Below are 142685 nucleotides of genomic sequence, written 5' to 3'. Positions count from 1 at the left end.
CTCGGATTTATCCAGAGACATTTTATTAAAGCTCTTGTGTGTATGTCAGTTGCATCTCAATAAAACTGAAAAAAAAAAAAAGATATCACGGAAGTCTGAGTCCCCACCTTAGCTTTTTAAAGTATGAGCCTTGAGTTAAACAAAATGGCATGTTTTTTTCCTACAGTTTTGCAATGGAATTGAAGTAAGGACAGTGTAATCAGTATAATGCATAGTGAGTAGAGTGTAAAGGCCTAGTTCATTATGTTCCAACAAGACCTTAGAGCAAAATAACAGTTTGGTTTTTTTTTGAGACTTGTCTCATTTTTTGTTAGGCTGTGGTGGTTTTGTCCAGTTCCTCAGTCCTTTGAGATAACTGAATATTGTTGAATTAATCTCAGAAACTGACTTGTAACTAAATAACTTTATGGATTGGGTAGATATTTCATTATTATAGAGTTTTTAAAAATGCTAAATCCCCTCATGAATGAAAAATTCCAAGAAACAACAGTATAAAGGAATACAGATTCTGATGAGCTTTAATAATTGAAATTTATCGCCCTGGCTGGTATAGCTCAGTGGATTGAGCGCGGGCTATGAACCAAAGTGTCGCAGGTTCAATTCCCAATCAGGGTACATGCCTGGGTTGCAGGCCATGACCCCCAGCAACCGCACATTGATGTTTCTCTCTCTCTCTCTCTCTCTAAAAATAAATAAATAAAATCTTAAAAAAATAAAAATAGAAATTTATCAAATGTGTTCAGATTTATGCTAAAAATATTATTACATGACAAATATAGAAGTCTGGTTTCCAGATTCTATAGCAGAGATTTTTGTTTGTGGCTTAGTCCATATAGCCTAATGTACCTTAAAGGTGAACTCTGTACTTCTTGTCAGTGTCAGGCTTTTCCAAACTAAAAAATGATCTATATGTTGCAATTTGTTTTATAAAATGCTCATGCTATTGGATATCAGTAAGGAAAGCTATTAAATTGAACCAATCAATGGTAATAGAGAGTATAAGAAAACAAAAACCTTCAGATTTTAAATTTCATTTGCCTAACTTTGTTTTGGCCCATCTTGGTCATTGAAGAACACTGAAAGTTATCTAAAATATAGCTTAATGTATTCTTTTTATTTTTTTCTTCTGAAAAACATCATACACCAGCATACTGTTTAAAACCAGACAAACTCTTAGTATCTGGAAAGATAATTTTTAAGGCAAAGTGCTTCAAGAACAGATTATATAGCAAGTTGATTCTCTTGTTAATGTTAGGGATTCTTTGCATTCATTTGTGTAATAAATAGCTGGAACACTCCTCTCCCTTTTAACAAATTGCCTTTTAGCACTCCTATCTTCAAGAAAAATTTTTGCTTGGAATCGGGAGGGAGTTACTTAAAGTCAGTGTATAGTTAGAGAGGGCTGATGGGAAAATTCCCAGTGGCATTCAAATAATAGTATTGATGGTAAGCACACTGACATTCAACATGTCTAAACTGAGAGATACATTTAATTCTTTTTTCTTAATGTATTTTTATTTTTAGTATATTTATTGATTATGCTTCTATAGTTTTCCCAATTTTTTATCCCCTTTATCCCCCTCCTCCTTGTACCCCATCACCCTCCAGCATTTCCCCCCACTCAGTTCATGTCCATGGTTGTACATATATGTTCTTTGGCTCCTCCATTTCCTATAGTATTCTTAACCTCCCCCTGCCCATTTTGTACCTACCCTTTATGCTTCTTACTCCCTGTACCTTTTTCCCATTCTCCCCCCCCCCGTTCCCCTCCCCACTGATAACCCTTCATGTGATCTCCATTTCTGTGATTCTGTTCCTGTTATAATTGTTGGCTTACTTTTTGTTTTTGTTTTTTTTAGGTTCAGTTGTTTATAGTTGTGAGTTTGTTGTCATTTTACTGTTCATAGTTTTTGGTCTTCTATTTCATAGATAAGTTCCTTTACCATTCATATAATATGGGCTTGGTGATGATGAACTTCTTTATACTCTATCCAGTAAAACTATCATTTAGAATGGAAGGGCAGATGAAGTGCTCCCCAGATAAGGTAAAGTTAAATTTAATCCTTAAAAGGAGTATTAGTTAGAAAATAAGTGTTTGTATAACATGTACTGTGATAACTTTGGATTTGTTTTAAGTCTTACAAACTAAGATAAATTTTGTCTTTACAATGAAATTTTGCTAAAGTGGGTAAGAAGCATCTGAGACAGATTTAGACCTAAGCTTCTCTCTCACCATCGTAGCTGGAACATAGATCCTTAGCATGCTTAATTCTTATTTCTTTGGAAAACAATTTACTTATCCCAAAATGCTTAGAAGGAGCTCAAATTCCTCTAATTAGCTGACTATTAAGAGTAAGGAAGTTGCATGGTATAGCTGGAGATCTGAGCTGACTCACTAAAATTTTATTTTCATATTTTTTCTAATATTAAAATTATTTCAGCCCTCCTCACAATTATATTTTAAATTAAGGTTATTAATGTTTTAACCTAGTTCACATTATGGTAAATTAATTTTTAATTTGCCATTCATATTTAACTCAGAAAAACTGGTTTGATCTCAGATTTCAATGTGTAGTATTTTTTTATTTATTGCTAGGTTTCTGTGTTATATCTTTGGTCATGGAATCTATGGAAATATGTGCTCTTTTCTGTGGTAAGGGATGGGGGTAGAAAAGAGGAGAATTGCTCTAATTATACATATGCATTTTGACTGTATAAAGGTAGCTGTAGACTTAATGTACATAAATGACAAGTTAACATTTACATACTTTGAATTGTTCTAAGGAACAGTAGGCTGAAGCCATGGCTTGTTTTGTGGAGCTTCTTGCTTTTTAATGGTAGCTGACCAATTGGATTTAAGTTGAAACTTGGGAGTAGGTTATCTAGCTCATTCAGCTCATGCTTTTAGGAATAGAGCAGACCTTGTGTGTTCCCTATAGTGGGTCAATTTAATTTCCTTTTTAAGTACTTTAATTTAGATATAGGTATTATCCATTTTAAATCTTTGTGTTGGTAATTTAATAAGACTGTTGTCAAAAGCTATTAAAAATAAACACAAGTTTATGTAAAAATTTTCACAGATGGTTTCAAAATTTCCATTTTTTAGTTCAAAGGTTAGTTCTATAGCATCAAATATTGTAACCAAAGCAAGCAGGAAATCCACTCATTTGGAGACTCGTAAATGCTGTAATATATCAGATTGTTAACCAGAATTCCCCCCCCCATTTGTGCTACATGTATTATTATATTAATGCACTTTTGTATATATAACTGTGTTCTCTACATTCTGTACTTACTATAGTGTACAAAAAAAGCTGTTTTTCCTGAAGCCGTAAAGGGAAAATAATAGCTGTAACACAAGTCGTTTCTATTTTGGGTTCCTTCTTGTACTTGAAAGTAGTAGTTTAGTAGTTAAATCTAAATGAGTATGTATGGTTGTAATTAAAACTGGCAGTGTGGCAGAACTGTCTTTTGAATCTGAATATCAGAATGAAAAGAGTTGTTTTGGTTATTAAGAACTTTTATAATGTGTTAACTGGTTTTTTTTTTCAGGGTGGGGGGAATGTACCATGAAGTTTTTACAACCCCATTGCTGTTGAATCCACTCCTTTTCATGTTCCATCCAAGAACATTTTTCAAGAGAGAATTGCTCTCTTCTCTTTTGCTCACAGTTTGGTTAAGGCTTCATAAACTTTTGTTTTGTGAAAGCCCCAATTTTCCAAATTTCATTGGCAAGTCATGTTTTCTGGAGAGATTAAATTTCTAGGGAGATTAGCATTCATAGTAAGTGAAAATTAGGTCCAACTTTTGTTTAAAAAATCAGATCTACTTTCCTTATATATTGATCTAGAATCTTTTAAAATTATAATTATATAAAAGAAGTATCTGTGAGCAGTTTTACATGTAAATAGATACAGAAGCAATTCAGCTTTTCAGCAGCAACTTTATCTCTTGCCACTAGAGGGAGGTCTGGTTGCTCTCTCCTTCAGAAAATGTCTTAGCTGCTCTTCTGTTTTTAATTTTAGAGGTTGAAATCAGCCTCATTCTCAAAATTCCTTTTGTGATAGTAAATATGTTTATTTAGTAGTCTAAGGTGAGTTAATTAAGCTTGTGTAATAAAGTCCAGTCATATTCATGTTTTTCATAATCTTCAATTTTTAATAAATGTTAGATATTAAGTGAAACATGTGTGTGTGTGTGTGTGTGTGTGTGTGTGTGTGTGTGTGTGTGTTAGGTGTTTTAGAGCTGTGCTGTCCATTATGGTAATCACTAGGCATTTGTCACTGTTTAAATTAATTAAATTTTAAAACTTAGTTCTTTGGTCCCTTTAGCAACACTTCAAGTGCCAAATAGCCACGTATCATGAGAAGCTACTTACTATATTGGAAACTTCCGAATACAGAACATTTCCATCATCAAAGAAAGTTCTGTTGGACAGTACTGATTCTAGAGATTTGATGGTTTACATAGTGACTATTGCCATTTTACCAATGAAAAGTAATCAGTGGCTCAAAATTGCTGCCCATAATTAACTATCATAGGTAACTGATGAGAGAGGGACAGCAAGCTATATCAAAGAGGAAGTGTCAGTTTTCAGATCATTTCTCAGAGTGTTTCTTTATTCTTGTGATGTGAGAACCTTAACAGAATCACTGTTACTTGCGTATGACAGTACCCCTCCCTGTCACTATCAGTGTGGATCTTATGGTAAGTGGGATATTTATATTACATTAGTCATGTTTCTTAGTAATAGGTTGATAATGTTAGATTGAGGTAAATTTCCTCTTTGTAATGGTGAAATAACATCTGAACATTCCAGTTTATTCATTTGATTATCAGAATCCTATTATATGCTTATTTTTCTCTTAAAAATAGCAAGAAATACTTCTCGCTTCATCATAAAAATTTTTTCAAGTAGGACAGTAAAATGAATCCCCATATACCCACATCTACTTTAACTCTTCTCTCATGGCCAATCGGATTACCCTGTCACCCATTCACCTTATCTAAACTCCTGATGATACTAAAGCTAAATCCAGGTGACATATATCATTTAAAAATATTTCAGTATCAGATTTCTAAAAATAAGGACACTTTTATTTTATACTTACCTATGGTATATCATCATCATACCTCCATAAATAAAATGATTACTTACATTAAATATGTGTTTTACTTGCTTGGATTGTAATCAAAACCTAATCATTAGGTTTATTAATTTTCACAATCACTCTGCATTTTGTTAGCAATAAATTAGAGTAATTATTATTGCTTGATAAGAAGTGATGGTGTGTCTTGAGCACATTTTCATTGAAAGTGAGATATCTATTGCTTTTTAAAACAAATTCCAGTAATTTTCTTTACTATGTTGTTATTAAAGTCATGGTCTAATTTCGATACCAGGTGGGTGTGAGGGAAGGAACTGTTCAAGATAAGTTGAATGAGGTATTTGCTGTCTCACTTACCTCTGAGTCCAATTTTTTATTAATTTTTAGCCAAAATTGGCCCATATGGTAAAGACTTGAATACCTAGTATTTATAAGTTTTATAAAGGTATATGGACATATATAAGTAAAAATATTCTTTTATTTTTTAGAAGTTAAGTTTAGAAAATCTGTTTTAACAGATGTGACTGAGACTATTGCTTTTGGTTTTATATTTTAACTTACTGAAGCTTATACTTTTCAAATAAATTGTGAGTTTGAGAGTTTGAGAGCTTGAGAGGTTGTTTAGCTTGGTGGTTGTCAAACTTGAGTGTGAATCAGAATCTCCTAAGGACTTGTTAAAACACAGATAGCTAGGTCTCACTTCCAGAATTGGTCTGGGGTGGGGCCTGAGAATTTGAATATTTAACAAGCTTCTAGATGATGTTGATGCTGCTGGTCCAGTGAACACACACCAGAACTGCTGGTGTATCCTCTTTTTTCCCTGCCTGCATTTTACACATGAGGAAATTTACAATAACAGGAAAGTGACTTCTTTGCCCTAAACTGGTGAGTGACATAGCCAAATCAGAATCCAAATCTAAAGGTTCCTTAATCACACTACAAGTCCAGTGCTTTTCCTATTGTGCGTTTGTTTCCTTCAGACCACTTGCCTTCAAGTGCTTCCTCTGAGTCTTCTCTGAACAGTTGGATTTTCTTGGTAGTGGTAAATCATCTGCCTAGATGAGAAGTTTCTAAATTGTAGTCTGGGGATTAAAATTATTGGCAAAGACTTTTTTTGCCCTGGCTGGCATAGCTCAGTGGATTGAGCTCAGGCTGTGAACCAAAGCATCACAGGTTCGATTCCCAGTCAGGGCACATGCCTGGGTTGCAGGCTATGGCCCCCAGCAACTGCACATTGATGTTTCTCTCTCTCTCTCTCTTTCTCCCCCCCTTCCCTCTCTAAAAATAAATAAATAAAATCTTTTAAAAAATTATTGGCAAAAACTTTTTGCCTGCTGATGTATTTTTCTGGGGAGGGCTCCATCTCTTTCATCAAGTTCTCAGATGAGTTTTCTTCCTCCTAATGGCTAAAAGGACTCTGTCCTTTTAAGGGCAACTGTGCTTTTGGAAATAACCAAGGATCATTTGGAGACTGGTGGTTAATGTGGGTAAGAAAGCTAGAAATCACTACATTTGGTTAGTGAGGTGTGATTTTACATGTGGTTAGACTGTTTTTATTTTGTGGCCTAAAAACTGGCTGGGATATATATATTAAAGGAAAGAATTCCAGAAATATTTTGGGCAGTGTCAGCAACAATGGACTAGGTGTATCATGATAACATCGAATACAGATGTTATTAATTTGGATGTATTGGCTTACTGGTTAAAAAGTCTTCATTATTTTATAATCATGACATGTGTTCTAGAGAAAAATCTTCCACTAATGTTTGAGGAATATTGGGTTAGATTTCATGAAATTGTTCGTGAACAATTTCGTGAAATCTGAGATAACAGAACTAGATGGTAGTCTAAAAACTTGAAAGATGCAAAGAATTTTTAATTTAACGGTCATTAAACCAGTCTTTATTTTTGCAGATGAGAAGTTTGAGGCTAATAGAGATGAAGTGCTTCATACAGGTCCTATGACTGAATGATGACAAATTCAGGACTACAATCCAAGTCTCTGGAGCTATAAACTAGAGCTCTTTTCTCTGTATCACAATGCTTTATCTCACGCTGCTGCTTTTCACAGTGGTTTGGGAGAAACCACCTTAAGAGTTTGGTATAAAGTAGTGGTTAATTGAATTCTATTCTAGAATCCAGTACAGGATCCCTCATTGCATTTTATCATGTCTCCTTAGCCTCCTCTGGTCTGTGACAGTTTCTGTCTTTCCTTGTTCATGATCTTGACAAATATTAGAAGAATTGATCAGGTATTTTGTGAAATGTTGTCCCTCAATTTGGGTTTGTCTGATGTTTTCTTCATGATAGACTGGGATATTGAGATGTGAGGAGGATCACCACAGTGGTGAGGTGCTATTCTTATCACATCATCCTGACGGGTGCATACTATCAACATGACTTAATACTAGGTATGCTAACTTTGAGTACCTGGCTAAGGTAGCATGTGCCAGGCTCTTCATTGCAAAGCTACTACTTTTCCCTTTCCATACTCTTTGGAAGCAAGTCATTCAGTCCAGCCCACACTCAAGCAGGAAAGGGGAAGTAGGCTCCACCTCTTAGAAAGTGAAGTATCTACACATATTATTGAGAATTCTCTATGGAAGATTTGCTTTTGCTTCATGTATTTATTTGATCATTTATATTAGTATGAATTCATGGGTATTTTATGTTTTGGGTTATAACTTAACACTATGTTGTTTATTGTATTCAGATGTTTTTGGCTTTGGACGTTGGGAACTTGTAAAGTTTAAATCCAATTTCCCTTAAACCTATTCCTACTTTGTATTTTGAACACTGTATTTTCTGGTACCACATGATACTCCAGCACTAGAATCAGCATTTCTACAAGGAACTAGGCACCTCTTTTTACAAGCTGCTCAGGTGATTTTTATGCAGGGTAAGTGTGGGAACTACTGATACTGAGAGTGAACCATATTCTTCTGTAAATCTATTATGATCAGAAATATAATAAAGATTATGTATTTCAAAAATGTAATCATCTTTGATTCAGTCCTTCTCTTTTTCCTTTCATGTTCAGCATTTTCACTAAAGCTGTTTTCTCCTTGGAATCCAGACCAGCACTTAAAAACCTTTAATTTACATAGGATCTTGTTAAAATGCAGATTCTGATTCAGTAGGTCTGGGGTCAGTGTAAGATTCTGTAGTTTTAGCAGGTATTAAGTTGATATGAGTTCTGTCAATCCATGAACTGCACTTTGAATACTGAGGGTCAGTACAAAATCCAGACAACCTAGGACACAAGAGTGTCCATGGTCTGGTGGGCCCCAATCTACTTTCCAGTGTCATCTTCCACAAATTTCTTCATTTACTCTACACTCAAACCAACCAGCTTACACTATATTTGTAGTATCTGCCTTCTGATGTGGCCCTCAAGGATCATGGCGATGCAAGCCTTCCTTTGGGTGTGGGCTGGACATAGTGACTGACTTCTAACCCTTAGAATATAGCAAAAGTGAAGGAATGTCACTTTTGTAATTAAATTACAAAAGATTGTGACATTAGTCTTGTACTCTCTTATCTTCTTGGTGGCTCACTCTGTGGTGGATACTGGCCAGCAGTATCCATCTCTGCTGTGGATGCTCGTCAAAAACACAAGAAAAACATACACAGAGACAACCAGGTCCTGTGGGAAAATAGGGACAGAATGGCCACTCTCTCTAGTGGAAAATGCCATGGCCACCCTCTCTAGTGGAGAGTGCCTCATCTCCATTCCCAAGCAGATTTTTATTGAGAATACAGACTTAGTTTGTGGATTCACAGTCTGGCAGAAAAGATCAAAAGGAGTAGGTGACTTACAAAGGTGCAGACAGAACCCCCGCTGTGATTCTGGGCAGAGATTGGAGTTTTAACATTTGAAAGGAATAATAGGGCTCAAAGGGCAGGTTTGGTTTCCTGTCTATGCCTTCAAATTCTAATCTAATAACATCCTCCAGCAAACAGATCTCACAGGATCTTGCATATTCTATGTCCCAGGCCTGATTACCCTGGGGGTCCACCGTTTCTGGTCCGGGCTGCACTACCCCTGCTATTTCTGCAGGCCTGAGTTAACAGAGAAGACAAAGGCAGCCAGGAAACTTGGAATTCTCACATCTAAGAACAAGGACTCAGGCTTTGACAAAGCTGAGGGGGCAGGGGTTGATGTCCATCACCCCTTCATATCCACAGCCCCGAGTCTCTTCCCTTAGGGTATTCCCACGTGATTGCGTCTGTCTTGGATTCATTAAGTTTCCTAGAGAATTGTTACCCGTCATTGACTGCTGATCATGCAAAAGGAGCCAGGCATTAGAACAGTCAGCATTCATGCCAGGGAAATAAGTTTTGTCTACTTAGTGGCTCCTGGTCTGGAAGTCTTTCACTCAGCCTAAGTCACGGCGGATACAGCTTCCTGAGACCAGGCAGGGCAGTCCCCAACATCACTCTAATGAAGTAAGTTGTTATGTTGTGACATGCTCTGTGGAGTGGCCTAAATGTCAAGGAACTGACAACAGCCAGTAGTATAACAGCTCATGAGGAACTGAATCCTGCTAAAAGTTCTGAGTGAGCTGTGAAGAGGATCCTTCCCAATGGAGCCTTGAGGTGACTGCAATCGGGTGAGAGATCCTGAGCTCAAGCACCCATCTAAGTCTTATACGTATTCCTGACCGACAGAAACTGAGGTAATCAATGTGTATTATTTCTTTCTTTTTTAAAGTATTTTTATTGATTATGCTATTACAGTTTTCCCAGTTTTCCCCCTTTATCCCTCCCCCGCCCTGTCCCCCAACCCTCCATCATCCCCCCTTAGTTCATGTCCATGGGTTGTACGTATAAGTTCTTTGAGTCCTCTCAAAAGAACATTTTTTAAATCTCATCCCATCTATTTTATGCCTACTAATTATGCTTCCCTGTGCCCCCCCATTCATCCCTTCCCCCTCCCCATGGAAATCCCTCCATGTGATGTCCATTTCCCTGATTCTGTTCCTGTTCTAGTTGTTTGCTTAGTTTTTGTTTTCATTTTCTTTAAGGTTCATTTGTTGATAGCTGTGAGTTTGTTGTCATTTTACTGTTCATATTTTTTATTTTCTTTTTTTAGATAAGTCCCTTTAACATTTCATATAATAAGGGCTTGGTGATGATGAATTTCTTTAACTTGACCTTATCTGGGAAACACTTTATCTGGCCTTCCATTCTAAATGATAGCTTTGCTGGATAGAGTAATCTTGGATGTGTGTCCTTGTCTTTCATGACTTCAAATACTTTTTTCCAGCCCCTTCTTGCCTGTAAGTTTTCTTTTGAGAAATCAGGACTTCCAGGGTTTCTTCATTCTGTTCTGGTTGGATGTTTATTTTTTTCCTTTTGTTCCAAATCATTGCTTTGAGTCCTGGTTTCCTTCCTGTCACTGTTGGTTCCCTGAATATTTTGCTTTATTTCATTCTGGGTATCTTTCATTTGTTTTTTCATTTTTTGACCAGCCTCAATCAGTTGTGTGAACATTTTGATTACCAGGGCTTTAAATTCTCCATCAGATAGGTTGGCTAGCTCCTCATTGCTTAGTTCTCTTTCCGAAGTTTTGCCCTTTTCTTTCATTTGGGCCATATTTCTTTGTCTTCGCACACCCGATAAGTTGTACGGGGGCAAGGCAACCCTCTTTGCTGTGCTGCTGTGGGGGAGGGGCCAGAGAGGGAACAATGCAGCTCCCCTGCTCATCTCTAACGCACTTTCCAATGGACTCTTGTGTGAGACTAGGAGTTTCTTCCACTGTGGCAACCCCTGTCATAGTCTACTGTCAGTTCTGAGGCTCAGATTCAAATTCAGCCAGCCCTGCCTGTAGGTCTACCACCTCACCTGTTTTTCTGAGCTGGCCCACCCAGTCTGCCACCTTACTGGGCTGGTTGTTCTGGTTGACTTTTTCTTTAATTCCTTGGATGTTGGAGTTCCATGCAATTTGATTTTCTGGCACTTCTGGTTGTTTATTTATTTTAGATAGGTTGTTATCCTCCTTTTGTTTGTGTGAGGAAGCGAAGGGTTTCTACTTATGCTTCCATTTTGGCCTGTGTATTGTTTTAAGCTGGTAAATATTGGGGTAAATTGTACAGCAAAAGATAAATAATATATAATTTACTAAACCTGTTATGAAATGACATCCAGTTATATACTTCTTATCAAGGAAAAGAACACTCAGATGCTGTTTCCTCATTCAGTTAGCAGTGTTTGTTGGATGCCTACTATATGTGAGGCACTGTTAAGATCTAGGGGATAAGTACTAAATAAGCAGTCAGTCTCTTCCATTACACAGCTTACATCCTTTTGCATTGGTTTTCAGAGTTTCACGAAAAACGGAACCAAGATGCATTTCATTAAAGGAGAGCTATACTTAATGCCAAGAAAGTAAGAAGAAAATAACATAAAGAAGCTATTGTAAGCCCTGGCTGGTATGGTTCAGTGGATTGAGTGCCAGGCTGCAAAGCAAAAGGTCACTGGTTCAATTCCCCAGCAGAGCAAAACCCTGGTAGGGTCGAGGACAACGTCCCCAGTTGGGGCTGTCTGAGAGGCAGCCAATCAATGATTCCCTCACACATCAATGTATCTCTCTCTTTCTCCCTCCCTTCCCCCCTCTCTAAATAAATCTTTTCTTTAAAAAAGAAGCTACATGAAAAGCTTTTCCACATTGACATTTTTATCATTTTGCTACAGAGTAGTAGAAACTTCATTACAGACTGGCATAGGCCACATTTAGGCATTTTGAAACTCCTAATTCTAGTGTATTTTAAGGCAACCCCAATTCCTCTCTATTAGGGTGTATTTTTCTAAGCAGTACTAAAATGTTCATTGTACCTTTACTTAGTTTCTATGCTATTCTGCTTACAATTAGGGAGGTTTGTTTTTTCCACTAGTTCTCATTTTCATTTTTATATCCCCATGTTTCCTTGCACATGTGCAAAGAACTGGCTGATTTAATATTAATAGCTTTGTTAATCTGAGATTAGTGGAGATTTTAATGCAAATACAGATATTTTTAAGAATCCAAGGACCACGGTTCTTCATTTTCTCTTATTTTAAGACAATATTTATTGAAACCATGGATACTGTCTGTTTCTTTGAAAATCCCTGTTCTTTGCATGACCTAAAATGATTTAGGTGATGATAATACTACTTATTAAGGTTACATGAAATACTGCATAGTAAGCTTCTAAGTTCTTGTCATTGCAAAATGAGGTAAGTACATTTATAGACTGATGAAATGAAGATACTTTTTATTTATATAGTTTTATTTTTAATTAAACTTATCGGAGTGATATCAGTTAATAAGATCATATAAGATTGAAGTGTAAATTTCTATGATGCATGACCTGTATATTGTATTGTGTGCCTACCACCCACAATCAAATCATCTTCCATCACCATCTTCCATCACCATATATTTGCCCTCGTTTACTCTTCAATACCCGCCCATGCCCTTCCCTCTGGTAACACCATAGTGTTCTCTGTGTCTATGAGTTTCAGTTTTATATCACACATATGAGTGAAATTATATGGTTCTTAGCTTTTCCTAACTTATTTCGCTTAGCATAATATTCTCTAGATCCCTTCATGTTGCAAATGGCAATATTTCATCTTTTCTTATGACTGACTAGTATTCTATAGTATATATGTACCACATCTTCTGTATGCATTCCTCTATCAAAGGACACTTTGGTTGTCTCCATGTCCTGGCCACCATGAATAATGCTGCAATGAACATAGGGGTCTCTATATCTTTGCAAATAAATGTTTTTGAGGTTTTCAAGTAAATACCCGGCAGAGGGATTACTGGTTCATAAGGGTTCTCTTTCCCCCACAACCTCTCCAACAGTTGTTATTACCTGTCTTGTTGATAATAGCCATTCTAACAGTTGTGAGGAGGTATCTCATGGTAGTTTTGACTTGCATCTCCCTAAATGCTAGTGAGGTTGAACTTCTTTTCATATTATCTGTTGGCCATTTGTATGTCTTTTTTGGAGAAGTGTCTGTTTAGGTCCTTTGCCCATTTTTTAATTAGATTGTTTGTTTGGTGTAGAGTTGTATGAGTACTTTATATATTTTGGATATTAAGCCGTTGTCAGAGCTGTTATTTGCACATTTCTTCTCCCATTTGGTTGGTTCCATTTTTGTTTCGTTGTGGGTTTATTTTGCTGTGCAGAAGCTTTTTAGTTTGATATAGTCCCATTCATTTATTTTTTGCCTTTACTTGGGGGGGTCAAATTCATAAAATGTTCTCTTAAGACCAAGGTCCATAAGTTCAGTACCTTTGTTTTCTTCTATGTAATTTATTGTTTCAGATCTTATATTTAGGTGTTGGGGCCCACCCTGCCTGGTCTCAGGAAGCTATAACCACCCCCCCACCCCATGACTTAGGCTGAGAGACCTCCGAACCAGGAGCCACTAAGGAGACAAAACATTTCCCTGGCATGAACGCTGCCTGTTCTGTGCCTGGCCTCCTATGCATGATCAGTTAGCCAATGACGGGTAAGATTTCCCATGGGGGGAATCGCCTAAGACAGGCATGATCACAAGGAGGCCTCAGGGAAGAGACTCGGGGCTGTGGAAATGAAGGGTGATGGACATAAACCCCTGCCCCCTCGGCTTTGTGGAAGCCTGAGTCCTTGTTCTTAGTTGTGAGAAATCCAAGTCTCCTGGCTGCCTTTGTCTCCTCTGTTGACTCAGGCCTATGGAAATAACAGGGGCGCTGCAGCCCAGACCAGAAACAGCGGACCCCCGGGGTAATCAGGCCTGGGACATAGAATATGCAAGATCCTGTGAGATCTGCTTGCTGGAGGATGCTATTGAATTAGAATTTGAAGGCACAAGCAGGAAACAAGACTAGCCTTTTAGGTCCTGTAGTGATAAAACCCCAAACTTTGCCCAGAATCCCAGCGGGAGTTCTGCCAGCACTTTTGAAAATTACCTACTTGTTTGATCTTCCCTGCCAGAGTGGAATCCACAAACTGTCTGTATTCTTAATAAAAACCTACTGAGACAGGGGCTCAAGGCGCTCTCCACTAGAGAGAGTGGCCGTTTCATCCCTGTTTCCCCACAGGACCTGGTTGTCTCTGTGTATGTTTTTCTCATGTTTTGACGAGCATTGGCAGCAGGGATGGATACTGCTGGCCAGTATCCGCCACATTTAGGATTAATTTTTGAATTAATTTTTATACATGGGGACAGACTGCATACTTTTATTCTTTTGCATGTGGTTTTCTAATTTCCCCAGCACCATTTATTGAAGAGGCTTTCTTGTCTTCATTGTATGTTTTTGGCTCCTTTGTCAAAAATTGCTTGCCCACATACATGTGGTTTTATATCTGGGCTCTCACTTCAGTTCCATTGGTCTGTTCATCAGTTTCTCCACTAATACCATGCTGTTTTGATTATTGTAGCTGTGTAGTATAACTTGAAGTCAAGTAGTGTGATACCTCTGGCTTCATTCTTTTTTCTCGGGATTGCTTTGGCTGTTCAGGGTCTTTTATGGTTCCATACAAATCTAATGATTTATTCTATTTTGTTGAGAAATGACACTGGGATTTTGATGGGGATCACATTGAATTTATATTGCTTTGGGTAATATGACCATTTTAACTGTGACGTTACCACAGACACCACAGAGATACAAAGGATCATACTAAAAGACTATAAAAGACTACATGTCACTAAATTCAGTAACCTGGAAGAAATAGGTAAGTTCCTAGAAATTTATAACCTTCCTAGATTGAATCATGAAGAATAGGAAAATTTGAATAGACCAATTAACAGGGAGGAATTTGAAACACCATCAAAAAATTCCCCCAAAATAAAAGTCCAGGACCAGATGGCTTCACTAGTGAATTCTACCAAACATTCAAAGAAAATTTGACACCTGTTCTTCTTAATGTCTTCCCAAAAATTGAAGAGGCAATGCTTCCTAACACATTTTATGAGACCAACATAACTCTGATACCAAAACCTGGCAAGGATAATGCACAAAAAGGAAAACTACAGACCAATATTTCTGAATAAAGGTAGAGAACTCCTAAGCAAAATATTTAACAAATTGAACAGATCAAAAAATAATACATCACGATCAAATGTGGTTCATTCTAGAAGCACAAGGATGGTTCAGCATATGCAAATTGGTCAATGCAATACACCAAATTAACAAAGCAAAGGATAAAAATAATATAATCTTATTTATAGATGCTGAAAAATTAATCATGATTAGGATTAAAACACTCAATTAAATGATTATAGAAGGAAAGTATCTCAACATTAAAGGCCATATATGACAAACCCTCAGCCAACAATATACTCAATGGTGAAAAACTGATGCAGACACCGGCCTGCAGTGTTTGTGTCATTATGGATGAAATGAGACATTCACACAGACTACCCAGTCCGGTAGAGGAAAAGGAACAGCATGGCTTTTTTTCTCAAGGGGAGCAAAAGCTTCGGCCTCCACCGTGGCAGGCCTTTATTTCTATCTCTTGGCACATTACATGATGGTCCTCACTTACTGTGCACAGGTTCGCTTTAGGTGGTTACCTTTTACAGAAAACAAAGGAGCCAATGCTGCTAATAACATCACAGAAGAGGGATACTTGCAAATGAAAAGGCGGGGGGCTAAGATGGCATCGGAGTAGGAAGGAGCAGATTCAGCTTCCCTCTGCTCAGGGGAGAAAATCCTGACCAGTCTATGGAGTAGAGAAGCAAGCAACCAACATACTTCTGCATATGTGAAAATAGGGGACCAAGGATTGTGGCAAAACCTGGACCCTAAGAAGAGTGCTGCAACAAGGTAGGGTACCAAGGACCAGCGTGTGGTCTGGGGGCTGAAGCCCCAGGCCCGCTGCTGGGTTTGCCACAGAGTCCTTGGGAGAGAGCTGGGACAACTGCTCCCTCCCCAGCCAAACAAGGTCTGAGCGGCACTGGGAAGAATCCAGGTGCTAGCAAACACACAAGGGCTGTGAGCACCTTTGGAGGCTGTGGATACCAGAGGGGCTGGGTCACACAGTGGGCCCTGATCCCCACGGTCACTGGTCTGGCTGGAGAGTTTGGCTGCGGGAGAATCAAGGCCACTGTGTGGAGCGGCAGCTTGAACAGGAGGAATTTCTCAAGAGGAAGGAGTGAATAGACAGACACTGTTTGGGGAATTCTGCTAAAGTGATCAATCGCTCCAGCCTCCCTGCTACCCAGCCAAGGGCATGCGTGCAGGGAGAGCATCCCTTCACCCCAGTCCACAGCAGTAACACTGGGGAAAGATCTGATACCCACACCCAGGGTGCCAGGCTGAGGAGCCACGTTAGCTTCTCAGAAAGTGCGGGAGCCATTGTGAGCACCACTGACCAAGGAAGAAAAACCATCCCAATCACCCCTTAGCCTGCCTCAGCCAGCAAGAGCAGAAAAACCAGTTTGGCCACTTTGAAACCAAGAGACTTTTTAATCTGATTCTATTTTTTAACAATTCTTAATTTTTTAATTTTTATTGTTTTTATTCTCTTTTGATTTCTTTTTCCCCTATTCCCTAATTTCTTGTTCTAGTTCTTCCTCCTTCCTTTCCTCCAATTTTATCTCTTCTTCCTTCCTTCATCTGCCTTTTCTATTTTTATTTTTTAAATTTTTTTTCTAAATACCTACAAGTGAGACAAATCCTGGATCTGTGAAAAGACCAAAGTTGAACCCAAAGACGGGGCATCACAACAGTTGGGACAGTGAGACAAATTTCACTCTGCTATTACAGAGAAACTGCAAGTTATCACATATTTGTATTATTATTATTTTTACAGTATTCTTACATTTTTTAATAGTATTTTTGTATCCCTCTTCTTTTTGTATAGTCTGCTTTGCTAGGCTGGATAAATTATATGACCTGACAGCTTTCCCCTGATATCTCTTTCCATAGTGTATTGCTAATCCACTGTCATTTAACTCACCTGTGTCCCATTAGCACACTACTCAAGGTTCTGTACTCCCTATTCTTTTTACCTAGATCTCATAGATTCTGTCATTGACTGATGCCCTAATGTTATCGTAAATAATTGCTGTTCCATGCAATTGTAATTATTTCACAACATCTTCCCCCCAGATCTTAGCCCATTTAAAAGTTTCCTGAACTCTATTACTGTAGTGATTAACTCTATTCTCTCACACACTACACCTATTTACTATCCTTTACTCTCAACTTACCTCAGAATCTGACCTCCCACAACCTCCCTACTTTATAGATCCAACTCACAATCCTTCCTTCCCAGCAAGAGTCTTATCTTCTTTCCATCCTTTCTAAAAGTCAGCTAGCTGGGTGGAAGATCATGGTTAACAATATACATAGTCAAAGGATCTCCTATCTCTTTTCTACTTGCTGCTACTGTAAATATCATAGAATACTCTGTTGCTCTCTTAAACCATTTTGCCTTCCCCCGCCAACTGATGACAAAAAAGAGTGGGTGGAGGCGGTGAACACCAGGATACCCACTGGAAGAGGAAACCCAACAACAAAGGAACCACTAACAGATAACAACAGAAGAAGGTGAAGGAGGGAGTGGTAACCACGCAAGCCTCAATCGAGGACCTATCTGGAAATACAGCTAAACAGGAGAGAGAGTACCCAATACAAACAATGGAACAAGAGCAAGAGAGAATCCATTAAAATTTACACACACAGAAGAAACATCTTCAAGAAAACCTGCCCTCACCAGCACAACAAAATAGAATAAGTGGTGGACAGAGTGACCCTCATTTAACCAGCTGGTGGGAAGGAACCACCAAAGAAAGACCAAGCAACAATCAAAACCCAAAGGCAAACACAAAGCCAACTTCAATGACAGCCCAAGACCAGTGAGCTTGGGAGATCAAGGAAACTGCACCACTGAAACTCACTGCTATTCTACTAAACAAGTTCACACCACAAATGCAGGGAGCCAGAGCAGATCAATTTAAGAAGCTGAGGTTAATAAGAAGAGTCTCACAAACAACGGGAAGACAAAGAAACAATACCCAAATGAAAGGAAAGGAGGAAGCCTCAGAAAGAATGCTAAATGAAATAGAGGCAATTCAACTATCAGGTAGTGAGTTCAAAATAATGATTATCAGGAAGCTCAATGAGCTCACAATGAGCTACCAGAAACTACAGGGAAGCTACAATGAACTCACTGAAAACTACATCAACATGAAAAAGAAAATAGAAACTGTCAACAAGGGCCAAGAGGAAATGAAGAATACAATTTCTGAACTGAAGAACACAGTAGAAGGAATCAAAAGCAGGATCAATGAAGCAGAAGATCGGATCAGTGAGCTAGAGGACAAAGTAGAAGAAAACACCCAGAAAGAGCAAGAAAAGGAAAAGAGGCTCAGAAAGAATGAAGAGGGATTAAGAGAAATGCAAGACAATATGAAACATAATAATATCCGTATAATAGGGATACTAGAAGGACAAGAAGAACAACAAGGGATAGAAAACCTATATGAAAAAGTAATGATGGAAAACTTCCCTAATTTGATGAGAGAAAAAGTCACACAAATCCAGGAAACACGGAGTCCAAATCAAGAGGAACCCAAAGAGGCCTACCTCAAGACACATCGTAATTAAAATGGCAAAATTTCAAGACAAAGAGAATATTAAAGGCAGCAAGGGAAAAAGAGGAAGTAACATACATGGGAGCCCCAATAAGGCTAAAAGCTGACTTCTCACTGGAAACACTCCAAGCCAGAAGAGAATGGCAACAAATATTCCAAGTAATGAGAACCAGAGGTCTGCAACCAAAGCTACTTTACCCAGGAAGGCTCTCAATCAAGATACAAGGCCAAATAAGAAGCTTCCCAGAGAAAAGAAGTCTAAAAGAATATACCTCCACCAAACCAGCTCTGCAAGAGATGCTAAAGGGACTGCTTTAAGGAAAGAAAGGAAAAGAGACAGAGAGAGGAACACATGTACATAAAAGGCTATGAATAAGAACTTGTCAATAATAACCTTAAATGTGAATGGATTAAATCTTCCAGTCAAAAGACATAGCACAGCTGATGGGATAAGAAAACATGTCCCAAACATATGCTGCCTACAAGAGACCCACCTCAGGATGAAAGACCTGCACAGGCTGAAAGTGAAGGGCTGGAAACAAATATTCCAGAAAATGGACAGGGAAAAAAAGCCAGGATAGCAATACTCATATCTGACAAAATAGACATCCAAAAAAGGACCATAAAGAGAGACCCAGAAGGTCACGTCATAATACTCAAGGGAAGAATCCACCAAGAAGACATAATTATTGTAAATATATATGCACCCAACATAGGAGCACCCAAATACATAAAGAAAATCTTGGAGAACTTAAAGAAAGATATTGACAGCAACACAGTTATGGTGGCAGATTTTAACACCCCACTATCAAACATGGACAGAGCTTTTAAACAAAATATCAACAAAGATATTGTGGCATTGAACAATACCCTAGATGAAATGGGCTTAACTGATACATATCAGCCCTCCATCCCAAAGAAGCTAAATACACATTCTTTTCAAATGTACACAGAACATTTTCAAAGATAGACCACATGGGGACACAAAACAAACCTAAAGAATTTCAAAAAAATGAAATCATACCAAGCATTTTCTTGGATCACAAGGGACTGAAGCTAGAAACCAACCTCAAGGAAAAAATCCCAAAACACTCAAAATCATGGGGATTAAATAGCATGCTATTAAACAATGAATGGGTCAAGAATAATATTAGGGAAGAAATCAAAAGGTTTCTGCAAACAAATGAAAATGAACTCAGAACAACCCAAAACTTATGGGACACAGCCAAGGCAGTCCTGAGAGGGAAGTTTATAGCAATATAGGCCCACCTAAAAAAGTTAGAAACATTTCAAACAAAAAAAACCTAACCCTACGCGTACAAGAACTGGAACAACAACAAAGACAGCCCAGAGCAGGTAGAAGGAAGGAAATAACCAAAATCAGAGCAGAATTAAATGACATAGAGACTAAAAGCAAAATTCTAAGGATCAATGAATCGAAGAGCTGGTTCTTTGAAAAGATAAACAAAATTGATAAGACTTTAAACAGACTCATCAAGAAAAAAAAGAGAGAAGACCCAAATAAACACAATCAGAAATGAAAGTGGAGAGATTAAAACAGGTACCACAGAAATACAAAGGATTGTAAGAAATTACTATGAATAACTGTATGCCAAGAAATTTGAAAACCTAGGTGAAATGCATGAATTTCTAGAAAAATAGAATCTTCCAAAACTCAATGAAAAAGAAGCAGAAAGCCTGAAAAAACCAGTAACAGCAAAAGAAATTGAAGCAGTAATAAAAAAAACTCCTGACACACAAAAGCCCTGGGCCAAATGGTTTCACCGGGGAAATCTACAAAGCATTTAAGGAAGAGCTAACCCTTATCCTTCACAGACTATGTCAAAAAATCCAAAAAGATGGAAGACTCCCAGACTCTTTTTATGAGGCCAACATCATCCTAATTCCAAAACCAGATAAAGACACAACAAAGATAGAAAACTTCAGGCCAATATCACTAATGAACATTGACACTAATATCCTCAACAAATAATGGCAAACCACATCCAACAGTACATTAAAAAGATCATACACCATGACCAAGTGGGATTCATTCCAGGCATGCAAGGATGGTACAATATTCGCAAATCAGTAAATGTAATACATCACATAAACAAAAGCAAAGACAGAAACCACATGATCATAGCAATAGATGCAGAAAAAGCATTTGATAAGGTACAGCACCCATTTATGATAAAAACACTCAGCAAAGTGGGAATACAGGGAACATTCCTCAACACAATAAAGGCCATATAGGAGACACCTACAGCCAACATCATCCTCAATGGGCAAAAATTAAAATCTTTTCCACTAAGATCAGGAACAAGACAAGGCTGTCCACTTTCACCACTTCTATTCAATATAGTACTGGAAGTTTTAGCCACAGCGATCAGACAAGAAAAAGAAATAAAAGGCATCTGAATTGGAAAGGAAGAAACAAAACTGTCACTGTTTGCAGATGACATGGTAGTGTACATAGAAAATCCTATAGACTCCACCAAAAAACTGCTTGACCTAATAAATGAATTTGGCCAAACAGTGGGATACAAAGTCAATATCCAAAAATCAAAGGCATTTCTGTACACCAACAATGAAACAGCAGAAGCAGAAATCAAGAAAAAAATCCCATTTGAAATAGCAAAACGAAAAATAAAATATCTAGGAATAAACCTAACCAAAGAGGTAAAAGACCTGTATTCAGAAAACTATGTAACAATGAGGAAAGAAATCAAGGAAGACACAAACAAATGGAAACATATACTGTGTTCATGGAATGGAAGAATTAATATCATCAAAATGTCCATACTACCCAAAGCAATTTACACATTCAATGCAATACCTATTAAAGTACCAATGGCTTATTTCACAGACATAGAACAAACACTTCAAAAATTTATATGAAACGATAAACGACCCTGAATAGCTGCTGCAATTTTGAGAGAGTAAAGTAGGAGGGATCAGAATACCTGACACTAAACTATACTACAAGGCCACTGTAATCAAAACAGCCTGGTACTGGCATAAAATCAGGCACATGGACTAATGGAACAGAACCGAGAGCCCAGAAATAAACCCAAGTCTCTACAGTTAATTAATATTTGACAAAGGAAGCAACAACATAAAATGGAGTAAAAATAGCCTCTTCAACAAATGGTGTTGGGAGAACTGGACAGCTATGTGCAAAAAAATGAAACTCGAGCACCAACTTACACCTTATACAAAAATAAATTCAAGGTCAATAAAAGACTTAAATATAATCCATGACACCAGTAAAGTCCTAGAAGAGGACATAGGTAGGAAAATCTCAGATATTTCACAAAGAAACTTTTTTACTGACATGTCTCCTAGAGCAAGGGACATAAAGGAAATAATAAACAAATGGGGCCTCATCAAAATTAAAAGCTTCTGCACAGCTAAAGAAAACAGTATCAAAATTAAAAGAGAACCAACTGTATGGGAAAACATATTTGCCAATGATACCTCAGACAAGGGTTTAATCTCCAAAATATATTAAGAACTTATACAACTCCACTCTAAGAAGACAAGCAACCCAATTAAAAAATGGGCAAAGGACTTGAACAGACACTTCTCTAAGGAGGACATACAGAAGATCCAAAGACACATGAAACAATGTTCAATATCGCTAGCTATCAGAGAGATGCAAATTAAAACCACAATGAGATACCACTTCACACCAGTCAGAATGGCCATCATAAACAAAGCAACAAACAACAAGTGTTGGAGAGGTTGTGGAGAAAAGGGGACCCTAGTGCACTGTTGGTGGGACTGCAGACTGGTACAACCACTATGGAAAGCAGTATGGAACTTCCTCAGAAAACTAAAAATGGATCTGCCTTTTGACCCAGCAATTCCACTGCTGGGACTATATCCTAAGAATACTAAAACACCAATACAAAAGATCCTTTGCACTCCGATGTTCATAGCAGCACAATTTACAATAGCTAGGTGCTGGAAGCAACCTATATGCCCATCAGTAAATGAATGGATCAAAAAACTATGGTTCATTTACACAATGGAATTCTATGCAGCAGAAAGAAAGAAAGAGCTCTTACCCTTTGCAACAGCTTGGATGGAACTGGAAAGGATTATGCTAAGCGAAATAAGCCAGGCAGTGAAAGACAAATACCATATGATCTCACCTTTAACAGGAACCTAAACAACAAAACAAAGAAACAAGCAAAATATAACCAAAGACACTGAAATAGAGGTCAGGCTGACAATGACCACAGGGGAGAGAAGAGGGAATTTCAGGGGACAATGAGAAGGGTTTACAGGAACAAATTTAAAGGACACATGGACAAAAACTAGGGGGAGGGTGGTAATGGGAGGGAAGTGGGGAGGGTTGGGTGGGTGGGCTGGAATGGGAGTAAAAGGGAGAAAACTGTACTTGAACAATGATTAAAATAAATAAAAATAGAAAAATAATGAAAAGGCAAAAGTGGTTGAATCAGTTACACTCATCCTTAGAAAGTTTAGCATGGATTTTAGGAATTTACTTTGCAGTAAGTGTCCTCAATTCAGGGTGAAGGAGTGTTTTAGCAAAAAGCAAGAGTGATAGTGGCCTAGGTACATTGTAGGCCTGATTCTTGATGGGAGAAACTATCCATGGGTGTTGGTCCTGTGCATCACCCAGTGGGAGCTGGGCCCACACCATGCAGAGTGGCCTCCCACAAAAAACTGAAAGCTTTTCCTGTAAAATCAGGAACAAAACAAGGACGTCCACTCTCACTAGTATTATTCAACATAGTTCTGGAAGTCCTAGCCAGAGCAATAAAGCAAGAGAAAGAAATAAAGTGCATCCAAATTAGAAAGGAAGAAGTAAAACTGTTACTCTTTGCAGATGGCATGATTCTGTATATAGAAAATCCTCAAAGCTACATGAAAAAAACATTATTAGAGACAATAAACAAATACAATAAAGCTGTGGGATACAAAATCAATGTACAAAAATCCACTGCATTCCTGTGTACTAACAAGTTTCAGAAAAATAAATGAAAAAAACAATTCCTCTTGCAATTACAACAAAAAGAATATAAAACCTAGGAACAAACTTAAAGGATGTGAAGTACCTATGTATTAAAAAACTTCAAAGCATTATTAAAAGAGAGAAAAAACAATGAAGTAGATATGCTGTGTTTATGGAATAGAATAATCAACATAGATGGTTTTTAATTTAATTTAACATATTAGGATGACAATGGTTAATAACAAAATTAACCAATTGTTTCAGGTATACAGTTTTATACTACAACATCTGTATATTGCATTGTGTGCTCACCACCCAGACTCGAGTCTCCTGTCACCATATGTTTGACTCTCTTTACCCTTGTCATCCTCTCCCAAACCCCACCTTAGCATTGGTAACCACTGTACTGTTGTCTGTGTCTATGAGTGTGTTTATTTTGTTCACTTTGTTGCTTTGTTTTGTATTCCACATAGGAGTGAAATCATATGGTTCTTGTTCTTTTCCATCTGACTTATTTCACTTAACATGATACTCTCAAGATCCACCCATGTTACAGATGGCAATATTTCAGCTATTTATGGCTGAGTAGTATTCCGTGTGTGTGTGTGTGTGTGTGTGTGTTGTGTGTGTGTGTGTGTGTACACCAAATCTTTATCCTTTCATCTGTCTAAGGATACTCAGGTTGTTTCTATATCTTTGCTATCGTGAATAATGCTGTAATGAACATAGGGATATATATATCTTTACAAATAAGTGTTTTCAAATTTTTCAGGTAGATCCTACGCTGGTATGGCTCAGTGAATTGAGTGCCAGCCTGCACACCAAAAGGTCGCTGGTTTGATTCCCAGTCAGGGCACATGCCCAAGTTGTGGTCCAGGTCTCTAGGAGGGGGTGTGCAACAGGCAACCACACATTGATGTTTCTCTACCTATCTCCCTCCCTTCCCCTCTCTCTAAAAATAAATAAAGGAAATCATTAAAAGTTTTTTTTTCAGGTAGATACCCAAAAGAGGATTGCTGAATTATATGGTAGATTTATTCTTAATTTTTTGAGCAACCAACATAATGTTTTTCATAGAAGCTCCACCAATTCATACTCTTACAAGTAGTGTATGAGAGTGGTTCCCTTTTCTGTACATCCTCTCTAACACTTGTTAACTCCTGCATTATTGATAGTAGCAATTCTAACAACCATGAGGTGGTATTTCATTGAGATTTTGATTTCCATTTTCCTTGTAGCAGTGAGATTGAGCACCTTTTCACATATTTGTTGGTCATCTGTATGTCTTCTTGGGAAAAGTGGTCCAGTCCTCTACCCATTTTTAATTGGATTGTTTATGTTTTGTTGTTGTTGTTGCTGAGTTGTATATTTTGGATATCAGCCTTTTATGGAGGTATTGTTTGCAAATATAATCTCCCATTTTCTTGGTTACCTTTCTGTTTTGTTGATTATTTCATTCACTATGCATAAACTTTTTAGTTTGACATAGTCTCGTTCACTTATTTTTGCTTTTACTTTCCTTTCATTTGGGGTCAAGTTCACAAAAACCTCTCTGAGACCAAGGCCTATAAATTTAGTGCCTATGTTTTCTTCTATGTATTTTATTTTTAAAATTTTTTATTGAATTTCTTGGGTGACATTGGTTAATAAAATTACTATATAGGTTTCAGGTATACAATTCTATATTACATCATCTGTATATTCTATTGTGTATTCACCACCCCAAGTCAAGTCTCCTTCCATCAGTATGTATCCCCTGTTTACCCTCTGCTACTTCCCACCACTTATATGTCTGTTTTTATGCCAGTACCATTGTTGTTTTGATTACTATGGTCTTGTAGTATAGTTTGATATAAGGTAGTGTGAGTCTTCCAACTTTGTTCTTCTTTCTCAAGATTGCTGTGGCTATTTGACATCTTTTTTTGGTTCTATATAAATTTTTGGAATATTTGTTCTAGTTCCAGTAAATATGCCATTGATATTTTGATATGAATTGCACTGACTCTACAGATTGCTTTGGGTAGTATGAACACTTTAATGATGTTAATTCTTCCTATCTATGAACATGATATATATTTCTACTTATTTGTACCTTAAATTTCTTTCTTTGGTGTCATAATTTTCTAAGCAGAGGTCTTTTTTCCCCTTGGTTAAATTTATTCCTAGGTATTTACTTTACAATACAATTGTAAATGGGATTATTGTTTTCTTAATTGCTTTTTCTAATATTTCATTATTTGTGTATGAAAATGCAACCAATTTCTGAATATTTTATATTTCACTATTTACTAAATCCATTTATCAGTTCTAGTAGGGTTTCTTGTAGACTCTTTAGGTTTCTCTATTATACAGTATTATATCACCTGCAAATAATGATAATTTTACATCTTCCTTTCCAATTTGGATGCTTTTTATTTCTTCTGCTTTTCTCATTACTGTAGCCAAGACTTCTAGTGCTGTGTTGAATAAGGGTAGTGAAAGTGGACATCCCTGTTGGGAACCGCCCTGCCTGGTATCAGAAGCTGTAATCCCTGCCTAGGCTAAGGCTAAGGGAATACCCTTGGAACCGTAAGCCAGCAAGGAGACAAAAGCTTATCTCCCTGGCAGGAGCTCTGCTTCTGCTGCTTCATTCATAACTGAACCCCAAAGCTTGGTTGGTTAGCCAAAGATGGGTAAGATTCCCCAAGGGGGGAACGATCTAAGACAGGCACGATCATTTGGGAGACCCCCAAAAGAAGGACTTTGGGCGCTACAGCAAAAGGGGGTGATGGACCCTCACTCCTTGGCTTTGACCATAGCCTGAGTCCTCATCATCTGGGAGAAAATCTCCTTATCCTTTGGTTGCCTTAGTTCCCTTGCTCCACCTAAGCCTGAAACAATGACAGGGTGGTGCAGCTCTGTGCTGAAAAGGGCGGATTCCCCGGGTGATCAGGCCTAAGAAAGAACATGTAAATTCCTGTGAAACCTTCTTTGTTTAGAATGCTCTCAGTTGAATAAGGGTCCAAGGAGGAAGTTAGTTTGTTCCTTAAAAGTCTTACAGCTCTTTGACCCTGACAAAACAGACCCACAGAGTTCCTTGTTATCTATTGTTCCTTACTTCCTCGTAATGAGTAATGCGCTTCACCTGAATTATTATGCAAAATGAGCCCAATAAAAGCAAGTTTGGACGGTAAATTGGCACGATTCCCACTAGAGGGGGTGGCCATTCAGTCCCTACTTCTCCACAGAAACTAGTCTGTCTCTGTGCGTGTTTTTTCTCGTGTTTTTTTGATGAGCCATCCGCACCGTTCCATGAGCACTGCTGGCTGGTGACCCACGCATCACATCCCCATCTTGTTCCTGATCTTATGGGAAACACTTTTATTTTTTTGCCCATTGAGTATGATGTTGGCTGTGGGTTTGTCATATATGGCCTTTATTACATTGAAGTATGTTCCCTCTATTCCCACTTTACTGAGAGTTTTTATCATAAATGGGTGCTGGAGTTTATTTAATGCTTTTCTGTATCTATTATCCTTCATTTTGTTTATGTGGTGTATCACATTTTCTGATTTGCAGATAGTGTACCAACTTTGCATCCCAGGAATAAATCCAAATTGATGATAGTGTTTAATTTTTTTCACATATTGTTGTATTCACTTTGCTAGTATTTTGTTGAGGATTTTAGCATCTATGTTTCCCATGGATATTGGCCTATGTTTGTCTTTCCCTATAGTATCTTTATGTGATTTTTGAAATTACAATAATGCTGGCCTCATAAAATAAGCTTGGGAGCCTTCCGTCTTCTTGAATTTTTTTAAATAGTTTGAGAAAGTTAGGCATTAATTCTTCTTTGAATGTTTTGTAAAGTTTTCCTGTCATGCCATCCAATCCAGGACTTTTGTTTGTTGGGAGTTGTGTTTTTTTTTTATTTTTAAAAAGATTTTGTTTATTTATTTTTAGAGAGAGGGGAAGGGAAGGAGAAAGAGAGGGAAAAAAGCATCAATGTATGGTTGCCTCTTGCACACCCGCTACTGGAGATCTGTCTTGCAACCCAGGCATGTGCCATGACTTGGCTGTTTTTAGTTTTTTGATTACTGCTTCAGTTTCATTAGTTGTAATATGTCTATTCAGATTTTCTGAGTCTTCCCGATTCAGTTTTGGAAGGTTGTATATTTCTATGAATTTATCCATTTTGTCCACATTGTCCAATTTATTGGCATATGATTGTTCGTGATATTTTCTTACAATCCTTTGTATTTATTAGGTGACAGTTGTTACTTCTCCTGTTTCATTTCTGACTTTATTTGGGTCCTCTCTTTTTCTTGATGAGTCTGGTTAAGGGTTATTCAATCTTTTTATCTTTAAATTTTTTTATGTTGTTCAATTACAGTTATCCCCATTTTCCACCATTACTCTCCTCTGCCCTGCCCACTCCACCTCCCATATCCAGTTCTCCTTCTGCCCCCATTGTCCCAGTCCATGGGTCCTTTATACATGTTCCTTGACTTAACTCAAGAAAACAACTCTTGGTTTCATTGATCTTTTGTACTGTTTTTAGACTCTACTTTGTTTATTTCTAGTATGATCTTTATTACATCCTTTCTTTTACTCACTTTTGGCTTTGTTGTTTTTTTCTAGTTCCTTTTAGATTGTTTATTGAGACTTTTCTTTCTTGAGGTGAGCCTATAATGCTATGAATGTCCCTCTTAGGAGTGCTTTTGCTGTGTCCCATAAATTTGGGTTGTTCTGCTTTAGTTCTCATTTGTCTCAAGGTATCTTTTGATTTATTCCTTAATCTCATTGTTAACCATTCATTGTTTAGTGGCATGTTATTTAACCTCCATGTCTTTTTGTGTTTTTCAGTTTTATTACTGATTTCTAGTTTCATAACATGGTCAGAGAAGATGCTTGATATTATTGTAATCTTAAAGTCACTAAGCCCTGTTTTGTGCCCTAACATGTGGTCTGTTCTAGAAAATATTCCATTTGAACTTGAAAATAATGTATATTCTGCTGCTTTGGAGTGAATTACTCTGAAATTATCAATTAAATCTATGTGATATAGTGTGCCATTTAATGCTAATTTTTTTTGAAGATTTTTATTTACTTATTTGAGAGAGGGGAAGGGAGGGAGAAAGAGAGGGAGAGAAGCATCAATGTGTGGTTGCCTCTCACATGCCCCTTGTTGGGGACCTGGTCTACAACCCAGGCATGTGCCCTGAATGGGAATTATACCAGGGACCCTTTGTTTTGCAGGCCGTCTCCCAGTGCACTGAGCCACACCAGCCAGGGAGACTTCTCTCTTTTTAAAACCAAATCTTAATCATATTTGATTGTAGGTGTTTTCTTTTTCTTATTGTTATTCAAGTACAGTTGTCTCTATTTTCCCTCACCAAGTCCCGCTACCCCACTCATCCTCACATTCCACCTTTAATTCTACTCCCTTTGGCTTTCTCCATGTGTCCTTTATATATGTTCCTTGAGGACCCCTTACCTGTTTTTCCCCATAATCCCCCTCCCCCTCCTGTAGTTACTGTCAGTTTCTTCTTTATTTCAATGATTTTGGTTGTATTTTGCTTGCTTGTTTGTTTTCTTGATTATGTTCCACTTACAGGTAAGTTCATATGGTATTTGTCTTTCACTGCCTAGTTTATTTCACTTAGCATAATGATTGCCAGTTCCGTTCATGCTATCGCAAAGGCTAGGAGCTCCTTCTATCTTTCTGCTGCGTAGTATTCCATTGTGTAAATGTACCATAGTTTTTCGATCAACTCATTTATTGAGGGCACTTAGGTTGCTTCCAGCACTTGGCTATTGTAAATTGTGCTGATATGAACACTGTCATGCATAGGTTCTTTTGAACTGGTATTTCATGAGTTTTAGGGTATAATCCCAGCACTGATATTGCCAGGTCAAAAGACAGTTCTATTTTTAGTTTTCTGAGGAAATTCCATACTGTTTTCCACAGTGGCTGCACCAGTCTGCATTCCCACCTACAGTGCACCAGGGTTCTCTTTTCTGTACAACGTCACCAGCACTTATTGTTTGTTGATTTGTTTATGATGGCCATTGGGGCAGGTGTGAAGTGGTATCTCATTGTGGTTTTAATTTGCATCTCTCTGATGGTTAGTGATACTGAGCATCCTTTCATATGTCTCTGGGCTGTATGTATGTCCTCCTTGGAGAAGTATCTGTTCAAGTTCTTTGTCTACTTTTTAGTTGTTTTTTTTTTGTTGTTGTTGTTGTTGTCTGCCTGGAGTGGAGTTATGTGAGTTCTTTATATATTTTGGAGATCAAACCCTTGTCCAAGATATCATTGGCAAATATATTTTTCCATATGGTTGGTTCTTTTTTCATTTTAATGCTGTTTTCTTTAGCCATGCAGTAGCTTTTTTTTTTTTTTTTGGATGAAGTCCCATTTGTTTGTTCTTTCCTTTATGTCCTTTTCTCTAGGGGACATATTGGTGAAAATATTGCTGTGTAGAGTATCTGAGATTTTCCTGCCTATGTCCTCTGCTAGGACTTATATGTGTCATTGTAGTGGACCATCCTGCGTGGCGTGGGCCTGTTGGGGCCATACTTTCCTGGTCTCAGGAAGGTATAACACCCCGCAACTTAGGCTGAGTGAGAGACCTCTGTACCAGGAGCCACTAAGGAGACAAAACTTATTTCCCTGGCATGCACACTGCCTGTTGTGTGCCTGGCCTCCTATGCTTGATCAGTTAGCCAATGACGGGTAAGATTTCCCATGGGGGGAATTGCCTAAGACAGGCATGATCATAAGGAGGCCTCAGGGAAGAGACTTGGGGCTGTGGAAATGAAGGGGTGATCGACATTGACCCCTGCCCTCTTGGCTTTGTTGAAGCAAGAGTTCTTGTTCTTAGTTGTGAGAAATCCAAGTATCCTGGCTGCCTTAGTCTCCTCTGCCTCACTCAGGCCTGCAGAAATAACGGGCGCTGCAGCCCAGACCAGAAACAGCAGACCCCCAGGGTAATCAGGCCTGGGACATAGAATATGCAAGATCCTGTGAGATCTGCTTGCTGGAGGATGCTATTGAATTAGAATATGAAGGCACAAGCAGGAAACAAGACTAGCTTTTTAGGTCCTGTACTCCTTTTAAGTGATAAAACCCCAAACTTTGCCCAGAATCCCAGCAGGAGTTCTGTCAGCACTTTTGAAAATTACCTACTTGTTTGATCTTCCCTGCCAGACTGGAATCCACAAACTGTGTCTGTATTCTTAATAAAGCCTACTCAGGTGGGGGCTCAGGGTGCTCTCCACTAGAGAGAGTGGCCATTTTTTCTCTATTTCCCCACAGAACTTGGTTGTCCCTGTGTATGTTTTTCCCGTGTTTCGACGAGCATCCACAGCAGGGATGGATATTGCTGGCCAGTATCCTCCACATGGGCCCAGCCCCCAGTGGCAAACATTTACTGCAAGGAAACTTCCTAAAAACCATCTTAAACCTTCCAAGGACAAGTGTAACTGGTTCAACTACTTGTGCCTTTTCATTTGCAAATATCCCTCTTCAGTGATGTGATTACCAGCATCCTCTCCTTTGTTTTCTGTATAAGGTAACCACCTAAAGCCAGCCCGTGCACAGTTAATGAAGACCTTCTTGTAATGTGCCCAGTAAGACAAAGCTCATTGGAGCAAGGGGCAAGGCTTTTGCTCCCCTTGAGAGAAAAGCTGCTTGCCCTTTTCTTCCACAGGATTCTGTAGTCCATGTGAATTTCTTTTGTTTCAGCTACAACGCCGTGGACCCCATGCATGGGGGCCTGTGACATGTCATGACTTGTTTTAAATCTTTTATCCACCTTGAATTTACTTTTGTGTATGGTGTAAGTTGGTGATTGCGTTTCATTTTTTTTGCTTGTAGCTGTCCAGATCTCCCAACACCATTTTCTAAAGAGGCTATTTTTACTCCATTTTATGCTTCTGTTCCCTTTGTCAAATATTAATTGACCATAGAGACTTGGGCTTATTTCTGGGCTCTCTATTCTGTTCCATTTATCTACATATCTGTTCCTATGCCAAGACCAGACTATTTTGATTACCATGGCCTTATAATATAGTTTGATATCAGGTATTGTGATTACTCCTACTTTGTTCTTTCTCAAAATTGCAGAGGTATTTGGGGCTGTTTGTGATATCATATAAATTTTTGCAATGTTTGTTCTATATATGTAAAATATGTCATTGGTATTTTAATAGGGATTGTGTTGAATCAATAAATTGCTTTGGGTAGTATTGACATTTTGATTGTTAATTCTTCCAGTCCATGAACATGGTATATACTTCAATTTTTGATGTCTTCCTTAATTTCTTTCTTTAGTGTTGTGTAGTTTTATGAATACAGGTCTTTTATCTCCTTGGTTAGGTATATTCCTAGGTACTTTATTTTTCTTGTTGCTATAGCAAGTGAGATTTTTTTCCTGATTTCTGTTTCTGATATTTCATTGTTGGTGTACAAAAATGCCTTCAATTTCTGAATATTGACTTTGTATCCTGCTGTTTTGCCAAATTCACTTATTAGGTTGAGTAGTTTTTTGGTGGCCCCTATAGGATTTTCTGTGTACACTATTATGTCATCTGCAAACAATGACAGTTTTGCTTCCTCCTTTCCAATTTGGATCACTTTTATTTCCTTTTCTTGTCTGATCGCTGTGGCTAGGACTTCAATACTATGTTGAATAGAAGTGTTAAAAGTATACAATCTTGTCTTGTTCCCAATCTTATTGGGAAAGCTTTTAGGTTTTGCCCATTGAGTATGATGTTGACTATAGGTTTCTCATATATGTCATTTCTTATGTTGAGGTATGCTTGCTCTATTCCCATTTTGCTGAGTGTTTTTATCATAAGTGGGTGCCATATGTTATCAAATGCTTTTTCCATAACTATTGATATGATCATATGATTTTTGTCTTTCCTTTTATGTGATATATTACATTTATGGATTTGCAAATAAATAACCATCCTTTCATCCCTGGGATGAATCTCACTTGATCATGGGATATGGAGAATTAGGATGATTCTGGCTTCATAAAAAGTGTTTGGGAGTCTTCCCTCTTGGGATTTTTGGAATTGTCTAAGGATAGGCGCTAGCACATTCTTAAATGTGTTCTAAAATTCTCCTATGAAACCATCTGATCCAGTGATTTTGTATGCAGAGAGTTTTTTGATTACTGCTTTGAATCCATCAGTAGTTATTGGTGTGCTTGTGCTTTCTGCTTCTTCTTCATTCAGGTTTTGTAGGTTAAACTTTTCTAAAAATTTGTCCATTTCAACCAGGTTTTCAAATTTCTTGCCATATACTTGTACTTTGTAATACCTTGCAATGCTTTGTATCTGTGTTGTATCAGTTGTAATCTCTCCTCTTTCATTTCTGTTTAATTTATTTGGGCCTTTTCTCTTTTTTCCTTGATGAATCTGTTTAAAGGCTTGTTGATTTTGTTTATATTTTCAAAGAACCAGCTCCTGAACTTATTGATCCTTAGAATTCTTCTTTTAGTCTCTATGTCATTTAATTCTGCTCTGATCTTGGCTCTGATGTTGTTTTTTTCCTTCCTTCTACTTGCTCTGGCCTTTGTTTGTTCTTCCTCTATTTTTTAAAGGTTTTATTGATTTATTTTTTAGATAAAGCAGAAAGAGAGGGAGAGAAACATCAGTGTGTGGTTGCCTCTCACATGGCCCCCACTGGGGACCTGGCCTGCAACCAAGGCATGTGCTCTGACTGGGAATCGAACTGGTGACCCTTTGGTTCACAGCCTGCACTTAATCCACTGAGCCACACCAGCCAGGGCTGTTACTCCATTCTTGTAGATGTAGGGTTAGGTTATTTGTTTGAAATGTTTTTAGCTTCTTTAGGTGGACCTGTATCTCTATGAACTTATGTCTCAGGACTGCCTTTGCTGTGTCCTGTAAGTTTCAGATTGTTGTGTGTTCATTTTCTTTTTGTTTCCAGCACTTTCTCATTTCTTCATTTATCTGATTATTAACCCATTCATTTTTTAATAGCATGCTATTAAATCACCATGAATTTGCATGTTTTTGAGTTTTATCCTTGAACTTGTTTTCTAGTTTCAAGCTTTGAGGTCCAATAATATCTTGATATGGTTTCAGTTTTCTTGAATTTGTTGAAGCTTGTATATGTCCTATCATGTGGTCTGTCTTTGAAAATGTTCTGGTTCTGGCCAAGATGGAGGCGTAGGTGGATGCACTGTGCCTCCTCGCACAACTGAAACTAAGGACAACAAAAATTTAGAAGCAGAAAAGTGGCCAGAACAGAGAGAAATGAACTGAACGAAAGTCTGACAACCATTCATCCATACTGGTAAGGAGGGGCGGAGTTGGAGGCCTATGGAGAGCAGTGAGGGGTCCTGGCAGGAAAAAGCAGTGGCTGGCAGATGCAGGCACGCAGGGTGCAGGGGGCAGTTGGCGGACCCCAGGAGTGCAGAGGCAGCTGACGGACCCGGTTGCTAACCCTGGGCACGGGAGGCAATGAGCAGACCCAGTGAGGTGCGCAAGGCAGCTGGCTGTCCGCAGTCTCACATTCGCATGCAGATGAACTAGGCGAAAATTGGCAGCAACACAGACTGTGCAACCCAGGGACCCAGCGCTGGAAAACAAAACCTAAAAGCACTGATTGAAAACACCTGTGGAGGTTGAGGCCGGGAGAATCTCTCAGCCTCACGGGAGAGCTCCTTGGGGAGACCCACAGAGTCCTAGAAAGTACACAAGCCCACCTGCCTGGGAGCCAGCACCAGAAAGGCCCAGTCTGCTTGTGGGAAGCGGCAGAGGGACTGGAGTCCTAGAGAGAGGGGAGCAGGTGCCATTGTTCCCTCTCGAACCCTTCCCCCACATACAATGTCACAACCCAGCAACTAACATGCCCTGCCCTGGTGAACACCTAGGGCTTCACCCCTCATACATAACAGGCACGACCAGACCAAAGTGGGGGGGGATGTTTCAAACAGAATTAAAAGCCCCTCGGCCAGTATTGTTAAGCAAATGAAAGATTGCCAGTATATCAGATGCACAGTTCAAAGCACTGGTGATCAGGATGCTCACAGAACTGGTTGATTTTGGTTGCAAATTAGATAAACAAATGCAGGCTACAATAAATGAAATGAAGAAAAATGCACACAGAACCTTAGTGATGGAAACAAACCTGGGTTTCAAATCAATGGAATGGACCAGAAGGAAGAAAGGAACAACCAAATCGAAAAGAATGAAGAAACAAGAATTCAAAATAATGAGGAGAGACATAGGAACCTCCAGGACATCTTTAAACGTTCCAATATCAGAATTATAGGGGTACCAGAAGGGGAAGAGGAAAAACAAGTGAAAAAGTTATTTAAAAAAATAATGAAGGAGAACTTCCCCAATCTGGCAAAAGAAATAGACTTCCAGGAAGTCCAGGAAGCTCAGAGAGTCCCAAAGAGGTTGGACCCAAGGAGGATAATGCCAAGGCACATCATAATTACATTACCCAAGGTAAAAATGAAGGAGAGAATTCTAGAAGCAGCAAGAGATAAGGGGACAGTTACCTACAAAGGAGTTCCCATAAGAATGTCAGCTGATTTCTCAAAAGAGACTTTGCAGTCAAGAAGGGGCTGGAAAGAAGTATTCCAAGTCATGAAAGGCAAGCACCTACATCCAAGATTGCTCTATCCAGCAAAGCTTTCCTTTAGAATGGAAGGGCAGATAAAGTGCTTCTCAGATAAGGCCAACTTAAAGGAGTTCATCATCACTAAGCCCTTATTATATGAAATGTTAAAGGGACTTATCTAAGAAAAAGAAGATAAAAAATATGAACAGTAAAAAAAGACATGAAACTCACAGTTAGTAACAACCACACCTAAAACAAAAGCAAACTAAGCAAACAACTAAAACAGGAGCAGAACCACAGAAATGGAGATCACATGGAGGGTTAGCAACAGGGGAGTGGGAGGAGGAGGGGGGGGAAGGTATAGAGAATAAGTAGCATAAACAATAGGTAGAAAATAGACAGGGGGAGGGCAAGAATAGTATGGGAAATGTAGAAGCTAAAGAACTTCTGACACATGGACATGAACTAAAGGGGGGAATGTGGGTGGGAGGGGGTGGGCAGGGTAGAGGGGAGTAAAGGGGGGAAATGGGACAACTGTAATAGCATAATCAATAAAATATATTTAAAAATGTTCCAATTGCATTTGAAAAGTATGTATATTTTGCTTCTTTGGGATGAAAGTTTATATATATCAGTTAGGTCCATTTGATCTAGGACCTTGTTCAATGACACAATATCTTTGTTGATATTTTGTTTGGAAGATCCATCCATTTTTTTTTGACAGTGGGGTGTTAAAATCCCCTAGTATAATTGTGCTGCTGCCTATATCTTTCTTGAAGTCCACCAAGATTCTCCTTGTACTTTTGGGTGCATATATGTTTTATAATGTTTATGTCTTCTTGATGGATTCTTCCCTTGAGCATTATGAAGTGTCCTTCAGTGTCTCTTTTTATGGTCTTTGCTTTGAAGTCTATTTTGACTGATATATGTATTGTTACCCAGCTTTTTTTCCTACCCATTTGCTTGGAATATTTTTTTCCCCAACCCTTTACTTTCAATCTGTGCTGTTCTTTTTTTCTGAGGTGGGTCTCTTGTAGGCAGCTTATATGTGGGTCATGTTTTTTTGTACATTCAGCTACCTTTTGTCTTTTGATTGGAACATTTAATCCATTAACATTTAAGGTTGTTATTGATAGGTACTTGATGATTTTTCCCCATTTGTTCCTGTGGTCCTCTGTTTCTCACTGTTTTTCTTCCTCTTCTTAGAGCAGTCCCTTTAGCATATCTTGTAGTGCTGGTTTGGTGGAGATCTATTTTTTCAGTCTACTTTTTTCTGGAAACTCTTTATTTTGTCTTCCATTTTAATTGAGAGCCTTGCTGGGTGGAGTCATCTTGGTTGCAGGCCTTTGCTTTTTGTTACTTGGAATATTTCTTGACATTATCTTCTGGCTTGTAGTGTTTCTGTTAAGAAGTCAGCTGCTAGCCTTATCAGAGCTCCCTTGTATGTTACTTCTTGTTTCTCCCTTGCTGCTTTTAAGATTCTCTCTTTGTCTTTAAAACTTGACATTTTAATTATGATATGTCTTGGAGTAGGCCTGTTTGGATTCATCTTGATTGGGACCCTCTGTGCTTTCTGAACTTGTTTGGCATTCTCCTCTGCAGGTTTGGGAAGTTTTTTGTCATTATTTTTTCAAAATGGGTTTCTATCCCTTTCTCCTTTTCTTCTCCTCCTGGTGTTCCTATGATTGGAATGGTGTGTTTCATGTTGTCTTGCAGTTCCCTTAAGCTGTGTTCATATTTTTTTAGTCTTTTTTTCATGCATCTGCTTTATCTGGGTGTTTCTTTCTACCTTGTCTTCCAGCTCACTAATTCAGTCCTCTGCTTCATCTAGCCTGCTTGTAATTCCTTCTAGTGTATTTTTCAGTTCAGAAATTATATTCTTCCTTTCTTCCTGGTTCTTGATTATACTTTGTATTTTTTTTTTCATACTGTTTCATTCCTACTCAGTTCCTCGTAGTTTTCTGTGAGTTCCTTGAGCATCTTTATAGCCATTCTTTTGAATTCTGTATCTGATAGTTTTATTTCCTCCATTTCATTTAGCTCTTTCAGTGGGGAGGCTTCCATTCCTTTTGATTGCAGGTTTTTTCTTTGTCTCCCCATTTTAGGTGACTCTTTTTGTTGGTTTCTGTGATTCCCAATGCTCTGCTTTGCCAGCTGTGTTCATAGCGTGAGTTTCTGTGGTAGCAATTCTTTGGGATTTAGTGGTTTGGTTTCTGTGTTTTCCTACCCTGGATATTCTAGGGTTGCCATTTCTTTTGTTTGTGTGGGTTGTGTTTTTGTACTCAAGATTTAGCTGTTGATGGCTCCTTTGCTGGTACATTCTCCCCTCCAGCTAGTTTACTGGTATTCACAACTCCAGCATTTTGTTGTATGTGATCAGGGACAGTGTGAAGGTGAAATGGAGTAAGACAATGGGAGAGTATTTTGTGGGATTTAAAGTACTAACAAGTAGAGAAGAGATAGGAAGCCCTTTGAAGAAGTACAGGAATAACCATGATATTTCATACAACTAGCTACTTTTTATAAAAGGTGAAAAAGAGATAAGACTCTTATTAGAAGGGAAAAAGAATGTGAACTGACTTTAGAAAGCAGAGTGCTTATGTGTGGTTAAATGGTGAGATACAGTGAGAATAAAGGATAGAAACCTGGTGTAGTGTGTGAGAGAACAAAGTAAACCAGAATAATCATAAAGCTCAGGAAGATGGTGAAATGGATTAAAACCAGGGAAGGGTGTCATGTGGAATTTGGAATATCAATAATATGATAAGCAAAGTATAATCTAATCTGAATAAAAATAATAGAAAGTAATGACCAAGAGTAGTGTGTTATTGGAATATGAGTGAAGTAAAAGAATAATTAGAATGCAATATGAAAGGGAGAATAAAGAAAACCGATGAAACAATGAAATCAATCAAACAAAACAAAAAACCTAAATGGAAAGAAGATAAATTGAAAAAATACAAAAAATAAAAATAAGAAAATAAAATAAAATGTAAGTTCTGTAAGATAGAGTAGTGAAATTTGTCTCAGCTCAGTGTTGGCCTTCTGAATTCTTTCTGGATCTGTCTTTGGTCTTCTCACAGCTCCAGGGAGACAATTGTACTTCAACAACAACAGCAACAAAAATTTAAAAAATAAAAAAAACTTCTTGCTGACTTTAAACCTGCCTAAGAGGTTTTTTTTAAAAAAATATATTTTACTGATTATGCTATTACAGTTATCCCATTTCCCCCCTCACTCCCCTCCACCCTGTACACCCTCTCCCACCCACATCCCCCCTTTAGTCATGTCCATGTGTCATGATTATAAGTTCTTTAGCTTCTACATTTCTCATACTATCCTTACCCTCCCCCTGTCTATTTCCTACCTACAATCTATGCTACTTATTCTCTGTACCTTTTCCCCCTTTCTCCTCCTCCCACTCCCCTGTTGCTAACCCTCCATGTGATCTCCATCTCTGTGCTTCTGTTCCTGTTCTAGTTGTTGCTTAGTTTCTTTTAGTTTTGCTTTAGGTGTGGTTGTTAATAATTGTGAGTTTTCTGTCCTTTTACTATACATGTTTTTTTTTTTTATCTTCTTTTCTTAGATAAGTCCCTTTAACATTTCATAAAATAAGGGCTTGGTGATGATGAACTCCTTCAACTTGACCTTATCTGGGAGGCACGTTATCTGTCCTTTCCTTCTAAATGATAACTTTGCTGGATAGAGTAATCTTGGATGTAGGTCCTTGCCTTTCATGACTTCGAATACTTCTTTCCAGCCCCTTCTTGCCAGTAAGGTTTGTTTTAAGACATCAGCTGATAGCCTTATGGGAACTCCTTTGTAGGTACCTGCCTCCTTTCCTCTTGCTGCTTTTAAGATTCTCTCCTTATCTTTAATCTTGGGTAACTTAATTATGATGTGTCTTGGTGTATTCTTCCTTGGGTCCAATTTCTGTGGGACTCTCTGGGCTTCCTGGACTTCCTGGACTTGCCTGGAAGTCTATTTCCTTTGCCAGATTGGGAACATTTTCCCTAACTTTTTGTTCAAGTAAGTTTTCAATATCTTGCTCTTCCTCTTCTTCTGGCACTCCCATGATTTTGAGGTCGGAATGCTTAAAGTTGTGTCAGAGGTTTCTTTGCCTCTCCTCATTTTTCGGCATTCTGGTTTCTTCATTCTGTTCTGGTTTGATGCTTATTTCTTCCTTTTGTTCCAAATTGTTAATTTGAGTCTCGGTTTCCTTCCCTTCACTGTTGCTTTTCTGAATATTTTCCTTTATTTCACTTTGTGTAGCCTTCATTTCACCCTGTATTTTGCGATCAAGCTCAATCAATTCTGTGAGCATCCCGATTACCAGTGTTTTGAACTCTGCATCAGAGAGGTTGTCTGTCTCCTTGTTGCTTAGCTCTTTTTCTGGAATTTTGATGTGGTCTTTCATTTGGGCCATATTTCTTTGTCTCGGTGAACCTGTTTCATGTTATGGGGCAGAGCCCTAGGTGTTTGCGTGATGTGGGGGTGAGGGGGTCAACCCTCTTTGTGCCGTTGTGGTGCTATCTGTGGGGGAGGGATCAGAGAGGGAAGAGTTCTGCTTGCTCTGCTCTGGTACCACTTTCCATCACTTCCCTCGCCTCCCACAAGTGGATTGTGCCCTTTCAGGTGCTTATTCGCAGGTGGGTGGGTTTGTGTACATTTTAGGACCCTGTGGGCCTCTCAAATAAGCTCTCCTGTTAGGTTCCTGCCACGGCAACACCCACGGATTTTTTACATCCAGGGGTTCTGAGTCTTTAGTTCCCTGCACTGAAATCCTGGGTTTTTCAGTCTGTCTCACTCCCCTCCCTGAGTTGTTCCTCTCAGCTTATCTGCATGCGAATGTGGGCTGGCTGGCTGGTGTGGATGGTCCACCACCTTGCCACACGTCCTCTCCATCCTGGCTGCCCATTTTTGCCCCTCCTACCAATTTGGGTGGATGTTTCTTTAACTACTTGGTTGTTGGACTGCCATGCAAATGATTTTCTGGCAGTTCTGGTTGTTCTTGGTTTTTAAATTGGTTGTTATCCTTTTTGTTGTGCGAGGAAGCGAAGCATTTCTGCCTCTGCCTCCATCTTGGCCAGAAGCCCTCAACTGGATTTTAACTGTGTTAAAATTAGTTAAATCAAGTCTAAATGGAATATACAACTATTAATAAGCACAATTTAATAAAGTATAATCCCAATTGTGGAGAAGAGGGCAGATAATTTGCAGAACAAAAAAGCACATAGAATAAGCCAATACTTGAAAACATATAAACCTCATTAGGAGACATGGGAATACAAATACAAAAAAAGCATCTTTTTATACCTATTTAATCAACCCAAAATGTTTTAAAAGGTTAAACCCAAAACTTGTGAGGCTGTGGGGAAGTATATATGGTGAAAGTGGTGATCATAATAATAACAATAGCCAACATTCACTGTGCCCACCTTCCTCGTAACATTTCTTGCAGGGGGCCTGTTGTTTTCTCCCATTTCATAATTGAGGCAAAAGTGACTCAGCTGAGTTAACTAGTTCACTCTAATAAGACCAGCCTAATTAAGCTTGTTGAAGTTTAATCCCTGTGTTTTTCAAGCAAAACTCTACACTGCCTTCCCTTAGAATATGTAACTAGAGCAATGAAAAAATTCTTACTCTCTCAGAAATATATTCCAGACCCAGAAATTTACCCTAAGAAAATAATTTCAGAGAGGAAAACGATATCTGTTTATCCATCTGTCTCAAACCACACACACAAAGATGTTTAACAAATAGATATTGATTGCTCATTATCTACCAGAAGGAAAATTATAAGCAAATTATAATATGTGAATGCAAACATGTTTTCACTATAAAAAAGGTGTTGACAAATTTGACTTTCAAATAAGTTTATAAATTGCCCAGTGCTCAATATACCATTTTCTTCTCTTTGTTAATTAATTTGAATTGTGACCCCCTGTGTTGTACTCAAGGTAGCTAACAGACAATTTAAGATATGTAAATGTTGCCAACATAATCAAGTGTGGAAAATATTGATGAAAAATGTTAAATAAAAAAAAAACTGGCCATGCTACTCACTGGATGTTGTCTGTGTAGAGATGATAGGTAATAGGATGAGATTCAAGGGCTGAATTTAGTCAGAAAGGTTATGTGACTTGGGATGGGAGCTGGGGGAAATTTCCAGTAAGAATGGAAGAATGTTTTCAGTGGTGAAGCCTACAGCTTACTTTCCTGAAACCAGGCTCTCGATTTTTGTATCGATTACCTATTATAAAAGCCAACTTTGCAAAAGTGTTTGGTGTACAAGCCCCAAGGTTGGTGGGTAAGCGCCTTAGTCCCAGAGAGAACAATCCTCTGATCCTCTCACTGCACCCCTGCTCCTACCGCTCCCCCTTCCAGCCCCTGCCAGCCCTTTGCGTGGCCCTAAGCTCCTCTTACCAGGTTTCCTGAGAATTGCCGGTGCTTCTTTAAAGGGTGGAGGGTGGCACACACAGGAAGGCTGGCGCGGGCAACCAGTGGAGTCACATTTGCCTAGGGTGGCTCCGTTGCATGCTCAGCTCAGCTCAAAGGAAGGAATGATTTTCACTTTCACATTGGTTACACTAATCCCTTTTTCACCAGTTAAATCGCTGCGTGCCGTGTGCAACTGGGGCATTTGGTTTCTATTCACCACCCCTCCTGGAAAGCTGAGACCTTCTAGCGGTGAACTTGGCTGGTACCCAGTGCACGGAGGCAGGATTCTGGGGGTGGGACTAGGAAAGGAGGTTATGGGGGTTAGGTGGGGGTGGCAACTTTTTCATAGTCCGTGTCCACTTGAATTTGTAGGCCCTTTTCCAATAATGACAGTAATGTTTTAAACCATTAATCTGTTTCTGAAATGATTTGTATTGAGTTTATTGCAGTGACACTGGTTAATAAAATTACATAGGTTTCAGGTGTACAATTCTATAACACATCATCTGTATATTGCATTGCATGGTTTTAAAATTTTATTTTCTTCCTGAATACTTCTTAGTTAATATGAACTTGTGAACCCTGACACCCTCCTAAGGCACTGGCTTTGCTGGTCTCACTAATACCTGGCTCACCAGGCTTTCTTCTCTGATTAATTCTTCTTGCTTTTTATAGAAAGGATTTTGATGATATTAGACCACTAGATTTATGAGATATTTCCTGAACTTCTGGGTTAGCGAATTGAAATTTTGCACTGGAAAAAATAGTCATAAATGGACAATTGTTTCTCACTTCACCTCACTGGGAGAGTCTTGGTGGCTGGCAGGGATCTTTTAATGTCTAAAAGAAGCACAAAATTATATGGGCTGATTGACCATTTCAAGATATTTTCCAGCTAAAGATCTTGTATGTGTGCACATGTGTGCTGTGTGTGTGTGTGTGTATGGAGAGGGAGAGAGATATATGGAGAGAGAGTGAGCCAATAATGCAGAGCACAGTGCATGAATTGGATGGAGCATTTGAGTATTCTGCTGCATGGCCAGGCCCCTAGGGGCAAGAGGCTATTTTAGGGTTTTTTTTTTAACCATTTGAGGTAGTTTTGTCTTATTTTATCTTTTTATTTTTAAATTACTTTTCAATTACAGTTTACATTCAACACCACTCTTCATTAGTCTCAATGCACAGCATAGTGACTGGACAATCAAGCACCTCAAAGAGTGTCCCCCACCAAAGCTCAAGCACCCAACTGGCCCCACACACAGCCACTGCAACATTTATTGACTATATTCTCCATGCTACAATTCACATCTCTGTGACTATTCTGTAACTACCAATTTTTACTTCTTAATCCCTTCACCTTTTTCACTCAGTTTTCCAATCCCCCTCCCCTCTGGCAACCATCGGTCTGTTTTTGTATCTACAAGTCTGTTTCTCTTTGGTTTGTTTTGTTGTTTAGATTCCTCATATAAGTGAAATAATATGGTATTTTTATTTTTCTGCCTGACTTATTTCACTTAGTATAATGCTCTCTAGGTCCATCCATGCTGTTGCAAGGTAAGATTTTATTCTTTTTTATGGCTAGGTAGTACTGCATCATGTATATGTGCCACAGCTTTTTTATCCACTTGTCTGTTGATGGACACTTGAACTGCTTCAGTTTCTTGGCTATTGTAAGTAATGCTGCAGTGAACGTGGGGGTGCATATATTCTTTTGAATTAGTGTTTGGGTTTCTTTGGCTATATTCCCAGAAGTGGAATTTCTGAGTCATAAGGCAATTCCATTTTTAATTTTTTGAGGAACCTCCACACTGTTTTTCATAGTGGTTGTACCAGTCTGCATTCCCACCAACAGTACACGAGGGTCTCCTTTTCTTCACATCCTCGCCAACACTTGTGTCTTAATTTATTGATGATAGTCATTCTGACAGGTATGAGGTGGTATGTCATTGTGGTTTTAATGTGCATTTTTCTGATGATTAGTGAGTGATGTTGAGCAACATTTCATATGCCTATTGGCCATCTGTATGTCCTCCTTGGAGAAAAATATATATCATATATATATATTTCTATATTTCTATATTTCTATATATATATATATATATATATATATATATATATATATATATATATATATATAGAGAGAGAGAGAGAGAGAGAGAGAGAGAGAGAGAGACCCATCCTCACCTGAGGATATGCTTATTGATTTTAGAGAGAGAAGAAGGGAGTAAGAGAAAAACATCGATGTGAGAGAGAAACATCAATTGGTTGTTGCTCATATGTGCCCTGACTGGGGATTGAACCCACAAATTTTTTGGTGTATGGGGAAATGTTCCAATCAACTGAGCCACCTGGCCTTGGTGAGAAGTGTCTATATTTGACAAAGGAGAAAAAAACACAATGGGGTAAAGACAGTTTGTTCAATAAATAGTGCTGGAAAAAATGGACAGATACATGGAAAAAATTAAAGTAGACAACTTCTTACACCATATACAAGAATAAACTTAAAATCAATTAAAGACTTAAATACGACTGAAACCCATAAAACTTTTAGGAGAAAACACAGGCAGTAAAATTTGACCTTTCTCTTAGCAATATTTTTTTCTGATATATCTCCTTGGGCATAGGAGACAAAAGAAAAATACACAAATGGGACTATATTAAACTAACAAGTTTTTGCATAGCAGAGGAAGCCATCAACAAAATAAAAAAACAACCCACTGAATGGGAGATATTCACCAATGTTACATCAGATAAGGGGTTAATATCCAAAATTAAGGAAGGACTCAGACAACACCTGAATAACACACAATCTAATGAAAATGTGGGTAGGCCCTGGCCAATGTGGCTCAGTTGCTTGGAGCATTGCCTTGTTACCAAAAAGGGTTTGATTCCCAATCAGGGCATGTGCCTGGGTTGTGGGTTTGATCTCCAATCAGGGTGCAGGCATGTGGGTCTGGGCGCTTCTGAGAGGCAGCCAGTAGATGCTTCTCTCTGGCATCAATGTTTCTCTCTCTCTCTCTGCCTTCCTCTCCTCCTTCCTCTCTTTCTGAAAGCAATGAAAAAAAATGTCCTCAGGTGAGGATTAAAAAAAATTTAAAAGTGGATAGAAGACCTAAATAGACACATTCTCCATTTGAGGTAACTTTTGTATATAGCATATGACAATGAAAGTTCGCTGCCACTAATCCAATGTCAATGGGAGTCCTCAGTCTAGGATGTAGAAAAAGGAGAGATTTTATTCTGGTGAACAATTAGCAAACTGAGGAAACCTAGCCTCGGGGAAAAAAAAGGAGGTGTACTGTCCTCACCACCCCCACCCGGTACACACACATAGAGGGGAGGCCTGCTATGTAAAGTGCCTGCCCTGGTCCCTGATAGGTCCATTTTTACGCACATGAGGAACCCAAATTTGTACACTTGTACTGGTACAAATAACACTGTCCTGCTTGATCCAAATATCAATGACCTGATTGGTTGGAATGAGGTGTCCTGACTGGTCATTATGAAGCTTCTCTGATTGGTTGGTAAAGATGCAAATAAACTGCAGGGCAGGTCTCAGTCCATTGGTCATCATGCAATGCCAGGAACTCCTTTATAATGCCAGGGTTGACTCAGCATTCAGGAGGCTGGTAGCTCCTTCTGTTGCTTTTCCCCAAAATGACACAGTGTATGAGAGGCCTCTGCCAGAAATATCTGCTAGACTCTTGATTTTGGGGTTCAATTAACCACAAGGACTCCTTCTAGCAGGTATATTCCTTATTAGAGTCAACAGGTGTAAGGTTAGGGTCTACCTTCATTGTTTTGTATGTGGATATAGAGTTTTCCTAGCACCATTTCTTGGAGAGACTGTCCTTTCCCCATTGCATGGTCTTACTGAAAACCATTTGACTATATATACAATCCATGAACTACTTTGCAACTATTGTCAGATAAACTACACTGATAAACTGAAAAAACAAACAAACACTAAAAGAGGAACAATTTGAAAACATCAAATTCAAAGGAGGAGAGTTGGCCACATTCATGCCCTGATCTTGCCTTGCTTTTTGTAGTATGACACTTCCAGATTTCAATGATACTGTGTGTTCATAGACTGCTTATCATTCACCCAGAGAAAGAGAGATCACTTTCTCTTTTAAAAAGAACACCTTAGAACAGAGAAAAGGGAACCCATGATTGAGGTAGAAGAACAAATGGAAAAAAAATCCCAGGTTGATAACTAATGATTTTATCTGCTTAATTTCTATCCAGAAATATTGCATGATGATATATTAAAGTAAATCCTTAATACATCAAAGTGACCAACAAATATGGTTATTCTTCTTAATGGAACTTTCTGATAAATTGAAATTTAACAAGAAACTCGTGTTTCATGCATTTCCATCTTTTCTGTTGAAAAAATTGTGAAACTATTCATTAGTACATTTTCCCCTCAAAGAGTCCAGCAAACTGAATTTGATGCTTGAAACAATGATTATGTATAGAGCAAGATGGCAAAGACTTTGATTTGAATTCCAACACAGCCACTTTATCAGCCGTGTCATTTTGGGTAGGTTATTTAACTTCTTTGTGTCTTAGTTTCCTCATCTGCCAAGTATTGATTAATCGTAATTCCTGCATATTGCTCAGCACAGTATTTGGTACATCAGAAAATTTTAGCTGTTACCATTATCACTGTTTATTATTTATTGTCCAATGTAATGCAACATCTCAGTGCAAGAAGCAACATCTCAGTGCAAGGTGCAACAGGGAAACAAGGAAACAGGAGACAGTTGGAAATTGCAAGTGTTTTCTGTGCAGGTAAGGGATATAAGAATTACATCAATGAAATAAAGTTTCAGTGGGATGCTGTAAGTTATGAAGGTTCTTGTCAAATGAGTGGCCCATACCTCAGGCCTAAAGGGGTTTGGGGGTGGGGGTGGGGACACAACATCTGGGTAGGCGGGATTGAGAAAGGGTCGAGTGGTGAAAGGAGGAGGAAAAGGCAAGATAGAAGCAGGCAAGCCCTGAATGATTCAGCTAGTCGAACAAGAGGCACAGGAACAGCATATGCAAAGATGTAGGGTCAAGAATGAGCAGAGCATGTTCTGGGGATCCACTGTGAGGCTGCAGTGTCTCACACTCATCATTCTGGAGATCAAATTATTGCTACAGCAGTAGCTGGAAAAGATGTAGGTGATTAGACTGAATGTGTGCTGACCCCTGGGACTTCCTCTAAATGGTTATACAAAGAGGGAAAAAGGTTTTCCTGGCAGTTTGCTTTTTTTCCTGCAGCAAATACATAATCCTGATAAATGGAAGTTCCATGCAAATGTGACTTTTTATTTGAGATATTGGTGTATACTATTATAGGGCTTATCAGTTATGTGTGAGATCGAAATACGCTTATGCAGATGTCCCTGAATATTGGGGGTGGGGGGCGCTATTAATGGAGTTATTTAAAATACCATTTCATCCACCCTTCCTCTTCCCAAAAGCAACCAGAGGTGACCTCTGAAGATGATTTGCTATTCACTTGACCCAGAAAACCCCACAAAATCATACAAATCAAGAGGTTCAAATCTTCGTGTTCACTTTAAGAATACTTGTGAAAGTGCTATCAAAGGTATGCATATTCAAAAAGCAACCAAGTATCTGAAAGATGTCACTTTAAAGAAGCAGTGTGTCCCATTCCGTCGATACAATGGTGGAGATGGTAGGTGTGCCCAGGCCAAACAGTGGGGCTGGACACAAGGTCAGTGGCCCAAAAAGAGTGCTGATTTTTTGCTGCATGTGCTTAAAAACGCAGAGAGTAATGCTGAACTTAAGGGTTTAGGTGTAGATTCTCTGGTCAGTGAGCACATCCATGTGAACAAAGCTCCCAAGATGAGGCATAGAACTAACAGAGCTATGGGCGGATTAACCCACACATAAGCCCTCCATGCCACACTGAGATGATCCTTACTGAAAAACAGCAGATTGTTCCTAAACCAAAAGAGGAAGTTGCACAGAAGAAAAAGATATCCCAGAAGAAACTGAAGAAACAAAAGCTTATGGCCCAGGAGTAAATTCAGCATAAAATAAATACTAATAAATGAAAATAAATAAATAAAATACCATTTGACACCCCCCCTCCACCTCCTGCTACTAAGGCACCCACCTGGGGGCACTCTGTCAGCCCTGTGATCCTGCCCCATCTCCAGCCAAGACCTCACCAAGATGACATCTCAAATGGAACACACCATGGAAACCATGATGTTCGTGTTTCACAAGTTTGCTAGGGATAAAGGCTATTTAACAAAGGAGGACCTGAGAGTACTCATGGAAAAGAAGTTTCCTAAACTTTTGGAAAATCAAAAAGACCCTTTCACAGTGGAAAAAATAATGAAGGACCTAGATCAGTGCCAAGACAGCAGAGTGGGCTTCCAGAGCATCTTTTTGCTAATTGTTGGGCTCACCATCACATGCAATGCCTATTTTGTAGTACACATGGAGCAGAAGGGAAAGAAGCAGGCAGCACCGAGCTGTTACTCCTGCCCTGATAAGAATTCTCTCAAAGGGTGTTTAAGGAATCTCTGCCCCACAGCTTGTCACCTGTGTAAAAACTTCATGAGCAGACTGGGACCCTTAGAAAATGTACAGAATCACACTCCCATTTGACAAGAGAGAGAAAAGCCAATTAAAGCCAGATAAGCTTTTGATTTTTATAGTGCTTGCATCCTCGCACCCTCCATAAACAAATTTCCTTAAAAAAATCTTATTTATGCCCACGTATGGAGGCTTTCTCATGCTTCCCAAAGGAGGAAATGATAAGGAGCAGGGTGAGGGGAATGGACCTTGATTTCTGGTCTTGGCTTTGCTTGTCACAGTTGAATAGAAGCCTCATAACTTGTGGAGATGGCTACCTCTTCTCTTCACGTTTCACATGTTTACTAGGATCACAGCTGGTAACCAGCCTCCTTACTGTTTTAAATGAATGTATTGACCATTCCCTTAAACAAAGTCACGAGGAGAGTTGAGAGGCTACAGAATATGTTCATCTAATAAAAAAACAGGTTTGTCCATGGAGATGCCTGAAATTTAAGCCTCTGTGTTAAATAAACAGCTGAAGAACCAATTTAGCACCCTGCAATATTTCTCTGCGTGACTCCCCGTTGGAATTGAGATTTTTGACATTGTGGTGGGCCCAGGGAATTCATTGCACATCCTTAGAAACTCCTTCTAGTTAAAATGAAGAAATAGAACCATCCTGGGTGGTGTTTTCAGGGGCTGGGGCTGGAGACCTGTGCCAGGGACAATCACATAGTAGGACCTCCCCACCCCCCATCCTGACTTTTTCTTTTTCCTCATGAATATTTCAATCCTGCTGAGACCCCCTTAAGGTGATCACTTGAGTTAAAAAAGCTTATGAGAGGAAAAGAAAAAACAGCCTCATTACCTTACCTTGTGATGGGGACTATAAAAGAAGATGTTAGGGACTTACTGGAATATATACCTGACTACTGTTTTTCCTTTCTTCTTTTTTGTAAAGCTCAGCTAGCCAGGGCCACCTCCTTGTGCCCCCACTGGCTACCTCCCAGAGACACCATCCAGTTGTCAGCACCCATGTACTACCCAGCTCAGTAACTACTCCCTCCCCTCACTCCCCACACCGCTCACTCAGTAACAGCTCAGGCCCCAGCATGGACTTAAATTTCTTTCTCTCCTGAGTTGCCATGTTGTCCTTTCCCACACCTGATTTCCAAACATGTTTTGGTTCCTCTCTTTGTCTCCCTTGTTCAAGAGGGAACTAGTTAGAGACTATTCCTTGGTCTCTATCCTGTCTTTTGTTTTTTCCCTAAAGCAAGATTTTTGGACCAAGCATAGAAAATCATGTTCCAACTCTGGTTCTCATAGAGGCCCTAGTTCTGCCTGGGCGCTGTGCGTCAGAAGGTTCCAGGTGTATCAATTATGCTGCCCATGCCTGTGGCGCCACCTCTTCAATCATTTGTGCCCCCTTGTTTGTGAATCACAACAGAGTGTGCTTTCAGAAGGAGTCTTTTGTATCCCTAGAGTCTGAAAATATTTGCATGTAAATGTTGGGAATCCAGAGAGTCTCCTTCAAATGTACACTTTGCATAGGGAGGCATACAGATCATTGGGGTACATTTGAAAATTAAATTTAAACCACTGTACTTTGGGTCCCTGTCCCACAGTGTTTCAGTGACATGTGAGAAGGAGAGTGTGATATTGATCAAGGCAAAACATAAGTGACCACATTTCAAAATGAGTACTAATTGCATAATGAGTTTCCAAACTGTTAGCCTATTTTACAAAAAAAAAAAAAAAAAGTTAATTCAACACAAGCCCAGGGCTGGCTGCTGCTTATGTGTCGTGCTGCCAGTTGGCAGGCACAGCTTTGCAAAGGGATTGAGGGAGACGAGGGTTACTGTAGTGGAAGCACTTTTGGCCTTTTGTGAAGAGGGTGCAAACTGCATCACTCTCTCAAGCCTCTGCTGTTCAGAGGTCACCAGTGGATATTAGGACACTGCATGCCTTCAGAAGTTGCCTAGAGCTAACTTCCTAGAGGTAAAATGGCCCAGTGCCAAGGCTTGGGCATAAGCCTTGAGTTTGAAGTCCTTCGGAGGAAAGAGTTCTGGACAAATGGAGGTGATAAGCACTGAGAAGCTGAACCTGGGCTGGTGTATGCTGCCCCTAGCTGAGAAATCCCGAGCCCAAGGGAGGGCATGGCCATATAGCCTGGCCTTCTCTGGAAGAAAATCTGCATGCTACCTCCAACAGGCTGCTCCCTGATGAGGGCCAGTGTAAAATGAATGGAGTGAACTGGGTGATCATAAAAGCCACATCCAGTTCAGAGATAACACCAGGGTCTCTTCCTCTAGGCTGAGTATCCCCCAGAAGAAGAAACACACTTTGCTCGGAAGAGTGGCATGAAAGGGTGGAACTGGTTCCCTGTCATCACCATCTGTTTACTGCAGAACTCATAAATGTTTTTCTCATTTGCCAAATAAAGGTGATCTTGTGTGAAAGTTCCTCGAAGGAAAATGCGAAAGTGTCTGCTAAGAAAAGGAGTGAGGCAAGGGTTCATTCTCTTTGGCACATGCTACTTGCCTTGACTAAGGAGCATTAGGAAGACCTTGAATGAGTCCCCAAATAAAAACAATCTCATGCAGTATTCTTAGGAAGAAAGGTATGTGACAAGGGTTATATTATCATTTGCCTCCAGAGAGTTGTCCACCCAAGACTGGAGAACCCCAATCAGGCACCACTTTATACTACCTCCCCATCTCCATCAACAGGAGGCCCTGGGCTGCAGGATTCAAATTGGATTCAGGACCAAGTTGGACTTACCAATCAAGAAATTCAGTAAAGCACTCTATTATTTTGCACCGTCGTTTTACTTTCAGGTTTTCAGCAATTCCTAGAGTCACCCAGCACCAAATGACTGGGTGAGAAAACAGTATGTCCATTTCCAGAGTATGCCCAGCCTTAGGTATAACACTCCATGATCAGAATTCAGGCAAATGTCTGATTCTTCTTTTGAAAACAACTCAGATTGAACTCCATCCTTTATTTTTATACATTTTCAGAAACTCTTTGTTTAAAAAGTGACTTTTCACACTTATTTCAAGGGAGGCCCTTGTACTCTCAGCTAAAGAATCATTTCTATCCCTTCAGTCCTTTCCCCACTTTCCCCCTAAGCATTTGTAGTCCAAATAATCACTGCAATTTTGATTCTCAGGGAATTCTAGGTTAGATCACCAAAGTGCTGATTAGACTTGTTTGAGACAAGATCCAGGTTAAATCAAACAAGTTTTTTTCCCCCCAAAGATGTCATACCATCTCTGCTTAATTTGACTGCAAACGTTACTATTGTGAAAGCTCCTTGTCATGTGTTCTTCAGTGCGAAACTTTAGAAAGAGCACATCCAGATTATTACTGTGAAATGCTGAAGTTCCTGTACTCCTCCTGAGAGTGTGTTTTTTTTCTGATAGCCAGTTTCTAAAAAATTTTAATAAATCAAAATAATTTCCTTAAATTAGAATACTTAATTCCCTATCAATGCCATAGAGATATTTGAAATGCACTTTAAGAGGAATGTTCTGTCCAGGCTGGTGTGGCTTAGTGGATTGAGTGCAGGCCTGCGAAGCAAAAGGTCACCAGTTTGATTCCCAGTTGGGTACATGACTGGGTTGTGGGCCAGGTTCCCTGTAGGGGGCACATGTGAGAGGCAACCACACATTGATGTTTCTCTCCCTCTCTTTCTCCCTTCCTTCCTCTCTAAAAATAAATAAATAAAATATTTTTTTAAATAAAGATTTATAATTCCCCATCATTTCTGAAGGCTAAAATTCCAGGGTAGCCAGGTAGTTCTGGCTCAAATGGCAGCCAAAGCCATGGTCATCTCAAGAAGTCCAGGGCTGGAGAGTCTACTTCGAAGTTTACTCAGGTGGTTGTAGGCAGGCCTCCATGCCTAACTGTCTATTGACCAGAGGCGTCCATTGCTCACCACGTGGGTCTCTGTTGGGAACCGCCCTGACTGGTATCAGAGGCTGAAACCCCCGCCTAGCTAAGGCTAAGGGAACGCCCTTGGAACCGTAAGCCAGCAAGGAGACAAAAGCTTGTCTTCCTGTCAGGAATGCTGCTTCTGCTGCTTTATTCATAACTGAACCCCCAAAAAGCTTGGTCGGTTAGCCAAAGACAGGTAAGATTCCCCACGGGGGAACGACCTAAGCCAGGCACGATCACTTTGGGAGGCCCCCCAAAAGAAGGACTTGGGGGGCTGCAGCAAAAGGGGGTGATGGACCCTCGCTCCTCGGCTTTGACAAAGTCTGAGTTCTCACCGTCTGGGAGAAAATCTCCTTATCTCTTGGTTGCCTTAGTTCCCTTGCTCCACCTAAGCCTGAAACAATGACAGGGTAGTACAGCTCGGTACTGAGAAGTGCGGATTTCCCGGGGTGATCAGGCCTAAGAAAGAACATGTAAATTACTGTGAAACCTTCTTTGTTTAGAATGCTCTCAGTTGAATGAGAAGGGTCTTAGGAGGAAGTTATTTTGTTCCTCAGTCTTACAGCTCTTTGACCCCCCAACTCAATAGACCGGCAGAGTTCTTTGTTTTCTATAGTTCCTTACTTCCCCTAATGAGTACTGTACTTTACCTGAATTATTATGCAGAATGAGCCTAATAAAAGCAGGTATGGATGGTAAATCAGCGCGCTCCCCCACTAGGGGGGGTGGCCATTTTGTCCCTACTTCCCCACAGAAACTAGTCTGTCTCTGTGCATGTGTTGTTTTTTCTCGCGTGTTTTGTCGAGCCATCCACAGCGTTCCGTGGTCACTGCTGGCCGGTGACCCACGCGCAACAGGTCTCTCCAGAGGACTGCTCATGCCACACGAGCTTACTTCTACCACAAAGAGAAAGGACAGTCCAAGACAGAAACCACAGTGTTTTTGTTTGTTTGTTTGTTTGTTTGTGTTTTGCATTTTCTCAACCACTTTATTACTTTCTCCTTATCTATGTTAGTGTAACAGTAACATTTCTCCACCTTAATCTTCATTTTGAGAAATGGAAGAAACTAAGGCCTCAGCTTTCAGCTAGCATTAGCATTCCTCTGCAAGAGAAAAGGTTATTTATTTTTATATTTTAATCTTTGTTCAAGTACAGTTTTCTCTCTTGTACTCCCATTCCAGCCCACCCACCCAACCCTCCCCACTTCCCTCCCATTACCACCCTCCCCCTAGTTTTTGTCCATGTGTCTTTTAAATTTGTTCCTGTAAACCCTGCTCATTGTCCCCTGAAATTCCCTCTTCTCTCCCCTGTGGTCACTGTCAGCCTGTCCTCTATTTCAGTGTCTTTGGTTATATTTTGCTTGTTTCTTTGTTTTGTTGTTTAGGTTCCTGTTAAAGGTGAGATCATATGGTATTTGTCTTTCACTGCCTGGCTTGTTTCGCTTAGCATAATGCTTTCCAGCTCCATTCAAGCTGTTGCAAAGGGTAAGAGCTCTTTCTTCCTTTCTGCTGCATAGAATTCCATTGTGTAAATGTACCAAAGTTTTTGATCCATTCATTTACTGATGGGCATATAGGTTGCTTCCAGCACCTAGCTATTGTAAATTGTGCTGCTCTGAACATCGGAGTGCAAAGGATCTTTTGTATTGGTGTTTTAGTGTTCTTAGGATATAGTCCCAGCAGTGGAATTGCTGGGTCAAAAGGCAGATCCATTTTTAGTTTTCTGAGGAAGTTCCATACTGCTTTCCATAGTGGTTGTACCAGTCTGCAGTCCCACCAACAGTGCACTAGGGTCCCCTATTTTCCACAACCTCTCCAACACTTGTTGTTTGTTGGTTTGTTTATGATGGCCATTCTGACTGGTGTGAAGTGGTATCTCATTGTGGTTTTAATTTGCATCTCTCTGATAGCTAGCGATATTGAACATTGTTTCATGTGTCTTTGGATTTTCTGTATGTCCTCCTTGGAGATGTGTCTGTTCAAGTCCTTTGACCGCTTTTTAATTGGATTCCTTGTCTTCTTAGAGTGCAGTCTTGTAAGTTCTTATATATTTTGGAGATGAAACCCTTCTCTGAGGTATCATTGGCAAATATGTTTTCCCATACAGTTGGTTCTCTTTTAATTTAGATACTGTTTTCTTTAGCTGTGCAGAAGCTTTTAATTTTGATGAGGTCCCATTTGTTTATTCTTCCCTTTATGTCCCTTGCTGTAGGGGACAAGTCAGTAAAAAAGTTTCAGCGTGAGATATCTGAGATTTTCCTCCCTACGTTCTCCTCTAGGACTTTAATGGTGTCACATTTTATATTTAAGTCTTTTATCTACCTTGAATTTATTTTTGTATAAGGTGTAAGTTGGTGTTCAAGTTTCATTTTTTTGCACATGGCTGTCCAGTTCTCCCAACACCATTTGTTGAAGAGGCTATTTTTACTCCATTTTATGTTGTTGCCTCCTTTGTCCAATATTAATTGAACATCGAGACTTGGGTTTATTTCCAGATTCTCTGTTCTGTTCCATTGGTCCATGTAAATGTTTTTATGGCAGTACCAGGCTGTTTTGATTACAGTGGCCTTGTAATATAGTTAAGTGTCAGGTATTCTGATCCCTCCTACTTCACTCTTCTTTCTCAAAATTGCGGCAGCTATTCGGGGTCATTTATGGTTCCATATAAATTTTTGAAGTGTTTGTTCTATGTCTGTGAAAGAAGCTATTGGTACTTTAATAGGAATTGCATTGAATGTGTAAATTGCTTTGGGTAGTATGGACATTTTGATGATATTAATTCTTCCAATCCATGAACATGGTATATGTTTCCATTTGTTTGTGTCTTCCTTGATTTCTTTCCTCATTGTTACATCATTTTCTGAATACAGGTCTTTTACCTCTTTGGTAAGGTTTATTCCTAGATATTTTATTTTTCTTTTTGCTATTTCAAATGGGATTTTTTCCTTGATTTCTACTTCTGCTGTTTCATTGTTGATATACAAAAATGCCTTTGATTTCTGGATATTGACTTTGTATCCTGCTGTTTTGCCAAATTCATTTATTAGGTCAAGCAGTTTTTTGGTGGAGTCTATAGGATCTTCTATGTACACTATCATGTCATCTGCAAACAGTGACAGTTTTGTTTCCTCCTTTCCAATTTGGATGTCTTTATTTCTTTTTCCTGTCTGATCGCTGTGGCTAAAACTTCCAGTACTATATTGAATAGAAGTGGTGAAAGTGGACAGCCTTGTCTTGCTCCTGATCTTAGTGGAAAAGATTTTAATTTTTGCCCATTGAGGATGATGTTGGCTGTAGGTCTCTCATATATGGCCTTTATTATGTTGAGGAATGCTCCCTCTATTCCCACTTTGCTGAGTGTTTTTTACATAAATGGGTGCTGTACCTTATCAAATGCTTTTTCTGCCTCTATTGATATGATCATGTGGTTTTTGTCTTTGCTTTGGTTTACGTGATGTATTATATTTACTGATTTGCGAACATTGTACCATCCTTGCATGCCTGGAATGAATCCCACTTGGTCATGGTGTATGATCTTTTTAATGTATTGTTGGATGTGGTTTGCAAGTATTTTGTTGAGGATTTTAGCATCAATGTTCATCAGTGATATTGGCCTGAAGTTTTCTTTGTTGAGTCTTTATCCGGTTTTGGAATTAGGATGATGTTGGCCTCATAAAAAGAATTTGAGAATCTTCCATCTTTTTGGACTTTTTGGAATAGTCTGTGAAGGATAGGGGTTAGCTCTTCCTTAAATGATTTATAGAATTCTCCTGTGAAACCATCTGGTCCAGGGCTTTTGTGTGTTGGGAGTTTTTTGATTATTGCTTCAATTTCTTTTGCTGTTATTGGTTTGTTCAGGCTTTCTGCTTCTTTTTCATTGAGTTTTGGAAGATTATGTTTTCTAGAAATTTGTCCATTTCACCTAGGTTTTCAAATTTCTTGGCATACATTTCTTTTTAGTAATTTCTTACAATCTTTTATATTTCTGTGGTATCTGTTGTAATCTCTCCTCTTTCATTTCTGATTGTATTTATTTGGGTCTTCTCTCTTTTTTTTTTATGAGTCTGCTTAAAGGCTTGTGGATTTTGTTTCTCTTTTCAAAGACCCAGCTCTTCGATTCATTGATCCTTAGAATTGTGCTTTTAGGCTCTACGTCATTTAATTCTGCTCTGATTTTGGTTATTTCCTTCCTTCTGTTTGCTCTGGGCTGTCTTTGTTATTGTTCCTTGAGTTCTTGTAGACGTTCGGTTGGTTTGTTTGTTTGAAATGTTTCTAACTTTTTTGGGTGGGCCTGTATTGCTATGAACTTCCCTCTCAGGACTGCCTTGGTTGTGTCCCATAAGTTTTGGGTTGTTGTGAGTTTGCTTTCATTTGTTTGCAGAAACCTTTTGATTTCTTCCCTAATATCATTCTTGACCCATTCATTGTTTAATAGCATGCTATTCAATCTCCATGATTTTGAGTGTTTTGGGTTTTTTTGCTTCGGGTTGGTTTCTAGTTTCAGTCCCTTGTGATCTGAGAAAATGCTTGGTATGATTTTAATTTTCTTGAAATTGTTGATGCTTGTTTTGTATCCTATCGTGTTGTCTATCTTTGAAAATATTCTGTGTACATTTGAAAAGAATGTATATTTAGCTTCTTTTGGATGGAGGGCTCTGTATATATCAGTTAAGTCCATTTCATCTAGGGTTTTGTTCAATCCCACAATATCTTTGTTGATATTTTGTTTAAAAGATCTGTCCATTTTTTGACATTGGGGTGTGAAAATCCCCCACTATAATTGTGTTGCTGTCCATATCTTTCTTGAAGTCCTCTAAGATTTTCTTTATGTATTTGGGTGCTCCTATATTGGGTGCATATATATTTACAATAATTATGTCTTCTTGGTGGATTCTTCCCTTGAGTATTATGACGTGACCTTCTGGGTCTCTCTTTATGGCCCTTTTTTTGAAGTCTATTTTGTCTGATATGAGTATTGCTACCCCGGCTGTTTTTTCCTGTCCATTTGCTTGGAATATTTGTTTCTAGCCTTTCACTTTCAGTCTGTGTATGTCGTTTCTTCTGAGGTGGGTCTCTTTTAGGCAGCATATGTGTGGGTCATGTTTTCTTACCCATTCAGCTACTTTATGTCTTTTTATTGGAACATTTAATATACTTTCATTTATGGTTATTATTGATAGATACTTATTCATTGCCATTTTTTTGTACCTGTGTTCCTCTTTCTCTCACTCTTTTCCTGCCTTTTCTTATAGCAGTCCCTTTAGCATCTCTTGTAGAGATGTTTTGGTGGAGGTGTATTGTTTTAGACATCTTTTGTCTGGGAATCTCCTTATTTGACCTTCCATTTTAATTGAGATCCTTGCTGGGCAGAGTAATCTTGGTTGCAGGCCTCTCTTGGTTCTTGCCATTCTCTTCTGCCTTGGAATATTGCTGTTGAGAATCAGCTTCTAGCCTTATCGGGCATACTGTATATATTGCTTTCTTTTTTTCCCTTGCTGCCTTTATGATTCTCTCTTTGTCTTGGAATTTTGCCATTTTAATTATGATGTGTCTTGAAGTGGGCTTCTTTGTGTTCCTCTTGATTGGGACTCTCTGTGTTTCATAGATTCGTGTGACTTTTTCTCTCATCAAATTAGGGAAGTTTTCCATTACTTTTTCAAATAGGTTTTCTATTCCTTGCTCTTCTTCTTCACCGTCTGCTATCCTTATTATGCAGATGTTGTTACGTTTCATGTTGTCCTACATTTCCCTTACCACCTGTTCATTCTTTCTGAGCCTCTTGTTGTTTTTCTTGGTCTATCTGAAAGTTTTTTTCTACCTTGTCCTCCAACATGCTGATTCTATGCTCTGCTTCATCCAGCCTGCTTGTAATTTCTACTAATATGTTTTTTATTTCTGAGATTTTATTGTTTATTTCTTCCTGGTTTTTGTTTATAGTTTCTCTTTCCTTTTTCATGCTTATGTAATTGTCACTCAGTTCCTTGTAGTTGTCTGTGACCTCCTTTATAACCGTTAATTTGAATTCTATATCTGATAGTTTGGTTACCTCCATTTTGTATAGCTCTTTTATTGGTGAATCTTCCATTCCTTTCCAATGTGTTCTTTTTTGTCTCCCTATTTTTGTTGACTCTTTTTGTTTGTTTCTTTGCTTCCTGATGTTTTGCTTTGTTAGCTGTCTTTGTAGGGTGAACTTCTATGGTAGAAATTCTATGAGGATTAGTGGTGCGGTCTCTGATGTCCTTGACTGGATGCTCTAGGTTTGCCCTTTCTTCTGTTGTGTGGGCTCTCTTCTTGTACTTGGGTTTGTAGCTTTCCCTGGTTTATTTATTGGTGGTTTTTCTACTCCAGGAGGTATACTGATGTTTGCAGCTCCCACCTATTCTTGTACGTGATCAGTGGCGGGGGATAGGCAAAATGGATTGAGACAGTAGGAGAGTATTTTATGGGATTTAAAGTACCAGCAATTAGAGAAGAGATAGGATATTCTTTGGATAAGTATAGTGTTAACTGTGATATTTCACTTGGTTAGCCATTTTTTAATAAAAGGTGAATGAGATAAGACTCTTATTAGAGGGGAGGGTGATTGTGAGCTGAATCCAGAAAACAGAGTGTTTGTGCAAGGTTAGATTATGAGATATAGTGAGATTAAAGTATAGAAAGTAGATGTAGTGCAAGAGAGAATAGAGTTAGCCACAACAATAATAATGCTCAGGATTAAAGTGAAATGGGCTAAGATCATGGAGGGTTGCTGTGTAGTATGTAGAATTGTATGGAACAATTATTTGCAATAATACTGGAATGACAATAATGTGATGAGAAATATAGGATTTCGATAACCAGAATAGAAAGTGCCTGATCAAGAGTTGTGTGTTATTGGAACACAGGTGAAGTGAAAGAAGGAAAATTAAAATATGAAACAGAGAGACTAAGGAAAACCAGTCAAGCAATGTAACTAAACAGGGAAATAAAACAAGGAAAACTAAACATAAGGAAGAGAAATTTAAAAAATACTAATAAAATAAAAGTGCTAAAAATAATTGTAAGATAATAATAATACACATGCACAATAACATGCCAGCTTTGTGGGCTAGGAAAGTGACATTTGTCTGTTTTTCAGTTTTGGGTGTTAACCTTGTGCTCCCCCTTTTGATCTGTCTCTGGACCCTTTGCAATTCCATGCCTTATCGTCTTACTTCAGAGAAGAACACACACACACACACAAAAAGGGGAGGGAGAGAGCATCCAAAAAGAAAAGGAAAAAAATGATATTAATAAGCTTCTTGATGACTTTAAATCTGTTCAGTGAGTTCTTCTGGTTTTCCTATATGCTACAGGAAGAGGGGGTTGTGCTTCCTTTTCTCTCTTCCTTTGGTCTTAGAGGATGGGGACCAGGTTTGGGTCACACTATTCACAGTTTCCCATCCTCTGGCCCAGGTCTTCCATGAGCCTCCAGGCTCAAATCAGCCACTCAGCTGCTCACTGTGTGAATCAGTCTCCTGCACAGAGCCTGAGACAAGCAGGGCACACAGTTCCCTTCTGCTACTGTCTCTGGGTATGCAGTGCAAGACTAGAAGGGTGCATGGTTCCCCTTCACCACTCACTCTGGGTACATGCAGTGTGAGACAGATGGGGTGCACAGTTCAGGTTGGCTACTGTCTCTGGAAGCTCAGTGCCAGACATTCGGGGTGCATAGTTCCCCTCCACCACTCACTCTGGGCACTTGAAGCTGAAATCTCCCTCAGGGCACACCAGCCTCTGCTGGAGAGTTCCTTACAAAGCAGCTGCCTGCTGTTCTTACCACATGGCTTTTCACACGGCCCCACTTTTCACCCAGTCTGGAAACTATCCAAGTCAGGGTCTGACACAGCCCAACTCCTCCCTTCTCCAAGTGTCACCCAGCACCAAGGTTTCTATAGTGCTGGTGTCCACAGTACCAGCGAATGTGTACCACCTCTGTGTGTCTCCCACTTCATCTCTACTTCCCCCAGTGACTTCCAGGACCTAGGTCCTTCCTAGTGTTGGACTTCCCTCCCTGCTCTGATAGGGGAGGGAGCTGGTGGTCTAACTCTCTTCCCCATATCCTGAAGCAGGCTCTGGACCAGGGGATGCAGCAGCCTTGGTCCCAGTGCAAATCCCAGGGACTTTGCTATCCCAGTACACTCTCCTCACTGGCTGTTTTTCAATGTCCTCTGCAATTTTTTGCCTCCAAACATCATATAAGCTGGGATTCCATTGGCTGTTCACTCTGTTCCTTGGAAAGTTGGCTAGGTGTTCCAGTTAGGCACAAGGAGAACTGGGCTCCACTCCCACCTACCTCATTGCCATCTTATTCCCTGTGATCTTGTTTTTCGCTTGCTCGCTTGTTTGTTTAGATTTTACTTATATCTGAGATCATATGGTATTTGTCTTTATCTGACTTTACAAAATTTTTAGTTTGTTGCAATCTTGCTGGACTTAATTTCTTGCTTTTGTTGCCTATGCTTTAGCATCATATGCAAAAAATACATTGTCCAGATCAATGTAAGTTTTTCCCCTGCTTTTTTTAGTAGCTTTATGGTTTCAGGTCTTGTTTACATTTTTCATATTTTTGTGGCTTATTTTTTACATGGTGTGACATATGGGCCCAATTTTTTTTCTGCATGTAGATATACAGTTTTCCCAATATCATTTAGTGAAGAGACTATGCTTTCTTTATTTTATATTCTTGGCAAATCTTTGAGGACCAGTTCATTATAGATGTATGGATTTATTGCTGGACTCTACTCTGTTCCATTGGTCTGTGTATGTCTTTTTATATTAGAACCATACCTTTTTGATTATTGTAGCTTTGTAATATAATTTGAAATCACGATGTGTGATACCCAAGCTTTATTATTATTATTATTTTTTTGCTAAAGATTGCTTGGGCTATTTGGAGTCTTTTGGGATTCCCTATGAATTTAAAAATTTTTTCTATTTATGTAAAGAATGCCATGATAATTTTGATAGAAATTATATTGAATTGGTAGATCACTTTGGATAGTATGCATATTTTAACAACATTAATCCTTCCAATCTAAGAATCCAGGATGTCTTTCTATTTAGCTGTTTCTTTTTAAAATGTTCTTTATTAGCCCTGGCTGGTGTGGCTCAGTGGATTGAGCAGTAGCCTGCAAACCAAAGGGTTACAGGTTCAATTCCCAGTCAGGGCACATGCCTGGGTTGCAGGCCAGGTCCCCAATAAGGGGTACACAAGAGGCAACCATACACTGATGTTTCTCAACCTCTCTCTTTCTCCCTCCCTTCCCATCTGTCTAAAAATAAATAAAATATTAAAAAAACTCTCAAAATGTTCTTTATTAACATTATATAATTTTCACTGTACACATTTTCACCTGTTTGGATAAGTTTATATTTAAGGTTTTAAATACTTTTTGTTGTTATTATGAATATATTTATTTTCTTAAATTATTGTTTGTGCCTTGTCTGGTTTTGATCAAGCATATTATATGCTTTTATTTTTTCTTCTCTCTCAGCATATCAATTATTTTTTAATTTTTGTATTGTTCAATTACAGTTGTCCCCATTTTCCCCCATTGCTCTCCCCTACCCTGTCCACCACCCTCTCCCACATTCAGTCCTCCCCCAGTTGTCTTTGTCCATGGGTCTTTTATATCTGTTCCTTGATTTGAACCTTCTTCCTTCTTCTATTATCCCCCCACCCCTCCGGTCACTGTCAGTTTGTTCTTTATTTCAGTGTTTCTGGTTCTGTTTTGCTCATTTGTTTTGTGATTAGGTTCCACTTATAGGTGACATCATATGTCACTTTCACTACCTGGCTTATTTCACTTACTGTAATACTTTCCAGGTCCATCCATGTTGTTGTGAAGGGTGGGAGTTCCTTCTTTCTTTCTGCTGTGTAGTATTCCATTGTGTAAATGTACCATAGTTTTTTGATCCACTAATTTACTGATGTGCATTTAGGCTGTTTCCAGCACTTGGCTATTGTAAATAACCACACTATGAACATTGGGGTACATAGGTTATTTTGCAATGGTGTTGCAGGATTCTTTTTTTATTGTTTTGAGTTACAGTTGCCCTGCCTCTTTCCCCATCCCTTATACCTACCCCAACTCGCCATTCCCACAGTCAATCTCCCCATTACTGTCCATGAGTCCTCAATTATTCTTTTAAAAATTAGTGGTATCTCCACTTCACACCTGTGACAATGGCCATCATAAACAAAACAACCAACAAGTGTTGGAAATGTTGTGGAGAAAAGGGAACCCTAGTGCACTGTTGGTGGGGATGAAGACTGGTGCAGCCACTGTAGAAAACAGAATGAAATTTCCTCAGAAAACTAAAAATGGAACTGTCTTTTGACTCAGCAATTCCACTGTTGGGATTATGCCCTAAGAACCCTGAAACACCAATTCAAAAGAACCTACACACCCTAATGTTCATAGCAGCACAATTTACAATAGCCAAGTGCTGGAAGCAACCTAAGTGTTCATTAGCAAATGAATAGATAAAAAACTATGGTACATTTATGTTTACCCAATAGAATACTATGCAGCAGAAAAAAGAAGGAAATCCTACCCTTTCTAACAGGATAGATGGACTGGAGAGCATTATGCTATGTAAAATAAACCAGGCAGTGAAAGACAAATACTATATGATCTCACCTACAAGTGGAACATAATCAACAAAACAAACTGGCAAGCAAAATAGAACCAGAGATATTGAAGTCAAGAACTAACTGACATTAACCAGAGGGGAAGTGGGAGGTGATAATGGGGGGAAAAGAAGGAACAGTTTTCATAAACATTTATCTATAAAAGACACATGGACCACAAGGGAGGTAAGATCAAGTGTGGGAAGCAAGGATGGCTGGGGTGGGGGGGAGTTGTGGGGGAGAAATAGAGACAACTGTACTCGAACAACAATAAAAAAGTTAAAAAAGAGAAAAATAGTAGTATCTCCAGAGTTTTCAATATGTATTACAAATAATATAAGTCTACTTCCTAATAATACTATACTGCTTCACAGTTAGTGCAGGTAACTTAGAATATTATCAATTCCTCTCTTCTGTCATTTATATTAATGCTGTCATTAATTTTACTTACCCATAAGCTATAAATCATAAATATATGGATACTATAGTTTTCTCATGTTTTAACTTTATTGAAGAACTATTGAAATATGTAATTGTGTAATTAAAGTATACAACATGATGATTTGATGTACATATATATTATAGAATTGTTACTAAGAGCAAGATAATTAACACATCCATCACCTGACACAGTTAACATAATTAACTATTTTTCTTAATGTGTTGAGCATTCTGAAGATCTACTCTCACTGTTTAAGTATACAATACTATATTATTAACTATAGCCACCATGCTATGGATTAGATCCTCAGAAATTCATATAGCTTTTATTATTGCTATTATTTTAAACAAACTGTTACCTGTTAAGTCAATTGTGGATAGAAAAAATAAAATGTTTTATTTTAATTAATTTCTTCTCTAACACCTTTTCTTCCATTTTGCAGATCAAAATTTCTGACCTATATCATTTTCATTTTCTCTGGAAAACTTCTTTTAATATTTCATGCAAGATAGATCAAATAGCACAATAAATCCTCTTAGCTTTTTTTTTCTTGAGAAAGTCTGTTTATCCTTCACTTTTGAAGGATAATTTAGATGAATACAGTATCGTAGTAGGCAAATTATTTTGTTTAATACTTTAAATACTTAATTTTCCTCTTGCTTAATCAGTTTCTAAAGGGAAATATGATGACTTCTTATTCTTTTTCCTCTATAGGTAAGAGTTTTTCCTCTGGATTCTTTCAAGATTTTCTCTTTTCAGGTTTTATTAATTTTATTTTATTTCTATTGTTTATTGTATTACAGTTGTCCCAATTTGTTCCCTTTTGCCCCCTTTCACCCAGCCTACTCCTCTCTTCGACAGTCAATCCCCTCTCTGTTGTCTAAGTCCATGAGTTATTCATACATGTTCCTTGACTAATCCCTTCCCCTTCCTTCCTACATTCCCCTCTCCTTCCCCCCATTCCTACAGCTATCAGTCTTTTCCTTGTTTCCATGTCTCTGGTTCTATTTTTCTCATTAGTTAATTTTGTTCATTACATTCCAGTTTTAAGTGAGGTTATGTGGTATTTGTCTTTCACTGACAGGCCTATTTCACTTAGTCTCCAGTTCCATCCATGCTGTAGCAAAAGGTAGGTATTCTTTCTTTCTGCCATGTAGTATTCCATTGCGTAAATGTACTATAGATTTTCTACTCTGCTCACCTATGGATGAGTACTTCGGTTGTTTCCAACACTTGGCTATTGTAAATATCACTACTATGAACATAGGGGTGCATAAGTGCTTCTGAATCAGTGTTTCAGGATTCTCTGGTTTTATTGCCACCAATGTAATAATCATTGAGTCATAAAGCAGTTCCATTTTTAGTTATTTGAGGAAATCCCATACTGTTTTTCACAGTGGCTGTACCAATCTGCATTCCCATCAACAAGCACTAAGGTACCTTTTTCTCAACATTCCCGCTAGCACTTGCTGTTTGTTGATTTATTAATGATAGCCATTCAGACAGGTGTGAGGTGATATCTTGTTGTGTTTTTTGTTTGCATGTCTGTGATGGCTAGGGGTGTTGAGCATTTTTTCATGTGCCTCTGGACCATCTGTATGGCCTCCTTGGAGAAGTGTTTATTCAGGTCCTTTGCCCATTTTCTAATTGGATTGTTTTTCTTCCTGGTGTTGAGTCACATGAGTTCTTATATATTTTGGAGATTAAACCCTTGTCTGATGTACCATTAGCAAATATGTTCTCCCATGTATTCAGTTCCCCTTTCATTTTGATGATGGATTCTTTAGCCACACAGAAACATTTTAATTTGATGCAGTCCAATTTGTTTATTTTTCCTTTATTTCCCTTGCCCTAGGAGATATAGCTGGAAAAATATTGCTACATGGGATATCTGAAATTGTACTGCCTATGTTTTCCTCTGGACTTTTATGGTGTCACAACTTATATTTAAGCCATCTATCCATTTTGAGTTTTGGAGAGTGTGTGTGTGTGTGTGTGTGTGTGTGAGAGAGAGAGTGTATGGAATAAGTTGGTGTTCAAGTTTCAATTTTTTGCATGTACCAGTCCAGTTCTCTCAACACCATTTATTGAAGAGGCAATTTTACTCCATTGTATGTTCATGCCCCCTTTATCAAATATTAATTGACCATAGAGTCATAGATTTACATGTGGGCTCTTTTTCTGTTCCATTGGTCTATGTGTCTATTATGATGCCAGTACAATATTGTCTTGATTACAGTGGCATCACTCTGACTATTCTTTTTTCTAAGAATTGCTGAGGGTATTTGGGGTCTTTTTCTGGTTCTACATACCTTTTTTGAATATTTGTTTTAGATTTGTGAAATATGTCATTGGTATTGTAATAGAAATTGTGTTGAATTTATAGATCGCTTTGGGTAGTATGGACATTTTGATGATGTTAATTCTTCCAATCCATGGACATGGTACATGTTTCCATTTTTCTGTATCTGCTTCAATTTCTTCCTTCAGTGTTCTGTAGTTCTCTGAGTACAGGTTTTTTACCTCCTTGGTGAAATTTGTTCCTAAGTACTTTATTTTTCTTGTTGCTATAATAAATGGGATTGTTTTCTACACTTCTCTTTCTGGTTGTTGGTGTACAAGAATGCCATCAATTGCTGAATACTGACTTGGTATCCTGCTACTTTGCCAAATTCACTTTTTAGGTTGAGTAGTCTTTTTTTTTTTTGATACTGTAGAGTTTTCTATTACACTATTATGTTGTCTGAAAATAATGACAGTTTTGCTGCCTCCTTTTTGATTTGGATGTCTTTTATATCTTTTTCTTATTGAATTTCTGTGGATAGAACTTCCAGTACTATGCTGAGTAAGAGTGGCAAAAGCAGACACCCTTGTCTTCTTCTTGATCTTATGGGAAACATTTTAGTTTTTGCCAGTTGAGTATGACATTGGCAATGGGTTTCTCATATGTGGCCTTTATTATGCTGAGGTATTCTCCCTCTACAACACTTTGCTAAAAACACTTTGCTGTGTGTTTTTATCATGAATGGATTCTGGTTTTATCAAATACTTTTTCACCATCTATTGATATACTCATGTGATTTTTTTCTTTAATTTTGTTTATGTGAAGTGTTGTATTATTGATTTTCTAGTGTTATACCATACTTGCATCTCTGGGATAAGTCCACTTGATTGTGGTGTATAATCTGTTTAAAGTAGTGCCAGATCTTGACTGCCAATATTTTGTTAATGATTTCAGCATCAATATGCATCAGAGATATTGGCCTATAATTTTCTTTTTTTCTTGTGTCTTTACATGGTTTTGGAATTAAGATAAATCAGGTCTCATAGAGAGAGTTTGGGTGTCTTCCCTCTTCAAATTTTTTTGGAATGGTTTGAAAAGGATAGGTGGTAGTTCATTTTTGAATGTTTGCTAAAATTCACCTGTGAAGCCATCTGGTCCAGGGCTTTCATTTACCAGGTGTCTCTCCTTCCTTCCTTCCTTCCTTCCTTCCTTCCTTCCTTTTCTTTCTTTCTTTTCTTTCTTTCTTCTTTCTCCCCTCCCCTCCCCTCCCCTCCCCTCCCCTCCCCCTCCCTCCCCCTCCCCCTCCCCTCCCCTCCTCTCCCTTCTTTTTCTTTCTTCTTTCTTACTGCTTCAGTTAAGCTAGTTGTTACCAGTCTGTTCTGGCTTTCCCCTTCTTCTCGATTCACTTTTGGGAGACTGTATATTTCTAGAAAGTTTTCCATCTTACCCAGGTTGTCCAGTTCCTTGGCACATAGCTATTCATAGTAATTTCTCTACAATCCTTTGTATTTCTGTGGTATTGGTTGTTACTTCTCTTTTGTTTCTGATTTCATTTATTTGTGTCCTCTCTCTTTTTTATTGATGAGTCTGGTTAAAGTTTTGTCAATTTTTAGTTAACCTTTTCAAAGAACCAGCTCCTGGATTCATTGAGTTTTTGGGTTATTTTTTTTAGTCCCTGTGTCATTTAATATGCTTGATCTTGGTTATTTCCTTCCTTCTACTCACTCTGGGATTTGTTGTTGCTCCTCTAATTATCTTAGATGTAGGGTTAGGTTGTTTATTTGAAATATGTTTTATCTTCTTTAGGTAGGCCTGTATTGTTCTGAACTTCCCCCACAGGACTGCCTCTCCTGCATCCCATAGGTTGCTGTTCATTTTCAAGATTATCTCCTTGTTTTTATTTTCTTCAGTTAAAATATGATATATTAAGTAGATTTTTAGTATTCATTCTTTGTGTTATTATCTTCCTGCATCTGTGATTTGACATCTGTCATTAACTTTCAAAAATTCTCAGCAATTAATACTTCACATGTCTATAATGTCTTTGTCTCTTTCTTCTCTTTTTGTCATTTTCACTATATGTATGATACTCCTTTTGTAATTATTCATTCGTTCAATATTTTCTTCCACTTTTTATGCTTTTTTCTATCTGCATTTCAGTTTAAGAAGTTTCTATTGACATACTTTCAATATCACTAGTTCTTCAGCCACATCCAGTCTGATAAGCCCATGAAATTCATTCTTTATTTCTGTTACTATTTTTTATTTCTTTCTGATTTTTCTTTAGAGTTTCCATCTCTCTAGTTACATTACCATATGGTGATATGTTATTTACTTTTTCCATTAAAACCCTTAACATGTTAATAATCATAGTATTGTATATTCCCAGTATTATACTTCCAACATCTCTGCTATATCTGAATATGGTTCTGATTCCTGTTTTGTCTCTTCAAACTTTTATTTATTAATTTTTTTTGCTTTTTAATATGCCTTCTAATTTTTGGTTGTTATTGAAAGCAACTTATATCAACTAAAAGGAACTGACAGGTAAATAGGCTTTTAGTGTCAGGTTTTATGTTTATGTGCCTAAGAGTTAGGATGTGCTTACTGTTTGTTGTAGTTGCTGGTGTAAGAGACTAAAATTTTCTAGACTGTACTTGTTTATGTTTCCATTGTATTTTTTGTATTTCCTAGAGACTACTTAAATAGGGTCTGAGATTTTAATTTCTTTAAGCTTGAAAACCCTTGTTATCTTAACAGCCTGATTGATATGGTGGTAAGCACGCTGTTACACTACTATAAACTCTCAGCTTTTTAATGAACCTGTGTCTCTGGGCTGTGACCTTCACAGGTGCTTCTAGCTTTCTTTCCCTTTTTAAGTGAGACAGGAAAGCTTGTAAAGGCTGGAATTGTGTACTTCCCTTTTTTCAGGTAGGCTAGATTTGGTAAAACTGAAATTTTTTAGGCTCTGATAAAAGACTTTTCTTAAGGGCAGGCCTTTGTTAAGAAGAAACATAGTGTTCTGGGAAAATTTTAAGATAGTTGCCTTTCCCCTTCCTCTGCCAGAAGCATAAGGAAACCTTTCTCTGATCTTCACACTGAGACCCTGTAAACAAAACCCATGGAAGTATAGGGCACCTTTAAAATTTTATTCCTTAGAGTTTTTAACTTTCAGGTTAGTCCACACTGGGTATACATTGACTCATTAATTACAGTTCAAATATTTCTACTGCTCCTGGGTTTCTGCTCCAGCATACTGTGATACTAAGTAGTTGTTTCTACCTTAAGTTTTGTAGTTAGGAGTTTGCCCTGTTACGTCAACTCTCTGATGGAACTAAGATTTGTTGATTTTCATTTCATTCAGCTTTTTAGTTGTTATAAGGATGAGATTGACAACTTCCAAACTTTTTCTAATGTTATTTTTAATAATATATCTTAACTAAATAAAACTTTTGGAGATAGTGATTTCTGACACCTGAATTTATTTTTATGTTTCCAGTATTTACTTTTGCATATACTTGTCTTCAGTATTAATCCTTGGAATGAGATATTTATGAAGTTATTTGAAGTATATCCCAGATTGCCTCATTTGTATTCTTCATTCCAAAACCAGCCCCTTCAGTGTGGTTCTTTTACACATTCTGCAATGACCTGCTTTTATTTTCCCTCCTAGAAAACTCTCCCTTCTTCCTCTTGTCTAGGCAAAGTCTTCTCATACCATTCACAGCTAGTTTAGTCAATAATAGTCTTTCCCTTCTTTGAAATCCCATTGCAAATATGACTGTACCACAATGCTTTACCTAATTTTAACTATAATTTTCAACTATGTAGATCCTGATCTACTGTTAAATTTTAATGTGTACTTGGAGTAGGGACCTGGTCTTTTAGTTCTTATACTTCTCTTACACCAAATATCTAATCAGAGCTAGACACTTATTAGGAAATCCATAAAGAGTCATTGGTAGATTATTATGTATCACTGTTTGCTAGGAAATTGTGACTTCTCTGCAGAGTGATTTGTAGACATAAACACCAACCTGCTCTTCAATTACAAAAATAAAAGTCACCCCTAGATTTTCAAAAGCTGATAATTAAGACAACTCATTTATACTAATAGATGGACAAAAGGTCATTTTTGAAATCATCTCTCCATTCTTTCTGCAGCCTGTGAAGAGCTGTTTTGGGAAACTGTAATAGAAATAACAGGCATGGGATCAGCTTTCTGCCTCATTCTTGGCAAAGACTGTGGCTGCTGTATATGTGAGGTTTTAAATCAAACTTAATTCAGGGTACTTAAGTAGCCCTTTCAGTAAAAGGGATTCTTCCATAACAGGTTACACAGAACTAAAATAATTGAGAGTAGTGAGATTTACCCATTTGGGGAGAAAATGGAGATAATATAACTCAACATAACCTGTGAAAATTCAACATCTTTACATATGTGTTCAAAGAGGATGTTACAGAAAAAAATCCTGCCCACCCCCCACTCTGGAGTCTTTTGTTACTCTAGGTTCTTTTTTTTTCTTTGTTTTTTTTTTTTTTATTATTGTTCAAGTACAGTTGTCTCCATTTTCACCTCATCTCAGACCCCTGCCCTACCCATCCCCACCTCCCACCCTCAAACCTACCCCCTTTGGCTTTGTCCATGTGTCCTTTATACATGTTCCTTGATGGTCCTTCCCCTATTTTCCCCCATTATCCCTCACCCCACTCTCCTGTGGCTAACTGTCAGTTTGTTCTCTATTTCAATGTTTCTGGCTATATTCTGCTTGCTTGTTCATTTTGTTGATTAGGTTCTGCACAGATAAAGAAAACAGCAGTAAAATTAAAAGGGAACCAACCATATGAGAAACATATTTGCCAGTGATACCTCAGACAAGGGTTTGAGCTCCAAAACATATAAAGAACTCACACAACTCCACTCCAGGAAGACAAACACTCAATTAAAAATGGGCAAAGGACTTAGACAGTGATCCAAGGAAGACATACAGAGGACCCAGAAACATATGAAAGGACCCCCACCATCACTAGCCATCAGAGAGATGCAAATCAAAACTACCGTAGGTTCTTTATGCCCACCACCACTGAATTCAGGACTGTGGCTCTCAATGCAAGAGTTTGGTACAAATGAAATGAATTATTTAATTAAAAGTTATATATATTTAGAATAATTGCAGAATTCTTCAGTTAAATCTTACTCCCTTCAGAAACAAAGATATACCCACAAACACACAGTCCTGTCCTTCCCCTTTGTCCAGTCAGGCTAGTTTCAGAGCATTCCAGTCAGAAGTACTGCCTTCCAGAAGAAAAAAAAACAAAAACAAAAACAGAATTCCGCAATTCACTTCTCCTGGTTTCTCCTAATAATAAGTGCTCAGTTGGGCAGGCCTCCTGCACTTCCCAACACCATCAGCTGTGTCAAAGTGATCTCCAGTTCTTAATCCAAAACCATGTGGCATTTCCTCATGGCCTGCCAGCAAGAGTATTTTCACCCTCTTCTTTCCCAAACGGTCCCAGATTGTCACCTGTTGTCCCTGTCTCACATGGAGGACCACCTTTATGTTTAAATCCCAGCCTGGAACCTCCTCCATATACCCATTTCCGACTTCTCCCACAATTGGCTACACAGGATAACACTCTGTATTTTCTGCCTTTCTTGGCTGCCATGATTATATGTTAATACTCCAGGGAAGAATCCATCAAGAAGACATTAACATTGTAAACATACATACCCAACATAGGAGCACCCAAATATATAAGGAAAAAATTGGAACATGTCAACAAAGAAATAGACAGCAACAAATTGTACTAGGGAATTTTAACACACCACTGTAAAAAAATGCATAGATCTTCCAAACAAAATGTCAACAAGGATATTGTGGCATTTAACAATGCCCTATATCAAAAGGACATAATAGATATATATATAGAACCTTTCATCTGAAAGTAGCAAAATATACATTCTTTTCAAATACACATGGAACACTTTCAAAGATAGATCACATAATTAGACACAAAACCAACCTCAATAAATGTAAGACAATTGAAATCATATTAAGCACTTTCTTGGACCACAAGGGACTAAAAGTAGAACCAATTGCAAGGAAAAAAACTCACAAACACTCAAATTCATGGATATTGAATAGTATTTTATTGAACAATGAAGGGGTTATAATGCAATCAAGGAAGAAATAAAAAGTTTCTGGAAACAAATGAAAGTGAACCACCAACAATCCAAAACTTATGAGACACAGTGAAGGCAGTCCTGAGAGGAAAGTTCATAGCAATACAGGCCTAATGAAAAAAGATAGAAACATTTCAAATAAACAACCTTACTCTACATCTATACAAACTGGAGGAACTACAACAAACAAAGCCCATAACAAGTAGAAGGAAGAAAATAAGAGCAGAGCAGAATTAAATGACAGAGACTAAAACAACAATCCAAAGGATCAATAAATCCAGGAGCTGGTCCTTTGAAAAGATAAACAAAATCAACAAGCCTTTAAGCGGACTCAACAATTAGAAAAGAGAGAGGGCCCAAATAAAGAAAATCAGAAATGAAAGAGGAAAGAAATGAAAGAGGAATTACAACTGATGCTGCAGAGATACCAAGGATTTTAAGAAATCACTGTGGACAAATATACGCCAAGAAATTTGAAAACCTAGGTGAAATGGGCAAACTTCTAGTAAAATATAATCTTATAAAACTGAATGAAGAAGAAACAGAAAGCCTGTACAGACCAATAACAGCCTATGAATTTGAAGCAGTAATCAAAAAACTCTCAGCACACAAAAGCCCTGGATTGAATGGATTCACAGGAGAATTTTTCAAAACTTTTAAAGAAGAACTAGCCCCTATCCTACTCAGGCTCCTCCAACAAATCCAAGAAGAGGGAAGACTCCCTAATTCTTTTTATGAAGCCAGTATCATCCTAATCCCAAAAACCAGATAAAGACATAAAGCAAAGAAAAATCTACAGGCCAATATCACTGATGAAATAGATGCTAAAATCCTCAACAAAATATTGTCAATCTGTATCAAGCAATACATTAAAAAGATCATATAACATTATCAAGTGGGATTCATCTCAGGGATGCAAGGATGGTTCAATATATGCAAATCAATAAATGTAATACATCTCATAAAAAAAGTGAGAGACAAAAATCTCATGATCATATCAATAGATGCTGAAAAATCATTTGATAAAGTACAGCACCCATTTGTGATAAAAACACTCAGCAAAGTTGGAATAGAGAGAATATACCTTGACATAATAAAGGATATATACAAGAAAACTACAGCCAACTTCACACTCATTGTGCAAAATCTAAATGTTTTCCCTCTCACATTGGGAACAAGACAAGGGTGTCCACTATCATCACTTGCATTCAACATAGTATTAGAAATTTGAGCCACAGTGATCAGACAAGATAAAGAAACACATATAATCCAAATTTGAAAGGAAGTATTAAAACTGCCATTGTTTGCATATGGCATGTACTGTATGTACATAAAAAACCCTATAGACTCCACCAAAAAACTACTTGACATAATAAGTGAATTTGGCAAAACAACAGGATGTAAAGTCAATATTCAGAAATTGAAGGCACTTTTATATATTAACAATGAAATATCAAAGACAGAAACTGGGGGGAAATCCCATATACTATAGCAACAAGAAAAATAAATAACTGGGAATAAACCACACCAAGGAGGTAAAATACCTGTACTCAGAACACTACCGTACACTGAAAAGTAAAATTAAAGAAGACACAAATAAATGAAAGAAAATATTGTTTTGGATTGAAATTGTTAATATCATTAAAATGTCCATATTACTGGAGGAATTCCAGTCAAGATGGAAGCATAGGTAGAAATGCTTCACCTCCTTACACAAAGAAAAGAAGGATAACAACCAACCTAAAAGCAATAAACAACTAGAAGTGCCAGAAAATCAAGCTGCACAGAACTCCAACAAACAAGGAGTTAAAGATACATTCATCCAGACTGGTAGGAGGGCAGAGGCAGGAGACCATCTAGGTGGCAGACTGTATAGGTGAGGCAGACTGCACAGGTGAGGCTGGCTGAATGGGAAACTAAAGACTCAAAGCTAGCTGTAAACTACTGCAGGCATTGCCATGGTGGGAGAAACTCTCAGCCTGACATGTGAGTTCATTGGAAAGTTGGGCTAGAACTGAGCAAGCAAGCAGCATTGTTCTCTCTCTGACCCCTCACCCACAAACAGTGCCACAAAGCAGCAAAGAGGGTTGCCCTGACCTGGCAAATATCTAAGGGCCTGCCCACATACAACATAACACATGCACTGAAACAAAGAAATATGGCCCAAATAAAGAACATGTCAAAGCTCCAGAAAAAGAGGTAAATGATGAGGAGATAGCCAACCTATCTGATACAGAGGTCAAAACACTGGTAATCAGGATGCTCACAGAATTGATTAAGCTCACTTGCAAAATGAAGGAAGAAATGAAGGCTCCTCAAAGTGAAATAAAGAAAAATATACAGGGAATGAACAGTGACAGGAAGTTATCTGGGACTCAAATCAATGATTTGGAGCAAAAGGAAGAAATAAATATCCAACTGACAAAAAAAAAAAAGAAATAGGAATAGGAATTGAAAAAATGAGGAGAGGCTTAGGAACCTCTGGGACAACTTTAAACATTTCAACATCAGAATCATAGGGATGCCAGAAGGAGAAGAACAAGAGCAAGAAGTTGAAAATTTATTTGCACAAATAATGAAGGAAAACTTCCCTAGTCTGGTGAAGGAAATAGACTTCCAGCAAGGACAGGAAGCCCAGAGAGTACCAAAGAAACTGGACCCAAGGAGGAGCACAACAAGGCACATCATCATTAAGTTGCCCAAGATTAAAGATAAGGAGAGAATCTTAAAAACAACAAGAGGAATGGAGAGAGTTACCTACAGAGGAGTGCCCATAAGACTAGCAGCTGATTTCTCCAAAGAAATCTTACAGGCAAGAAGGGGCTGGAAAGAAGTATCTGAAGTCACAAAAGGGAAAGAACTACATCCAAGATTACCCAGCAAAGCTATCATTTAGAGTGGAAGGGCAGATCAAGTGCTTTCCAGATAAAGTCAAGTTAAAGGAATTCATCATTATCAAGTCTTTATTATATGAAACGTTAAAGGGACTTATCTACAAAATAGAAGATCAAAAACTATGAGCAGTAAAATGACAACAAACTCACAACTATCAACAACTGAACCTAAAAAACAAAAACAAAAACTAAGCAAACAACTAGAACAGGAACAGAATCAGAGAAATGGAGATCACATGGAGGGTTTGCAGTAGGGAAGGGAAGAGAAAGAATGGGGGGTGGAGGTACAGGGAAGAAGCATAAATGTCACGCATAAAATAGATGGGGAGAGGTTAAGAATGGTATAGGAAACAGAAGTCAAAGAACTTATATGTACAATCCACGGATATGAACTAACAGAGGGAAACATGGGGGTGTTGGAGGGTGTAGTGTGGTAGAGGTTTAAAAGGGAGAAAAAAATGGGAAAACTGTAATACCATAATCAATGAAAAATATACTTTAAAATGTCCATAGTACCCAAATCAATCTATAGGTTCAATGTAATCCCTATCAAAAGTGCCATTTACTTTTACATCACTTTAACCCAGTTTACCTTCAAAACAAAGTTATGTATGGTAGGTATTTTTTCCAACTTAAAGATGAGTAAAATTAAGGCACCACTGAATTAATGACTTTGTAAGGACTCCGTTTGAGCTTGTAAGTGGGAGGTCTGTACTTAGAACCTAGTTTTCTCTGAGCACTGTCTTTTCCAACTTTGTGCTAAATGTCAATAAAGTAGAGGGTTCTTGTTTGCATATATTACCAAGTGTCCAAAAAAGAGATGAGAATTACTTCCATTCCCCAATTTTACATTTTGCAAATACATATATTTGAGAATCTTGCCTCAGAAGTTAATGACAGGATTGCCACCATTGACTGAACTTATGTTTTGTTTTCTTAATAAAAAGAAGCAAGACACAGAAAAGAAAAGGCAGCAGGGTATCCACTTTCATCTCACTCAGTAGGTAGCTGGTTGTTGTTTAGAGAATAATTCTGTAAAGAAACAAGAGGAACACTCTTCATGAAAGGTTCCTGGCAACATAGCTCTTCTGTGAAGAACATCTGTTCCTGGTCGTGCAAAGCCTTTGAAACTTTGCTTGAGAAAGCAAAAAGTGGAATGATGGGAAAATATAAAGAAAGACAAGGTTTGTCTTGAGAGGGAGGGAAAGATAAAGGCAAAGGGAGAGCAGTATTTGGAGAAAGCAGCGGCCTGGTCGGGAACTAGCACCACTGTGCAGATAGGGCATAGTGCATCTGACTACATTGGACAAAAAGACAGGAGAAAATAGAGAACAGGCTTCTCACTTATATTTGGAGATAGACAACCACTAACACCTTCAGTTTATTTATTATAATATTACTATATTCAAGTTCCTTTTCTTTTCCCTCTCAACCCCTGTTGTCAAAACACTAACATATAACACAAACCCTACATTCCTACATTTTTTTCTTCATGTCATAGTGCAAAAATCTAGTTTGTTTATACAAGCTTAGTTTACAATATGGAACCCAATGTTTCCTATTTATTGCTACACAGGTCGTGTTGGCCTCATTTATCAAAGTCTAGACGCATGTTAATGTTTCTTTTTGCTGGGCAAATTCCTCATGTATTTCCTTTCACATCTGATCTTCACATCAAGAGATGCTTTTTTGTGTTTTCTTGTTGAAGGTTCTGCACATACACCCAGTCAGGACTTCATGCCCATTGGGGAACTGTGTAAGCATTTTAAGCATCTGTAGTCTTCTTATAGCTGCTCTCTCCCCAAATCAATCCAGTTTATTCAAGGATCTTGTCTTTATTTTAGGCTACTCAAAGAGCATCTTGGAGAAAAAGAAGTTGAGTTGGCACTCATCTTTGATTCAGTGGTGGAGGCTGACTTGGCAAATTATACCTGCCATATGGAAAACCAAAATGGACAAAAACATGCCAGAATTCTGCTGCGTAAAAAGGGTAGTTTACTATTATTATTATTATTATTATTATTATTATTATTAGTTTACCTATCAAGTAACTATCAAAGTTAGATTTATTTCCTGTTCTTACATTATCATTTAGTATAAATTTTTACAAATATTCCGTCTTTTAGTGGAAAATATATTTCTCTTTTGCTGTGGATATTAGTACAAAATGATTATGATCTATATGATTAGGAGGTAGATAATTGAAATGAAATAATATTATATGTTTAATCAAGTAAGATAAAATGTACCTTGGTTTTGTGTGTTGCAACCATCCAAAACCTGGCAGATCCATGGTATTTGTGCAGATGGAAAAGTATTCACAGAGCTGTTAGGATGTCTATCATGTCTTTATTCATGGGTGGGCGAGCCACACACACTGCAAGCTGCATGTCTATCTGCATGTCTCCTGTCATAGCCCTTGCTCCCCCACGTGGCACCCATTGTGGCAGCTGTCCCCTTGCATATCTTTCATCATCACCACCCCCAGCAGGGAGTCCGTACCTGTTAAAGTACTACAGGGGAACAAAGCCAGCAAGATGCCAGAAATTATGTAAAATTACGTAATTCTGCACATGCGAGATCACTTCATGTTATGGGAACAGATTATCGGACCCAGTCTCAAGGGTATGAGAACACTAGTTATTAGGCCCCTCCAAGGCTATGGGAACACTGCTCCACTTAGTTACCCAGACACCTGGGTGAGGAAGCCAAACTGCCTCCACTTACCCTACATTATGTGTTACTTAAAATTTGATAATTATTGTCATTCAATATTGACTCTATGCTTCACCTTCATCTTATGAAATACTAGAAATTCAATTATTGGATGGGAAAAATCACTTTTTTATTCTCTAACTAAAATAATGAATGGTATAATATTTTATGATTGTTATAATAAAGATTATAAACATTTGATGATACGACCTGTGTTAAGCAGCCTTTAGCAGATGCACATATTTTTAAGTAATTTGGCACTTATGGAGATCCCTCTCTATAGCCGATTGCAGATGAGGTGAAAATTGTATTAATGGGCAAAGAAAAGAAACTAAATTAACAGGTAAAGAAGATAAAAGCAGACATAGGAACAAAAGTCCTAACAGCTGGAGCAACTTCAGAGATTGGCTTTTACTCTGCCACAACACTTAATTATTACAAAAGACTTAATAGGTTCTGTATGTGTGCATCTGGCAAAGGTTTTGTCAATGTAACAGAACAAATATTCTCTAACAATGTTCTTGTTGTCTAGGATATAGAGCAATATAACAGATTCAGTCAGCAAGTTGACTAGTTGTACCTCCTTGCCAAGATGGAATTTCTACTTTCCAATTAGCTTTAATGCTTAACCTCAACCTGCAGCTCTAAAAGTAGGGAATTGCCATTTTTCTGAAACAGTGTTTTTTATTTCTGTAGTTCCATTTCTTACTCTGTTGGAATTGGTTCCATCTTAATGGAGTATTTAAGTATACAATGAAGTATTTAAGTATAAAGGGGTCTAATATAGAAAATGAAGTAAAGAGTCCCTGGTTGACAAGATCCTAGTTCAGCCACTGATTCAGCTATGTGGTTCAGTAGGACTAACTTGACTGATTAGACATTCTGAACCTGTTTCCTTATTTGTAAAATAAGGATAATAATATTTAACTTTTAGAGTTACCTTGAGAATAAAATGATCATGATATGTTTTGAAATATTCCATATTTAAACAGGGTTTACTATTACACAGAAACTGGATATGTCCTCTTAGGCACTAGGCAAACTCTTAGTCCACCTACATGAAGTGTAGACATTATGTCCAGATACCTTATAGCAAGAATCACTTTGTTCCTGTCCATCTTAGTTTTATGTTAGGCTCAGAGTACCTCTAAGCCAGGGTCAATTGCACCTACATATCTTTAAAAACTTGGGCAGTGTCTGGCAACTAATAGACCCTCACAAGCCAGTATAGTTAATGAATGAAGAAGGTTATTTTTTATTATTGAGGTTCATGTAAAGTAAGTATTGTGCCACATGCTGGAGAATAGAGTGCTGAATAAGATACAGATCTGCAAGCCACTGTGAGACTTATAGTCTCTTGGGCAGTGAGTGTGCAGAGAAAGACAAACATTAAACAAAAAATTGCTCTATCTATCTATCTATCTATCTATCTATCTATCTATTATCTATCTATTTATCATTTATTATCATCTGCTGTTATAATTAAAAACCTGCTAAGAGGAAAGATAATGGGGTTCCTATGATTTATTCAGTAGAGATAGAAAAAGGTGTATTTAAATTTTCAAATAAATTCATTTTTATTTGATAAAAAGTCACCACTAGAAGCCCTTAACATGTCTAATAACCTGACATTACAAACAAAAGCATACTGTAAAACTGCCACCTCCCATAGCTTCTGCAAGGAAACATGTCTAAATAATGAATATCTGTGAACACCAATTAATTTTCATCTTCCTGATCTCTAAATATTAGAGTTCCCCAGGGTTTAGATACCCTATTTTCATTCACTTAATTTTTAATTTAATTTACTGGGGTGACATTGGTTAATAAAATTATACAGGTTCCAGATGTATATTGTATGTTCACCACCAAAAGTCAAGTTTCCTTCCATTACGATTTATCCCCTTTATCTTCCTGTACCTCCCACCCCTCCTTTCCTTCCAGTAATCACCATACTGTTGTCTGTATCTATGAGTCTTGGTTTGTTTTTCTTTTTCTTAATCCCTTCACTTTTTTTTTTACCTAGCCTCATGACCCCCTACCCCTCTGACAGCTGTCAGTTTGCTCTTTGAATAATTTCTATTTTATTAGTCTATTTTGTTCACTAGATTCCATATATGGTTGAAATTATATGGTATTTGTCTTTCTCTGACTGGCTTACTTCACTTAGTATAATGCTCTCCAGGTCCATCCAGGCTTTCACAATAGGTAAGAGTTCCTTCTGTTTTGTGGCTGAGTAGTATTCCATTGTGTGAATATACCACAGCTTTTTATCAACTCATTTACTGATGGGCATTTGGGCTGCTTCCAAATCTTGGCTATCGTAAACAGCACTACTCTAAAAATAGGGGTGCATATGTTAGTTTGAATTGGTGTTTCAGGATTCTTAGGGTATATTTCCAGTAGTGGACTCACTGGATCATAAAGGAGTTCCATTTTTAATTTTTTGAAGTATCTCTATACTGTTTTCCACAGTAGCTATACCAGTCTGCATTCCCATCAAAAGTGCACAAGGGTTCCGTTTTCTCCACATCCTCATCAGCACTTGTTTATTCATTTATTGATGATCATCATACTGACAGGCATGAGGTGATATCTCATTGGGGTTTCAATTTGCATCTGTCTGATGATTAGTAATGTTGACCATCTTTTCATATGTCTATTGGCCATCTGTATGTCCTCTTTAGTGAAGTGTTTATTTAGAAGGGTCTTTTCCCATCTTTTAACTGGATTATTTTTGGTGTTTTATAAGTCCTTTATAAATTTTAAATATTAACCACTTATTAGATATATCATTGGCAAATATATTCTCCCATTATGTGGGTGTCTTTATTTTGTTGATAGTTTATATCATTTCATTGTATCTCCATCCAAAGATTTTGTTTATCATTTATTGGTTGACAACTTCCAAATTTATACCTCTAGCCTAGGCTTACTGCCTAAATTCCAGAGTTGTATACCTGTCTATTCAATAACTATTAACAATTCTACCTTCACTTGTTGTTAATCTAATCCCTTATTTCCCCTCCCTATACGCTGATACTCCAATTTCCTTCCCCATCACCATCACCATCCTTCCAGTTCAGTCTAAAATCATTTCAGTCATCCTTAACTTCTTTTTTCTACTCATATGTTATATCTAGTCCACCAGCAAGTATCCTGGCCCAACTTTAAAAATATACCCAGAGAAACACCAATCCAAAAGAACCTATGCACCCCAATGTTCAGAGCAGCACAGTTTACAATAGACAAGTGTTGGAAGCAACATAGGTGCCCACCAGTAAATGAATGGATCAAAAAACTATGGTACATTTACACAATGGAATTATATGAAGCAGAAAGAAAGAAGGAGTTCCTACCCTTTGCAACAGCATGGATGGAACTGGACAGCATTATGCTAAGCAAAATAAGCCAGGCAGTGAAAGACAAATACCATATAATCTCACCTTTAACAGGAACCTAGTCAAAAAAAACAACAAACAAGCAGAATATAACCAGACACTGAAATTGAGAACAGGCTGACAGTGACCAGAGGGGAGAGGGGAGGGAATTTCAGGGGAAAAGGGGAAAGGTTTGCAGAAACAATTATAAAGGACACGTTAACAATAACAAGGGGGGATGGAAATGGGAGGGAGGTGGGGAAGGCTGGGGGGTGGGCGGGGATGGGGGAAAAGACAGAAAACTGTACTTTAACAACAATTAAAATGTATGTGCACACACACACACACACACACACACACACACACACACACACTCCAACCCCTTTCCTCACCTTCACTGTTACCACCCTAGCCTGAGCCAACAGCATCAATTGCCTGGCTCACTGCAATAGCCTCCTAATTGGTCTCTCTGCTTACCCCGTCTTTCCTTACAGTCTGTTATTATAGAAGACAGAATAATCTTTTTATATGTAAGTCAGATCATACTATTTCTCTAATCAGAACCATCCAATTACACAACCCCACTGTTACACTTGCTAGTCCACCAGTAGGTCTCATGGCCCAACTTCAAAAATATACCCAGAGAAACACCAATCCAAAAGAACCTATGCACCCCAATGTTCATAGCAGCACAGATTTAGAATAAAATCTGAAATCATTGTCATGACCTAAAGGCATGACACAATGTGTTGTAATTTCTAATCTTATTGTCTATGTCAATCTTCCTCAAACATCACATGCACTAGCCTCTTTTCTTTTTATTTCTCACCTATTTAGAGGGTACAATTTGATAGCTTTTAGTATAGTCACAGATATGTACATCAGCCACCTGAAAAAGAAACATTATTCCCTTTAGGTACCATTTCCCTCCCCATACCTTTCAGACCCAGGCAACCCCATTTCTCATCCTCACAAAGCACAATCCTGGCTCATGGTTTCTACCGTTGATGTTTCCTCTGCCTGGGACATTTTCTCCCAAGCTATTCCCATGACTCATTCCCTCTTTTCATACAGGTCTCTGCTTAAATATTACCTACTTGATAGGGGTTCCATGGCCACCCTATACCAAATAATATTACTCACCAATCTCTTTTTTAAAAAAAATTAGCTTTATGGGGGAAAATTGACAAAATTGTAAGGTATAAAAATGTACAATGTGATGACTTGATATGTATATACATTGTAAAAGGATTTCTCCATTGAGGTAATTAACACATCCATCACCTCACATATTTACATTTTGTAAGCACATTTATGTTATAGGCTCTTAACACATTTCAATTATACAATATAGTGGTATCAACTATAGTCATCATGTTATAGTCATGCTGATTCTCAGTCCCTATTTATCTAATAACTAAAAATTTATATCTTTTTACATATATATCTTACACATATCTTTTAAAAGATACACATATCTTTTATATATATATATATATATATATATATATATATATATATATATATATATAATTTTCTTGATCCACTCATTTGTTGATGAACTACACATCATGCTTTTTCCCCTCTAACTTGGCTCTGTATTTGTTTATTGTATTCACTTTTCTTTGATATTACATTACATGTCTGTTTGCTTCTTGTCTCCCCTCTACCACCAGAATGTAAACTATGACAACAAGGGTTGCCCTGGTTGGTGTGGCTCAGTGGGTTAAGCACCACCTGCAGGCCTGAAAATCAAAAGGTCAATGGTTTGATTCCCAGTCAGGGCACATGCCGGGGTTTCAGACCAGGTCCTCAGTTGGGGGCATGAAAGAGGCAACCAATTTAGGTTTCTCTCACACATAAATATTTCTTTCCCTCTCTTTCTGCCTCCCTTCCCTTCTGTCTAAAAAATAAAAATCTTTAAAATATGTATCAGAAGATTCTAATGACAGATTTACATAGACAATAAGATTAGAAATTACAACAGATTGTGTCATGCCTTTAGGTCATGACAATGATTTTGGATTTTATTCTAAGTGTAACTTGTCAGGAAAGAGGAATCCTATTGAAACAACAAGCATGGAAAGAATTGGATAGATCATGTATCATTCCTCCATTATAGCCTATAATCTTCAACCTTCAAAATAAAAAAAAAATACTTGTTTTCTCTTATTTACTGCTATATTCTTAGTTCACAGAACATAGTAAGTGCTCAGAAATACTTATTGGGTGAAAATGCTCTTCCTAGAGGATCAGCACAATAAGATGGTAGATGGATAACAGGCATTGGATTGGTAAAGAGTATTTATCTGTGATCTTGTCTTGATTAGTGTCTGCCCTGGGTTATGTATGTGCATTTTGTTTTCTTTTTTTAACTAAGCATATTTTATTTGTTATGCAATTACAGTTGTCTCATTTTTCCCTCTGCCTTCCTCCACCTGATACCCCCATTCCCTCCAAAGAGAGTCACTTTCCAGATTGGGGGTTTAAAATTAAAAGACCTCAGGGGCCAGGCAGATACTATTTTTTTAAAAATGAAGGCTGGATACTAGAAACAACAAAACACAGAATATATGTCTTATTTTAAAGAGGCAGTCACTACTCCTTTCTAGAATATTACTGCCATGTTTTCTGGAATGTGATTCCAGGGATATGAGGACTTCAGAGATTTCAAGTGAAGCTAAAAAACTGGATATAAAAAAGTCATTTGATTTTTAAACATAAGTATCCATCTTGCTGAAACATTATATGGGCAAAACCCTTTTTTTTTGCTCAAAGTGTATCAGTTTTCATTCTGTGTTTTAGGTAGAAATTAAAAGTCTTCATTGTGCTTGGTAAAAATTGTAAATGGCGAAGTTCATCTTCCTTTAATCTATTTTCCTTAGCAGATCTCTACAATGGTGGGGTTCCAGGAAAATAAAAAGCATTATGGCCACGTTCCAACTTTTTTAGTCAGACAGAGGTCTGACTGGTCTTGTGAAACTTCAGATACTTCCTTTGGAGATGAACATTTCAGGGTTTATTACATCATACTTTAGACTTAGTGGCCACAATGTTTCCACCTGGAATAGGAGAATGGTTTGTTTTAGGGAATAATAACTTCCTAATCCACTAAAACTAAAATATTAAAAATTACTTAAGTGATCATTATGAAGAAGAAACATTTAATGAAACATTTGATGAATCCTTTCATAATCTGAAATACCTTTTTAAAACATGAAAACTCATGTGTAATACATCTAACTCATAGGGTCAGGCTTTCTCCAAGCAAGATGTCTTACCTATGCAACTTCTACCTGCACTACTACTTCCTCACTCTCTGATAAACTATTTAACAATAAGTACAACTAACTTTTCAGTAAGATGTTCACTCTACTTTGTGTGTGTGTGAAACAACTCTCTGAATTTAAGCTGAAGAAATTCTAATTGTTGCTTCTCTGTGAATACTCTCTTCCCCACAATGTTAGGCATATCACTGAACACTGAATCTTTCTCTCTCTTTATCTCTCTGCCCCTCTCTCTTTAGTACCTTTTTCTTTTTATTCCCAGTGCTACCATTCCAGCTTGAAAACACAACCTCTCTAGAAAACCCTCAGGTACAATCTCCTAACCCGATTCCCAACTTTTGAGCAAACTCAAAACTTTTCTTACCTTCCCCCTCTCCAGTCCCTTGGCTTCAGATGTTATCTGTCATAGACTATGTTACCTGATCTTTGTGTTCAATGTGAAAAAATGGTTGGGTTCAAACCAAAAAGGTTGAAAAGTACTAAACTTGAACTTTAGGTGCCTAGAAAAAGTTACAATCCCATAAACATTTGCTGTTCTGGCTATAGCTATTCTTGTGAAATGTATATAAGATATAGTACAAATATGACTTTCACCTTCTTAGTCAGGAAATGATCCTAGAAGTATAGGCCCTACTGAGATGAACAATGGAAGTTGGAAAAAGAAAACAAAAAAAAGCGCCAGATGTCATCTGTGTGATGACAATTCTGCCCTCTGATTATAGAATACATGTTTCCCTTTTTAATGTGACTGCCTGAGCTGAATCAAGGAATACTGGTGGAGTCTCAGGAACTAGGTTTACAGTTTTCAACATAAACAGCCATCATTAGGTAATATATTTCACAGACATTTTTATAAAATGGGCCCCAAAACCACAAAGGTACTTTTCACACCATGGTTTTCTCCCATAAATTTACAACTGAAAAAGGTGTCTGCTAACTGAGAGCACAAATTATTCCTGATGATGAAGTTTTCCATCTACCTAATAGCAGCTTTACTCTGTAAATAACATAGAAATTGCTGAAAATTTCCATTCAATTACTTTGAAAACAGATGAAAGGTGTTCTGACCAAAGAAAGGCAGAGAAAGTGTGAGAGAGAAAGCAAAAGCAAGAGAGAGATAAATTTGTTGTTCCACTTATTTATGCATTTATTGGTTGATTATTGTATGTGCATGTGTGTCTTGACCAGGATTGAACTCACAACCTTGGTAACCTCTAACTAACTGAACTATCCAGACAGGGCTTTGTGGTTTAATTTTCAAATTGACTACATTTTGCAGTAGGTAGAAGAGAGACAGATCCCAATTTCCTGCCCCTACTTGGTATGTGTCCCTTGTTATGTTCCTTATTAACACATTTTGTCCCTTACAGCAGCTTGACTTCCTTCCTTGTTATACCCTTCCCCTTCTCTCCTTACTCAAAAGGAGTGACATTTATTTATGTTTCTTACATTTCCACTCGGTGACTCTTTTTCTAGATAGGAGAATCTGCAGTTTAATTAGTCTTTTATTAATATATTTATTTATTGGTTCCATTTTTCTTTTGTATTGTTATTCAAGTACAGTTGTGTCCATTTCATCCCACCTCAGCCCCCTGCCCCACCCATCTCTGCCTCCCACCCTCAGTGACTCTCTTTACTGTCCATGCTATCTCTGGCCACCACCATCTCCTGTCTCACTCCAGTTATTTTCCAAGATCAAATTCCCTCTCTCCCCATGAAACCTAAAACTTTCCTTCATATTTTTTAACTCCAGGAATCCCCTCTTTCCTCCCTAATACAGCTACAGCATTCTTCAGTACCTTCTAATGAAGTGCCTGAAATCTCAGTCCTTTAATTCTATGCGGGGGATTGTAATTTAGCTTCTTTTTTTGAAATTGAAAGGGCAAAAGAGCCATAATTCACTGTAAGTTGTGTGTTGAGAAGCACTAGCAACATGAAAGAATGGGGAGAAGAGTTTCCTTTGTCATTTTCCAGGATGGAGCTTATAAATCTGTGATGTAATAAGAAGTCTTGAATTTGAAGTTAGGATATCTAGGCTCAAGTCCCATCTTGGCCACTTCTTAAGTGTATGATTTTGGGTAAGTGTATTATTAAACTACTGAATCTCGGATTCTTCACCTATACATTTGGGCCAACAACTCTTGCCCTAAAGGATTACTTAGATAATAGATAAAGTAGTTGAAATTTTTATCTATAAAATATATCACTTGTAGTATATATTATATATGTTTTTCTTAATATTAATCTTAATTGTTATATTGAGCATGACTAATTTCTCTTAAGCAATAAGCCTATATTGAAACAGGGGACATTCTCAAGGGGATGTTGATGATATGATTGTCAAGAGACCTTAAACACTTGCAGTCTCTCAGGGTCATAAATTTTATTTTAATGATGCCCCATAATTGATCCATACAGGGAGGCTGATTGATACAAACCAAACTCATAAGTAACTGATGTATAAACTAGAATGCTACTCCCTTTTCCAGTTTCTAGTTACATGGTAAACTGAATTAATAAAAGTCACTTGGTAATTATACAATTATATTAAGGGGAAGTTAGCTAAATATGTATATCCCTGTCCCTCAATAGAAAATATGCCACTAGTCTGATGTATTTCAGATTCAGCATTTCTGCTCTAGACATTGCAGAATTCACATTCTAAATTCTCTTCTGACTTCCTATTTCTTTAAATTTCATGATACTCATTTGATGATACGCCCTAGATTTCTTAATATTACTAATTAAGCTACAGTTAAGTCCATATTCCCTGAGCCTGGGATACATCATGAATCCTACCATTATGTGTTGATTTAATTGTTCCAAGTCTAAAAGACTTAAGGATGCACCACTGGAGCAGCCTAAGGCTACTCTCAGGTTTCCTGGTGCTGAAAAGGCAAAGTGATTAGCTTGGATATTTCATTTTCATTCTCTTTTATCCTCTTGAGGTATATTATATTACCTATATATTATAGTCATTTATTCAGATAAATAGGGAAAATGAATAAGCTAATCCCCCCCCCCGCCCCATTTACCTTCTATTGGATTATGTTCTCCTAGGGTAAAATGAAACAGTTAAATCCTACAAGCTCATTAGATTTTATTTGATTCTGATACTAATTTTATGATGCTTCCCTGTAGAAGAATAGGGTCTGTGGCCTGAAAAGTACTACATTGTAATCTTTTTGAGCCAGTAAGATAATTTAACAGAAACAACAAAATCTTGGCCTTGGACTCAGAAAAAGGTAGCTCTAACAGTTTCCTGAAGTACATCTAAATAAAAAGTATGTATAGGAGATCTAGATGTGTTCAAACAAAATTGAGAGTGACATTTCTTTGTATATAGACTTACCAACTAGAACATTTTAGAATAGACACAATTTTACATGAATTTGAGTTACACAAACATATCAAGAACAAAGCTACTTACTGCATTAAGCAAGAATCTTGTGGAAGGAAAACAGATTGTGTTGTACATCTTATAGACAAGAATTATAATCTGATCACAAGAATGGCTAATTTCATTACCTTTTCCTGTGTGTTTTGTTTGTTCCATATTTTATCTACAAAATTGAGCTTGCAGGAGGTGTGGAAATAATCTTCCTCCTCCTTGTACTGCTCATGGTCATCTACAAATGCTACAACATTGAACTGATGCTCTTCTACAGCCAACATTTTGGAGGTGATGCAAATACTGATGGTAAGCTGTCTCTGATTGTTCAAATTCAGTTAAAGGTATGAAACTGTAATTGTGTAGAAAGGTGTTCCTATTCGTAGGACATACTTGAACATGAAATGTTATTTAGAGTTTAAGGATTATGGCTAATGCAATTTACCCTCAAATAATTCAGAAAACTTTCATGCTTTGAGAAAGAGAGCAAAGAGGAAAATATTAACAACGGTAGATGATCTGGGTAAAGGATATATGAATTTTGAAATAGCTTTATTTTTGTAATGTTCTTGTATGTTTGAAATTATTTCCAAATAATAAACAGTTCAACAAGGAGACAGACATTGGTTGGTCAGAAGATAGAAAAATGCTGTCAAAGCTCTTCATCTTACTAAAGAATAAATAAAAAATCAATTTTACTTTACTCCAGAAAATTCTAATTTAGATATAGACAAACTTAGCCATTCTTTTAAAATTAAATTTACTGGAGTGACACCGGTTAGTAAGATTACATAGGTTTCAAGCCTATCTTTCTATGATACATGAACTGTATATTGCATTGCATGCCCAACATACAAAGTCAAATCATCTTTTATCACCATATATTTGACCCCTGTTACCCTTTACCAACCCCAACCCCTTCTCTCTGGTAACTATAACACAATTATAGTTGTGTTAGACACAACTATACACAATTACTTGTGTCTATGAGTTTTTACTTGTTTGTTTTCTTGTTTGTTCATTTGTTGATTTCAGTTTTATATCCCACATGAATGAAATCACATGGTTAACTTTTTCTGACTTATGTTGTTTAGCATGATATTCTCAAGCTCCATCCAAGTTGTCAGAAATGGTATATTTCATCTTTTCATATGGCTGAGTAGTGATCCATTGTGTATATATATCACACCTTTTTAATTTTAATTTTCTATTTTTAATTATTGTATAGTTCAATTACAGTTATGTGCATTTACTTGCCATCACACTGCCCCCAACACAAACATCCCCACTTCCCTCCTGTGCTTCCACCCAGCCTTGGTTAGTCCATGCACCCTATATAAATGTTTGTGAAAACCTTTTCCCCTTATCTCCATTATCCCCTCCCACCTTCCCTCTGGTTACCATCATTTTGTTCTTAATTTCAATGTATCTGGTTATATTTTGCTTGATTGTTTGTTTTGTTGATTAAGTTCCATTTAAAGGTGAGATCATGTGGTATTTGTCTTTCATTGCCTGGCTTATTTCATTTAGCATAATGCTCTCCAGTTCCATCCATGCTGTAGTAAAGTTAGGAGCTCCTTCTTTCTTTCTACTGCATAACATTCAATTGTATAAATGTACCAGAGTTTTTTGATCCACTCCTTTACTAATGGGCATTTAGGTTGCTTCCAGCACTTGGCTATTGAAAATTGTGCTGCTATGAACATTGGGGTGCATAGGTTTTTTGGATTGATGTTTCAGGGTTCTTAGGATATAGTCCCAGCAGTGGAATTGCTGGGTAAAAAAAGCAGTTCTATTTTTAGTTTTGTGAGGAAATTCCACACTGTTTTCCACGGTGGCATCCCCAGTCTGCATTCCCATCAACAGTGCACTAGGGTTCCCTTTTTTCTACATCCTCTCCAATGGTTGTATGTTGATTTGTTTATGATGGACATTTTCACTGGTGTGAAGTGGTATCTCGTGGTTTTGATTTGCATCTCTTTGATGGCTAGTGATGCTGAGCATCTGTTCATATGTCTCTGGGCACTCTGTATATCCTCCTTGGAGGAAGGTCTGTTCAGGTCATATGCCCATTTTTTAATTCTGTTGTTTTTCTTCCTGGAGTGGAGTGGTGTGAGTTCTTCATATATTCTGGAGATCAAACCCTTTTCTGAGGTATCATTGGCAAATATATTTTCCCATACATTTGGTTCTCTTTTAATTTTAACGCTCTTTTCTTTAGACATGCAGAAGCACATCTAAATTTTAATTTTGGTGCAATTCCATTTGCTTATTCTTTCCTTTATGTCTCTTGCTCTGGGAGACATATCAGTGAAAATATTACTGCATGGAATGTCTCAGATTTTCCTGCTTATGTTCTCCTCTAGGACTTTAATGTTTCACAAATTGTATTTATGTCTTTTATCCACCTTGAATTTATTTTTGTGTATGGTGTAAATTGGTGATCAAGTTTCATTTTTTGCATGTAGCTGTCCAGCTCTCCCAACACCATTTGCTGAAAATGCAATTTTTACTCCATTTTGTATTTCTGCACAATTTGTCAAATATTAATTGACAATAGAGACTTGGGTTTATTTCTGGGCTCTCTGTTGTGTTCCATTGGTCTATGTGTCTGTTCTTATGCCAGGGCCATGCTGTTTGGACTACAGTGGCTTTGTAATACAGTTTGATATCCGTTATTGTGATCCCACCTAATTTCTTCTTCCTGCACATAATTGAACAGGTATTCAGGGTCATTTACAGTTTCATACAAATTTTTGAAATGTTCTGTATGTGTAAAATTTGTCATTGGTACTTTAATAGGCATTGCATTCAATCTATATATTACTTTGGGTAATATGGACATTTTGATGATGTTAATTCTTCCAATCCATGAACATGGTACATGCTTCTATTTGTGTGTGTATTCCCTAATTTCTCTCTTCAGAGTTGTGTAGTTTTCTGAGCACAGGGCTTTTACTCCTTAGATAGGTTTATTCTTAGGTATTTTATTCTTCTTGTTGTTATATCAAATGGGATCTTTTCTCCTGATTTCTGTTTCTGATATTTCATTGTTGGTGTACAAAAATGCCTTTGGTTTCTGAATATTGATTTTGTATCCCACTATTTTGCCAAATTCATTTATCAAGTCATGCAGTTTTTGGTGGAGTCTATAGGATTTTCTTTGTATACTATCATGCCATCTGCTAACAACGACACTTTTGCTTCCTCCTTTCCAATTCGGATGCCTTTTATATCTTTTCCTTGTCTGATTTCTGTGACTAGCCCTTCTAATACTATGTTCAATAGAAGTGGTGAAAGCAGACATCCTTGACTCGTTCATGATCTTAGTGGAAAAGTCTTTAGTTTTTGCTCATTGTATATGATGTTGGCTTTAGGTCTCTCATTTATGATCTCTATTATGTTAAGGAATGACCCCTATATTCCCACTTTGCTTAATGTTTTTTATCATAAATGGGTGCTGTACATTATCAAATGCTTTTTTCACATCTATTGATATGATCATATCATTTTTGTCTTTCACACTATTTCATATATTACATTGGTTGATTTGTGAATATTTTACTATCCTTTCATCCCTGGGATGAATCCCACTTCATCATGGTGTATGATCTGTTTAATGAATTGCTGGATGCAGTTTGCCAATATTTTATTCAGGATTTTAGCATCTAGGTTCATCAGTGATATTGGCCTGTGGTTTTCTTTCTTTGTTGTCTTTATCTGGTTTTCAGATTAGGATGATGCTGGTTTCATAAGAAGAGTTTGGGAGTCTTCCATCTTCTTGGATTTTTTGGAATAGTCTGTGAAGAATAGGGGTTAGCTCTTCCTTAAATGCTTTGTAAAATTCTCCTGTGAAACCCTGTGGTCCAGGGGTTTTGTGTGCTGGAGTTTTTTTATTACTCCTTCAGTTTCACCTGCTGTTATTCAGTCTTCTCATGCTTTCTGCATTTTTAAAATTCAGTTTTGGGAGATCATATTTTTCTAGAAATTTGTCCATTCCACCTAGGTTTCAAAATTTGTTGTCATATAGTTCTTTGTATTCATTTGTTATAATCTTTTGTATTTCTATAGTATCAATTGTAATCTCTCCTTTTTCATTTCTGATTGTGTTTATTTTGGTCCTCTCTCTTTTTCTTGATTAGTCTGCTTAAAGGTTTGTCAATTTCTTTTGTCTTTTCAAAGAACCAGCATGTGGATTCATTGATCCTTAGAATTGTGCTTTTAGTTTTTATCTCATTTAATTTTTCTCTGATTTTGGTTATTTCCTTCCTTCTGCTTGCTCTTGCCTGTCTTTGCTGTTGTTCCTCCAGTTCTTGTAGGTGTAGAGTGTGGTTGTTTATTTGAAATGTTTCTATCTTTTTTAAGTAGGTTTGTATCACTATGAACTTCTCTCTCAGGAATGCCTTCATTGTGTCCCATAAGTTTTGGGATGTTGTGAGTTCATTTTCATTTGTTTCCAGAAACTTTTTGATTTCTTCCCTTATTTCATTCTTGACCCATTCATGGTTTAATAGCATGCTATTCAATCTCCATGAGTTTGAGTGTTTTTGACTTTTTTCCTTGAGGTTGGTTTCTAGTTTCAGTCCTTTGTGGTCAGATAAAATGTTTGATATAATTTCAATTTTGTTGAATTAGTTAAGGCTTGTTTTGTGTCCTATCATGTGGTCTATCTTTGAAAATGCTCCATGTGCATTTGAAAAGTATGTATTTTGCTGCTTTTGGATGAAAGCTTATATATATATATATATATATATATATATATATATATATATATATATATATCAGTTAAGTTCATTTGATCTAGTAAATTGTTCAATGCTGCAATATCTTTTTTGATATTTTGTTTGGAAGATCTATCCATTTTGACAGGGCAGGGTTAAAATTTCTTACTGTAATTATATTGCTGTGAATATCTTTCTTGAAGTCCTCCAAGATTTTCCTTATATTATTGGGTGCTCCTAAGATGGGTGCATGCATATTTATGATTTTCCAGTCTTGATTGATTCTTCCTTTGAGTATTATGAAGTGACCTTCTTAGTCTCTTTTTATGGCCCTTGTTTTAAAGTCTCTTTTGTTTGATATGAGTATTGCTCCCCTGGCTTATTTTTTCTGTTCATTCACTTGGAATATTTGTTTCCAATCCTTCAGTTTTAGTCTGTGTAGGTGTTTTGTTCTGAGGCGGGTCTCTTGTAGTAAGCATATGTGTGAGTAATAATTTCCTATCCATTCAGCTACTCTATGTCTTTTGATTGGAGCATTTAATACATTTATATTTAAGGTTAATAGGTTATTGGTATTAACCTTAAATAGGTATTGGTTAATAGGTATGCATTGTTACCTATTGGTATTAACCTTAAATAGCTATTGGTTAATAGGTATGCATTGTTATTTTCCTTTCTTTGTACCTGTGTTCCCCTACTTCTCATTCTTTTCCTTCCTTTTCTTAAAGCAGTCCCTTTAGCATTTCTTTCACTTCTGGTTTCATGGAGCTGTATTCTTTGAGGCTTCTTTTGTCTGGGAAACTCATTATTTGGCCTTCTATTTTAATTGAGAACCTTGCTGGATAGAATAATCTTGGTTGCAGGACTTTGGTTTTCATTACTATGTAATATTTCTTGCCATTCCCTTCTGGCTTGTAGCATTTCCATAAAGAAATCAGCTGCTAGACTTAACCAGGCTCCCTTGTATGCTACTTCCTGTTTCTCCCTTGCTGCCTTAAGATTCTTTCTTTGCCTTGTAATTGTGCCATTTTAATTATGATGTGTCTTTGAGTGGGCCTCTTTGGGTTCCTCTTTATTGGGACTCTGTGTTCCTGGATTTGTGTGACTTTTTCTCTCATCAAATTAGGGGAGTTTCCCATTATTATTTTTCAAACAGGTTTTCTCTCCATTAATCTTCTCCTTTTGTATCCGTATTAAACAAATATTACATTTCATGTTGTCCTGCAGTTCCCTTAACACCTCTTTGTTCTTTCTGAGTCTTTTTTCCTTTTCTTGCTCTTTCTGTTTTTTTTCTACCTTATCCTCTACCTTGCTGACTTGATCCTCTACTTCATCTAGCCTGCTTTTGATTCCTTCTACTGTGTTCTTCAGTTCAGAAATTGTATTCTTCACTTCCTCTTGGCTCTTGTTGATAGTTTCTATTTCCTTTTTCACGTTGATATAGTTTGCAGTGAGTTCACCATCATTTCCCTGTAGTTTTTGGTAATTCTCAGTGAGCTCATTGAGCTTCCTTATAAACATTTCTTTGAACTCAGTATTTGATAGTTGACTTGCCTCTATTTCATTTAGCATTCTTTCTGAGGCTTCCTCCTTTCCTTTCACTTTGGGTTTGTTTCTTTGTTTTTCCATTGTTTGTGAGACTGTTCTTGGTAGCCTATGCTTCTTTAATTGATGTTTTCTGAGTCTCTGAGTTTTTGGTGTGAATTTCTATGCTAGGAGACCTTTGAGGTTCAGTGGTGCAGTCTCCCTGATCTCCCAAACTTGCTGATCTTGGGCTGTTGTTTATATTGGCTCTCTGGCTGTATTTAGGTTTTAATTGTTGTTCTGTCTTCCTTTGGTGGGTCCTTCCTTCCAGCTGGTTGACTGAGAGTCATGCTGCCCACCTCATCTTGTAAACTGTTGTTTGGGTGTGCACAGTTCATGTCGAAGCTGGTTCTTCTGTCTATCTGATGTTTTGAGGCTTCTCTCTCACTATTGTCAGTTCTTTGTTCTGAGTAATTTATCCCCTGTTTAGTTGTTATTCTAGTTGTTATTTAGTTGTTTAGTTGTTATTTCAGGTTGGTCCTGGTTGGAGGTTAGTTTAGCTTCCACTCACTTTTCCACCATCTTATTTTGTTATGTGTTGATTGTTCCTTTGTTGGTGGGTTCTTTCTTCCAGCAGGTATATTGGTGTTCACAGCTCTCACCTACTATTGTATGTGATCAGGTGGAGGGGAAGGCAAAATGGATTAGGGATCAGGAATGCATTTATGGGATTTAAAGTACCAGCACATAGAGAACAGATAGGAGATCCTTGGATAAGTATAGTGTTAACTGATATTTCATCCAACTAGACACTTTTTATAAAAGTTGAAAGAGAGATAAGTCTCTTGTTAGAGGGGAGGATGATTGTGAGCTGAATGCAGAAAACAGAGTGCTTTTGGGAGCTCAAATTATGAAACATAGTGAGAGTACAGGATACAAAATAGGCGTAGTGTGTGAGAGAATAGAGTTAACTACAACGCTAATAAAGCTCCCGAGATAGTGAAATGGGCTAAGATCTGAGAGGGGTGCTGTGTAGTATTTACAATTATATGGAACAACATATATTATTGTATTTTTTACAGTAATACTAGACCAACAATAATATAACAGGAACTACATGACCTAGAGTAGTGGGCTATTGGAACACAAGTGAAGGGAAAGAAGGGAAATTAAAATACACTATGAAAGAGAGAACAAGGAAAACCAGTAAAACAATGCAATTAAACAAATAAAATGAAGAAAACTAAGCAGAAAGAATAAAAATTAAAAAGCACTAATAAAATAAAATAAGTTAAAATAATGAAAAAATGATAACAATACAAATAAACAATAATATGCAAGTTCTCTGGAATAGCAAAATGAAATTTGTCTCAGTTCCTCAGTTGTGGGATTAGCCTTATGTTCCCTCTTTGGGTCTGTCTCTGAATCTCTCACAACTCCAGGTCTTATTGTCTCACTTGGGAAAAAAATGAAAAAAAAAAGGCTCCTCCTGTATTTAAACCCATCGAGTGAGTTCTGCTGGTCTTTTTATATGCTACATACTGAGGCGGGTTGGGCTTTCTCCTTTCCTATGGTTTTGTGAGGATTAAGGCCAGGTCTGGGCTGCAATCTTCAGAGCTGCCCAGCCTCCAGCCCAGGTCCTCTGTGCACTGCCAGACCCCCACTGCCCGTCTGCACTAGGCCAGTGCCTTCAATCCACCAGTGTGCTGTCCTTGATGTACACCAGTTTGGGGAAATTCACACACCACCTTCTCCCTCTTTGGGGTCCTAGGTGCTATGTATTCTCAATGTCTCTTCAGGGTAGTTCAGCTCCCCCACTGAGTTAAGTCTTTCTGTGGTCTGCTAACTCCCTGAGTCCTGCTGGTTTCCTCTGCAAGGGGTGCCTCTGCCTTCCTTTTAGTCAGCAAGTCTGGAAGCAAGACAGCTGGGGCTGGGGCAGGGCTGCCACTGTGTGAAGTTCTAGTGGGGACTCAGCTGTTAGAGCATCAGGGAAAGGGTCATGGCCAAGGTTGGGGAAGCTCCAGCAGGGGTGGGCATGCAGCCTCAGTCACTGCAGGGGCATGGGTGCAGCCCGGTTGTAGCAGTGATGGGTGTATGGCTGGGACTGTGGGGGCTGCTGCTGTGGGAGAGTTGCCTAAACAGCAACTGTAAGCCTTTTTTAAATAAAATCCTCCTGTTCAAGCCTGCCGCTCTTAACAAGTACTCAGCCTGTCATACAGCCCAACTTTCCAACCAGACTGGAGGCTCTGTGGGTCAGGGTCTGTCATAGCCCAACTCTTCTCCCTTCTCCAGATGTCACCTAGCTCCCCAATTTCTCTGGAAATGACCCAGCCGGCATCCATAGTCCCAGCAGCTGAACACCACCCCTGCGCGTCTCCCACTTCATCTTTATTCTCTCCAGTGACTTCAAGCATCCAGGTCCATCCTAGTGCCACTCTGTCCTCCCTTTTAGGCAGGGGAGGGACATGCTGATTTGGCTCTAGTCCAAGGATCCTGTGGCAGGTGTCAGCAGGCACCAGGCCATGGGCTGCAGCAGCCCTGGTCCCCTTGCTGGTCCCAGAGACCTTACCATCCCAAAGCAATCTCCTTACCATCTGTTTTTCATGTCCTCTACAATTTTGGCCTCCAACCTTCATATATGCTGGAATTCTATTTGCTATTCACTCTGTTCCTCAGAAGATATGCTAGGTGTTTCACCTGTGTGCAGGATGAGTGTGCTCTGCTACCACCTACCTCTCTGCCATCTTTCAACCAAAATCTTAAGTGATTATCCATAGGTATGCATTTATTACCACTTTATTCTTTATAATTATTTGGTTTTATTTTTCTTTCTTCTTATGAAAGAATTCCCTTTAACATTTTTTTGTAATACTCATTTGTTGGTAATGAACTCCACTGATTTTTTTTAAGTCTTGGAAGCTCTTTATTTCTCCTTCAATTTTATTTTATTTCTTTGTATTTTACTGATTATGCTACTACTACAGTTGTCCCAATTTTCCCCCTTCAACCTCCCCCACCCAGCACCCCTCACTCCTTCAGGGCCCCCTACACCTTTATTCATGCCCATGAGTCATGCATATAAGTTCTTTGGCTATTCCATTTCCTATACTGTAATTTACATCCATGTGGGTATTGTGCAACTATCAGTTTGTACTTCTTAATTCCCTCACCTCTTCACCCATTTCCTTAAACTCCTCTCCCATCTGACAACCATCAAAATGTTCTCCATATCCATGATTCTGTCTCTCTTCTTGTTTTCTTAGTTTGTTTTTTAGATTCAATTGTTGATAGATATGTATTTATTACCATTTTATTGTTCATAGTTTTGATCTTCTTTTTCTTAAGTAAGTCCCTTTAACATTTCATATAATAATGGTTTGGTGATGATGAACTCCTTTAGCTTGTTCTTGTCTGGGAAGCTCTTTATCTGCCCTTCCATTCTGAATCATAGCTTTGCTGGGTAGAGCAATCTTGGCTATAGATCCCCCTTTTCATAACTTTGAATATTTTTTGTCAATCCCTCTTGCCCGCAAAGTTTCTTTTGAGAAATCAGCTGGAAGTCTCATGAGAACTCCCCTGTAGGTAACTAACTGCTTTTCTCTTGCTCATTTAAGTTTCTCTCTTCATCTTAAACCATTGGCATTTTAATTATAATGTATCTTGGTGTGGCTCTTTTGCATCCATCTTCTTTGGGACTCTGCATTTTCTGGACTTGCATGTCTATTTCCTTCACCGAATTAGGAACATTTTCTTTCATTATTTTTTCAAATAGATTTCCAATTTCTTGTTCGTTCTCTTCTCCTTCTGGCATCCCTATGATGTGTATGTTGGTACACTTGAAGTTGTCCCAGAGGATCCTTACACTATCCTTATTTTTTGGAGTATTTTTTCTTCTTGCTTCTCTGATTGGTTGTTTTTTGCTTCCGCATATTCCAAATCATTGATTTGATTCTTGGCTTCATCCAATCTCCTGTTGATTTCCTGTAAATTGTTCTTCATTTCAATTAGTATATCCTTCATTTCTAGCTGGATGTTTTTTATGCTCTTGATGTACTCACTAAATTTCTTGAGCATCCTTATAACCAGTGTTTTGAACTCTGCCTCTGATAGATTATTTATCTCCATTTTTTTTTAGTTATTTTTCTGGAATCTTGATCTGTTCTTTCATTAGGGCAATGTGTCTTTGTCTCCTTATTTTGGCAGTGTCTCTGAGTTTGTTTCTATGTATTAGGTAGAGCTTCTTTGGCTCTGTGTCTTGGTAGTATGACCTAATGTAATAGGCATCTTGTGTAGTCCAGTGGTATAGCCTTCCCTATTATGCAAGTTGGGTGCTTAAGGTATTCCCTTCTTGGGTGCTGAGTACACCCTTTTCTTGTGGTTGAGCCTTGGTTGTTGGCAGGTCAATGGGAGGAATTCAGCCAGTCCACTCAGCTACAAGGACTCACAATGACCACTGACTACCAAACTCCACCTTCTGTGGAGGATCAGATGTGCAGGGGCTCACTCCACAGGGCAAGACTTACTTCAGCAGGGCTCTGGAACCCACTGAGTCCAACACTCCCACTGAGAGTGTTGCTTTTGTAGGTGGTTGGGTGGTGGTTCTCCAGTGTTGTCTGTAGTTGTCCATTGGATGTGCAGCCTCTAGGATTTCCCATGTGGTGCAGGCCAATGTCAGCAACCAGGTGTTATCTGTCTGGGGCCACTTGGAATAAGCTATAAAGTGATTTTCAGATACGCTGGGCTTAGACATGCCCAGGATGGGCTGACTGTGAACTGAGGCCAGCTGCTACTACTGCTGGGTCTGGGGCCAGTTAGCAAGAGGTACTGGGAACTCACTGAGGTCAGTTGCTGTTTGTTTGAGAAGACTTGTGAAAATCTGAAGCATGTGCCAAAACAAGTCATTCGTATGGAAAAGCCACTGGTAACAGCTTGGGTAGACCCATAAGTTGGGGGAGTCAGAGCCTCTGGGAATCAACAGTGCAGGCCAAATGGTGTGAGCCAGGTTGATGGAGTCTGAGATATGGCACCCACCTTCCAGCTCTGTGTATCTGTATAAGGTGAGCTCATAAAAGGAAGAATGGCCTCTGTTAGCAGTTCTGTCTGGGAGAAAGCTGTCCCCCAGAACTTTCCCTGATGCCAGACACTTCAGTTCCTCCCCATATGCCACAGGTGCCTTTCAAGCAGCTATCCCAGTGCTAGAGCTTAAAGGGCATGAGTCTGAGTAAGCCTGTGTTGGGCCCTTTGAAAACAACTGCTTGGGAATACAGCAGTTTCTTCCATTAACTAAATCCCCACTGGTTTGTACAGCCAGAAGTTATGGGGACTTATCCTCCTAGCACTGGAACCATGGGCTGGGGAGCCTAAGTATGAGGCTGAGACCCTTTGTTCCTGAGATATTTCTCCATATTTTATCCACCATACATGGGTGTGGGACCAGCCTATTCCACATCTCTGCATCTCTGTCCTCCTACCAATGTGGATGGATGTGGTTTCTTTAATTCCATAGTTGTCAGACTTCCATTCAACTTTATTTCTCTCCTTCAATTAAATGATATCCTTGCTGGGTAAAGTAGTCTTGGTTACAGATCCTTGCTTTTTAAAAAATTGATAGTCTATTATAGTTGTCCCAATTTTTCCTTCTATGTTCTCCTCCATCCAGCTCCTCTCCTGCTCCCACAGTCAATCCCCACACTGTTGTCCATGTCCATGGGTCATTCATACATGTTCTTTCACTAGTCCCTTCCCCTTCTTTCCACCATTATCCCCTTCTTTCCTCCCCTCTGGCCGCTGTCATTCTGCTCCATGTTTCCACATCTATGGTTCTATTTTGCTCATTAGTGTATTTTGTTCATTAGATTTAGATGAGTGGATTAAAAAAACTATATTCTATTTACACAATGGAATACTACAGAGAAGAAATAAAGAAGAAATTTCTACCTTTTGCAACAGCATAGTTGGAACTGGAGAATATTATGCTAAGTGAAATAAGCCAGTCAGTAAAAGACAAATACCATACATGGATCCTTGTTTTTTATCACTTTGAATAATTTGTGCCAATCACTTCTGGCCTGAAATGTTTCTGATGATAAATCAGCTGACAGTCTTATGGGAGCTCCCTTGTAGGTAAATCACTGTCTTTCTCTTGCTGCTTTTAAGATTCTTTTTGTGTCTTTAACATTTGCCATTTTAATTATGATGTATCTTGGTGTAGGCATCTTTGGGTTTATCTTGTTTGGGACTCTGTTATTCCTGCACTTGTGTGTCTTTTTTCTTCACTTGTTAAGGAAGTAGTCATTCATTCTTTCTTCAGATAGGTTCTCAATCCTTTGTTCTACCTCTTCCTTTTTTTTGTACCCTTAAGATGCAGATGTTGTTAGGCTTCATGTTGTCCCAAAGGTCCATTAAACTCCTCTCAATTTTTATTATTTTTATTTTTGCTGTTCTGATTGTATGTTTTCTATTACCTTGACTTTAAATCTCTGATTTAACCCTCTGCTTCATCTAACCTGCTGTTTATCCCTTCCAGTGTATTCTTCATTTCAGATATTGTATTATCCATTTATTTTCTTTAAATATTTACTGATTGATTTTTAGACAGGAAAGGAGAGAGGGAGAGAGAGAGAAGGAGATAGAGATAGATAGATAGATAGATAGAGAGAGAGAGAGAGAGAGAGATCTTTCTTGTTTTGTTGTTTGATTTATTTTTGCATTCATTGGTAGTTTCTTGTATGTGCCCTGAATGGGGATTGAATCCACAACCTTGGTATATCAGGACAATGATACCACCAACTGAGCTAGTCAATCAGCACTCTATTCTTTGTTTTGACTGGTCATTTTCAATGATTTTATGCCATTTTTCATATCATTGAAATTCCCACAAAATCCCTTTAGTGTCCTTATAACCATTATTTTTAACTTTATATATATATATATATATCTGTTAGATCACTTGCCTTCATTCATTTTAGCTCTTTTTCTAGGGATTTCTTCTGTTTAGTATTTTGGGACATGTTTCTTTGTCTCCTCATTTGGTTACTTCTTTGTGTTTGTTTCTGTGTATTAGTTGAATATACTAGGTCATTAGTCTTAGTATGGTGGTTTTATGCAGTTCGTGTCCTGTGGGACCTAATAGCAGGCTCCTTGATCACTTGACAGGGTTCTCCAGAAATGTACTTTGTGTGGGTAATGTGAGTCCTCCTGTTATAATTGAGTCTTGATTGCTGTTAGTGCATCTATGTTTGATTTTGGCCCTCATGCTGGCTGATTGTGAGGATTTTCCCTGATAATACTGTACAATTTTCTGTGTAGGTACTTAACACACAAAGTAGAATTTGCCTCTATGGGGTCTGTGCCTGCTGAGTCTTCCCTTTGGATATGCCAATTGTGGAGCTAATCGGATCCTGCTCTGGTGTTTTCTGAAGCTGGCTACTCTGTGTGTTAGTAGTGTGGCCACTTAGGAGAAACTGTGGTTCAGGACAATGCCATACATTGCCTGGTACTGGCTCTGGAAAACCTGGTTTAAAGTAAAAAGTGATAAACAGTTTGTGGGTGGCTCTGCTGGGCCTTATTTTACATAGAAAGGTCTAAGCTGCATACCAAAGTGGGATTACACCAGCAATGGGCCCATGGGAAAGTTGGTAAAAAGCCCAATCACTCTGAGATATGCTTCAACCTACCAACTGCCTAGGTTCAGTAACTGAAAGAGCTGTTGGTGGTACTTGAATTCCAAGAGATAGGTTCTACACCAAGGCTAGTTGCCACCTACAGGGTGTCTTTACACCTTTGTGTTGGGGCAGGTTTGCAGGGAGACATGAAGGTAAGTCCAGCAGAGTTTATCAGGCCCAAAGAATTCATAATTTGGCTGTGTTGAAGGAAGGGCTCTGCACTGGTATTGTGCTAGGGAAAATGGCCCTCCTTCCTAGAGCCATACAACTCTGTCTATTCCTGGATTTTTCCCAGACCTCCTGGCATACCCAACTCTGCAGGGTAGGGCTGCCAATAGTCTGGATTGTGGGTGAACTGAGACTATAGAGGGTGTGCTTAATGGAATTCAGTGAGGTGGAAACACTGGTCAGGATTACTGAAGGTGGGAAAATGGCCTCCATCCCAGAGCCACAAAACTCAGCTACTGACACCCTATGAGTGACTGGTACTTCTAAATCCTGGGCCCGGGCAGCTGTCTCCTCCACAGGGCATGATCTCTACATGGTTGGGTGACAGGCAGTTCAGGGGGTGGGGCTATTGCTTTCCCCCAGGCTCACACCATAAAGAAGGGAGTGCTCCAACCAAGAAAGATGGCATCTGTGTTGTGGGAGAGGAACTTAGCACAGGGATCCTGGTGGCTGGACCTTCAGCTATCTGCTGGAGCCACAAAACCCAGTCTCTCCTCACCATACTCTAGTCTACTCCATCTTCACTTTGCAAAGCCCAAGGTAAGACACGGCAAATGATATTGTATGCTCTGGCCCTTTGAGTGGATGCCTGTGTATTTGGTAGACTCCTGTCTCTCCCTGGCAGACAGAATCCCCACTGATTTTCATAACCAGATGCTATATGGGCTCCTCTTCCTTGCTCTGGTGCTCTTGCCTGCAGATCCACATATGGAGTTGATACTCCACGCTTCTCAGGGGTGACTGTTGTAGCTGAGATATCACTCCAGAATCTCAGCCTCTTCCTGTAGGAGCAGGGACAGCCCTTTTCTTGTTTCTACCCTTCCTACCCATTTCAATGTGGCTTCTTCTGTAAATCCTTGGTCAAAAGACTTCTATTCAGCTAGGCTTCAGCTTGTTATTCAAGTTGATTATTCTATATTTTACTTGTAATTCCACTTTGTTTCTGGGAGGATGTGAATGTAACTTTCATCTATTCTGCCATCATCTTGGATCTCAAAATGCCTTCTTTTTTAATCTTTCCAATTTTGAATTGTATTCCTATGGAAATATATAAATGAACTAATGAAATAAACATTTAGGCCCCAATAACTAAATTCACAAAAGGACATAAACAGATATGTAATGTCATAAAAATGATAAAAAATGAATTAATATTCCATTTCACTTGAAATTAAAGTGCCTTATTTTTAATAAAATGAAAACTCTCCAACAGACTGATGTCTTAGCCAGTTTTGGTATAATTCATTTCATTTCAATCCACCAATCCATGATTGCTTTATTTACTTTTACCTCTAAATGATTTAACCATTAAATATTTATTAAATACGTACTATGTGTCAGGCACTATGCAGGATGTATTCACATATATGTTTATCTGGGCCAGCACTACACATACACACACATTGACACATGCAAATACTATAAGAGGCACTAGGGATATAACAATCAACAAAGATATGCAATCTTTGTACATTTGAAGCTAAGAATTTCACAATATATTCTGCATATCAGCAGAAGAATGAGGTTTATACAGGATGACTTCCTGACAGTGAACAGGATTAAGATGCAGTTTTAAAACAAGAAAGGATAACTGAGGGTCATTCCTTCCATCACATCTTGGAATTTCCTCAGAAAACTAAAAATGGAACTGCTTTTTGACCTGGCAATTTCACTGCTAGGATTATATCCCAAGAACACTGAAACACCAATTCAAAAGAACCTATATACCCCAATGTTCATAGCAGCATAGTTTACAATAGCCAAGTGCTAGAAGCAACCTAAGTGCCCATCAGTAAATGAATGGATCAAAAAACTATGATACATTTACACAATACAATGCTATGAGGCAGAAAGAAAGAAGGAGCCCCTACTCTTTGCAACAGCATGGATGGAACTGGAAAGCATTATGCTAAGGAAAATAAGCCAGGCAGTGAAAGACAAATACCATATGATCTCACCTTTAACTAGAACCTAATCAACAAAATGAACAAGTAAGCAAAATATAACGAAAGACACTGAAATTGACAACAGGCTGACAGAGACTAAAGTGGAGAGGGATGGGGATTATATGGGAAAAAGGTGAAAGTTTTACAGAAAGAATCATAAAGGACAATTGGACAATAATAAAGGGGGTGGAAACACAGGAGGGAGGTGGGGAGGGCTTGAGGGGTGGGGAAGGGTGAGGGGAAAAGGCAGAAAACTGTACTTGGAGAACAATAAAAAATATTTAAAAATACAAGCCTCAACAAATTCAAGAAAATTGAAATCATACCAAGCATTTTCTCCGACCACAAGGGGCTGAAACTAGAAACCAACTCCAAGGAAAAAAAAAAAAACCAAAAACACTCAAAATCATGGAGATTAAACAACATGCTATTAAACAATGAATGGCTCAAGAATGAATTAGGGATGAACTCAAAAGTTTCTGGAAACAAATGAAAATGAACTCACAATTTATGGGAAACAGCAAAGGCAGTCCTCAGAGGGAAGTTCATAGCAATACAGGCCTACCTAAGACAGAAACATTTCAAACAAACAGCCTAACCCTGTGCCTACAAGAAATCAAGAAACAACAACAAAGGCAGCCCAGAGCAAGTAAAAAGATGGAAATAACCAAGATCAGAGCATAATTAAATGACATAGAGATTAGAAGCACAATTCTAAGGATCAATGAATCTAGGAGCTGGTTCTTTGAAAAGATAAACAAATCAATAAGCTTTTAAGCAGGATCATCAAAAAAAAGAGGACCAAAATAAACACAATCAGAATGAAAGAGGAGAGATTACAACTGTTACCACAGGAATACAAAGGATTGTAAGAAATTACTATGAAGAATTGTATGCCAAGAAATTTGAAAACCTAGGTGAAATGGACGAATTTCTAGAAAACTATAATCTTCCAAAACTCAATGAAGAAGAAGCAGAAAGCCTGAACAGACCAATACCAGCTGATGAAATTGAAGCAGTAATAAAAAAACTCGTGACACACAAAAGCCTTGGACCAGATGGTTTCACAGTTGAATTCTATAAAGCATTTAAGGAAGAGCTAACCCCTGTCCTTCACAGACTATTCCAAAAAATCCAAGAAGATGGAAGACTCCCAAACTCTTTATATGAGGCCAACATTATCTTAATCCCAAAACCAGATGAAGACACAGCAAAGAAAGAAAACTTCAGGCTAATATCCCTGATGAACATACACGCTAAAATCCTCAACAAAATATTGGCAAATTGCATCCAACAATACATTAAAAAGATCACAAACCATGACCAAGTGGTATTCATCCCAGGTATACAAGAATTGTACAGTATTCACGAATCAATAAATGTAATACATCACATAAATAAAAGCAAAGACAAAAATCACATGGTGATATCAATAGATGCACAAAAATCATTTGATAAGGTACAGCACCCATTTATGATAAAAATACTCAGCAAAGTGGGAATAGAGGGAGCATTCCTCAACATAGTAAAGGCCATATAGGACAGACCTACAGTCAACATCATACTCAATAGGCAAAATCTAAAATCTTTTCCACTAAGTTCAGGAACAAGACAAGATTGTCCACTTTCACCACTTCTATTCAACATAGTATTGGAAATTTTACCCACAGCAATCAGACAAGAATAGGAAATAGAAGGCATCCAAATTGGAAAGGAGGAAACAAAACTCTCCTTGTTTGCAGATGACATGATAGTGCACATAGAAAATCCTACAGACTTCGCCAAAAAACTGCTCGACCTAATAAATGAATTTGGCAAAACAGCAGGATACAAAGTCAATATCCAGAAATCAAAGGCATTTTTGTATACCAACAATGAAACATCAGAAGCAGAAATCAATAAAAACATCCCATTTGATATAGCAACAGGAAAAATAAAATACCAGGGAATAAACCTAACCAAGGAGGTAAAAGACCTGCACTCAAAAAACTACACAACACTGAAGAAAGAAATCAGGGAAGACACAAACAAATGAAAACATATACCGTGTTCATGGATCAGAAGAATCAACATCATCAAAATGTCCATATTACCCAAAGCAATTTACAGATTCAATGCAATACCATTTAAAGTACCAATGGCATATTTCCCAGACATAGAACAAACCCTTCAGAAATGTATATAGAACCATAAATGACCCTGAATAGCAGCTGCAGTTTTGAGAAAGAAGAGCAAAGTAGGAGGAATCACAATATTTGATACCAAACTGTATTACAAGGCCACTGTAATCAAAACAGCTTGGTACTGGCATAAAAACAGGCACATGGACCAATGGAACAGAACAGAGAGTCCAGAAATAAACCCAAGTCTCTACAATCAATTAATATTTGACAAAGGGGGCAGCAACATAAAATGGAGTAAAAATAACCTCTTCAACAAATGGTGTTGGGAGAACTGGACAGCTACATGCAAAAAAATGAAACTCGAGCTCCAACATATAACATACATGAAAATAAATTCAAAGTGGATAAAAGATTTAAATATAAGTGATGACATTAAAGTCCTAGAGGAGAACATAGGCAGGAAAATCTCAGATATTTCAGGCAGCAATATTTTCACTGATATATCCCCTAGAGCAAGGGACATAAAGGAAAGAATAAACAAATGGGACATCATCAAAATAAAAAAGCTTCTGCATGGCTAAAGTAAACCCTATTAAAATAAAAAGAGACCCAACCATGTGGGAAAACATATTTGCAAATGATACCTCAAACAAGGGTTTAATCTTCAAAATATAAAAAGAGCTCACATGGTTCCACTCTAAGAAGACAAGCAACCCAGTTAAAAAAATGGGCAAAGGACTTGAACAGACACTTCTCCAAGGAGGACATACAGAGGGTCCAGAGACACATGAAATGATGTTCAATATCGCTATCAGAGAGATGCAAATTAAAACCACAATGAGATAGCACTTCATACCAGTCAGAATGTCCATCATAAACAGAGAAACAAACATCAAGTGTTGGAAAGGTTGTGGGGGAAAAAGGTACTCTAGTGCACTCTTGGTTGTCCTGCAGACTCGTACAACCACTATGGAAAACAGTATGGAATTTTCTCAGAAAATTGAAAATGGATCTGTCTTTTGACCCAGCAATTCCACTGCTAGTATTATAGTGTAAGAACTCAGAAACACCAATCCAAACGATCCTATGTACCCCAATGTTTATAGCAGGACAATTTACAATAGCCAAGTGTGGGAGGCAACCTAGGTACCCATCAGTAAATGAATGGATCAAAAAACTATGTTACATTTACACAATGCAATTCTATGCAGCAGAAAGAAAGAAGGAGCTCCTACCCTTTGCAACAGCATAGATGGAACTGTAAAGCATTATGCTAAGCAAAATAAGCCAGGCAGTGAAAGACAAATACCATATGATCTCACCTTTAACAGAAATCTAATCACCAAAACAAACAAACAAGCAAAATATAACCAAAGACACTGAAATAGAGAACAGGCTGACAGTGAACAGAGGGGAGAGGTGATAGAATTTTGGGGGAAGGGTTTGATGGAACAAGTATAAAGGACACATGGACCATTATAAGGTTTAGGTGGAAATGGGAGGGAGGAGAGGAGGGCTAGAGGGTGGGCTGGGAATGGAGTAAATGGCCGAAAACTGTACTTGAGCAACAATTAAAATAAAATAAAATAAAATAAAATAAAATAAAATAAAATAAAATAAAATAAAATAAAATAAAATAAAATAAAATAAATAAGTGTCAATAAATAAATAATTATTAAGTATAAATATTACAGAATAAACTGCAGAACATCCAAAATAAATAAGTAAAAAATAAAACAATAAAGTACAGGTGTGACAACAGGAAAATTCTTCCACAGACAGTTTGGTTCCCTTCCTCATAACTTCTCTTTTCATTGGGGACTGCATATTGATGTTGAGTTCTCTTGTTTATAATGCTCTGACTGCATTGTACTCTATTTCCTAGTGTCTCAGGTGAGCTTAGCACAATTTAACATGGAGGAAGGCTCATTAGCCTTGCCTAGCAAAGGGCTATCATTGAATTGCTAGTTTTAAAACAATTTGTAGGTTTTTCTGTTAACCTTATTTGCATCATGTTGTTTATTGTGCTCCATGCATCTTGCTCTTCTCTGTAAGCAACAGCTGTGGCTATCCATGTGGTTTATTTGGCTATATACATAAAACCGAAGTGCATTTTTAAGGCTGTGGTATCTGCATCACTACTTGCTAGCTACTTGGCATCCCGGAGCTTCTGGGACATTATGACATGATAGGTTTGAGAGCTCTCTTTCTGCTTTTTTCAGCCACCATAAGTTCTTCACCTTTAGTTTATCTTAAAGGGAAATGACCAAAACTAGGGGCAAACATTTTTTTCAAACAATATATTCTAGAATATTAGGTAGAATTTATTATTCAGACATGTTGGATGTTAACACATATCAAAGTCATTTGTGTTCATTGTCATAACTTGATTTGGGATATGTAAATAGAGAAATATTTTTCTAGTGGAAAGCCTTTGTAGCACCATGTAGACTAAGATATATGTGCAACAAGTAATGATAGGATCAGGAATATGTGAGTTTAGCCATGGTTGGACACCATAAGTCGTAGTCATGACAAACAATGGGGCAAGAATGTAGAAAGCCTGGTCAGGTAAAAGAGTCAGGTTGACTCATACTGCGTGTTCAACAAATTATTGTCAAAAGAATTAATTAAGTAGTTGAATTTGGGGAGGTTTGTGAGATAAGGAAGTTGTCAAAGTCAGAGGAAAAAAGGTCTAGGTTGATAACATGGACATTATGGAGTTTGAGGCAGCAAGATCATCCTCCAGGAACAATGAAACATATTCTGTTCATAGGAGTGGAGCTGTGTGTCCTTTGGACTATTTTATTCTTCCAGCTGTTTATCATCACAAATTGTAAGTCCCAGGTGAAGAATTATAGCTCAAGAAAGTCAAGTGCCAGCAGATGCATCCTAAGCTTGACTGGAACAGGAGCAGAGGTGCTAGGATTACTGGGAGGTTCTTGCATTGGCTATGCATATGAACATTCTCTCTTCCAAGTGTTTTTTTTTTTTTAATGTATAACAGTGGAATGTGCCCCATTTGCAAGCCAAATTATCTCACCTATCCAGAGGAGCCCTTCATGTGCATGTGCTTCTAGGCAATCAAGTAACTCAACCAAGGTTTGTGGAAGCCATTTCCAGCCAGAGGACATGCAAAACTCCTGGCTTCAGGTACCATCTTAACATAAATAACCAGAGTTCCTTTCATGTGAGGGTGGTGAAGGTTGGAATCTTCCTAGAATTACAACAACATAGTCCTGCCTCTTATATCTCTAGATAGTCAAAGGGTCCTGCCTATTCATATCATAGGGTTTTTATGTATCTTTATATGCTTACCCTTTTTTCCTCCTTCAGTAGGTAGAACCAAATCATTAATAGTATAGGTAAGTGAGTGGCTGCTTCATTATGTAAAATACCTTTTGGTCATGTTTTAACTATATTCTAGATCTGTTTTAATGGAAAAATATTGATGTGTTTTAGAAATAAATCTTGAAATGTTTGCCTGTCTTTTAAAATTAGTATTTGCAAGTATATGGGTTTAATAAATACTATTAATTCCATATGAGTCTATGCTCACTATGGTAAATTTTAAAATAATTTTTTCTTAAGTAAGGGGCTTTTGAAAAGCACTATAACTATTCTAAAACCAGTGGGGGCTAATACCTTGAGTAATATTGTATTCATTAATATTTTTTCAAGAAAAATATATGTGGAGAGGTTGGCTCTAGGCCAATATAGCAAAGGAGGAAGAATACACATTCTCAAGGCACAGTTATCTCTCTGACTAAATATGTGAAGAGAAAAACCTAATTTGTCAATACTGGAAAGATGCATATTTTGAAACAAAGCCTTCTTTTTGAAGTTTGTGTCAAATTAGTTGGCCATGGATTGAACAAGAATAATAGGGAATGCACTTGTATAAAACCCAGCTGCTGTCTCTAATATTTGGTAATGAAGTGCTTTTTGTATATGAAGATGATAACACTAACCAACTAGAAATATGGCATGTGCTGTGATTAGTGTCTCTAGGGCTGAGGCTGGATTATTACCATCTTCCACACTCCAGGGCCCAGCCACTCTTGGATCTCTTGCACATATTTGTGCAAACAAGGTGTAGTCTGTGACCAAGTAACAAATCCAAGCCACTGGCACAGAAAAAACTTCAAATCCATGCCTTTGGTCTGTTTAATCCTGCATTCAAATACACTGACCTAATTATTCAGACATCACTGAATATCACAAGTATATATAGTCCCAAAGAGTCACAAGTAATAATTCTATTATTCTATTTGACTGTGGCCCATTACATAAAAGTTTCATGTCATATAATATGATTAAATTATGTTAAAATGTACTAGATTTCTTATAACATGACAGATGACTTATTTTTTCCAATTATTAACAACAGTCACTGATTATAGTGCTTATTCCAGTCTGTTAGTGGTTATAGATTTTTAGTACTTTAAGAGAACCTGCTAATATGTGCAATCTTTTTGTTCTTCTTTATATTTAAGACAACAAGGAATATGATGCTTATCTCTCTTACATAAAAGTGGACCAAGATACTTTAGACTGTGACGATCCTGAAGAAGAGCAGTTTGCTATTAAAATACTGCCAGGTGTCCTAGAAAAACATTATGGATATATCAACTCTTCATTCCAGAAAGAGACCTGATTCCAAGTGGAAGTAAGTACTTTCATGTTTTGTATTTTAAATGTTTGATTTCTTTTAGGAACTAATATGGAAGTTTCAAATATTAGAGACAAGTATTTAGATAGTTGTTTCTCACAGATTTTACTAAATTAAAAATTCTCCCCAATGCCTGTGTTCTCACATTTTATCATCCACATTTTTTGAAAGGCACTCACTTATATTTCAGGTATGGTTTTGAAATTGTGCCTTAATGGTGCTTTTATTCTATTGCCTTTGTGTTCTGAGAAAATATATTCCTTTAAAAATAATTTGTATAAGTCAGTTAAAGTCTTTTCAATGCATTTCAATTACAAAGCTGGTCTTTTCTCATTGGGCTTCTACATATACCTACAATCATTGTCCCTAGTAACTGAATTTATGTCTTGTCACTCATTTTCAGATTTATAGAAAAAAAACATTTAAAAAGATATGTGAGGCCACTGGGAACTGCACTTTCAGTGTGTATTTAAATTATTTTTAAGAAATTCTGGATCATGTGGGCTTGAATGCTACTTTTAAATTATTTTACATATTGAAAGCTGTATTTTCGCTTTTAGAAAAAAATCAGGTTCAAGTAAAAATATATACTTAGTTCCTGTTAATGTTCAGAGTGCTGTATAGGGTAAAGTGTAAAGGCAGTTCAGAAAAGCCTAAGATATGGACCCTGCTGTCAAAAAGCTTAAAATGCCACTAAAGGAAAATAAAAGTGCTAGAATTAATTTGCATGTGGGTTTATATTAATATCCTTGAGAGGGGGAAGCTGAAATGCGACCACAAATCAGAATATGGTCATTTATACACATACAATAACAAATTAAAAGGTTATATTTTCAGTACTTCACAGTATATAAATATTTTTTCACAGGCATCACTTTATTTCATCTTTACAATAACCCTATGTAGAGAGAGAGAGAGAGAGCAGGTACTATCCTCCTATGAATGAGGAAATAAGGACTCAAAGAATACCTAGATCACACAGCTGGCAAGTGGTAAAGCTGGAATTAGAATGTAGATCTCCTTGATTCTGGTTCTCACTTCATTAAATCATGCTATTCTTCAATTACATTTATTCAGATTATCAGCAGTCCACAGTGGTCACTAAACTAATAGATAAATTGAAACAACTGAGTTTGGATTGTCCATCTCACACTGTATATGTGTCATGTATATTTGTGTGCATGTGAATATGCACACTTTTCTCACACTGTATATGTGTCATGTATATTTGTGTGCATGTGAATATGCACATTTACACATGCAAAGAATAAAGAAAACAGTATTTACTGCTCCATTACTTTCCTGCACCACAAATGAAAGAATTCCCAAACTTCTTCCCATAGTCCTTTGCTTCTTTCTTTTTGCAATTTTCTTCATTTTCATGACTTCACATACCATGTCTACATTGATCAAGCCCCAATGAACACGATGATACCTCAGAGTCATTTTTTATTCTTCTGTATCTCTCTCCCAATTCCAGTGTCCATTGCATTTTTTTCATTCTCACTTCTACCATTCTAGTATAGGCACTAATTACCTGATTTCTGAAATGTTGATTAGTCTCTACCTTCCCTGTTTTTTCTCTCATCCATCTGGTCCTACTAATATGTATACCTCCTTGATCACATCACTTCTCTCTCTATTCAACATCATTAAATTATTCACCATTTCCTATAGGATAAAATTTATAACTCTTAGGTAAACATTTCTACAGCCTGGTGTCAACCTATATTTATCTTCTAAAATTATTTCCTACCATTTATTCTACTTACTCCTTCTACTCTAAATTGTACCTTTTATATACATTGTGTGTTCCTGTAATGCTTTTGTTCATGTTAGTTTTTTATACCTTTATAAATCCTACTTAACCTTCTCCATACAACTGCCTCTATGAAAAGCCTGTAATAATTTCTCTAGCCCTATAGATTATAATTACTTGTTTGACCATAAATTTTGTACTCTTTTGCTATTTTGTATTATTTTATGTACATTCCCACCTAGTTATGGCAGCAAGATTGTAAGCTTCATGAGGGCAGGAATTCTATCTCATTTATTTTCATACCCCTGTCTTCATCTAAGCAGAGTAATTGGATGCTTCATAGATGCTTGTTGATTTTGTTTGAACAGTGTTGTCTTAAAACAGGAGGAGATAATGAGAATAAAATAAGTAAAAGTTTAAGTTATTTGTTTTTTATTTAGTTTTCAATTAGTTTATATTCAATATTTTTTGTATTACTTTCAGATGTACAGCATAGATTTTTACATGACAGTATGTGAAAGATACTTTCTTTTTTTGTATATTTGGAAACCTGATTATGTTATATTTTAACCAGAAAGAACAGATTCATGACATCGTAAAAATTGAGGGAACTATACATAATATAAAAATTAATATGATAAACTATACAATTCAGTGGCTTTGGAATCTGGATAATGTTGTACCACTATCAGCTATCAAGTTCTTGAACATTTTCATTATTGTAAAAGGAAGTCCCATACAGTTCAGAGTACTTTCCATTTTTCCAAGCCTCATTCTCTCATGATCTCTAAGCTCTTTTCTGTCTCTATGGCTATGCTCCATTTTTATGTACAGATGCCTACATATATCACTTCCAATTGACAGAGCTTCATTAGTCAATTGTTTGTGAAAGACATTTTCTTAAACAAAGTGAATATGAAAGTTTCAAAGAAAATTTCTACCGAAAGGAAAAAATGTGATTAAATAATAGAGACAGTGTTAATCCTTAAAACAAGCTAATGAGTATATTACTTTTATTTTTTCAAATATTTGCAAAAATAGCTACAAGATGTTAATTAATCATTAATAAAAATTAAAAGACTTCTTTACTATTTTTGGCCTTACTCATTATATTAATATGTATGTTTTGTATTGTTCCCCAAAACATCTTGTTAAATGTAGAAATTCTGTAAAATCTACATTTACAGTGATAATAGCTTAAATGGTATTAAACTAACATCATTACCAAAGTAGAATTTATATTCAATGTCAGACTAGTCATCTTCAGCAAATCTCAGTGTGGTACTGGTCTTTCCACTTTCTTGCATTACAAAATTGTTAGCCCCACAAATAACCAGTCTTTATCAACCTTACCAAGTGAATAAAAATAGCAGTCTTTAAGTCTGAATATTTCAACATCATCTTTATTCTGAACTAGAAAAAAATGATTCACCATTATACACATTAGAAATGGAAACAGGAACAATATGGAAAACAGGAGATCCACTTTACCTGAGACTCAGTAGATGACACTTGCTCATTGTGTAAATAAGCAGCTATTTGTACATGGGTGAGAATGAGACCTAGAGAGAATTAGGGGGAGAAGGATGCATCTCAAAATTGTGTCCTGCTAGTGCTCACAGATAGTCCAGTTCGATGACTTGACAAGTGAATTGAATCAACCTGCTATGTTAATTTAGCCAAATATGTGGTAAAATGTTTTATACCTCATTGAGTCAGCTACTTATTTGGATTACTTCATTGAAATTAATTAGTTATTTTGCTGCATTATAGACAGGTCTGAACATCTTTCTTGATCATAGAGTATAAGGCTAGTAGAAGTTGTATTTTCTAGCTCAAAACTGCAATAGCTGCGGACTACAACACACCGCATAGATGATAGGGGTTGTCACCTACTATACCTTGGAATTTAAAGAACTTAGCATAAAAACACCCATGGAGATGTTATCATAATGGGAAGATATTTTACAATTCATAACAATCACTTTAATTTTTTTGAGATTATACAACTATCATACAGAGCAGAGAGTTGGATCCTGGATACCCAAAGGTGCACAGGAAGAAAGACTCAATTGACACAACTATGCGATTTTTAGTTGCAACCACTGGAGGCTGTTTGACTTTGATCCTTCCTTCCTGAACAAGGTAATTCATGTTCTCTTAATTCTGATTTATGAGTATAACCTGCAAAAAATCATAAAAAGGTCCTTTGACAATTTTTCTTTTCCATCAACATTTCAGAGCTGGCAGAGCAGTTACCATGTCATAATTAATGAATTTTTCCTCAGTATTTTTAGCACACACTTAGGAAGTCGATGAGCCATATGAATAATATACTTGATTTATACATGAATGAAAGAGTAGAACATTTTGGACTTGGGATATGTATGTTATTAATGAAGCTTCTGTAGTCAGTATTTGTAGCCATCACTACAGATTTAACAAATTTTGCTATATAAATATAGAAACATTCCTGCAGAAAAGGGAGACCTAGTTACAATATTATAAGTTATGTTTGTCCCTCACATCTCATTTAAAATATGTTGTCCCAAGACTACTTGTTCCTCCAAAAACTAGCAATGAGGACTTTGAGGACATATAGAAGCAGACTTCATAATGTTCTTGATTTACAACAATAGTTTTCTATTTATCAAATCAATGAAGTCTGTGACATAAACCCATTCATATTTAACACCTTCAGTTTGATGTATCTTCAGTTTTTTATTGCACCACTCTCATGGTATTCCAACTCAATATTATTAACACATAAAACTTTCCAATGCATACAGTTTAAAAGTACATGAGTGGGAATGAATCTCTCTCCACATCCCTCCCTCTCTCCCACCTCATCTTTCTCTCTCTCCCTCCTTCTCCTAAGAGTTCTTAAAAAACTTCAGTATGGTCATGACACTTTCCATTGTGAGGTCAACATGTCTGAACCCTTCTCATATAGCCTACTAGGGAAGTGTCCTTTGGACATCATGAACCAGCAGAGATGGGGAGATTTGACATAAATATTTTCTCTTAATGCTAAAATTAAAAGTCTTCAAATATGGATATTATTTCCATAGCAGTGACCTACATTTCCATTTTTGGACCTGTGGCCAGGATCTTTCTTATGTTTTCTCGGGTATGGTGCCTGAATGTGGCAAGAATTCCTACCTTCCAGTATAAATTTGGTCTGTTTTTTCCCAGGCTAGAAACATGTGCCCTGAGAATAGCAAAAGGAACTTTGTTGTGAACAGGCATCTTAATGTCAGAAATGACAAACAACCAAAAGAAAACCAGATTTAAAAGAAAAAAAAACCTACTCAAAACTATCTAGAGACAAAAACTTGAGAAGCAGAAATTTTCTCACCCCTGCAGCTGCTGAGTTTTGTGGTGTAAAGTACTATACACAGAACACATTGTGCTCATGGGGCTTAGTGGATCCTTGAGGAATGAACAGATGTGCTCTGAATCTGTCATGTGACCAATGGAACCCAGCTGTGTGACTGAAATCCTGAGATTGGGGACATTTTTGGATGAGTACCATTTGGCCCTTGAGCCCATTTTATCTCAGTGTTTCTGCAGAGATTTAAAAAATACGAAAATTTATTAAGTTGGGTTGAAGGCTATTGATCAGATGGAGAGAATAGCATTCTAAGACTTAGAGCAGAAATATCCCAAACCTATATGTTTTGTTTGCCTTTAGAAAAAAAGAAATGAAATAAATAAATAAATAAATAAATAAATAAATGCAGTATTTAATAACAATTTCATTTATATATACTGCATATATATGCAATATTTATTAACAATTTAATTTTAAATATATTTTATTGATTATACTATTACAATTGTCCCATTTTTTCTCCCCTTTATGCACCTCTGCCCTGCACCCCCATCCATCCAGCATTACCCACCTTAGTTTATGTTCATGTGTTGTACATATAAGTTCTTTGTGATCTACATTTCCTATGCTATTCTTAACAAATCCCTGTCCATTTTGTACCTACCAATTATGATTCTTATTTCTTGTACCATTTCCCCCATTCTCCCCCTCCTCCTCGCCCTCCCCACAGATAACTCTCCATGTAATTGCCATTTCTGTGATTCTGTTCCTCTGCTAGTTCTTTGCTTAGTTTGCTTTTGTTTTTAGGTTCAGTTGTTGATAGTTGTGAGTTTGTTGTCATTTTACTGTTCATAGTTTTGATCTTTTTCTTAAATAAGTCCCTTTGACATTTCATTTAATAAGGGCTTGGTTACGATGAACTTCTTGAACTTGATTTTATCTAGGAAGCACTTTATCTGCCCTTCCTTTCTAAATTATAGCTTTGTTGGATAGAGTAATTTTGGATGTAAGTCCTTGCTTTTTCATGACTTTGAATACTTCTTTCAAGCCCCTTCTTGTCTATAAGGTTTCTTTTGAGAAATCAGCTGAAAGTCTAATGGGAACTCCTTTGTAGGTAACTGTCTCCTTTTTCTTTTGCTTCTTTTAAGATTCTCTCCTTCTCTTTCATCTTGGGTAATTTAATTATGATGTGTCTTGGTGTATTTTTCCTTGGGTCCAACTTCTCTGGGGCTCTCTGAGCTTCCTGGACTCACACATCTATTTCCTTTGCCAGATTGGGGAAGTTTCCTTTATTGTTTTTTCAAATAAGTTTTCAATTTCTTACTCTTCCTCTTCTCCTTCTGGGACTTTTATGATTTGGATGTTGGAACATTTCAAGTTGTCCCAGAGGTTCCTCAGCCTCTCCTCATTTTTTTGAATTATTGTTTCTTCATTTTGTTCCAGTTGAGTTTTTCCCTTCTTTCTGTCCCTAATTGTTGATTTGTGTCCCAGTTTCCTTCCCTTCATTGCTGATTCCCTGTATAATTTTCTTCATTTCACTTTATATAGCCTTTGCTTATTCCTTTATTTTGTGGCCGTACTCAGTCATTTCTGTGAACATCTTGATTACCAGTGTTTTGAACTCTGCATCTGAAAGGTTACTTATATCCTCATTGCTTAATTCTCTTCTTAGAGTCTTGATGTTTTCTTTCATTAGAGACATATTTCTTTGTCTCAACACACCTGTTATGTTGTAAGGGGCAGAGCCTTAGGTATTAGCCAGGGTATGGCAACCCACTTAACTGTGTTGTGGAGCTGAATGTGGGGGAGGGTTCAGAGAGAGTACAATGCTGCTTGCTGGGCTTTTGTCCTGCTTTCAGTCACTTCCCCTGGTACCCACAAGTGAATTGGGCTCTTCTGGTGTTGATTCCTGGGCTGGTGGGTTTGTGTACATTCTAGGGCCCCCTGGGTGCCTCCAAAAGACTTTCCTGTGAGACTGGGAGTTTCTCCTGCTGCCACAACCCACAGAGGTTTTTACAGCTAGAGGTTTTGAGGCTTTATTTCCCTCTACTGGAATCCTGGGTTGCACTGTCTGTCTCATTGCCCAGTTGTTCCTCCCAGTTTATTTGCACATAAATGTGGGACCAATGGGTCCACCAGCCACAGCCTTGCTATGCGTCCTTTCTGCCCCATGTGCCTGTCTCTGCTACTCCTACTGGTCTGGAAGAATGTTTATTCTTTAACTCCTTGGTTGTTGGACTTCCATACAGTTCAATTTTCTAGCAGTTCTGGTTGTTTTTTGTTTTTAAATTGGTTGTTGTCCTTTTGGTTTTGTGAGGTAGCAAAGGGTACCTACCTATAGCTCCATCTTGGCCTGAAGTCTATTAACAACTTTAAATTGATCCAGTTCTGACTGATGATTTAGAAATATCTAACAATGTCTAACTGGGCTTTGAGTAGTTAGAACAACCCTTTAAAAGTTTTAACCTCAATTCCCCCTTTTATTTGTAGGAATACTATGGGGAGCTCTATGTGAGTTATTCACTAATCATTGCATCTGAGAAAGATACTAGTAAAATATAAATATTTTCATGCATATGGTTGATCAGCAATGTCTGTTGAAATTATATTTATGAATTCAGCCTCTGGTATCAAATTGGCTTTCCATTTGTTTTCATGCTTAATTTTTCTATGAGTTTCTTTCACTCAGGTATCTTAGGGCCTCTGTAGTAATTTAAGGAAAATACATATAATCTCTAATTAAATTCTTGAATTTGCTAGACTTCCCTGATTAGTCTAATCTTCACTTCTTTAATACTTTGTACTAGCCATGTCATTGTGATGATAATGAAATAAGAAATGACTGGAGATTACATCTGGGGTCAGATGATGCCTAGTCACTTCTGAAATGAGGCATGCAGAAAACTTTTTTGGACATGGATCTGTAGTGCTCATTGACAATAGTTCCTCTAATAGCTTGACATATTGGACATCATTCAAGTAAATTGTCCTTGTGGAGTGCTAAAATAATTTTCCGAGCAATTTGATGTCTGAGATCTAAAAAGTGTGAGGCAAAGGTGACATGAAAAATCATGGCAATTTAACACATTTTGTGCAATTACTCACATAGAATAAATTTAGATATGTCCACCATTCCCTTTCTGTCAGAGTCAAGAAAGAAGAAACTACTTCATTGTACACTGAAGCCAGGAATACACTGAAGTCAATGGACTAAGGTGTGTCATCAACATCTGAAGTAAAGAAAGAATCCATTGTGTAGAATTTAAATCAGTAAACATACTGTTTGGGAAGCACAAAGAACAGGCACCTTTGAAAAATAAAGAGTAGGAGACCAGGATAAAATTGTCTTAAGTACTGAAGGAGCCACAGAAAAGACTATATAAGGGGCAAATTGCTCATATTTACTAAGATTGTACTGATTGGATTTACTATATCTATAAGTTTCTAGGGTATGAGGTTAATTGAGAAAACAAGAGGGGAATGGCCATTTGCAGATTGTCTTCACTATTTTCAACATTATCTTTCTTTCAATATTCTCCAGATATGTTCCATTACCTACCTCTACTCTTGGCTAGGAGGTAAAGAAAGAAGGGAAAGAAGTTAAAGAAGTGAAAAACATTTCAGAGTAGATTCTGTCCACTACCATGCTCTCCTGCCCACCCACAGCTTAAATGCAATAGTAAAAGTAAAGGATCCACTTTCAGAAATGTAGCCTCCAAAGTCAACACTAAATAAATATAGTTCCCTACAGTCACAAGGTCTCGGCAAATCCATGTTAACTGTTTATTAACCTATTATTCAAAAATTTAACTCCCACCAAAAAAATTTATCCTAGCAAACTATGTATGAATTATCAAGCCAAGGACATGGAGAGGGTGGGAACATAGAAGGTTTTGGTAGGGTAATATCACACACTGTTTAGAAATACACCTCCTCCCCCAACCACACACCTAGCCAAATAAAAATTTTGTTGCTTCAGTCTCTGTGGCAGACAGAGATGGAATCTTACATCTGCTAGAGGCAGAATCAACATCTCAAAGCTTTAGCAACCACACCCAAAACAAAGAGTCAGGTTGTCAATATGTATAACCCTTTCAGTAGTTTAATATTAAGCATCATTATTTAAAATGCAGACATTATTTTCAGTAAGACCACATTATAAAGTACCCCACTGTAAGCCTCTAGTTATATGAGAGGGCTAATATTTTTTCCAAATATATAGTGCTGAGTTGTACATTTTTCTTTGATACTTGGAAGACCTATATTATTTTTTGCTGGTTTCACACCAGTTATAGGAAAGGAACCATTTCAATCACTGACAGAAACTCTTGTTTTTAAGTCTTGGTATATTAAACCATAGATTTTTATAAGTATCATCATTGATGGATATCAATTAGCTAATGTTAAAAGTTAATGGATTATTATCCGTTTTGATGCATCCTGTCTTGCCCTAGTGATTTGTCTGTTTAACTGATAGTGGATATACAGAACTGCAGGCATAATCATATAGAACTACTATTAGATGAACCTGGCAAAGTAATAAATTATACCTTTGACTATAAGCTGTTTGTTTTTTTTAAACTTTTTAAAATATGCTAATTGCCCCTTGCCCCTAATAATCACCTTGACATAAGTGGAAGTGTCTACACAAAATATAATTTACAAGTTGCTAATTGATTAGTTTGCTATATTATAGTTAATTTATGGTTTGACAACATATGGTTAGTATGCAGTAGCAAGTCCACATGAAATTCATGAATATGGAATGTTTTTCTCCCTTGTCTTTCTACCTAAATCTGCAGCAAATTGAGAGCCTGAAATTTAGTGAAGTATTGAGTTCTTTTGGAAAAGTGTATATACATCCCTTTAGAAAAATTTATTGGGGCTACCATTATTACTGCTTCAATTTTGTTGCTTGATTTCTTTCTCCAGTGTATTTTTTTGCTTTGTTAATGTGTGTCCTATTTTCAAGTAAGTTTTATATCTCTAATTCTGCATTTCTAAATGCACTGGAATTTTTTACAAGTACCCGTGAAAGTGATTGAATTTGATTTGCCTTTAATATGGTTTGAGGTAATTACTTTTTTTTTGTTTCCTACAAATAATGGTGCTACTGCCATGACATATCCCAAGGCGGGCCTAGGTACAATGCATTTTCTTCTAGAATATTTTTCTAACTTTCTGTCAAAAGGAAAAGATTCTTTGCAGGCGCACTTATAATGTGAAAAATGGATGTGTGCCAACATAAGCACCACTATCAAATCTTTCTTTGCCAAATTGTGAAAATCACAAATAGATTAATTGTAATTGGGTTTGTTTCATGTCTGATAATCTGGTATAGTTTCACAGCCTTGTCTAGAAAAGCAGAGGGTTCTTTAGTTTATTCTGTCATTATAAGCTACTTTAAAACTTTCACAAATATAGTGACCTTTAATTTAGGGGATATTTTATATTTTTATGTAGAAAATAGAGTTTTTTAAGGGTCATTAAGGCTCAAAAAGAGATTCCTGCTACTCAGTTGCTAAATTTGCCTGAAAAAGTCAAAGCAAGATACTGCAAATATTCATATATACTATGGATTTACTGATTTTTGTGGAAAAAAGTTTCTTTATTATCTCTTCATGATAACAAGCTTTATAAAAATGGTTTCTGGAGGTTTCTAAAATGTCTCCAAAACCCACAGCCTTATCATAGGTAACACCATTGCCTGTCAGAGACTACACTAGCCATGGATAAGCAATATCTTAACTTGATACCTGTTTTTTCATAGTTTATTTGGAACTTTTCCAGGTCTACACACCCTGATTGATCTCTAATTCAGGGACAGAAAACTTTCTCTGTGAAGATCCATATAGTAAATAGTTTAGGCTTTGTGGGTTATATATAGTCTCTGTTGTACCATATTCTTTTTATTCTTCCTTTTACAAAACTTTAAACAGTTTACTAATCATTCTTAGTTCACAGGCCATAAAACAAGGTATAATTCTAATATATCAGGCTCCAATTCAGTCATTGGGTGCAAACATGCAACCCCAGGGTAAGGGGAAAATTATTTTGGGCACTTGCTTTGTAGAAGTCAACAATAATTCTCTGGCTAAAGATTAGCAAGTGAAAAATATTAACTGTATCTCTTTAGACTCTTGTTGATTTACTTATATTTTCCATGATGGCTAGGTCTTTTTTGTTTGCTTGTTTTCATAAATGTAAAGAGAAAGAAAAAAGTGTAAGGAAGGGAGGGAGGAAGGGGGCAAAGGGAGATATAAAAAAGAGAAAGGGAGAGTAAAAGAGGGAAAGGCAGAAAGAAAGAGTGGGGGAAAAAAGCAAAGACAGAGATAAACTAACAAGAGTGAGATGGGGAAGAAAAAGAAAATTAAAAAAAAAAACAGGAGAAAGAGAGGTAGAGAGTAGCAAAGGGAGAGGGGAGAAAAAGAAAAACCATGAACAAACATAGGGAGAGCCAGAGTAAGGAAGCTAGGGCACAGTCTTCTCCTTTTCCAGAGGCACCTCCCCAGATGCTTCCAAAGACTGAGGTTGCTGCCTAGCCACTGATCATAATTCCTAGAAGTGAAATGCAGACTTCACATCTGAAAATTTCCACTTTGTTTTTATCCAAGTGAAGTAGAACACAAAATTTGAGGCCCAAGCAAATGGCTCATGTTTTCTTTGGGACATTTAGGCTGTGTCTACCCAGTGAAAATTTTGAGGTACTGAATGCCTGATTCCAGTACATATGATATAGGGTAAACCAGGGTAGTTCAGAACTTTTTTCTTCCACAGGAGTTTTTCAGCAGAAAAAATCTAGATGGTTGCCTCAACTATCCACTAGGTTTTGCCAGAATAAGCACAATGAGTGTAGTATGCAGGAGACAGGGACCATTCCCTCTCTCCAAGGTTCCCTTCAATACACAACCTGCACAGCTGAACATAGTGGGATCTTTCCTGACAGGCTTTCATTCTATGGAAAATAGCAACTTTTGTCTAATGAATCTCTAAGAAGCTCCCCAAAACCCTAAATGTCGCAGCATTTTTAGCTGTGAAATGACAAAACAGGTAAAGGAGCAGAAACATATTAATAGGAAGAATAAAACCCATTCCTTTCCCCATTTGAGAAGGGGTATAGCAAAGCCAAAGCCCATGAGTTCCCAACAAAATTAATGACTATGTATATGGATATTTTCTCTAATTACTGTGAACACTTGGGTTGCATTTTTAAGTAGCTAGATATGAAGAGGGACCCCCCAAACCCCAGAATTACCTTCTGGAGTGTGGGCCCCTTTTAGTAAACCTTCTCCCACTAGGTGAGTGTTCTAGGAACCCATCTGTATCAGTGTACCAGCTGGCATTGTTGTGAGAGGCTGACTTCACCTTCAGTGAATTTTTTTGAAGACACTTTCCATGCATTTGCCCATTTCATGATGGGTGATTTACAAGCACACCTGCTCACACAATGCTGAGTGTTTAGCAATTTTTAACCAGAAAATGGATAACCCCCATGCCCCACCCTCCCTATTCACCTGATCCCACCCTGACTTATTTTGTTTCCCTGGATGAAACAAGTCCTCAAAGGGAAATGTTTTGCCAGTGTGGAAGAGGTGAAACAAAAAATGGCAGAAGCACTAAAAGACATCAAAATTGATGAGTTCAAAAACTATTTAGAACAGTGGAAAAAGTATCTTGGTAGGAGTATTGCATCAAATGGAGTGTACTGTAAAGATGACTGAAGTTTAAAGATGTGAGAAGGACACATGGACAAAACTGAGGGGGATGGGATCGGGGTGGGAGGTGGGAATGGCTGGGGTGGGAAGAGTAGTAAGGAGAAAATGGAGACAACTGTACTTGAACAACAATAAAAAATGTTTACAAAAATGAAGATGTGAGAATACATACACAATTTTTTAGAAATAAATTCCAAGTGTTTGGTATCTCCCCTCATATATGTATAGATAAACCTTTGGCTTTTAAAAGTATAGTTAACAAGTAAATTAAACTACATCTCAACATGTAAAAATAGTTTTTCATAGAAGTGTGAAGATACACTTTATAGAGGTATAGTTTATGTTACAAAGGTGTGTACAGATTTTTTTTAACAATTAAATAAAAAGTTTCAATTAATGAGGGAAGAACACTAATCAGAATAACCACTTGGTAAATTATTTTCTAAAGAATTTTTCTAAAAAATTAACAATTAACTCATAATTTACCTGGTAAAATTGCATTTCCATGGACTCCTGTACTTATCCCATGATTTTGGGTTAGGGTTTTGTTTTGTTTTATCTGGAGGAAAGGTGATAAAAATAATGGAAAAGACACATGAAGGTTCTTTTACTGTATCTTACAGATCCAACTTCCAATGATGAAGCTTCCCACATAACTTCTTTCTTTTTTGGAGCAGAAACAAAGGAAGAAAATGAAGAGTCAGAGCTGTTGATACATTGGGATAATATTTTTTCATTATTTGAAACTTTCCACCTTTCATTTTATTCTGTTTCACCAATTCTCTATATGCTAATTACTGAGTGATAACATCCCCATAACTTCTTGTGTGGTGTTTTTGCTTTTGTTTTTATTTTCTTGCAGATTTTAATGCTCATTTTCCCCTGAATACATAGTCTTTACAATAAAATGCTAAAAATTCTTAAGAGGTTCTTTCCCCACTTAGAAATTGCTGTGTTCCCTCAGATAAAATCATTGTAACTATCACATGAGAAAGTCCTAAAATGTAGTAAGTAAAAACCAAAACAGCAGTAACAATGAACTGTAAAACAGGCAATTCTATGTGTATCTCTTAAAAAGTTCTTTGTTTATCTGTACAGTGTGTAGAAAGTTTACTCATTTTCCCTTGTGAAAGTGTTATGGCTGTCAAGTGGTGGAAATAAACCCTGGAAAAGAGAGATTATCTGTAAAATATGCAACTGTAAAATAAGTTTCTCTTTTCAAATGGCTTGTACTGGGCTGTTTGGTGGCCAGATACTAGATACTGAATGTGACTACTTGAAAGCAGTCTGTAATCTTGGGCAGATTTGCAGTGACAAATGTTGCTATGGTTTCTGTAAGCACTGCTTCTGCACTGTACATTAGACAAGGCCTTGTGCTCTGCTTAGTAAAGACAGCTCTCTGTTGCAGCACCTGTACCCAACGCTCCATTTCTTAGCACATGTGTGTGTTTCCCTTTTTGGAAAATATGACTTTGGGGAGGATGATTGCCAAAGGATTATTCCATGGTATAAATAAATATTCACCTCACTCTCAGAACTGGTCTACAAAGTAGGACAAAAACTTCCTTCTCTGCTGATAAACTCCTCCTCCATTCCTGATAATTTCATACCTCCTCCTCACCTCCAATTCCACCCCTCTTTCTTCCTCTGTACAAAGAGCAGCCGGTTCAAATTAAACTCATGGGCACACACACACCACTTCCCTATATCCAGTTTTGAAGGCCAAGATGGAAAACCTAAGGTTACAAATAACAGAAAGTATTCTTAGAAACAAGCTATGATTCTAGAAGAGATTTTCCACCATCCCTATCACAGTATCTTTGAAGTAGTTCATATACATAGATCACCTTACTTGTTTAGCAGTTGAAAACTATGGGTAACAGCAAACTAAAAACATAAATACCGTGACTCTTCAATCATCAAAAAGTTCCATTTCTCTTTTCATCAACTGAATGATTGCTTGTTTACTTAGAGTAGTAGCCTGGAAGCCTGCCTTAAATTAAATAATCAAATAAATAAAAAATAACTGAAATACACCTAAGCTCCAAAGAAGTCAGATTTAATATTAGCAAACAAAACAGTATAAGTGATAAGGGAAAAGAAAATTAATGTTTTAAAGTTTTTTTTTCATTTTTTCTTTTTAAAGAAATTTGCTTTCTGGATGTGCAATACATCAAAATAAAATATTATATACATTAGTGAAAGACTGGATCTTTACTATCCCAAAGTGCAAACCTAATGCTTTAAAGACTGGAAATGTCTTTGTTTTACTCTTTTTCTCTTTCTGTGATTTGTAGCATACACTGAAGATCTCACAAGATGTGTTGAGCAAAGCAGAAGACTTACTATTGTGCTAACTTCAGACTATATTCTCAGAAGAGAATGGAATATGTTTGAATTGGAAAGTAGACTCCATAACATGCTAATCAGTGGAGAAATCAAAGTGATATTGATTGAGGGTACAGAATTTAAAAAGAAGGTGAATTTCCAGGAAGTAGAATCACTAAAGCGCAGCATCAAACTTCTGTCACTGATCAAGTGGAAAGGACCCAAAAGCAGCAAATTAAATTCTAAGTTTTGGAAGCACTTAGTATATGAAATGCCTATCAAGAAAAAGAAGGGCTTTCTCAGTGTCATGTTCTGGACTCTGCAGAACAAGGACTTTTTGCAGAACTCCAGCCTATACTCTCTATTGCCATGACCAGTACCTTAGCCTCTCTGGAGTCATCTCAAGCTGATCTTGCTAATTTCCACCATTCAGGTTCAATGCAAATGGAACACTGCTGTAGCCATTATAAATACATGATGCCAACCACCATTTTTCCAATACCTTCCTTAGGTGACAACCACGCTTATTGTAACCTGCCTCTGACATTACTCAGTGGACAGCTACCCCTTAATAATCCCCTGAAAGATACCCAGGAATTTCATAGAAAGAGTTCCCTGTTACTGTTATCATACAAAGAGTTTAGCTTCACCAGTGATATTTGGTAGTGAAAAGTCTAACATCTTCAGAACAGCTATGTGAGTATAAAGAATTTCTGCTATACCTAGCATAAAGCATACCTAATAACATGAAGATGTTGAAAAAGTGTTTGAAGAAAAAGGCACAGAAATTGATTTGTTACTTCAATGTATTTTTTACATTTTCAGAATAGTGGGAGCAAGAAGGACCTGCTTTTGTTGTATCGTACTTTGTTCCAATGTACAATTTTAATCTCTCCCTGAAAAGATAAAAAATCCTATTGTTTTAGGGTAGGTTTTATGATACCAAATGAATTGCAAGCTAAATAGGTGAGTTATTTTCCACATATTTATGAATATGTCAGCATTTATATGGTATTTGAAACAGGGAAAATTTACAGACTTTTATTGAATTTGAAAATTCTGAACTATGTTTATGAGAAAAGGATAACTCTAGAGTAACTGACAAGATCAGGAATTATCAAGATAGAAGTGTTGAGGTACTCAACTTAGAAGAGTGTTTGTAGAAGAAAATTTATTAATAAAAAGTGTAATTGAAATGATTAGAACATCTTCAACATAATGGACAATTTCTGTAGATTAAATCAATAGCTCTTAATAACAGCTTTTACTTTTATTAGGCAAACACATACTCTGTAGACAAACTGGTAGGTAGGTAAACAACATGCATTTCTTAAGCAAATGAATAGACAGGCTAATTCTTTCAGAATGATTTTGAATAACCCCTATGGCTTTTTAGCCTATTTTTAAAGTTTTACAAATTTGAAAATGCATTTTAAAATATGCAGCTTTCCATTTGTTAACAAATTCACATTTGCATTTTTCCCAAATAATCTTTCAATCTTCTATAAGCTTTATAGCAAGATGTGAGCATCTTCCTACTTTTTTTCAGTATCTTTGGAGTTTGAATTTAAATAAATATTTGCTGCACATGTCAGCAGTTCAAAATCAGTAAAACAACAATAATCACAGATGAAGTACTAAATAATTGAAGTATACTAGTAGTAAAGCAGCAGTTGTAGTGGTTCTTATCTGAAATGTAGTTGTGAAACAGACTATTCTGTACATACACAGTATCTGCTTGGCCATGGGTACAAGATTTCTGCAGAAGTATCCTTATTCCTGGTCTTTCAAAGAGTACATTTTATAGACTAAACTTCTCCACCTTCACATTGTGATGACTATGCCCTACCAAAATATCCCTGTGAATAATCTGAAATATTACAAATGTGCTGTAAGGAATGTTCTCCTCTTCTGGTATTTCTTGTGGAATACTACTGTGTGTTCTCTCCAATCAATTAATTTTGGTGTGTTCTCCAATAAGATGCCCTTGAGTGTCAATTGTTAATCAAGGTTGATTTTGGCATTTTGCAAATATTTATTAAATCATGTTTTTGGACAAATATAAGCAAGGACAAATGTACATAGTGTATAAAAATTAATTTGCCCAGCCATTGTAATTGTGAAACTCTGGTAAATCCTGAACCCAAGGTAGCCCATCCATTGTAAGTGTGAAATATTATATAATATGTTTTTATTTTTCTTTCAACCTCTTTATGTTATTGACATCTTGTGGTCCATGGGTTTTATTCAAAGTACTTGTTTTTCTATTGCTTTACTTTATCATACTACTCAAGAACTACATTATACACCAAGAATATGTGAAAGCTTAGCAGTGGTACATGTTCATTTCATAGTGGGACAATTAATTGCTCCTTGAAAAATCCTACTCAACACATACAGATGCTTCATAGATGTACTTTTTTTTTGAGAGAGATGATTTTGCTTCTATAAAAACTATAGGTATTTCAAAAATATTAATTTATCAATGCGGAACTATTTCCCAAGTGTTATAAAATTGTATATGCTTTCATTGTTCTTTGATGATATGTGTAATTACTAAATTAATAACTTGGATGACATGAGTAGTATAGATTTAAGTGACCAATTGTATTTTATATTATTTTGTTTTTCACAGAAGTCCAGATTAATCCAAATAGAATATTGAGTGGTATTTTTGAACTAATAGTTTTGTATTGAGTGTGGCAGTTCTGAAAATACAGCATGTGTCCCTCTGCTTTCTTTATTTACAATGATTAAACGTGGATAGCAATTTGAGTTGGTTGACCACAACGTGTCCTTTCACTACTAGTAAGTATTCAAAAACAGAGCATTCACACTTGTGCTGGGGAACTTGACAAGAAACCTTTTTTACCATTTTCAGGAACCGATGTGTACATTATCTATAAAAATTTTTCTACATGGCAATTCAAGATGTGATTTTCATCTGAGCTTTTTAAAAGATATAGCCCATAAGGGTATAATGAGTGTTTAGTCTAGAATAAGATGCAGTCTTTCAGTTTATTTCACAGTGGTAAATTTTTTTCTTCTTAATTTTTCAGTGAAGTGGGTTTTGGAAATTTAGAAAAATACTGATGCAACTAATTCCCATGCATTCATAACAAATTTATTTATTGTTCATCAGCAGTATACATAATTTAAAATTTTTAAGCTATTGTAAGGTAAGAACATCTAAAAATATATGAAATTGTGAGACAAATGAGAAATTTACAAAATCAATAGATACATAGGAAATGAAAACTACATTAAAAATGAGCAACCCTAAGGGAAATGAACAACATGTATATAGTTTTAATTTGGAAAAATATGAAATCTGGCAATTTTGCCAATCTATTGGCTTCAACCTGACTATTAAGGCTCAAAGGTAGCTGAATAGTTCTTGAATAGAAGTAAGAAGGCATCTCTCTCATCCTTTGTGAATAAAAGTATGAAGACATCTCTCTTCACCCCCTCTAAGCCTTCATTCAATTAGACTCAAATATGTTCAGTTTGCAGTCACTTTCACTTAAAAAATAGGTGCAAAGACTCTTGAGGGATTCCGGTAAGTCTTGAACCCAAGGTAGCATCATGTGAAAAGATAATATTTTATTTGAGGGTTGTTGGTTAGCAATGTAAGCCTTACAAGTAGGATGCAGGCTGCAATGAGAGGAGAAACATTTAAGTTATTAAAGAGAACTTTATAGAGGACTTTCAAAAGAACATAGATATAAGTACTATCCTATAGATTACTTCTGAACAATTTAGAAAAATTCAGGTGTGAGAAAGAAGGAAATTGTGCCAAGAGGAAAAATGAGACTCTCTGACACACTTGGTGACTGAAGCACTTACAAGTGTGTATGGAACCACTGGTTTCAAGCTTTACTAACCTTTGGACTTTTACTTTTAAATAAATAGGTTGGTTTTCACAAGTTTTTTCTAAAAAATTAAGTGATGACCAAGAGAAATATCCTAAAACTCATATAAATCTTTATACTCATATTCATTTCCCAAGGTGCAGCAGTGAACTGATAAAACCAGAGTGAAATTAACACAGAAAATATTTCCACAGTGACCATTTAAGTTTGAACACCTGCAACTTTTATTGGTGTTTTCTGGGAGAGATTTAATGCTGAAAAGAGTCTGGCTCAAATTTCTGTATTATTCATACATTTTTATTCTAAGATTTTTAATAAGAGGTGACAGCATTGAAAATTAATGATATCTTATTAATGTATTGGCTGTTTGATATACAAAAATAATTTGCTTCAAATACTTTCACAACAAATTTAACTTTTTATCAGCCATAGGCAATTCTTTTTTTTTTTTAATTTTAGTTGTTGTTCAAGTTCAGTTTTCTCATAGGCAATTCTTAAACAGCAGATTCTCTTGCAATGAGGTCATTTAGCACTGTGTAATTAATGTTAAATCAGAACTTGGAAAATACCTACATCCATCTAAAATTGTCTACTCAAATGCTCACTGCTGTTTGACAAACCACATTTTTTCAAATGGTTCAAAAGACAATCATGAATATTTATTGAGTAATAGGCACTGTGTAATGTCCACTACATAAAGTACAATAGAATGTTTCAAAAAAATTGAAGTCCCTATTTTTAAGTAGTCTACACATCATATGCATGAAGAAAATTGTATTTGCAAAACATATTCCATGTAGAAAAATTAATATTATACATGCAGAGAAAATAAGTAAGGTAGGGTGATTTATTCCCAAACTAGGCAAAAGATAAATTTTGAATTGAGGGAACAGTGGTAAAAATGGTGATTTCCCAAGTGTATAGAATAGCGCATGTGAAGACTGAGGGGAAAATAAGCAATTCCTATTATCTGAAGATCAATATGTTTGGCTACCAAGAGAGGAAATCTGTGTGAGGGCAGAAAAAGAAATGAGGCTGGGAAAGATGCAGAATGTTCATCTGGTAGCAGATGAGGGAAGAATTAGGTAGGGGAAGAACATGGTGGCAGAGAAACCATTTTGGAGACTGCTTTCATGGCACATGTGAGTTGATAAGAGATGGAGTATGGTACCTGGATACTCTTAAAAAAAGCAAATCTGAGAACAAAGAGAAGGAGGCAGGATGTGGTGATGTGAAAAATAGAAAATGAAGAAGAAAAAAGTCAATAAAGACTCCAAGGATCAAGAAAATTAGTTGCATCAGTCCTAGATGGTGTGGCCTCAGTGGACTGAGTGCTGGATTGTGAACTAAAGGGTCACTGTTTCCACTCTCAGTCAAGGCACATGCCTGGGTTGTGGGCCAGGTCTCCAGTAGGGGGCAGTTGACTGGCAACTGGACATTGATGTTTCTCTACCTCTCTTTCTCCCTCCCTTCCTCCCTCTCTAAAAATATATAAATAAGATCTTTATAAAATAAAAAGAAAGGCCTGTAAGCAAGAGCACTCTAACCAGCATTACTCTCATTTAAAATGGAAGCCACAATAAGGAGCTTCCTAGCAAACCACCCCCCCCAAAAACAAAAAACACACAAAATGATAAAAGAACACATCTTCACCACACTAGCATTACAAGAGAAACAAAAGGTGCTGCATTAAGAACCAGAAGAAAAAGAGAGAAACATAATAACAAAGGAGAAAAATGGCAATGAATAAGTAGCTATCAATAATAACCTTAAATGTAAATGGATATGGATTAAGTGCTCTAATCAAAAGACACAGGGTAGCTAAATGGATAAGAAAACATGACCCACATATATACTGTCTACAGGAGACCCACTCCAGAACAAAAGATCTATATGCTGAAAGTGAAGGGATGGAAAACAATATTCCAAGTGCCAAACCTGAAAAATAAGCTGGGGTAACAATATTTATATCAGACAAAATTATTTCAAAACAAAGGCCATAAAAGAGACAAAGGAGAACACTACATAATATTTAATGGAAAAATCCATCAAGAAGATATAACCCTTGTAAATATATATTCACCCAAAGTGCGACACCAAAATATATGAGGAAAATCTTGGAGGATTTCAAGAAAGATACAGACAGTGACACACTGATCATAGGGGCTTCTAACACCCCATTATCAACAATGGATGGATCTTCCAAGCAAATAATTAACACAGATATTCTGGCATTGAAAAACACCTAGATCACATGAACTTAATTAGTATTTATAGAACCGTTCACCCCAAAGAAGCAATATATATGTTCTTTTCAACTGCACATGGAACATTTTCAAAGATAGACAACATGGTAAGTCACAAAACAAGACTCAACAAACTCAGAAAAATAGAAATCATGCTGAGCATTCTTTCAGATCACAATGGCTTCAAACTACAAACCAATCTCAAGGAAAAAAACTCAAAAACATTCAAATTCATGGAGACTTACTAACATGCTGTTAAATAATGAATGGGTTAACAGTGAGATCAAAGAAGAAATAAGAAAGCTTTTGTAAACAAATGAAAATGAACACACAACACCATAAAAGCTACAGAACACAGAAAAGGCCATCCTGATAGGGAGTTCATAGCAATAGAGGCCTATGTAAAAAAAATAGAATAGAAAAAATTTCAAATAAATAACTTAACACTACATCTACAAGAACTGGAGGAACAACAACAAACAAAGCCTAGAGCAAGTAGAAGGAGAGAAATAACCAAGATCAGAGGATAATTAAAGGACATAGAGGCTAAAACAACAATTCAATGGATCAAGGAATCCAGGAGCTGGTTCTATGAAAAGATAAATGAAATCAACAAGCCTTTAACTAGACTCATCAAGAAAAAAAAGAGAGAGGACCCAAAAAACAAAATCAGAAATGAAGCAGGGGAAATTACAACTGTTACCAAAGATATGCAAATGGTTATAAGAAACTACTACAAATAACTATAATACACAATATTGGACAATGAAGGTGAAATGGACAAATTTGTAGAAAAATGTAATCTTCCAAAACTGAATCAAATGGAAGCAGGGCCTAAATAGACTGATAACAGCTAGTGATATTGAAGCACTAATCAAAAAATTCTTATCACACAAAAGCCCTACACCAGATGACTTCATGACCAAATGTTACCACTTCATGACCAAATGTTACCGAATATTTAGGGAAAAGTTAACTCCAGCCTTCTCAACCTATCCCAAAAAACTCTAAAAGACAGAAGACTGACAAACTATTTTTATGAGGCCAGTATTATCCTAAATCCAAAACCAGGTGAATACACAACAAAGAAAGAAATCTACAGGCCAATATCACTGATGACCTTAGATGCTAAAAGCCTCAACAAAATATTGGCAAACCAGATCCAGGAACACATTTAAAAGATCATACACCATGATCAAGTGGGATTCTTCCCAAGGATGCAAGGATGGTATAATATTCACAAATCAATAAACATAATACACCTCATAAAAATAATGAATGACAAAAATCGCATGATCATATCAATAGATGTGGAAAAAGCATTTGGTAAGATACAGTACCTATTTATGATTAAAACACTCAGCAAAGTGGGAATAGAGGGAATATTGTATTGAGCATACCTCAATACAATATGGGCATATATGAGAAACTTACAACAAACATCACAATCAATGGGCATAAATTAAAATCTTTCCCTGTAAGATAAGGAACAAGGCAAAGATGTCCATGTTCACTTTTATTCAACATAGCATTGGAAGTTCTAGCTACAGAAATTAGACAACAAAAATAAATAAAAGGCACCCAAATTGGAAAGGAGTAAATAAAATCATCATTATTTGCAGACAAAATGATAATATACATAGAAACCCTATAGGCTCCACCAAAATATATACTCAACTTAATAAGTGCATTTGGCAAAACAGCAGGACAAAGTCAATATTCAGAAATTGAAGGCTTCTTTGTACAACAATGAAATATCAGAGAAATTAGGAAAAAAATTCCATTTACTATAGCAACAAGAAAAATCCAGTACCTAGGACTACATTTCACCAAGGAGATTAAAAAAAAGTGTACTTGGAAAACTACAGAACACTGAAGAAAAATTAAGGAAGACACAAATAAATGGAAACATATGCTGAGGTCATGCATCAGAAGAATTAATATCATTAAAATGTTCATACTACCCAACAGAAACTAAAGATTCAAAGCAATCATTAAAATATGAATGACATATTTCACAGACATAGAAGAAATATTTCAAAAATTTGTATGGAATTACAAATGACCATGAATAGCCTCAGGAATTTTGAGAAAGAAGAAAAAAGTAGGAGGGATCACAATACCTAATATAAATCTACACTACAAGGCAACAGTAAACAAAAGAGTCTGGTACTGGCATAAGAACAGACACATAGATAAAATGGAACAGAATAGAGAACCCAGAAATTAACTCATGTCTCTGGTCAATTAATATTTGACATAGGGGACAGAAGCATAAAATATAGTAAAAATAGCTTCTTCAACAAATGGTGCTTGGAGATCTGGACAAGTACATGAAAAAATTGAAACTTGAACACCAACTTACACCATACACAAAAAAAGAAATTCAAGGTGGATAAGAGACTTAAATATAAGTTGCAACACCATAATAGTCCTAGAGGAGAACATGGGCAGGAAAATCTCTGATATCCATGCAGCAATATTTTCACCAATATATCCCTTAGAACAAGGGACATAAAGGAAGGAATACACAAATGGGACCTCATCAAAATAAAAAGCTTCTTCATGGGAAAGAAAACACCATTAAAATGAAAAAGAAACCAACCATATGGGAAACAACATTTGCAAATATCTTGCACAAGGTTTTGATCTCCAAAATAGATAAAGAACTCACTTCTCCACTCCAGAACAACAGACAACCCAATTTAAAAATAGGCAAAGGACCTTAACAGACACTTCCCCAAGGAGGACATATAGAAGAATTAGAGACATAGGAAAGGATTCTCAGCATCACTACTCATCAGAGACATGTAAATTAAAATTGTAGTGAGATACCCCCTCACACTAATCAGAATGGCAATAATAAGTAAATCAACAGACAACAAGTGCTGGAGAGGTTGTGGAGAAATGGGAACCCTAGTGCACTGTTGGTGGGAATGTAGACTGGTGCCATCACTGTGGAAAACAGTATGGAATTTCCTAAAAAATCTAAAAATGGAATGTCTTTTGGACTCCTGTGATTCCACTGCTAGTATTATACCCTCTGAATCCTGACACACCAAGAACCTATTCCAAAGAACCTATGCATCCCAATGTTCATAGCAGTATTATTTATAATAGCCAAATGCTGGAAACACTCTTAGTATAATTGAGTGGGTAAAAAAAAACAAAACAAAACAAAAACCCCAAACTGGTACATTTACACAATGGAATACTATGCAGCAGAAACAAAAAAAGGAACTCCTACTGTTTGAGACAGTATGGATGGAACTGGAGAGTATTATGCAAAGTGAAATAAGCCAGGTGGTGAAAGACAAACACTGTGTGATCTCTCCTATAACAGGAACCTAATGAATAAAACAAATAAATGAGCAGCTAGAACCAGAGGCATGGAAAGAAGAAACAAACTGACAAGGATCAGATGGGAGGAGGAGGGGGATAAGGGAGGAAAGAAGGGGAAGGGCCTAATTGAAGAACAAGTATAAATGACCCATGGATATGAACAACAGAGTAGGGATGATTGACTGTGGGAGCAGGGGAGAATGTGTGGGGCAGAGGAGAGCAATGGGGGAAAATTGGGAAAAGTCTAATAGAACAACAATTTGAAAAAAAAAAAAAACCAGATTGGGGAGGAAGATGGTTACTAGGTAAGTGAGAGCTGAACCTGTTTGTTCATGTACCCAATTGGGAAACCTAGCTGATCTTCTGAAGAACAGGGCTAACAGCCAATGGAATCCCAGCTTATATGAAGTTTGGAAGCCAAAAATTGCACAGGACATTTAAAAATGGACAGTAAGGAGATCTTGTGGGCCAACAGGAAGGTCTCCAGGCCCTGCACCTGAGACCATGGCTGCTGCATTTCCTGGGGCCTGCATCAGCGACCTCAGCTGCTGTAGGAGCTTTGCAGGAGAGCCAGGTCAGTTATTATAACTTTGCAGTTCCCTCCCCTTTCAGAGCAGGGAAGTCACTCACATGCCAGCAGAGACCTGGATTCTTGAAGTCACTGGGGGGATGAAGATGCAATGGGAGACCCACAAAAGGAGGCATTCCCTGGCTGGGACTGTGGTCACTGTCTGAGACAGTACAAGATGTCACTGGAGCCAGGTGACATCTGAAGATGACAGAAGAGTTGGGCCATGACTGACCATGACCCAGATAGTCTGGAAACTGGCCAGAGAGTTTGGTTGTGTGAAAAGCTGAGCACTTGTTTAAAAAGGCCATCTGCAACCACAGGAAATTCTCTTAAAAAAAAAAAGGCTCGTAGCTGTTGTGCCAGGATCTCCTGCACACAGTGGCTGGGCCAGCAAAGGAGGAGGAGGAAGGACACAATTTGATCCAAATCAGGTTACCTCATGGACTGATCAAAGTGAGGCAGAAGGGGCTCAGAGAGGTAGCAGTCCCCAGAGAGACTTCATTTAATAGGAGAACTAAACTGCCCTAAAGGAACTTTGCATGTGCACAGTGCCCAGGCGAGCAAAGGGAGGAGGAGAGGTGCAAGTTACTAGCACTTGGTGCACCTCACAGACTATTCAAACAGTGGCACAATGAGATGGATCAAAGGCACTAGCCTGGTGCATATGAACAGTCAGATCCATGCAGCATTCTGAGAGCTTTGACTAGAGGCTGGGCATCTGTGAATATTGTACCCCAGATTGAGCCCCCATCCTTGCAAAACTACAGGGAAAGAAAAAACTGATCCCAGCCCCCTCTGCCTACAGCATCATGGAAGACCAGCAGAACCCCCTTGACAGGTTTAAAATCATCAGGTGGCTTTTTAAAATTTTTCCCCCAATGTGATACAATAAGACCTGGAACTGAAAGAACCAAAGACAGATCCAGAGAGAGATCAGAAGGCTAACACCAACAACTGAGACAAATTTCACTTTTCTATCTTATAAAACTTGCATTTTATTTTTTGTTATGTTTATTTTTTATTTTCTTTTTTATTTCTACTTTAACCATTTAGTTTTCTTACTTTGTTTCTTGGTTTGATTCCACTCATTGACTGGTTTTCTTTGTTCTACCTTTCATAAATTCATTTTAATCTTTCCTCTTTCACTTTACTTGTATTCCAATAACACACTACTCTTGGTCTTTTACTTTTTATTCTTTTTATTCAGATCATACATTTCTTACCATATTATTATTGATCCAAATCCCACACAGAATGCATCCTTGGTCTTGGTCTATTTCACTGTTTTCCTGAGCTTTATTACTTTTGGGCTTAACTTTATTCTCTTGCACACTATGCCAAGTTTCTATCCCTTACTCCCACTAAATATCACCATATAAACTCGCATAAGTGCTCTGCTTTCTGGAGTCAGCTCATATTATTTCCCCCACTAATAACAGCCTTATTTCTTTCTCACCCTTTATAAAAAGTGGCTCCTTGAGTGAAATGTCACGGTTATTGCTGTAGTTCTCCAAAGGATTCCCTATCTGCTCTCTACTAGCTGGTACATTGAATCCCATAGAATACTCTCCCACTGTCTTAACCCATTTCGCCTTTGCACAGCCTCTGATCACATACAAGACAAGGTGGAACTTGTGAATAACAGTAGACCTACTGGAGGAGAGAGCCAGCCAACACAGGAGCCACCAACAGGTAAAGCCCAAGTACAAGAGAGCCCACACAAACAGAAAAAAAGGCAACCCTAGAGCATCCAGACAAGGAGATCAAAGGGGCCACACCACTGAGTCCCACAGAACTGCTACCTTGGGAGTTCACTCTATGAAGACAGCTAGAAAAGAACAGCATCAGGAAGCACAGAAACAAACAAAAAGAGTCACCTAAAATGGAGAGACAAAGAAAGAAACTGAAACCAAAAGGAATGGAAGACACCTCGGTAAAATACCCAAATGAAATGGAGGCAAGCAAACTATCAGATATAGAATTCAAAAGAATGGTTATAGGATGTTCAAGGAACTCACAGATAACTACAAGGAACTGAGTGAGAGCTACAATAGTATGAAAAAGGAAATAGAAACTATAAAAAAGAACCAGGAAGAAATGAAGAATACAATTTCTGAAATTAAAAACACACACACACACACACACACACACACACACACACACTAGAAGAAATTACAAGCAGGGTGGATGAACCGGAAGACCAAATTAGTGAGCTGGAAGACAAGGTAGAGACAAACACCCAGGTAGAGCAGCTGCACACACAAAAAATGATGATAGCTTAAGGGAACTAGAAGACAACATGAAAAGCAACAATATTCAATTCATAGGAATACCAGAAGGAGATGAAGAGCAAGGTATAGAAACCTTGTTTGAAAAAAAAATAATGACAGGAAACTTTTGGAACCTGGAGAAGAGAAAAACCATGCAAGTTCAAGAAGCACAGAGGGTCCAAATCAAGTAGAATCCAAAGATGCCTACTCCAAGACACATCATAATTAAAATGCCATGTTTTAAAGACAAAGCAATTATCCTAAAAGTGACAAGGAAGAAACAAGAAGTAACATGCAAGGGAGCTCTGATAAGGTTAGTAGCTGATTTCTCAACAGAAACACTACAAATAAGAAGACAATGGCAAGAAATATTTCAAGCAATGAAAACCAAAGTTGTGCAACCATGACCACTCTATGCTCCAAGGCTCTTATTTAAAGTGGAAGGTGAGCTCTGGCTGGTGTATCTCAGTGGATTGTGTGAGGGCCTGTGAACCAAAGTGTTGCTTGTTTGATTCCCTGTCTGGGCACATGCCTGGGTTGCAGGCTATGTCCCTAGTACATGGTGACCTAGAGGCTAAGCCACATTAATGTTTCTCTCCCATTCTCTCTCCATGACCCTCTCTGTAAAAATAAATGAATAAAATCTTTAAAAAGTATATAAAATGGAATGTGAACTAAAGACTTTCCCAGACAGAAGAAGGTTGAAAAAATGCAATTCCACCAAACCAGCACTGCAAGATATGCTAAAGGGATAGGTATAAGAAGAGGAAGGAAAAGAGTGAGAGAGTGAAGAACACAGATATGAGAGTAAAATGAATAAATACCTATCAATAATAATATTAAATGTTAATAAATTAAATACTACACTCAAAAGAGATAGAATAGCTGAATAGATAAGAAAACATGACCCACACAGTCTGAAAGTGAAGGGTTGGAAAAAAATATTCCAAGCAAATGGATAGTAAAGAAAGAGCTGGGGTAGCAATACTCATATCAGACAAAATAGACATCAAAACAAAAGCCATACATAGAGTCACTGGACACTTCATAATGCTCAAAGGAAGAATCCATCAGGAGGACATAAACATTGTAAACATATATGCACTTAACATAGGTTTACTCAAATATATAGGGAAAATCTTGGGTGAACTCAAGAAAGATATAGACAGCAACATATTTATACTAGGGAATTTTAACACCCCACTGTCAAAAATTGGTAGATCTTTCAAACAAAATATCAGGAAGGATACTGTGGCATTGAACAGTGCCCTAGATTAGATGGACTCAATTGATATATGTAGAACCTCTCATCCCAAAGAAGTAAAGTACACACTCTTTTGAAATGCACATGGAAAATTTTCAAAGATAGACCACATGATAGGACACAAAACAAGCCTCAACAGATTGAAAAAAATGAAATCATATCAAGCACTTTCTCTGACCACAAGGGACTGAAACTAGAAATCAGCCTCAAGGAAAAAAAACTTCAAAACACTCAAATTCATGGAGATTGAATAGCATTGTATTAAACTATGTATGGGTTAATAATGATATCAAGGAAGAAATTAAAATGTGTCTGGCAACAAATGAAAATGAACACACAATACCCTAAAACCTATGGGACACAGAGAAAACAATCCTGAGAGGGATGTTCATAGCAATGCAGACCTACCTAAAAAAGATAGAAACATTTGAAATAAACAACCTAACTCCACATATTCAAGAACTGTAGGAACAACAACAAAGCCCAAAGTGAACAGAAGGTAGGAAATAACTAAGAACAGAGGAGATTTAAAGGACTTAGAGACAAAAAAAGCAACTCAAATATCAATAAATCAATGAGCTGGTTATTTGGAAAGATAAATAAAATCAGCAAGCTTTGAAGCCTACCCATTAAAAAAAGAAGGGAGAGTACCCACATAAATAAAATAAGAAATTAAAGAGGAGATATTACAACCGATAGCATGGAAATAGAAAGGATTGAAAGAAATCACTGTGAACAATTATATGCCAAGAAATATGAAAACCTTGGTGAAATGGGCAAATTTCTAGAAAGATATAATGTCACAAAACTGAATGAATAAGAAGAAGAAAGCCTAAAGAAACCAATAGCAGCTGGTTTGAAACTGAAGGAGTAATAAAAAAAAACTCCCAGTGCACAAAAGCCCTGCACCAGATGGTTTTACAGGAGAATTTTACAAAGCACTTAAGGAACAGCTAAACCCTTTCCTTCACAGACTATTCCAAAAAATCCAAGAAGAGGGAAGAATCCCAAAATATTTTTATGAAGCCAGTATCATACTAATCCCAAAACCAGACAAAGACACTACAAAGAAATAAAACTACAGGCCAACATCACTGATGAATATAAATGCTAAAATTCTCAACAAAATATTGGCAAACTGCATCCAGCAATACATTAAAAAGATCATACACAATGATCAGTGGGACTCACCCCAGGGATGCATGGATGGTACAAGATTAAAAAATCAATAAATTTAATATGTCACATAAACAAAAGGAAAGATAAAAATAACATTATCATTTCAATAGATGCAGAAAAAGCATTTGATAAGATACAGCACCCAATTACAATAAAAGTACTCAGCAAAGTGGGAGCAGAGGAAGCATTCCTCAACATAATAAAGGTCATATAAGAGAAACTTACTGCCAACATCATACTCAATGGAAAAAACCTAAAATCTTTCCCACTAAGATCAGGAACAAGACAAAGATGTCTGCTTTCACTACTTTTATTTGACATAGTATTGGAAGTCCTGGCCACAGTGATCAGACAGGAAAAATAAATAAAAGTATCCAAATTGGATAGGAGAAAGTAAAACTGTCATTGTTTGCAGATAATATGACAGTGTACATAGACAACCCCATAGACTCCATCAAAATACTACCTAACCTATTAAGGGAATTTGGCAAAACATCAGAATACTAAGTCAATATTCAGAAACTGAAGGCATTTTTATACACCAACAGTGAAATATCAGAAACATAAATCAGGAAAATATCCCATTTCTGATAACAACAAGAAAAATAAAGTACCTATGAATAACCTTATCAAGGTGATAAAAGATGCATATTCACAAAATTACATAACATTGAAAAAAGGAATTAGGACACAAATTTCTTGGAGACACAAATTTGTGAAGATACAAATAAATGGAATCATAAACGGTATTCATGGATTGGAAGAATTAACATCATCAAAAAGTCCACACTACCCAAAGCAATTCATAGATTCATCCCAATCCCTAATAAAATACCAATGACATATTTCACAGATACAAAAAAAAAACATTTCAAAACTGTGTATGGAGTCATAAATGACCCTGAATAGCTGCAGTGATTTTGAGAAAGAAGAATGTAGTATGAGGGATTACAATACCTGATATCAAACTATATTGCAAGGCCACTGTAATCAAAAACAATCTGGTACTGGCATAAGAACAGAAGCATAGATAAATTTAAGAGAACAGAGATCCCAGAAATAAACCCATGTCTCTATGGTCAATTGTATTTAACCACAGGTGCAGAAGCATGAAATGGAGTATAAATAGCCTCTTCAACAAGTGGTGTTGTGAGATATGGACAGCTACATAAAAAAAAAATGAAACTAGATTACATACTTACAACATGTTCAAAAATAAACTCAAGATGTAGAAAATATTTAAATGTAAGTGGAGACACCATAAAAGTCTTAGAGGAGAAAGCAGGCAGGAAAATCTCAGATATTCCACACAACAATATTTTCACTGATACATCTCCTAGGGCAAGGGGCATTAAGCAATCAATAAACAAATGTGACTTCATAAAAATGAAAAGCTTCTGCATGACTAAAGAAAATACCAACAAAATAAAAAGGGACCCATCATATGGAAAATTTATTTGCAAATGATACCTCAGATAAGAATTTGACTTCCAAAACATATAAAGAACTCACATGACTCCACTCCAGGAAGACAAACAGTCCAATTAAAAAATGGGCAAAGAGCTTGAACAGACACTTCTCCAAGGAGGACATACAGAGGGTCCATAGACATATGAAGGGTTGCTGAGCATCCCTAGCCATCAGAGAGATGTAAAGTAATACCACAATGAGATACCACTCCACAGTAGTCAGAATGGCCATCATAAACAAATCAACAAACAACAAGTGCTGGTGAAGTTGTGGAGAAAAGGGAACCCTAGTACACTGTTGGTGGGAATGCAGACTACTACAGACACTATGGAAAAACACTATGGAATTTCCTCTGAAAACTAAAAATGGAACTGCCTTTTGACCTGGCAATTCCCCTGCTGGGATTATACCCTAGGAATCCTGAAACCAGTTCAAAGGAACTAATGCACCACAATGTTCATAGCAGCATTATTTACAATACCCAAGTGTTGGAAACAGCCTAAGTGCCCATCAGTAAATGACTGGATCAAAAAGCTGTGGTACATTTACACAATGGAGTACTATGCAGCAGAAAGAAAGAAGAAGCTCCTACCCTTGTGATAGCATGGATGAATCCTGAGGACATTATGCTAAGTGAAATAAGCCAGGCAGTAAAAGAGTAATACCATATGATCTCACCTATAATTGGAACCTAATCAACAAAACAAAATACAAGTAAAATATAACCAGAGACACTGAAATAAGGAACAAACTGACAGTAACTCGTCAGTAGGTGGTCGAGGATAATGGGAAAAATAAGGGAAAGGCCATCAAGGAACATGTATAAAGGACACATGGACAAAGTCAAAGGGGGTAGATTTGAATGTGGGAAGAGGGGATGGGTAGGGGAGTAGGCTTTGGTGAAGGGAAAATAGAGACAATTCTACTTGAACAAGAATTAAAAAACAATTGTGTGGAGAGGACCACACTGCTGGGGCAGTGGAGAGAGAACCTCGTGACTTTGCCAGAGTGGGGGCCATTGCAGC

The 142685-nt window shown here is 37.4% G+C and overlaps 2 protein-coding genes and 1 pseudogene across 2 annotated transcripts; all 3 read left to right on the top strand.

Moving 5' to 3' along the window:
- The first annotated feature begins 47212 nt into the window (after positions 1-47212).
- On the top strand, positions 47213-47760 carry LOC123805167 (annotated as a pseudogene).
- A 151-nt stretch (positions 47761-47911) lies between these two features.
- Positions 47912-48352, top strand: LOC123805034 (protein S100-A10-like). The gene has a single exon (XM_045817464.1). The coding sequence runs from the start codon at positions 47912-47914 to the stop codon at positions 48350-48352; it is 441 nt and encodes a 146-aa protein (XP_045673420.1).
- Positions 48353-52074: 3722 nt separating this feature from the next.
- IL1RAPL2 (interleukin 1 receptor accessory protein like 2) lies at positions 52075-126112 on the top strand. The gene is given in 7 exon segments (XM_045817463.1): positions 52075-52142; positions 76504-76649; positions 87598-87741; positions 110135-110262; positions 110265-110307; positions 125416-125736; positions 125739-126112. Coding segments are annotated over 7 exon segments (1224 nt in total).
- Positions 126113-142685: the final 16573 nt, after the last annotated feature.

The sequence above is a fragment of the Phyllostomus hastatus genome, unplaced genomic scaffold (genome assembly GCF_019186645.2).
Source record: "Phyllostomus hastatus isolate PE091 unplaced genomic scaffold, TTU_PhHast_1.1 phas_scaffold_28, whole genome shotgun sequence".
Taxonomy (NCBI): Eukaryota; Metazoa; Chordata; class Mammalia; order Chiroptera; family Phyllostomidae; genus Phyllostomus; species Phyllostomus hastatus.
Note: the sequence above shows the minus strand (reverse complement) of the source record. Positions and strands in the feature narration are given on the sequence as shown.

Excerpts from the sequence above, each read along its gene's own strand:
- LOC123805034 (XM_045817464.1), top strand. The coding sequence starts at position 47,912 with ATGACATCTCAAATGGAACACACCATGGAAACCATGATGTTCGTGTTT.